The 144,179-nt window shown below is 34.4% G+C and overlaps 1 protein-coding gene across 2 annotated transcripts; it reads right to left on the reverse strand.

Moving 5' to 3' along the window:
- Positions 1-17,234: 17,234 nt before the first annotated feature.
- NR4A3 (nuclear receptor subfamily 4 group A member 3) lies at positions 17,235-49,385 on the reverse strand. Of its 2 annotated transcripts, XM_074280089.1 has the most exons (8): positions 48,799-49,385; positions 45,345-45,524; positions 42,331-43,232; positions 38,763-38,892; positions 38,152-38,324; positions 31,208-31,407; positions 28,794-28,972; positions 17,235-18,640 (listed from the first exon to the last, which is right to left on the reverse strand). In XM_074280089.1, exons 3-8 carry the CDS (start codon positions 43,228-43,230, stop codon positions 18,378-18,380), a joined length of 1,845 nt encoding a protein of 614 aa, XP_074136190.1. In that variant the 5' UTR covers positions 43,231-43,232; positions 45,345-45,524; positions 48,799-49,385; the 3' UTR covers positions 17,235-18,377. The 2 variants fall into 2 exon arrangements, with proteins under 2 accessions (XP_074136190.1, XP_074136189.1); XM_074280088.1 differs by lacking the exon at positions 48,799-49,385 and having other exon boundaries at positions 45,345-45,657.
- Between the last annotated feature and the right edge of the window lie 94,794 nt (positions 49,386-144,179).

Here is a 144,179-nt window from a genome sequence, read left to right on the forward strand (position 1 = left end):
TCTGAATATTGTAAATACAATTATCTGAGAATGTGCTGTATCAGCTTGGTAGGATGGAAGCTTCTTGAAGACAGAATTATTTTGTTTTTGTTTTTTTCCAGTGTTTGACATAAGATTTTGTACATAGATTCTTTTTTTTTTTCCTGAGGCATTTGGGGTTAAGTGACTTGCCTAGGATCACACATCTAGAATGTGTTAAGTCTGAGGTCATATTTGAACTCAGGTCCTCCAGACTTCAGGGCTGGTACTCTATCTACTGCACCACCTAGCTGTCCCTGTACATAGATTTTTGAATTGAGCTGAAGAAACATCTCAGCAATTAATTCAGTATAATAGCATAACTCTATATTCAGTGAATAGTGGTGTGTACCAATAGTTTCTGCTTAGGGAAAAAAGTAATTTAGAGTAAGTGATCAGTCTAAGGGCCAGAAAGTGATTGTTGCTGAAAACCACCTACAAAATTCTAATGTGGACATTGTGACTGATTAAAAAAAATGAATAAATAAAGGGCATGATACATAATCCACTGAGTTTCACTATAATCACATTAATCAACATGAATTAATTATATCTGAAAATTGATGCTGTATTTAAGTCCTTAGACAATCCTTTCACTAAGCTTATTTTTGAATGCACAGCCAACAACGCCCATGTTGCAAAAAGTATCAGCATGATTTGTGGCAACTTTTGATTTACTAATGAAACTGCATAAAACATTTTAAAAAGCAATTACAGTTACCATTTGACGTTGATGTAAAGAAATCTCGTCAGCATTGTCCCTTACGTGTCAACTGTCACAATTTTCTAAAAATTTTGAGGAGAAAAATAGGCATGCTCCACTATTTGCTAGTCTTGATTAGGGTTAATTCAATGTGTGTCTGCAAATAATAGTGTTTAATGCAATCTCTCTAATTACAGATAAAATGCATTTTCAGTCATGCTCATCACTGACAGCATTTTGGGATAACTTAAACTGACAGATGCTTTCTAAAAGAGAGGGAAAAAAAAACACATTTTTTTTCCTATTGAAGTTTGGAACAATATGAAACTTGCCATTTTGTTCTAGATGAAGAATTCTAAATATTCACATTGCCTCTCACAGAATAATTCATAAAGGCATAGAGTTATGAGGAAAGTGCTTTGCCAGTTTTAAATCACTACATGTATGTTTAGTACTATTCATAGTTTCCATGGAAGGACAGCAGTGAACTAATTTTCTAGATAAAAGGGAATTTCCTCTTAAAATGAGAGATTCCTAGAAAAGTAAAAGAAGTTAGCAGGAAGGGACATTGAAAAATAAATCAACATGAAAGTCAATACAATTGCTATAGATGTTGAGGGCAAGAATTTACAGAAGATAGATGTTCATAGGTGTTCAATGTTGTTCACTTGTGTTCAACTCTCTGAGACTCCATTTGGGGTTTTCTTGGCAAAAATACGAGTGGTTTGACATTTCCTTCTCCAGTTCATTTTACAGATGAGGAAGTTGAGTTAAATAGGGTTAAGCAAGTTCCTCAGGGTCACATAGCTAGGAAGTGTCTGAAGGCAGATTTGAATTAAAAAAAAAAAAAGTCTTCCTGGCTTTCAAGTCTGGCACTCTATCTACTACACCATCTAGCTGCCCAATTGATTTTTAAAAATAATTATTTACTAAGGTGGTATGGTAAGAACAGTTGATATAAACCATTTCCCTGTTCTGCCTCCCACCCCCAACTACCTTCTCACCTCTGAAGTCCCAAAGAGAGTCTTGGAATGTGGGTTCCAATTTTGCACACATGTGGCAAAGGATTTTTTACTCCCAACAAATATGCAACTCCCAATTATCAGAAATCTTTTTCTCCTCTTTATGGGGTCCTTTGAAGTTCCCCTTAGGAATGGTATAACTTTCTACTGGGATCCTTATAGACTCTGAAAGCAACCCTTCCCTTAGTGTGTCTAGTTTGTCTTCCTCATGATCTGAAGCAAACATTCTCCAGATATTGCTAGCATGCCTATGCCTTAATTCCCCCTTAAATAATTCCCTTTAAGGGGGTTAGTTGAAATTGCTCTCTCCAGGCTGATTCACATTGTAAGCCTCTTTTCAACAGCTTGCTTTTTTAGTTAAGGCCTTCTGGCCATGGCTAACACCTCCATCAAGCCCAGTATCCTTCTTGTGTAACATCATTTCATTTTATCCCAAAGAAAGAGCTATTTTGCTCTTTCCAAACTTATTTTTGCACATAGTTTAATGCCTTTAATTGTTTGGTTAAATGGAACATTTTCACCTAATAAAGGTATCAGATAAGCAGCTAGATGGCACAGTGGCTAAATCCCTAGCCCTGAAGTCAAGAGGACCTGAGTTCAAATTTGATATCAAATGTTTAACACAGTTGTGTGACCCTGGGCAAGTCATTTAACACCAATTACCTCAACAACAACAACAACAACAACAACAAAAAAGAAAATAAAAAGAAAAAGATTACAATAAAGGTATTGGGATATAGATCATCTTATAAGTTATAAGTGGAAGTAGAGTGATTGGTTTAATAGAGTCCCACCCCTACATTTGTAAAGCATTTTATAAAACTCAAAGTATTCTATAAATGTTAGCTTGTATTATAATTGTAAGGCCAAATTTTCTATCACTGTTATAAGATTTAAAAAAGTGAATGTGTACAAGTATGTACATGCTCACACCAGAACAGAAGAGAAATTTGTATGTATGTGGGAAAAATTGAATGTAAGAGTTTTTTCTTTTTGTTAAAACATGTATATTGGTTTTTCATCTTATATATTGGATAACATAGAACATTTAATTTCCAAAAGCGTATGTGAATGTTAAGGAAAAATGATATTGTAAAATGATGATTGAATAGTGATACCTCTAAAAAATGTATTAGGATAGTTAAACAGATATTTATGTACAAGATACTATGCTAAGCAGTAGGGACATATATGAAATTGCCCCCATCTTCAAAGAGAGAACTCACATTCTGTTGAGGGATATGATATATATACAAGATAATTAAATATAATGTTATAAAAAAGAAGGTTTTAGACTGGAGTTGAGGGAGAGAATGATACTATTAATAGAATGAGGGTAGAGTGGGGAGAGAATGGTGGTTGTGAACAGGATAGGCTTCCTATGAAAAACTGGACCTGAGGTTGGCCTTTAAGCGATTTAGGAATTCCAAGAAGTAGAAATGAAAGGGAATAACTTCCAAATATGGGAATGATAGTACATGCAAAGACACAGATCTAGGAGATTATGTAGGCAATTTGGTTGTAACACAGTGTACAAGAAGTAATATGAAATAAGCTTGGAAAAATAAACTAAAGTCAGATTTGAAGATCTTAAATATCAGACAGGCATTTATATCTTTTTTAGAATTAGCCCCTGAAGTTCATTGAGAAGTTTCCTTAATTCCATGACTAATTCAATTGGTCTCCTATTTTATTTTATTGCTGCTTTCCTAGACTGCTAAGGAGCCTAACGATTCCTTCTAGAAGATGAAGCCAGTTTAGCTCTGGGAAAGAGTGTCAAAGAGAATTTAGACTAGAGAGAAGGAGTTTGGAAGTGAAAGCACAAGTTTATGTTGGTGCTATGTCTGCAGTGTCATGTTCATTTTTGGGGGCCATATTTCAGGATGCTGTCATTTGCAAAATAATATGAAGAGGAGAAATCTTATTGGTGAAGAAATAGGAGATCTTCCTCTATAAGTATTCCTTGAAGAAATTAGGGATATTTATTTAGCCTGGAGGAGAGAAAAAGGAAGCTTTTAAGTACTTGAAGAGTCATCGAACAGAACTGAGATTACACTTGTTTTGTTGATCCTCAGAAGACAGAATTGGAAGTGGTGGAGAGAGACAGATTTATAGTTGAAAAAGTTCCTAACAATGAGAAGATAATGGGCTATCTGGAGAGATAGTTGAGTCCTCATCACAGAAGGTTTGCAAGTAGCAGGTGGATTATTACTTGTCAGTGATGATATAGCACGAATCCATGTTTGAAACAATCTGGATTTTCTCCTCTGCAATTTCCCAGATCCTTTGAGCACCAAACAAATATGGAAAATAGAAGGGCCTGGGAGTTAAATTGTCACGGACCTGTAATATAAGGGGAGGTACATATGATGACATAATGTTGTTACATTTTATTTCATTAAAATCATCTTATTTTTTGTTGATAACTTTGCTTTTGCATAATTTCCCTTTATAAATATATTTCCATCCTTTCCTTACTCAGGGAACCATGCCTTTTTTTTTTTTTTTAATTTGTTTGTTTTTTTGTTGTTTTTTAAATCGAAAAATAAAGATAAAAAAAGCTGTTCAGCAAATAAATGAACAGTTAGTATGAACAACAATTTATGTAGGATTTTTCTCTCATGGTCTCCTATCTGGAGGCACCTAGGAGGTGCAGTGGATAGAGTGCTGGTGTCAAGAAAACCTGAGCCCAAATTTTGTCCCAAAAACTTATTATCTGTGTGACCCTATACAACTCACTTAACAGCTGTTTACCTCAGTTTCCTCATCTGTAAAGTCGGGATAATAATAGCACCTATCTCATTGGATTATTGTAAGGATCAAATGAGATAATATTTGTAAAATGGTTGGCATAGTGCCTGGTACATAATAGGCTCTATATAAATACTAGCTATTATTGTTGTTTCTATAGAAGAAAGCTTTAGTTTGGCTGTCCTACTAGGAAAGCATGTATTGAAGTGTGACAAAATATTCTGAACTATTTTACCTTTGAAACAAAAATGCTTGAGGGAGCTCTCCTGCCCCCACCTCTCCAATATTGCCTTTGGCTATGCCTTTGAAACATCAGCTATATAAAGATTATATAGGAAAGTTGAGATTTCAGGTTCACTCATTACATGGGAGTTTAAAAACTAACACTATTCTTTTCATTCAAACATTTAATGTTTAAGTGTGAAGTCCTTTCAAGTTATGCAAAGTGTGAGAAAATAAATAATCTATACCAATTGTGTACATGCACTAAATAAATCAGGTTATAAATTATTGTTGCAATTTTTTCTATTTCATATCCTCAACTAAACAAGACCAAACCTAGACTAACCCTAGGCTCAAACAGGAGAGGTAGGAATTGGAAGCGTGCAGAACATTTTACATTGTGAGAACAATGTATATAACATTTTAAAATGAAACAACTTAAAGCCTTACGAATTCTGAATTATGTAATGACCAAACTTGACAAAGAATTGATGGACTTAGTGTATAGATTGAGATGCAAACTTTTTGGACATGGTCAATATGGACATTAATTTTGCTTGATTTGCTTACAAGGGTTTTAATTTCAATGGTGGACGTGAGATAAGAGGGAGAGAAACTTTTTGCTAATTAAAAAAAAATAAATCCACTTGTTCTACGTACTTAATGTAGGCAAATTTTTCAGTCCTTTGTCATTCCTGTTGGTAGCTTTAATGGCTGATACTTCTGACAAACTCTTGCAGCTTTTCTCTTCCCTGTGTTTAAGGCTCAGCTGCTGATTCTTCAGAGCAAGGCTTAATATATTTATGACAGAATTTGCTTCTTTGAGAGATATGATTTTTTAAAATGGGAACTTGCAGAATCCTAATCTTTTTAAATTTCAATACTTTTTCTCTGCTAATTATTTTTTATTTATCCAGTATCTAACTTGTTGTTACACATTTGCTTATTGTCTTTCCCCTTTAGATTAAGTTCCTTGAAAAGCAAAGACTAAATTTTTTAACCTTTCTTCTTATCTTAATTGTGAGATATCACATCTATAATTGCCTTCTTCCAACATTCCTGTTCCTCTTATAATCCATTCATCAATCATCTTCAGGGAATGACTGGTATCTGAACTCCATTCTCTTACTCCTCAGAACCCCTCCTTATTGAATAAAGGAGAAAAAAAAAGAGTTAATGATCAAGACTATCTTGGACTTCTTACATTAAGAGGGGCATCTCTAGTAAGTGGCTGGTAAAGTTTATGGCATAGGGAATGGAACCTGTGCACCTACAGGAAATCTTCATGTTTCTGCATTTATGACAATAAAGCAGACTAACATCCTTGGAAGGAAGGCTCAGTATTGAAGGCTGGATTTGAATTTCGGTCTTTCTGAGTCTAGGCCCAGTGCTACATCCATTATATCACCTCATTTGCCTAAAGGTGACTGATATCTCATTTGAAATTGTTATATTTCAATGTTTTAGAGAAAATAATTTGTTTATAAACATATTTTTATTTAATAGGTTCTTTCATTGAGTTTCATTTGAAACATTATTTCAATACCTTTGCCAAGTTTTTTCCCTAATTTTGGAAGATGAGGGTAATCTTCATTGAGTTGAGAAATAGGATGAACAGTCTTCTACTTGCTTTGAAATGGGTTAGACAAAGCAGGTTTCAACTTGTCTACAATCTACTTAAAGGGCAAACCACATTTATAATACAGTGTGCACAAAGCTGTCAAATTTGTTCCAGGTGTCTGAGTGAGCAATTTTCCTCTTAGTAGGGGATATATATATTAAAGCATACAACATAAATCTTGTTGTTCGGTTGTTCCAGTTGTGTCCAACTCTTCATGTCTCTATTTGAAATTTTCTTGGCAAAGATACTAGAGTAATTTGCCAATTTCCTTTTCTACCTCATTTTGCAAATAAGAAATGGAGGTAAACAGGGCTAAGTGACTTCCCAGGGTCACATAGCTAGTAAGAGTCTGAGGATGGATTTGAACTCAGGTCTTCCTGATTCCAGGCCCAATGCTTTATCCACTGTACCAATTTTATTAGGAAGATGAATAATAATAATAACAATAATCAGAATAATGATTATGTAGCCCTTTTACATTTACAAAATATTTTCCTTATAATAATCCTGGGGGAGGTAATTAAAGTATTACACCCAATTTACCAATGAACAAAATGAGGCTCAAAGAAATTAGATGACTTGTTCACAATCAGAAAGCTAGTAAATGGTAGAGTCTAAATTCAATATTTGATTATTTTGGCTCCAAGACTAATACCCTTTCTTTTATGCCATTTTGCCTTCCCCCAAATTAGTAAAAGATTAATCTTGCTATATGTGAAATAGGTAATTTGAAAACTGACTGCAAGATTTTAATTTATTTCAGTGTGAGTTTGCCTTTCCCAAAATTGCATTGTTATAAAACTGGATGAGAAAAAGATTTGAATTTAGGTGAATTAATTTTTTGAACTTTAAATCTCTCATAAACAGAGGATATTAAATCCAAAAAGAAATATTACTGTGAATGGTTAAGGGTCTTTGCATTTGATTTTTTATCTCACCACATTTTAAGACAGGATTCACTTCATTTATTTAATTAATTCATTCATCCATTTATTTATTTGTTTATTTATTTTTGGTAATTGGCATGTATTTACCCACATGGGGAAAGGTTAATATCCACTGGGGCTTTTGAACTTAGAGTTCAATGATTCAACTTATTGATTTGCTAACACCCTGGTGGATGGTGTTTAGAACATTGTAGTTGGACAAATCTATTTTAAATAGGTTAAAATGTAAAAAAGCAAATGAAGTTCTTCTAGTAGGAGAACTGAAGAGTGGTTCCTTGATGAAGAGTCAGCTAACTATACTTCTGACTATGGTCTATGACTTGGGAAGATAGATCTGAAAGAATTAAGAGTCAACCTGAGGAGTTGTCATTAACTGAGAAATCTGAAGGGAGATAATTTTCTGAGACAGAGTAATCAGTGTTATTGGTTAATAAGATATGTTGGCTCTCTAGGAAAAATGAGATGGCCAACCAAGAGAAAAAGGAGAAAATTAGGATGAAGAATAGGGAAATTTCTTTGCTGAAAGTATAATTATATGAGGTTTGGGGTGGAGGTATGGGGGGAAAATTAGTATTTAGCCTAGCATTCATGAATTCATTTTGTTTTAAATCTGTTTTTAATGTGTCTTAAATTTACACATGATATCTTCTGTTTTGTCTTTTGGAGGACATGCAAAAAAGATTCATGAGATCCTCTTTCTTTATTTTCCTGGAACTCTTTCCTTCATGAAAGATCAGAAGCTATCATGGTGAAGGTGTGACACTGATTCTTTTCTTTTTCTTTTTTCATTTCTTTTTTTTTTTTTTTTTTTGAGAGAGCTTAGGAGACATATTAGTGTTTTACTATCAAAAAAAGTAGGAAGAAATTGTCATTTGAAAAGTGGAATGATGTAACTAACAAGGATATAAACAGATTTACCCTAAGATACTCTTGGGGAATAATCTCTTTTTTTCCCTGAGTATTTTATTTTTCCAAATACATGTGAAGATAGTTTTCAACATTCATTTTTGCAAGACTTTGTGTTCTAGTTTTTTCTCCCTTCTTCTCCTCCTTCCTCCTTTCTCAAGACATCAAGCAATCCCATAAAGGCTAAACATGTGTGATGACAGAATATTGTTGAAAAGTTATGAAGAGGGGCAGCTAGGTGGCGCAGCGGATAGAGCACCAGCCCTGAATTCAGGAGGGCCAGAGTTCAAATCTGGTCTCAGACACTTAACACTTCCTAGCTGTGTGACCCTGGGCAAGTAACTTAACCCCAGCCTCAGGGAAAAAAAAAAAAAAGAAAAGTTATGAAGAACTAGAAAAAAATGTCAAAGACCCTCCTTGACTAGTTTATCTATAATAATGCTAGATACATGTGGTATAGTGCCTAGAGAACAGGCTTCAGAGTCAGGAAAACTTGGGTTCCAGTTATGTCATTCCTCTGACACATTCACTGTGTGCCTGAGGTAATGTTTCAAGACTGAATTGGTAAGCTGTATCTATGGAAGGAGTTTACTCACTGGAAGTTCTCTTCTCCAATTAAATCACAGCCATCCTCCAATTCCTCCAAAAGTCTAGGAGCAGACTAGGATAAATGGAATTCTAATAACTTAGATACTACTTTGCCTCTCTCCAGAAAATCTTATTGAAATGTTCAAACCATCTATTTATTTTCTAAAATTAAACTACTGAAAGGGATTGCATTAAGGGATAGATAGATCTGTTTATAGAATTTCACATATTTCTCATTTTATAGTTGGAATACACAAACTATTTGGGAAGTTTAGTTGATATTTGAATGCTTAGTAGTTTGGAGAGCATATTTTTAAAATTATGTGTGCATTTACACACCAAAAAGTTTTAGATATAAAAAACTGCTTTTTGCTAAAAACCTCTTATTCTTTTGAAAGGAAATTTTAGGTCTAAACTGCTGAATGCCACTTATGGGGCATTCAGTATGGAATAAGAGTGAAAAAAAAAGATTAATTTTAAATGTGGAGCTGGATTCCTCCAAAATCACTTAAAGTGACTGGGTTGAGAGATCCATTTGGGGGAGATTTGCTTAAAAGAACTATTGTAAAACTAAGGTAAAACATAATTTTAAAGAAGATACAACAATAAAGGTTCAAATGAAGCAAAATGATGATTAAAGTGCCAAGCAAGATATTCCATCAAAACTAAAAGCTGCCAGCAGGTGCCCAGGGACCACGAAAGAGATGGAGTTATATTTCTACATGGGAAAAAACTTCCTAATAGTCTAAAGTTCAGACAGTGCTAGAGAGAATTCTTTGAGTCAGAGACTCTAGTCTTTGAGCAGTATTTTAATGATGATACTATACAAACTACATTTATATAGTGCTTTATCTATACAATTTATATACACGTAGTCCTTTCATATCACGGGAGTTAGGAATTCAGTGCCCTTGCAATCTGGAAAATCCACATAAAAGTTTTTGGCCCTTCCTTTATATCAGAGGAAGAGGATAACTATGTTGACATTATATAATACTATACATATATTTCATGCATTCCAGAATTTCTAAACTATTTCTGTGTCATCTGCAAACCTTTGCATGTTATCGGCAGCTTCTACAGAACTCCTCTCCAAACTTCCTTTTAATTTCTTATGATGATCCATGATACATCAAAACCATGCTGGGGAAATCGTGATATAGAAGGGATAGCTGCTTTATTTATACAATGCTTTCTTCACAACAGCCTTGTGAGGCAGGTAGTGGAAATATTATTATTATTATTTTTTCAAATGAGGATCACAAAGGATAAAAGTGACTGACTCATGAAACTCACTTTAGAGGAAAGAGATAGTCACTGTCAAGTTCAGTTTACTTATTTATCAGCTTCATGAAAAATCAAATAAGTATCAGAATACCAGCCATCTCAGGCCTGGCAATAAGAATGTTATTAACTAAGACTTCACAGTAAGCTGATTCCTAGAATTAATCTGGTTCCTGTTATTGTTGTTGTTGTTGTTTGTGATTCATTCTTGAAGAGATTTTGTCATCAGGGAGATAATGCTATAATATGCAAATGAGTTGAATTTAAGTAAAAGTGGGCTGGGTAAAGTCACCAGCCTTATCTTTTCCTCCAGAGCTATCTGAAGAAGGCAAGACAGACTAGGAACAACTGAGATGGCTCTGAATGCAGTGGGAGACCTTGGCCTTTTAAAGCTAAGATCTGTCCCAGGTGTTAGTTTTACTGAAGCAATACCCATTCAGTGATAGAGGTTAGGTAAGAAGTGAAACAAAGAATGGTCTCTTTTACCTTGTTAAAAAAATCAATGTAGGAGTGAAAGATCTTCAGGATTTCAAAACAGAAACAATTGCTATATACATTCACTTTGAGCCATCTGAGACCTATTGTTGGCCAATCAATGAGAGGCAGAGTGATTTGGGTTTAAGGCATGGTCCTTGAGAAAGAAATCTAGTCAGTAAACCTCAAGATATGATGTGAGATTTCAGCAATCAAAATTTACATTTTTTTGGGCAGAGTATCTTCTGATAAGAATATAATATCCCATGTGGACAGAGGGAGAGAAGAGAGGGAGAGGAATGTGGGAGAGAAGAAGGGAGCGACAAGGGAAAGAAGGAAGGAAAGAATGAATTGTGTTTTCCTATTGGAACTAGTCAGTTGAACAAATCTGATTCCTAGAATAATTATAAGGCTTTATTTCCCTGGCTTTGATAACGATTTTCTCATGTTGTATTTTGTACGTGGTACTGTGATACTGAGTTAGTTTCCTGAAGTGAGTTTTGAAACTTGAAATATTGTCCAACAGTGTTAGAAATTTCTTTATAATTTCCCTATCTTGTCTACTATTCCCACACTTTTTTGCTATCTACCATCTTTTCCCAATTAGGATGTAACATTTGTAAGGATGGTCCTATCTTTCTTCTTGCTTGCATTTATAGCCTCACTGCCTAGCATAATGTCTGGCACATAGTACATAATAAAATCTCTCTTTCTTTCTCTCTGTCTCTCCCTTCCTCCTTTCATCCTCCTCCTCCTTGTCTCTCTTTCTCTCTTCTCCCCCTCTCTCTTCACATTCATCTTTTTGCAATTCCTTTTTCTTCCAGCCCCATCTGGTGGGATTGGTTATAGCTTTTCATAGAGTTATTAACTAAGGGAAATATATATCTTTGTACTTTTCCTCATTGAAATCCCCACAACCATAATCTTTTCAAACTATTAAATACTATCATTTCATTCTGATCTTCCGGTATTTGAAGATCTCATGGGCACATTTTTCTCTGCATCATTATTTACACTAAATAGAATAATATCTCTTCTTATATTGTCCTGGAAATTTATCAGGGAGAACTAGTTTTAATTAGGATATTTTGAAGATTAAGTGGATTCTCCATCACTTGGATAATATGAGTTCATGGATACTATGTTTAGATAGCTCAGGATGGAGAATGATTCTGAATATTGGTTGATCAGCACACAGAAAGATATCCATATAGAGAAGTGATAGTTATCTTAAAGAATAGTCTCTAGATTTTTAGAGAGGCATTTTAATTCTCTATGTTTCTTTCCTCTGTTTCCTGGCTAGTTTAAGACTGTCTGGGCACATGCCTTTTTTATGTAACAAAGACTAGCATCTATCTTGCATCTGGAAAAAGACATATACTGAGCGCAACCTAGGGGTGATCTTATAGTCAGGCTTAAATGACGAAGCTTCTAATAAGACATTCTTTCTTTTAAATTGTCATCAGCAGGCAGTATCCATTCCTTTTGAAAATGGGGAGCACAGCATCACAGGAACTCTTTAATAGTTTAATTTACATATTATAGGAATTATGGAATGTTGCTTGTAGAAGTTATACTCTTGATTTTTTCTGTTAATTTTTCTGTTAATTGGAACTCTCTGTCTAAAATCATTTCAAGTGGTAGGCTAAATATGGATGCACTATCTCTTTCAGAAACTGCTTTGCGGTTATTAGATCTAATGGGAGATTGACTAATGAAATTTAATGATAGTGATGGAATAATAATAGCCCAAGTTTATCAAGTATGTACTATTTTACAAAACAATTTCCATATACAACCCCTGTAAGATGAACCTGTAAGGATTTCCCCCCCTATTTAAAAATAAGGAAATAAGTTCAGAAAGTTTGTGTTTATTGACCAGCTCTGGTAAATTGCAGAGTGATGACTTAACTCAGTTCTTTTGACTCCAAATCAGTGTATCTTCTAGATGGTAGTAGATCTATAGTTCTAAGTCTGAAACTACTTGGGGTCTTACAGTACTGATTAATAGTGGCTTGAGTAGCCTACTAACTCCATCTAGGTTTAGACTTCAGTCACAATTTACTTTATTTTCCAGAATTCTCCTCACCCTCTGTTCTCTCATGAGTTCTAATTCTGAATCTGTAATCAAATCAACTCTGATATTATTCCTGAATAGGATGTGTCAATTTACTACCCCATGTCTGTATTCACGATTCCTATAACTTTCCTAAAATACAATATCTTGTCTGTTTACCAATACCTTCTATATGCTGTCTTCCCTGAGAACATAAGCTTCTTGAGGACAGGTACTGTTTTTAGTTTTGTATTTATAGCCCTAGGACTTAGCACAGTGCTTGACACCTGTTAATTTGTTTCAATAGTGTCTGACTCTTTATAATCGCATTTCGGGTTTTCTTGGCAAAATTATTGGAGTGATTTATTTTCTTCCCCAGCTAATTTTACAGATGAGGAGACTGAGACAAACAGTGTTAAGTCATGTGCCCAGCCTCATACAGCTAATAAGTGTCTGAGGTTGGATTTGCACTCAGGTTTTCCTGACTCCCCCAGTCCAGTGCTCTATTCACTGTGCTACAGAGGTGCCCATATTATAGATGGCTTCATCGAAATCACAATAAAAAAAATTAAATAAAACAGAGCCATATATAGAGCCCCTCCACTGAATATCTCACTTTAGGTTTGCAGCAATGCATTAGCCATCAATCTTTGGGTCCAGCCATTAGGCCAGTTCCAAATTACCCCATTATTATTATCCTGCTCATATTTCCTTATTGTGTTTATAATAACATTGTAAGAAAATTTGTAAAATGCCATTCTGAAATTGGGTTACACTATGAAATTTGTATATCTAATATCCTTAGTGTTCACTTGATTTAACATAAATTCTGCCAAAAAGGAAATTAGAGTACCCTAGAAATTCATTTTAATGAACTTATATCGATTCATCATTCACAAGGTTATTAGGAAGTTCTAATGAGTTAATGTTAAGTGCTATACAAATGTCACCTATCATTACCATCATCCCAGTTTCCTTTTATAAATGTTTTTCCCTTTAATAATGCATGCTAGATTTTTGCCAGGAATCAAAGTCAAAATCAAACTCACTGGCTTGCACTTTATAGAATCTATTTTCTTTCTCTTTTTAAAAATCAGGACATTTACCAGTCTTTAGCTTTCTCATTCTCTGCGATTTTTTTTTCAAAGATTACCACCAGCAACTCTGCAATCTCATCTGTAAATTCTTTCCATACCCTGAGATATAGATTTGTTTGTTCCCAGTATCAAGAAATCTTTGATACTAAAGCTAGGTGGTCTCTTTATTTCCTGATTCAGATTACCTAGATGTTAAAGAGTCCATTTAATTCTGGACAGATCCTCCTTAAAACTGGTTCTTCCTGTTAAAATTTTTTTTTATCTATACTTTCTAGTGAACAGTGAGAAGTAGAACCAAAATATGAGAAGGCTATTCTGGAAAAGTAAAGCTGCCTAACAAGTGTAGAACTGCTAACTGAAGCTATAAAATGAGATTATGTCAATAAGTATTCAGGTGATGAACAAGAGTCTAAGTCAGAGCCCCAGGAGAGGTTAACATAGCAAGATCAGAAGCCTTAGGAGAATCTCTTTTAGAAAATCTCCCCATAAATGCTATGTGTGAGCATCATTCAGAGGAGCCCCAAGGGTAGAAGGGAAGGTCAGTGAAGGCTAATAGAACCCTAAAATAGGCATACCAATGGCTAATAGACAACATAGGAAAAATATGGATGAAAAGGTAGCATTCCTTCACAGTGAATTCTGTGAAATACTGGAATGGGAGACTGAGGGCAGCTATAGAATATGCTCCAGAGAGCCTTGAAAAGAGAATAGTTTCTCATCTATTTCCAATGATTTAACTGTGGTCAGTCTACCAGCATCACTGATGGGCCAGACAACCACTTAAAGTTCCTTTCAGTCTGTGTTCAATTTGTCCAATTAGTAATGTACAACATTTTTCATTTGTTGGTCTCAAACATCATTGATTTTTCTTTTTATGTTGTTCATATTTTAAAAGATGAGGAAACTGAGGTATTGAGACAATAGGGTAGAAAGAAATTATCAGATGTGGAATCTTGCTTTATCTGTCAGTCCTAAAAACATTACTTAGATATACCTTACTATATGAGCTAGATGAGATCCTAAAGTATGCAAAATTTTAAGAGCTTCTCTTTTAATATATATACATACATTTGTATGTATATATATAAAATGAACTAAATAGAGATATGGACTAGACCCAACATTTCCCTGGTGTAGACAATTCTGGTGAAGACATTTTCTTTACCAAAGCAAGTTGGTATCTCCTCTGAAACTTACAGTTTAAGAAATTGCTCAGATTGATAAAGAGATAAAGTGTATTGCCCCAGGTCTGACAGAAATGAGACTTGAACTTTGCTCTTCCTGATTTTGAACCTATTTCTATCTGATACACCACTACTACTTCTCAAGGAAGTAAATAGTTAATGAGAAACCTCACTAATTCAGATTTTATATTCAAATTCTGAACTAAAGCTGGGCTTGAGTTTAACTCTGTACTCTTTGTGAAGAAAAAAATTGCTAAGCAAGAAATAGAATAAGTAAGATTGTAGAGAGAATGTATATGTTATGTAAGAAAACACATTTTTAGATTGGTAATATAAATTACAAACAATTGATGAGATAAAGACAAATAATTTTTATCTCCTAAAGACTTGGATTTTGGTGGCCTGTTTCAAATTTCTATAAATACTTGAAAAAATTCCTCAAAAATATTATAATTCTGATATTTCACTAATGTAGATTTGTTTTCCTTCCAATTAGTCTTAATTAGTAAAGTTTAATATATTTAATTCAGAGTATATTTATTTTTTAGCATTTCAAAGCATGCTTCTTTCCTCAAAAAAATTGAGGCTTAAATGCAAAAAAAATCTACAAATTATTTTTAAAAACTATCATGAGAATATTGAGAATAGTTATTCAAACACACATGGGGCCTCTGATAAAATGTAATTTGATTTAATAATTTTAATTTACATTGTTAATGTACAAGAGCATTTCAATCTACTTGTTAACAAACACAAACACACGTGCGTGCTCACACACACACACATACACACACACACACATCACTGCTGTTAGAAGAGCAGAGAAACTTCTGAAACACTCTTGTGTCCTCTGAAAGAAAAGCAAGGCACTCTCCTTTAACAGCTGGCATATTCCTGATTTCAGCCTACTGAAGGCATGTTCACACTGAGAGAGCTCTAAAAAGGGGAAGAATCATCTGCTGTCTTTTTTTTTTTTTTTTTTCTTTCTAGATCTCTCATTGATCATTCATTCTGCACAAACAAGTCTGTCAATATCAATAAAGGTGAACGAGATGAGTTCAGAGGATATTGAAGTTAAAAATAATTGTGGAAGACTGAAGCATACTGGCCACATTCAGCTCAGCACCAGTATCTGAACCCCAAACTGGAAAGCTTATTTGCCCTTTATTTTGAGCCCAATTGGTATGAAGTGGTTATGAAGCTAGCATTTCACTCTGAATATTAATGATGTGTGTATGCAAAACTTTCCAATTCATTCAAATCCATTTTAAACTTAGTCTGACACTAAGAAACATTAGCTTTCCTGATATTTAATAATGTTTATTATGTTTGCATATAAGCTTAAAAGTTAATGCAAAAAACAACACTGTCCTAGAGATTTATCTTCAGACAATCTGAAGATAGCAATAGTTGTTTTCTAAATGTTATCTTCAGATAAGTTGAGAATATTAACTGTAATGATTAAAAAGTATGTTTTCCTAATGACCATGCTATAAGTCTTGATAATAACCTTTCATTAAAGTAAATACAAACATAATAAATGATTAAAATATCAGATGATTATGACAAATCATACAATGACTTGACATCCAGGTTACTCTTTGCAGCAAATAGGCAATTCATTTGGCATTTGTTTGATTGTATAATTTAATCTCCATATAAACAACATAGTTTTTTTTCTTTAAAAGAATAAAGCCAAAATTGTTTAAAGCTAACAAAAGCTACGGTGACATTAAGTTGACATTCAAAGTTTGTTCCTTAGCAAAACAATGAAAGAAATTTTGACTTGATATAGTGCATATAATATAAAGAATTTTAGGCTTAAAATCTTCAAATATTATTTGAATTTAGCAAAACATGAGCAAGATTGTAATATCAAAGTGCTAAACAGTAAGGACTGTCTTAAAAGTCACTGCAAATAAACCATAAAAGAACTGCATGTATAAGTGACATGTATTATACAAATGGTTAATTAATAAAAAGACACATTATAAATATATGTATATATAACTTGTCCTATGTATATATATATATATATTTATAGTTTTCTAATTGGTGTATCCAAGCCACTGTGAACACCCCACTTGATTACTCTGTAACACAGCTCCCAGGAGCTGGCAGTCACTGCAATAAATACAGGCAAAGCTATAACAATATACCATGCATACAAACGTTTATACAAAGAAGAACACTATGCAACAAAGTATCTCATATTAATATGGCATCAACAGTATAAACATACAAAAAGGGAATACGAACACGGAATGTTTAATCGCAGCCCGCTCACTATGCCTTCCTAAGCACTTACATTCATACGATTTTTACAAGGCTTGCTTGTTCTTAAAAATTGTCTCAGGTCTATTTTTTTCTATTTTTAAAATTTTTTTCCTTTACTTTTTAACACTAATTTGAAACCTAGATTAAATTATATTAAAAACCAAAACCAAAACAAAACTTACTATCCCTGATGCTCACCCTGTATTCTCCAATTACTACTTATATTTACTTCCTTATCTGGGGAACAAGTGCTCAAATGAATCACAAAATGTCCCTCTGTTTTTCAAGTATAGATGTTCTTTAGAAATCACACTAATGCAAGTCTGGGAAACTCTGGTTGTATTAGTATGATGGCTCCAAATCAGTATGTGTTTAGTCTCATATTTTCAAATTTCTTAGGCTGCTGAATAGACTGTTTTGCAAATAAATAGATCTGTGGTGCAGTGGTTGAACTCTATCTTGAAGACAGATAAAAAACCTTGGCCTGAACAGCATAGTCTAATATTTTAGGTCAATTAGGTGAAGCCTTTGTTGTAGAAATTAGTGCATGTAATTAAAAAAAAAAACTTGACTTTTTTTTAAGTAAGTTTCCTTATTAAAATAAATTAGTTAATAAACAAGACTTAGTAAGACAGCACTTTAAAAATGGCACTTGAATGTGGAAGCTAACAGCCATGATTATTTTTGCTCTATTTGAATTATATGAAATCCTTAATTTCATATAATTAAAAAAAATTAAATTCTGTTTAGTTTGCACCACATATGTGCCCTTGATACAGGAAGTATATACTAAAGGTATCAATCACAAGACACATACTACCCTGGCAAACAACTGTTTGTTGTTCTTGTTTTAAATACAAAGCATCTACAACTTTATTTCCCATAAAGAGATTGAAAACAGTCATATTAACTTTTTTTTTCCTGCTGGGATAGCATTGTCCAAAAGTGCTTTATTAGCAATTAGCAATTTCTTAGAAAACCCCAACAAATCGCACAAAAAAAGGACTATAAAACACAACCCAACACAATAAGAAGTTATGTCTTCTGGCTTAAGGTTTTTGAGGAACTGGGCCAGCAAATAAGTCCTTTTTTTTTTTTTTTTTTTTTTTTTTTTTTAAATACTGAACCTGCTTTTCTGTTAAGCAAGAGGGCAGAAATACTAGCTGTGATTAATAATCTGCTTTTCTGCTCAGAAAAACAGAGTGATCCGTTGGTTAATTTCAAAATTCAGAAGGGTAGAGTGTCCAGAAACAGCCTGTCGATGATAGAAGGGGGTGGAACCAAATCTTCCAGTTTCAGGTAAAAGATACGCTGGAGTCCCAATGTGCAGAGAGAACGTAAGTCAGCAAGGGCACTCCGTACCTTAGGTTCTGTAGGCTCAAGAGGTTGTCCTTTAGTCTGGCAGCCAAAAGCCAAATGATCTTTCAGACTACTTGTAATCTTGTTGCATAGCTCTTCCACTTTCTTTGGTTCTTTTAACCCATGTCTTTCTGCAGAGAGAAGTAAGAGATGAATCAATCTCAGTAAATATCTGATCATGCCATTCTTCTATCAAAGCCTTTTAATGTATCATTATTATCTTATTGATGATTTAGGCTTATCCAGGGTCTCATAACTAGTTAGTGGCAGAACAAGGACTTCTGGTTCTTTCCATGGCTCTTTCCACTGTGTTGTTCCACTAGATGATGGAGAGACCAGATAATAAGCCTCTTACTAGTCTTTTATTCTTAACTCTTCTAGAACCCAATAGTTAGGAGCTAGTAACATCCATGTTCCTATTTTCTGGGGTATATATAGCAAGGAAAGATAAGCTCCTAGGATCCCAAGTTGAAACTTTGGACATATTTCCCCAAAGTTCTATAATATTAGGAGTACTGTACAGGTGTACCCTTATTCATGGTGGTTGATTTTTAGAAAAAAATAAGAAGTTAGGTAAAAGTTTTCATTTATCATCTAAAGCTCCCACTACTCTACCTGTTAAAGGAAAACATGGAAAATATAGGTTTTGTCTATTTACTAAGATATTATCCAGGTTGAAAAGGAGATCTTAGAAATTTGAAACTATCCTGAGTTCAGATTAGGGAGAGAGCAGGAAGAATTTCCATTAGTTGGCAGGCAGAAAAATGGGGGTACCACTTGAGGTTTTGAGGTACCCTGAGGGGCTCTTGTGTATTCCAGAGTAAATTTTCTAATCTTTGAAATGGTTTAAAAAATATCCAAAAATTTTCCAGGTTAAACTTAGTTAAATGATATGTGTGAATTCCAAACACATTTTCCCAAAGGATTGTTAGTGGAATCTTATTAGATTTTAACCTATAAAGCTTTCATCTCTTGGGTAGATTCTTAATTTACAAATGACTCTGGAACAAATTTTTCTTTTTTGAATTTACTGACAGTGAAACAGGTAGCATGTACTGGCAATAGACCTAAGGACAACCAGTTCTGGTTCTTTAGTAAATAGTTATTGTGTCTTTGATCCAGAAAAATCCAAAGAATGATCTTCATATATTTTAGCCTTAAAGGTATTATGTTTTGGGTTTTTAAAAATATGTTTATGGATTAAGAACCCTGGCCCTGTGAATGTAGTGCTGGCTTTGGAGTCAGACTGATGTGTTAATTTATGTGATTCTGGGAGAACTAATCTTTCTTTGCCTCAGTTTCCTCATCTTAAAAATGGAAATAATAAAAGCATCTACCTTAGAAGGTTGTTATAAGGATCTGATAACATATATGAAGTGCTTTGCAAACTTTAAGCACTGTATAAATGTTAGCTATTATAATTATTTAACCCTGTTACATTATAGACAGGGACACTAAAATGCAAAAAGGTTTGAGATTTAAAAAATGTTATATAGCTAGTAAGTCTGGAGGCTAGGATTTTGAACTTAGATTTCCTGAATTTAAGTCCAGTGCTTTTCATACTGAACAAGATAAAATTTTGTCTCATTAATATCAAATTCAAATTCCATAAATAAAGGAGTTTGTAAAATTAATCCAATAAGATTAGCAAAAACCAGAGATCAACCTTTTCACATAATAAAATAACCAACATTCAGTGACAATTTCCTTATTATACAATGCTCCTTTTTCTTGAATAGAATTCATGTTAATTATCAACATAAAGAAACTAAGCAATGTTTGAGGACTAATTTAGGGTGCAAATTGATAATGAAATTTTGTAATTGAACCTTCTTATAGCCAAACTCACAGAAGGTGTTTGGGAGTTTTCCCTGCTTCCCTACCAGTTGTGAAAGCTCAATAACTATGGCAACCATTATTTATTCAGTGAATTCAAGTGGAGATCAATACTCACTGCCATCTCTATCAGTGCTGGGCCTGGAATTCCACAAGGAATTCACAAGACACTCTTATTAGAAACCAAAGACATCTCAACCATCCTTTGTTATTTTGATAACATGTTGCTTATCTTTAAAAAGAATTAAAATAAATCTAGAACTGTTTTCAGCTTCCAGTAAGAAATATAAAATGATGAAGATTTAACATGTTTTATAGCCTTCTCAAAGGCTTTTTAAAAACACCAGTATTTTAATTAAAGGACCCTTTCCTTGATACTCTGTTAAATGGTCTTAGAAATATCACTTAGTATGAATAAGCTTGAGGAGAAAAATTCATGCTATATTCTGGAATTTGGGAGAGAGGGAAGTAGAGAAGACAGAAGGATGTAAGACTGACAGTTGTTTAGAAATCCTTTTATTCATTTCACTGACCCTCTTTTTCATTCCCTGCAAAGCTGTTCCAAATAAATCTTTTTCTTTCTTCTCAAGCCCTAACCCCACTCATTATAAGATAGAGGCCAAGTGATGTAAGCTTACTCTGATTCTCTCTTGTCCATTTTCAAATTCTCTACAGTTTCATCCTCATTTTCCTTACTTATAAACGACAAATTCTTTCATATAAATGCTAACCCTTCCATGTGCCTTTGATCACAATACTACCCGCCTCCTCTGGGACTTAACTCCATCAATCATTCCCTCTTCCTCACATCTTCAATTTCTATCTCTATGCTCCTTCTTTTTAATGCCTACACTATAATGTCTCATTTATATTAAAAATAAAGAAATTACTTTGTCTTTGACCTTATTCTTCTGTCTTATTCTTCACATCCAAACTTCAAAGAGCTTTTTCATGAAACTCTTAATATGTACTCACAACCCCAACCCCTGGAGTATTCTACAACTATGTGACTAGTCTTCTTATCTTTAATTCTAAATGTTTTTTCTCAGCCTTCATCATTCTTGACCTTTCTGCAACACTGATTACCACTTCATTCTTTTTACTCTCTCCTTTTTTGTTTCTTGTGACATTGCATTCTTGCAGTTCTCCTCCTACTTCTCTGACTATTCCTTTCCAATTTTCTTCATTGCCTACGCCTCCCTTTTATACCATAATTTTCTCTGTCTCTCTGTCTCTGTCTCTCTTAGCAGTTTCCTGATTCAGAGTTTCTTAAGAATTGATTGGGACTCTCAGAGACCATTTAATTCAATTGTTTCCTCTATATAGATGATTCCTAAATCTGGATCCCTAAGACTTGACCTTTCCTTTGGATCCCTAAACTTGACCTACTACAACATTTCCAAATGCTTACTGGACATTTTCACTTCACTTTATTTGACTAGCATTTCAAACCAAATTTGTTCCGTTGTTATCCAATAAGCCTTTCCTTATTCATCCTCATTCACCAACTTACACAGATTTGAAATCCTGGAATCATTTTTCTCTCTTCTATTTTCTTTAACAATCACATCCACTAAAGCATTAGGGTACATTGATTCTACCTCCATAATATCTTTTACCTTGATCCCTATTGCTACTATCCCAGTTCATACTCCTATATTGTTGTGAGAATATCTTGAATGATTTATCTGCCATGGCCATGAAGCCTGGAAGAAAATATCCTAGGAATATAAGGAAGGTATCAAATAGTGTAATCAGATTCTTGACCAATAAATATGAGACATAGGATCCTCATAAACCATTCCTATAATATTAGTATTCCTGTCTCTTGCACAAAGAGGATAGATTAATATTATACACAAAAAACACAATCATTTCGTGCTTCCCTGACTGCTATTCCCAAAGGGAACACTGCATACAAAAAAGGAAGAAACTTATCTACCCAGGTGCCTAGACCACTATGCTCTTTAAAAAATTGGTAAAATACCACCTAATGGACAGGATTTTTTTTTTCTGAGAACACTGCTGAGGAAAACATCACACTATGTTTATTGGATTCTTACTATTCATACCTTTCTTGTTGGTCTTATATTATTCCTTGATTATTGTTTTTTATATACTTATCTTCTTTACTAAATAATAGGTTCTTTGAGGACAGGGAGTCCTCAGGGAGGATATCCTTGTATCCTGTGTAGCTCATAGAATAGTCTCTTGCCCATAGCAGGGGCTAAAATATATTTGCTGAATTGGATTGGATTGCAAATTTGAAAATAATTTTGAAATTCTATCATGAGTATATAAGCTAGTCTAAATGACTATATTCTGCAGTAAAACATGCTCCTAATATTTTTTATTTTTGGTATTTTATTCACAAATTCTAGATTTTCAATTCAATTCATCACACAGTTATTAAATATCTACTAGGTGCAAAGTGCTAAATGTTGGCAATATAAGAATAAAAATGACACAATTTGGCTCTACTCTACATTTCCAGATTTAGTTTACACTATTCCTCTTATAAACTCTTATTCAAAATGACTACTTCAAAACAAGGCCAATTAGCTCTCCCTTCCATCCTATGTCTGAAAATTTCTTTTTTTTCCTACTTACTAAATTTTTTTCCCCTTTAAGTCTCCATGTATCACTTCCTCTATTAAGCTTTCCTGATCCCTCTCACTAAGTGATCCTTCCCCACTAAAATTTTTCTAGAATATTGTCTTGATCTCATGTTTGTTGTAACACAATTACTTGCTGTATCATACTTATGTATATTATATGCCTCTCTTCTAGACTTAAAAAACCCTACCTTCAAAGACTCTGCAATCTAATTAGTCATTATTTCAATATAGTACATTTTAGTTATTAAAATCTATATATCTCATAAGAATGTTTAAATAATTAATTAAATTGTGTTAGAATCATTGGATCATATACTCAGCATTGGAAGGCAGTTTTGAGGCCAGATACTTCAGACTCCCATCCAATGCAGTACTCCCTCTTGATATTCTTAATAGATAGTTGTATATGATTCCTCTCTAACACTTACAATGACAAGGGGCTTACTAACTCATAAGCAGATCCATATTAACTTAGGGTAATTAATCATTAAAAAGTACTTATTTTATATTAAGGCAAAATCTTCTTCCTCATTACTTACAATCTATTAATTATATCTCAGATAATATAAATCTTTAATTTTACACAAATATATACATATATATATATATACATTAGAAGTCTTAGTGTTTGTTTTTATTTCATGTGTGTGGCATTTTGACTTAACTAGCAAATATTTGTTTTGCTTTGAATAATGGGTAAAGAGAATATATAGGATGAATCTATAATCAAACTCAAATATCATATACTATTTATATAACTCTCCTATTTACCAACTAAATAGAAAAGTTTGAAATGTAATTATCTATAAGTCCATGATCAATTGTTATTTGAGTTCTCTATAGCCTTTACTCTAAAGGTTTTAACTTAAAGACTCTGTTTTTTAGATACATGTGAAATACTATGGTGAAAAGACAGTTACTCTCAAAGAATTTTTAAAAGTGGATGTTAAAATGTTAATTAAAACTTGGGGGGTTAAGTTGTTGTCTGTCATATTTCTTAAAGTAATTGCATATGCCCTGTCAATCAATATAGGTCAATCAGTATATAACAAAATAAATACTTGGCCTGATATGGAAGACTAATCAATCATACTACAATACTTCACAATATCACTAAGAAATTTTCAAAGTCATTTAAAAGAGGTGGTGAAATGTTAAACTGTTATCTAACTTTTCAAAGAGCTTTTCTATTTTTAAAAATTATTTTGGGTTCACAGAAATAGTTTAACAATCTTAAAATACTGAATGATACTTCCACGACTCTGACCTTAAAGACCAATCTCTATGTTTGGTGTTGAACTAACTAATGCTGTAGTAGAAGTTAGAACACCTTGATTCTAGTCCCATTTTGTCACTAATGAGCTGTATGATACCTTAGGCCTCTTGATCTCTCTTAAACTCAGTAATCTTATTTATAAAAGGACCTAGTTAGATTAGATGATCTCTAAGGTTTCTTCCAATTCCAAAATTCTATGATTCCATATAGTCAAAGAGTGATCAAATATATTTTGATTCTACTTTGGACCTGGGAAATATTGTGAACCACTTGTAGAAAAAAGTATAAGAAAAAAAATTTCTTTAGATCCAAATAAGAGTGAAATACTCTCCCAAAAAGAAACTATTACTTAAATAACTATTTTCTTATCTTAAAGGAAAATTAGTTTAACATTCTTGTATTTTGTTCACTTGCTGATAAGCAGAACCAGAGTAAAAAAGAGTGTGAATGTCCATACAAGGGCATTCTTGTGATTCTTAGAATCATTCATTCTTGCTGCAGACAAGATAGCCTGAGTTTTTTGACAGTGAAATAATCAATTAAATAAAATAACCAATTCAGAAATTAACAATTTGGGTAACAATTCCTTTCTGTCTTTAATATTTTTTAAAGTACAAATAATCTTTAAGAAAAATGCAAGTGACTTATTTTAATGATTTATTTCACTATTTTGAAATTAATTTTCTGACCCTAAGTCTGTACTCCTTTGTTAGTGTTTTGTAGAGCCTTATTTTCTACAAGACCAGGAAAATCCTCCTAAAATTTGAGTTCAGCCAATATGACTGAAATGACAGTGGAGCTATACTGAAGAAATAGACAGAAAACCATATGGCTCATTTCTCTGGTCTAATGGTTTTTCCCTACTGAAGTACATAGATGTGCCTTCGAATTAGTTTCTGAACTGGTCTCTTTTAGTCTAAATATTTATAATATTATCATAGTTCTGTTGTTTTTTTCCCCCTGAATGTGGCATTAATACCTTATTAACACTTGTTAATCATATTCAATTTTAAAACTATACATCATCTCATCAATGCATTATGAAAATCAGTACCAGAATATATCATTAATTTAGAATAAGATTTTTGGTAGTTCAAATAAGAGTCGATAGTACACACAGTCTGTGGGGGATTCCACTCATCAAAATGGTTTGGGGACTCAAAAAGTTTGAAAATAACTATTGTGGTGAATTCCCTCATTAATAGCAGATGAAGGATAAGCCTTATTTTTCCCAAGTTCTACTCCTACACATTACCCCTTTCTATTATCAAATTTTCTTATATCCTTGAAAATTTCCTCCAAAATTTCTCCCATTTCTTTTCCTTAATCAAAATTTGACTTTCTTTCCATTAAAGGAATTACATCCTTTGCAATTCTGTGCTTTGGAAGCTATTCTTTCTCCTTTTCTCTTCTCTGATTACTGGAATAGGAAAAGAGGCCAGGGCAGGACTGGATTACTTTTCTCATTTCACTGCCATGTCCAGACCAGTCCCTTATCTTGTTTTGTTAATAACCTTTCCTATTTTAGAATCCATGAGAACTAATAACTCTCTCCCTATAATTACTGTCATCATCTACTGAGCTTCAGGTGCTTTTTGCAACTTCCTCGCTAACTTTAGTACCTGGTTGACATTATCTTCAGAGACTTTAATATTTATATTGATGATTCTTCTAATAGTATGGTTACATAGTTTCTCAATTCCACAATCTTCTCTATTGTTCTTCAGCAAAACATACTCATATCTTAGGCTATCCTGGTTTCTGGGAACTATCTTCATTTCTAAGATCCTTAATGTTAAAATTCTGACTTCCTATTCTGCATCCTGTTACCTCCTTTCCTCCCAAATCTTTCTTTCATTCTTTCACTTACCAGTAAACCTGCTCTGGTTATTAAGAGAACTTTTGGTCCATTCTTTTCTTTCCTTGTCCATATCCTCCACTGATTTCACTTGCCTTTATTTCCACACTTGATTTCATTGTTTACTACTTGAATGAACTAACACTCTTAAATATCCTGTTTTCTCCTCTAGATTTTCTGCCATTCCAAAATTTCTAATTCTCACTTTTGAGTAACCCCTACTATTGAATTATTTTATTTTTGCTCTCATATTACTGGAGAAATCCATGAAATTGAACAAATTTCTTCTATTCTACATTTATAGAGCATAACTTCTGCTAGTGCTTGGCAACTTTTTTTTTTAAATTATTTTCTATCTCATTATCCTATGACAGTTGGAAGGAGCCTCTGAGGTCACATAGGTTAACCTACACCTGAATAGGAATCCATTTACAATATTCCTGACAAGATATTATCCAACTTCTGCTTAAAGTACTTGCTACCTATTGAGGCAACTTATAGATATCTTTGGATAACTCTAATTGCTAAAGAATGTATCTACTTCATAGAGTTGTTGTGAAGGATGAAAAAGGATAACTTATGCAAATGTTTTATAAATCTCAAAGAATAATCTAAACAATGTATTATTCCATCCATTTTTCTGAATTATACCAGCCTTGGTCAGGTAGAATGAATCTAATCTAATCTTTCTAGATATTAATTTTTGAGTGCATCTCTCATGTTCTAAGTATTTTTCTTTCTCCTCAAATCTTCTTCTATTTCCAACACTAGAGTAACTAGTTTATCTCCCTACTTCAGTGAGGAAATTGTGACTCAGCTGATCCCCTAACTTCTAAAATTTTTTTCAAGTATTACTCTTTCCTTTCCTTCTACCTGCAGGAAGAGGCATACCAAACTTTTTGCTATGGTGAATCCTTCTATTTGCATCCTTAAACCCATCCTATCCTATTTCCTCTATTTGGCATTCAAAACCATTCATAACCTAACTTCCTCCTATTTGTCCTTTCTTCTCACACATAATCCAGTGACTTTAGACTCTATTATACGAACAAGATACTTCATCTCATGACTCCTGGCGTTTTCTCTAGCTGTCTCTCGTGCTTGGAATGGGTTCTCTGCTCGTCACTACCTACTACCTTCTCTGGCTTCCTTTCAGTCCCAACTAATCCCATTTACTATAGAAAGACTCTTCTAGGCTCTCTTAATTCTTATTTCTGCATTTCCTCTTTTTAAAAATAATTTCTTATTTATCTTGTACATGACTCATTTATACATATTTGTTTGCTTATTATCTTCTCCATTAGATTGTGAACTCCTTAAGGGCAAGGACTGTTTTATTTTAACACAGTGCTTAGGTACTTTATAAATTTTTATTGACTATTGAGTGACTGAATTGTTCCAGCAATCATCTCTTCTCTTTTCTCACACATTTATCTTTAATCTCTCTAGATCTGTCAGCAAACATGTTCAGGTCTCCAAAATTCTTTAAGAATAATGCTAATTAAAAAGAAAAACTTCTGTTGATTTTTCTATTCCCATTTAATGACTCCCCCATCTTTTCTTTTTTTTTTCTTTTCACCATCAAATTTCTTTAAAAAGATGTCTATGTTCCAATTCCTCTAGTCTTCCTTATCTACTACACTCTCCCCTTTAACCTTATAACATTATTTCCCTTCTCTCCACTCTATTGAAGTGATTTTCTCATATGCTATCAATGACTTTCATTCAGTCTTCATCCCCCTTGATCTCTTTGTAACATCTGATACTTGTGAGTGCATACATCTTATGGATATTTTCTCTTCCTCTTGTTTTTAAAGACACCACACTCTTTGAATCATCTTATGAGTCTAAATATTTCTCTCCTGCTATTTCTGATGATTTAAAGTATGTCTCTCTCAAAGTTCTGCTCTCAAATCTCTTTCAGTTACTTCCATTCTCTTCTATTTCAACTATCATATGAACATAAATGAAGTCTTCATCTACAGCTATAGTCTTTGAGTTCCAAACCAGAATCTGGAATTGCGTGCTATAGTACAGATATTCCTGAATATCCTACCAGCATCTCACTCTCAACATGTCCAATACTAAGTCTCCTTATTTTTATCATAGTATTTATGTACATTATATTTCTCTATTTGTATTTTTTCATTAGTGTAGGGATCCTGTCTTATCTAAACTTCTCATTTTCCCCAAGTACTACTATAAATGGTGTTTAATAAAGATTTGTAGAATTGAAAAGATATGAAGTATCTAAAAGAAATCACATCTATTCAAACTTTTCCCTATCCTATATTTGTACAGTGGGGAGGGGGGACATGATACCAGGAGGTGAAGTCTATGGACAGTAAAACTAAAAGGCAGAAATACAATTTGTTTGAAACAAAAGATTATTGTATATGCATAACTTATATCAGATTGCTTGCTGTCTTGGGAAGGGGGAGAGAGGTAAGGGAAAGGAAGGGGAAAAGATTTGGGACACAAAATCTTACATAAATAAATGTTAGAAACTAACTTTACATGTATTTGGAAAAATAAAATATTATTGGGAAAAAAGCAGAAAAAAATCCAAAGATTAACTCAGTTTTAACAATCTAAATCTGAATAATAAATAAATTCATATTTCTACCTGTCTCTATAACATGAAAAGCACTAGAAAATAGAATTGAAGAATTTAAAATTAACAAGAAAGTATGTACCTGTGATCATACTGAGAGCTGATAAGCACGCTAAGGCGGGGATGTCGAGGTTAAGGCTCTGTAAATTTAAGGAAAAGTCTTTAATTGAGTCGAGCCATTCCCCAAATCCACGAAGGCACTGAAGTCTATGAAGCACAAGTCCATTGCAGAATACAAACTTATCTTCAGCTGTGTTAGATCTGAAATTGAAAGTAATTCAGGAGTATTTTTATAAATACACATAATAAAATATATGCACTAAAATATCCATACAGTGTCCTTTAGAATTTTACATGTCCAACATATGGAAGCACTTGTGTTTAACAATATGCTTCTTAGTCAGAGTAAGCTTTGACACACTTGGTAGAAATTTAAAGTCTCCAGTTAACTAGTAAACTTGAGCACATTTCCAATATACTTTCTCTACAACAGTCCTGTGAGGGTAAATAGTTGTCACTCTCCCCATCCCCATTGATTTTTTGCCTTACAGAAGAGGAAACTGAAGGGTCAGAGAAGAAGTATTGTAAGCTTTGCCATAATTACACAGCTAGTGTCACCACCATGATACAAACTTGGATCTTCTAATTCCATATTCCAAGGTCACCACAGTGTACCATATTGCCTCTAATTGCTAATGCTCATGTCTAAATGAGAGTAGGTTGGCTCAAAGACATAAAGGAAAAGATAAATTTTACTCTATACTAAATATTTTGCAATGTGTTCATTAAAATATTATCTGGGAGAGCTTTGGGCAAATTATTTAACCTCTCTGAGCCTGTTTCCTTATCTGTAAAATTAGGGGATTCAACTAGATAGATCATCTCTGAGAGCCCACTCATGACTTGTTGAAAAATAGTGATGTGTACTACCATGAAATTTATGAAAGATGATTTAAAATCTATAATTATAATAGTTTCTTTTTGCTTCTTAAAAAGTTAAAGAATAAAGATATCATGTTATAGACACTAAAAATATGTAAATATATATAAATTGACTGTAAAAAAAAAGTCAGTATAAGTACCAGAATATAATCACACACTAAAAAATTGCTTATAAAATTTCTTTTCTTTTTCTTCTATGCTTTTCAGAGTGTTACTGCCTTGATCTGTTTTTGTTTCTTTCTATTGATATTTCTGTATTTTCCTGTTCTTTTTTTTTCTGATTAAAAAAAACTGTTCTCACATTATAACTTGTTTTCTTTTATTTGTATATCTAATACTTTTCTTTTAGCTGTATTTATATTATTCAAACTGTATTACTTTGTATGGTTTGGATCTCCAATTTAAAACAAATACAGGGAAGATGAAAGGAATTATTATGTAGCACCTTCTGTGACAGACCCTGTGCTAAAGCTTTACAAAGATTATCTTATTTAATAATTATAGTTATATATTATAATCATATATAATATGTTATAATTTTTATAATTATAACAATATATTATAAAAATAATTTCACACTCCAAATGTGGAAGTTGCCTCCCAAATGTAGACCAAGAATTCTTGGGTAAATTATACTTTTTGAGAGTTGTCTAGATCACTGAGAAGTCAAGTAAATTATCTATGTTCACAAAGCAAATATGTGTCAGAGAGAGGCAAAGTTTTAAATCTGTCTCCCTGATTCCATGGCAGTCATAATGATACTTATATTACCTCCTTCCCAGAACTGTTAGGTATAAAGCACTTTACAAACCACAACATGGTATACAAATATCAATGGCTATTGTACTTTAAAAAAATTAATGTTTATTTGATCTAATCTACCACCCATGTAACTTTTTTTAAAGTTGACAAAAAACCCCCTCAGATTATAACTTTTTTAACCTAAGATAAAATGGATAGAAAGTAAGAGGTGCTGCTTTCTCCCAAATATTGGTGAACAAACATCTCCTGAAAATACTTTCAAGACAATAAATGAAAAATAAAAGGAAGAAACATTAAAATATATATTACATTTAGAATTGTACTAGAACTATTTAAGTCCCTGAATGATTGAAAAAGGCTTCCTTTTATTCATTAGTATCTGTAGCTTAATTTTATTGAGTATAAACTGAGTCAGAATCTTCAAATATTCTCTAGGCATAAAATGCCTTGCACATAGTAATTGCTTAATAAAGTTGACTTGACTTTACATAATCATTTTAACCATTTAAGGCCACTAAGTAGCATGTCTACTATGAGGTAAACTGAAAACTATAAATTGTTACATGATACTCTAGAGACTTGAAAGAATTATATAGTTTCTTAATGCAATAAATTTGCTTAGGAAATAGGTGAGAAACTTTTATGTATGAGTTTCATTCATTCAGTTATTTGACAAAATAACTTTGGGTCAAAGGAGCCAACTTTAAATCTTTCTAAAAAATGGAAAAACTTTCAGGACATTTAAGAGAATTTAAGGTAAAAGGATGATAGACAAGTAATAGAAGTCATTACCTGATGGAAAGTCTGAGAACAAATAGCTCCAAAAAGGCAGATTCTATTAGTAAAGTTTGATCTTCTTTAGGGAGATCCGTAAATCCTGGAATTTTTTCAGCCCAACTCCTAGATACATCTATGGAGGCTGTCAGAAGGTTATAGAATTGTTGTACATGTTCTGCATCAGTGCCTGCCGCAGCCTGATCACCGGAACAGTACTAGAATGAAAACCACAGGTAGAAATGAAAATATCTGAAGATTCATGATGAAAAAGACTCTTCCTGTAGAACCCAACTGACATCTGTTGAATGAGATGAATATTAAAACCTTCACCAGTTAGTTATCCCTCCTTCTTGTTAGAGGCTCTATTTGTATCTTCAAATTTCCTGCTTCCCTCTGGTGAATCCTGGTGAGCTAGGGATGAACCCAATCACAAGTAGTCTTCCTACCATGTGAAAAGAAAATAAATTTAACAAAACTTTGTATGATATGAAGTGAAGACTTCTTACACACAAATATATACCATGTTTATTAAATATTTTCATGGAGTGACTAAGTGGATCAGTGGATTAGCCCTAGGCCTACAATCAGGAAGATCTAAGTTGAATAGCCTCAGACACATATTAGCAATGTAACTTGGGCAGACACCTTGATCTCAGTTGCCTCAGTTTCCTCATATGAAAATGAGAATCATAATATCACTCATTTTTCAGGATTTTTATGAGGATCAAATGAGAACATATGTAAATTGCTTTGTAGACCTTAAAGTGTTATACAGATGCTATTATTATAAATTACAAGGGTGATGATGGTGGTGGTGGTGATTAGATTTTCCTATCTTGTCCCGGCTGAAAGCACAGGGGTTACTCCCAGCCTTGTTTCCACTCTGACTGCACAGAAATTTTGATCTGCTCTGTTTTTCCAACATGGGTCAGTTCAGCTCTTCTTAGGTTGTTTATCATAATAATATGTCACATTAATGCTGAACTTAGTGCAAGCATCCAATCAGCTTAGCCTACTGCAGCTCAGAGCTATTCAAGTTGAAGAGGTCTACTAGCTTCAACCACCTTAGCAGCAGGGGCATATGTCCTATGCTTAACAATTGCATTTGTTATTACAATTATTATGTATGATATTATAGCTAACAGATATTTCCATTTACCAAACTCTTTAAAAATATTTACTTTTATTAAAAGTCTTTGTTTTTAAGGTTGTTAGTAAAAATATAAAAATTAAATGGTCTTTATTTTAAATAAAAAACCTGTTTACCCTTTGACCCATATTCTCTTTCATAACCACTTGGGAGAGAAAGGTTATCTTACATTTCCTACTACCCAGGGTTTTAGAATACAGTACTATTCATATATTCAACTCTTTGGTGATTCAGCTCTGTTGTCAGGAGGATAAAATTTTTATTATTCAGATATTCTCTTTGGAAGAGGGAAAATAAGGTGTTCATTTGAATCATAAGATTATGTCTTTTTCTCTTACCAAGAACAAAATACCAATGAGTAATTGGGATTGATGTCATTGCTCCCCGAAGTCTCCCAGTCTTATTAAACTGGGATAGTAAAACTTCCTTGTTTATAGAGTTACTTAATTTACAAAAGGGGGAGACTAAAGGCCTAAAAAGCATAGTTGAGAATTAAAAGCTGATGGAAATGTAATAATTAAGATTATTCTCAAGATTTTATCATCTCTTCTGAGAAGCCCCTAAACTCTATTCCATTCTATCTAACTGTGAAAATATTTTATTTCCTCAGTAGAAATTAAGTACTTTGAGAGCAGGGTCTTTTTACATACATACATACATACATACGTATATCCAGCATCTAGTAACAGGTCTTAGATGTGTGCTGGTTGCTTAATGCATATTCATTGAATTGACTTGAATACTAAACTGCTTGGAAACTTTATGGAGACATAGAGATTAAAAGAATGTTGTTTTCTACTAGATATAGATGTGTAAGGACACTGAAAATGATCTTGAATGTTACTAAGAGTAACTCATATTTATATAATACTTATAGAATATTTTGGGAAGTATTTTAATAGGTTATCTCATTAGAGCCTCCAAAACTCCTTTAGGTATTATAGGTCTATTCTATAGGTATTATAGGTATTATACAGGTATATTATTCTAATATAGGTATTATTCTAAACTTTAAAGTGGGTAAGTGACTAGCCTATGACCACAAGGCTAATAAAAGTTACAAGCAGGATCAAAACCCAGTTCTTTGTATTCCAAGTCTAGCATTCTGTCCAATACTTATATGTAATCATGTATGAATATGTACATGTGTATATTATATATTTACATACATATATATTTATAACATGAAACACATTACACGTATTCATATGCATACATATATACCCATGTATCATATCTATATACCTATGTATCATATACATACATACATATAGTTATTCATTTCAATGTAGTTTTCTTTTATGAGATTTGCAATCATGCATAGCAAGTCAATTCATTTAAAGTTGTGAGTAAATTCATGCCAAATGTTCAATACTTTAAGATTCTGCTAGCAACTTAAAAATTATCCATACTTATTGCTTGGAATTAAATCTAAAATTTTTTTTTTTATTTTTGTCATGGTTTCCAAAATTTTAATTATATTTCTCTGGTTCAGGTTTCTTCTCTAGAAAGAAAAGTTTTATGCTAACGCTAAGAAGAAATAGATTCTTCTGAGTAGTTACTACATACACACACACACACACACACACACACACTCACCCTCACATTCTCATTCTCTCTCTCTCTCTCTCTCTCTCTCTCTCTCTCTCTCTCTCTCTCTCTCTCTCTTTCTCTCTTCTCTCTCTTTCTCTCTCTCTCTTCTTAGAATGTTTCTTTAGCAGGCAAACCAAATGTTAAATGTATTGTTGATTTAATTCTAATATCTTTCTAATACATAGTGGTAATTCTGTTTGTGATGCCTTATTCAGTATAATATTTTACCTTGATTATCAGCAATCATCATAGTCTGATGAAGAATACATGAAGTGGTCAACAAATGGTTACATAAAATACTTTTTAAAAAATTAGCAATTATGTATTTCCTAAACCATATAGTAATGCATTATTAAATTAAAAGTAATAGTGAAACAGAAAACAAATGAAAAAGTTTTAAAGAGACTTGTTTTGACAAATAAATATAAAATAACCTGAATGTACATTTCAAACAAAGAGGTTTAGTCCAATAATTAGAGTAAAAGTCATGGAATCAAGAGCTCTTGAATTCTTGTGTTGGTTTTTAAAGCCTATATCTTTGTGACTTAAAACTTCCCTGATTCAGCTTCCTACAGATTTTGGGGAACATGCTCATTTGCCAATATAAAAGTCTTACATTTTGATATAAGAATATTAAAACTTAAAAATGTTTTAATCAAAATATTTTCTCTTTCTCTTCTTAACTTATTTGATGGCAGAAATTATAGGCTTTAAGGTACAGAACAATTTACCTACCTGCTCAGCTTTCTCTATATCTCTAGTACTTAGCGTGGTATCTGAGACATAGTAGTCACTTGCAAAACCATTTAAAGATAGAAAAGTCATAACATGGATGGATGTCATATGTCACATTATAATACATAGAAAATGAACAATAAAATGAATTTTAGATTTTAAAATAAAAAGGTTAAGTAAAGCTTCATAGGTCTTTCATTTAGAATTAATGGGATGCAACTTGTGATTGATCTTTGGCAATGGAGCTGAATTCTTTGATCAGAAGAAATAGATTAGTTATAAAGGGCAGTAGGATATTACTTCATATTATAAACATATATGTTTGTAGGAATGTTTATAAGCCAAAGAGTGATAAGCACATTAGAAAGCATTTGGACAAGAAGTGCTTATTATGTGATAATACGGTGTGTATGAACCACAGACTGATTAACTATATGGGAAGAGCCATATAATGACTTTCTGTTATAGATCATGAATCTGATTTGGAGGCAAAATATACCTATGTGTGAAGGTTTTGACTATGTGGACATCTGCTTGGGCTCTTGTCCTGTTAGAAGCAAAGTAACTGACAAATTCCTGAAATCTTGATGATAATTTTCTTTTAAGAATGTAGAGTAATTGATAAGGAGAATTGCTTTTCTGGATCATGATTTATAGGTTCCAATTAGAAGAAATGATAGGAAATCTCAAAAAAGTGATCAAGTCACCTTAGCATTTCTAATAGAGACTAGACAAAAAACATTTGTACTTTGGACTTTATAGGAGGACATATGTGAAAGAATTCAGAAATAAGAAAGGCAGAATCCCCTTGAACTGAACTTTAAAAAGGAAGCTGGCTCAAAAGATATGAAGAAACTCTCAAGAAGAAAAATCTGATGTTGCAATTGCAAATGATCCTGATGAGAAAGAAAAAAAGGAAATCTTTATGACATGGCCACATAGAGTCTCATTGTTGAGATTAGATTTTAAAGATACAAAATAGGGAACTTAATTGAAGATAAGTATCACAGACCTATAAGAATACTGCTAGGAAAGTTACTGAAGGATCAGAATGACAAGATTGGTGAAATATATTAAAAAAAAAAAAAAAAAAGGATTTTTTAGTTTAACTGTGTTCCAAGTCAGAAGAGTAAGAACAATTCCCCATTGTTTGGGAATAGATAAGAAGATAGAGAAAATACAATTATTAAACTTATATTACTTCTAGTTTCCCTAATCAAGGGATTATTCTGGAAATATCTGAAAGGAAGATGAGTCAGATTGGTCATGTTCCAGTTGTAAGGGAGAGAGAGCAAATAGACTGAAGTCTTCACTAGTATCCACAGACTGTTAAGATACCTAGAGGAAAGTATCTTCTACACTGAGTAGAGCCTTCACAGGGCAGATTTATGGAAGAATGTGGACCAAAATCACATCACATAGCATAAGACTATATTGTCATCTTACATCATTAAAAGTAGTACCCACATTGATGGGAACTTGTATTTGGTGCAATAGTTATCTAGGAGAATATTCTTAGAATTAGAAAGTCTCAAAAACTAAAGGGAGAGTGAAAACTAAGATAGGTGAGGTGATGACAAGAAAAACTTTAAATGTCTTCAAGCTATTTCATCTGAGTGAATTATGTCTCAGGGTTCGAAAGGACATTATGAATATGAATGCAGAACTGTGAGTGGTCCTTGAGGAATCCTAGAGAAAGAAAAAGTTGCTTCAGGTTTAGAGAAAGTAAAATCAACTGCACATAGGAGAAGAAATGGATTCTGTGATTTATAGGCCAGTAAACTTGATGTTGATTCTTGGCAAAGTTCTAGAGTGGGTTGTTAAATATATGTTTGGTGAGCACTGAGAAAAAGAAGTATTGATCACTATCAATCAGCATGGGTTCAGTTAAGAATAAGTCAAATTAATCTGGTATGGTTTCCTTTTTTTTTTTTTTTTTTTTTTTTTTTTTTTTTTTACTTAAGACATTTGATCAATGAAATTCTGTAGACACAATATGCTAGAATATCAGCAAAGCACTGGAAAAAGACTATCTGATATCTCTGCAGATAAGATGGCAAAATAGGTGAATATAGGATTGGTTTGAGGGGCTAGACCCAAAGAGTGTTAATTAATGGTCAGATGTTCAAAGTACAAACAGCTCTTTAGTGAAATATTGCAGAACTTAGTCTTCAATCCTTTTCTTGTCTGTGGTGTTTTAGTAACTTGGATAAGGACACAAATATGCTAATAAAATTTGTCAATGGCACAAAACTGGATAAGACAGTTTATAATTTGGATGATATAACCAGTATCTAAAAAGATTTTTGATAGATTGCAATAAAAGGCCAAATAGAATAAGATAAAATTTAATAGGGATAAATAGGGATAAATAGAAAATGCTAAAATGTGCATGTACAGGGTAGGAGTGATATGATTAGCTAACATTTCATGTAAAAAATTGTCTTAAGTTTTTGGAGTTCAATATGAATGAATAATATGATGTGACAACCAAAAAAGCTAATGAAATATTAGAATTATAGTATGTGAAACAAGGGATGCGATTTTTCCATTTTGTTCTGTCTTGTTCTGGTCTGCCCATATCTAAAGCAGTTTGTTTCTGGTCACCTAGTTCTAGGAATATCATTTATAGATAAGAATGTATTTGAGAAATGATGATCAGACCAATAAGGGGCTTGAAGTAATCTCATAGAAAGGTTACTTAAAGGAATTGGGTGTAATTAGCCTGGAGTACAGATCTTCTTAATCTAGAGAGATATAATTGCTGTCTTCAAGTATTTGAAAAATTGGGATGTAGAAGACAGATTAGATTTATACTGTGTCATCTCAGGGGATGGAATGATGAACAGTTGATGGATGTTAAAGAGAAGAAGATTAGAGTTTATTCTAAAGAAAAATTTATTTCTTTCTTTTTTTTCCCCCCTGAGGCTGGGGTTAAGTGACTTGCCCAGGGTCACACAGCTAGGAAGTATTAAGTGTCTGAGTCCAAATTTGAACTCAGGTCCTCCTGAATTCAAGGCTGGTGCTCTATCCACTGCGCCACCTAGCTGCTCCCTAAAGAAAAATTTCTAACAATAACTATATATAAAAATAGAATGGGCCACTCTGTTAGGTTGTAAGTTTTTCACCATTGAGATCCTTAAGTAGTGTCTGAAAATGTGAAAGAAAACATCTAGACTCTTTGGTGATGTTATAAAGGTAGGGGATTCTTAATCATATATAGGGCTTGGGCTAGATGAACTCTAAAGTAATTTCCAACTCTATGATTCTGTAAAATCTCTACCTTAAAAATTAATCTGTGAAGACTTCTGTTGACATCATAATGAGGTATTATCTAGCAGTATGTGGACTGCACATCCTTGGTACTGACTACTTATAATGACACATCACATTGGTAAATTATAAATTGAATGTTTGGAATTACTAAAATAGAGAGATACTGTGTTCCTTTACTTGAGGTCAGAGTTTTATAAAAACTTACTCTGGAATAATCCAGGTCTCTGGAAGTTGAATCCGTTAAAGCTCGAACAAGGGCATTCATCACACTGATTGGAGGAGGAGGTGGAGAGGGCTGGGAAGGTTCCTGCTGTAAAGGGCTCTTTGGTTTGGAAGGCAGCCGACCTCTCCTTCCTTTGAGACTATCAGTACGGACAACTGATTTCAAGAGAATAAAAAATTTTGACCTTCAAAGGCATTCATAAATTATGAGAATCAAGACATATTTTAAATGATTTTAAAAATCATTCATGTGAATTATCTTCAATAAATAGTGAATTCTAAATGTTCACTCCATTTATAGCTGCGAGTTAGCTAAAGTAAGCTTTATAAAAGACATTTTCTACCTATAGCAATAATAAAATATTAATGAAAACCAATTTTATAAAGATTACCATATTTGTTTACATATATCAATTGATTTTAGAAAAATAGAATGACAAAATATTTTAAAAATGCAAATTTATGTTAGTAACAAAATATTTGGGAGCACAATTAGTCCAAAAATTTCACTACTATAATATTAAATGGAGATTTAAAAAATAATTCCAGAGAAAGTAGCTTTTATTAATAAAAAGAACACAAGTAGTTTCTTACCTTCTTTAACCATGCCGACATTGAGACACTTCTGAAATCTACAGTATTGACATCGGTTTCGACGTCTTTTGTCTACTGGACAATTTTTATTTGCCAGGCAAACGTATTTTGCATTTTTCTGCACTGTTCTCTGACAAAATACAATATAGAGATAGTTAACTAATAGTTTCTTGAAAGAGCTAGGACCCGACAAGATGTATTTTAATTACAATGTGAAAAGTGACAGTGCAATTCGTATAATTAGATAAATTTAATTTCCTAACATGCTAGCCTGCAGGAAAAACAATTTTATTAGTGTTAGCTGCTGACAATGAAAATCATCTGGGATTGTTGTGAAGCAAGTCTCAGGAGACAGTCAACTTTGAATGATAAAATAATATCTGAAATTACCAGGTCAATGCATCATACCTTTATGGATTAGATTATCTCCACTTCTAAAATCCCCTTAGGAACAGTTTTCTTCTTGCTTCACTCCCCCTGATTGTTGTTGGCCTTATTAGAATTCCTTATTAAAATTCTTTGGAATGTACTTGATTTGCTGTTTATTGTGAGTACAACATCATGGTAACTGGTATGTTAGTGATTGGAAGTAGAATAATAAAAAGGGGGCCAAATTAATTTAAAATATACAGAAAATTTTACCATGTTACCATAAAAATGTTATTTAGCTTATATTATCTTCATTGATGTTAGAAAACTACAGTCAGATTTCAAATTTTAAGATACAAAAGCATATTAGTTAAAAGTCCTTCACTAAAGTTCTTGTTTCAATGTTTCATCTTGCTATGTCATTGAATTAGTATTATCCCTAGCTTACCAAGTTAGAAAGCCTTCAGATAGCACCTACAAATGAATTGTATGTCTGTTATCTTTATACTAATTTAGCTAAGTTTGGAATTTCTAGCCACACTAACTCAGGAAGATTGTCTGCTAAGACAGGCATGAGTTTGTGATGAATTTCATTGTTGTAAATACCCACAACAATGATATGAATGACTTTTAAAAGTATTTGAAGAAGAAACAGTGGAGATAAAGTGATTTGTAACAAATTTACCTACTCTTAAAAAAAATCCTCTTTAATTCAGAGGAGAAAGGGAATATATTATAATTCAATATTTTTTGTCCATTAATATTTGAAACAAAAACTTTTCTTACAATCAAGTATTTATAGAAAAATTCTATCAATGTCATCTCAAATAACCAATTGGTTTGTTATTCCACATTTTTCAGGCTTAGACAAAGAACTATTCTATTTTCATCCAGTTTCTGAGTTTTACTATTTTTTATTCTGAATCTGTGATTTCATCAGTGTGAAGAATTTTCTGGTGTGCAAATTCCTTTTACTGAGGCAATTTACTCTTTATTTTAGAGAGTTGCCTATGGGCAATGAGATACTGTGACTTGTTTAGGGTCATACAACTAGTATATATCAGAGGAAGATTTGAATCCAGGTTTTTGGGACTTCAAGGCCTAGCCCTTTCTCTCTATTTTTTTTTCTAAATATTTTAGCAAAGGCACCTTTTTTAAAATCCTTTTCTATTCCAATATTAAAATTAATAATGTCCTTACAAGAAAGTTATGTAAACTGATTAATCATTTATAATGAGTACTCTGTCTAAAGTTGTTCTACCCATCATCACATTGCAATAACTTAACACATTGTAATCAAGCTACTACAATACTCATAGATGTACTCATAACTCAACTAATGACTTACTGATAATATTCATTCTAATATAATTGCCTCCTGTAATATTATCTCATCTCTGATGTTCTTCTCTCTCAACCAACTAAGGAGTAAGACAGAATATGCCTTTATTTAAAATAAAAATTTACAAATGACTACAAACCTAGGATTAAACACAAAATAAAGTGGAGAATGAAAAATGATTTAATGTATCAGAGCACTGTAAAAAAAAAAAACAATTCCAGGTAATCTGGGATAAATAGCTTTCTTGTCCAAATTTTCACTATGTAACCTGTTTTTTTTTTCCTAAGACTCAAACTTTACTTAACAATATTACTCAAAAAACAAAACAAAACAAAACAAAAAAAAAAAACAACCCAAAAAACTAAGTTCTAACAAGATAAATGTTAAACAAAAAAATGTAAATTTCACGTACATAACTGAATACTCTCAATTGCAAAAGTTTAAATTCAATATTAACTCTGACATATACCTGTGTGTGTCTTCCCAAGTTCCTTTTTAATAATACTTTGAATAAAGCATTTATAGTACAGAATAAGCTGATTTTAGGACTGGTAAATCTATTCAAAGGTAACAGAATCTAGCTAGTGTTTATTAAAATGAAAATATAGCCCTTTCTAAAATTATGTTTCCTTCAGTAGCATATGACAATTGAATTCCAGTGGGATTTTATTTCAGATATCTTAAATATTTTCCCCCAGTAACCTAAAACATTTCCTGCATTTGTGTATGGATGCAGAGTTTAAGAAGCAGGAAAGATCATTATGGTTCAATAATTGAATTCCCATCATTAACTATACTTCATGTCATATTTTAAAAACATCCAACTTAATGGTGGAAGATCACTGGGTAAAATATGCTTCCATTTCTTTAATTAACAGATTATTTTTGGCTGGCTTGTCTATTCCCTGCCTTTTCTGTATAGATTTTTCCCCCAAAGTAAAATACCTGGTGTGAAAGGAGGGTTATTGGTAGGACACAGTGAAGATTTCTACCTTGGAATGTATTGCCTTTTAGATTTCTACCTTGGAATGTATTGCCTTTTAGGTATCTCAGTCATCTTTCAACCACCCTTATGTTTGTAGATTATCCATTCCTTTCTTAATTTTCATTATTTTTCTCCTGCTGTTCATCACCTGGCCTATTATTTACTTTAGCAGTTGTAACCAGAAAAAGGCATAAAATGGGAAAATCCAAGTGAAAGGCAAATTTGCTCTGGCAAACTCTTCATAATAAAAGAGTTTTAAAGCAAATGGCTCAAATGGAATTTCTGTTTTAATTGTAGAATTCATTTATCCAAGTAAGCTCTGTGAACTACTGACAACAATTATAAGTCATGTTTAGTTCTGCACACTACTCAAATCACTCTTCATTCTAATGTTAGTTTCCATTCAATACCTAGCCATATCTCTTAGCTGTCCTTCCCCATCTTCCAAAACAACATTCAGCAAAACATTGAGTGAATGTGTGGATTAGAATTCTTGTGAAGATATAAGGGAGGGAGATGAGGAATCAGGTATGCACAGGGTTGTCTGTGTGTTTTGTTAGAGAGAAGGCGGAATAATTAAGTGTTCTATCAAGTCTATGAATGAACAGCTAAGTGCAAGACTAAGAGGTTGAATGAGTCAGTTTCTCCTACAGTCTAAAGTAACCCCCTAAATTGTAAAGTAGGCATCTTTACAAATGCATTCAGGCAGCTGCCCCTTGCCATTTCTAATTTACACCTAGATAGTTACCTTAAGTATTAGGATGATAAAAGTCATGAATAACAAGGATTCATGGACTTGGATTGCTCTGTAGGATGGAAGGAGCCTAACCGGGAGACTGGGGGAAAGAAGAAAAGGGAATAAAGATACTCACCTTGAAGAAACCCTTGCAGCCCTCGCAGGTGCGCACACCGTAGTGTTGGCATGCTGCGTTGTCCCCACACACAGCACAAGTGCCCTCACCGGAGGAGGAACTCCTACTGGGAGGTGAAGGAAGGCTGGTACTCTCTCCTAGCAGGCTGGACCCGGCTGAGGCAGCAGCAGCAGTAGGTGTCAGACTCAGCTGGGGGAAAGCCAAGGGGGCAGGCCTCTTGGCTATTGGCAGCCCATAAGGGTGGCCCTCCATGGGGGCTGGCTGGCCACTAGCAGCAGCCCGGTCCGCGGCTCCTAAGAGGAGATCATAACAGAGGTGGTGGCCTCCCACTGGGCTGGGAGTCGGAGGGTGAGGTGGCGAGGGCTTGAAGTGGATCAGAGGGAAGCGAGTTTTCATTGGGGCATTTATCAGGTGACTTGTTGCGAGGCAAGTCTGGGTGGCCTGCAGCTGATGTGTCTCGTCCCACATGGACGTTTGCGGCGTGGGGAAGCTGGGCGTGGTTGGGGTGGAAGGGGGAGACGGCTTGAAGTACATAGAGGTACTGGGCATCACTTCCTCTTCTGAGGAGGAGGAAGGCGGCGGAATGGACGAATGGTGGTGATAACTGTGCCCCCGGGAATCTTCCATCTTGATCTGGGGCCGGGGACCCGACGGCTGCATTTGGTACAGGCAAGAGGGCTTACATTCGTAACTCCCGGAATAACCCTCCATGAAGGTACTGAAGCTGGGCAGGGAGGTGGTGGCTGTGGCTGTGATTTCAGTACTGCTTAAGTCCATATTCAGTTTGGTGTAGTCGGGGTTCATGATCTCCGAGGTGTATTCCGAGCCATAAGCGTATGTCTGCGCAGCATAACTAGAACCAGGAGGCGAAGGACTATATTGAGCTTGCACGCAGGGCATATCTGCAAAGAAGAAGCAAAAAGCCCTCAGAAATGTGAATTCTCCCTAAAGTAATTAATTAGCAAGATCGATTGCTGTCCCTCCCTCCTCAATTTGTGAAAAGGTCTTCCCTCCTCCTCTTTTTCAGATACTCGTCGAACGGGAGGCTTGTTGCCTTTAGCAGTCTACAAAACCCAACCTTCCCCAACGCCCGCCCTCTCTCCTCCCCCCCCCCCTGAAAAAAATAAATCCCTCATTGGCTATGCTGTGTCAAAGGGCACATACTATGCAGGCGGTGTCCTCTGAAGTCAAGCCCCATATAAATACAGTTAATGCCTGAGCCTTCCGCCAGGTGTTACTGGTTAAAACCCAGAAGCTTTTGCTAGAATACTCTACTGAGAATTAACTGAAGTGGTTTATTTGACAACTAAGACCTTGGCTGGGCAACTAACAGACTAGTAAGTTTGTATCTTGTTTGTTTATTTTGGGAAGGAAGAGGCCACTTCATTCACCCAGCCACAGACCATTTGCTCATAAGAAACTGTCCAGCATCAGACTTAGTAGTCATGGGGAACAATGACATATTTATGAGTTAAGACATAGGAGGACAATCCACTTTAGAGTCACTTCCCCTCCTCCTATTCCCCTTTCCAATAGCTTTATTAAGTTTGAAGCAACTCTATTCGACCTGTCCCTTGCCGTATCCCTTCTTCTCCCTACACAACCATCAACTTCAGTCCTTTAGGTAAAGAGTTAGAACATAGGCTCAGAAAATGGATTTTGGGCACTTTGCTCCATCTGCAAATAGACATTTCAATAACTTCAACAAAATGCTCATCCCAAGGATGTTCTGTGCCTTAGATTATAATATATATATGTATATATATGTGTATATATTTATATACATACACACACACACATATATATATGTATATATATATATATACATATATATATATGCTTTTTAAATATATATGTTTTTATCCCTGACCAAAATCATATTTGTGACTGGAACAATCAGCATTTATCAAACTCCCACCCCTCTCCCATTTAAATGAAATATTATGGATGGGGGGGGTGAGTGGGGAATGAAGGGCAGGGAAGAGAAGCTAAGCAGTCACAGAATTAGGATCTAGTTCCCTATCAATTTCAACCAAGACTGCTGAAGCAGTTATTAGCACAAAGTGTTCTTAGTGTACTTAACTCTTTAGATAGATAGCAATTTGAGACTTCCCTTTGATGTAATTTTGAGTCACAATATTTTATAGGCTTACTTAACTATAAGTCTAAATAGCCTATCTCTTTGCTTTATGGTTCTATGGATGCAGCAGCTTGTAGTAACTTGTTTTCCTTGAAAAAGGAAGGCCAGGTGATATGAACAATTATATAAAAAGAATGAAGGATTAAAAAAAAGTTGTTTTTTCCTTTGACAACCTTATCTTACCCATATTTCCAAATCTCATTGTTTTATTATCCATCTTTACTTCCAAAATGTAGAGAAGAGATGATTGCTTTGACGTCATTTGGAATCAGAAGAACTATTTTCTTAGCTGCTAGGATTGTTGAAATTAAAGACTAATAATCACTGTTTAAATGTTTGAAAGAAGAGAAAATAATAATAATATAAGGGATGAATAGAGCCCTATTTTTTTAAAGTTCTCAATTAGACTATCTTATCTTTTATGAAACTCTTCTACTGTCCATTACATGATCTTTAATAATAACAAAGTGGTTTTCAGTAGAGATAAATGGGAATCCTATGGTTTATAGAAATAAAATTATTTATATTAAAGGATGATGCCATACCCCTTAAATGCCAAAGAGATGCCCCCCATTTTATCACTAAAACGAATATATGGAAACCTTTTAAGAAAGATAATAATTTGTGGGTTTGTCTGTGATTTTCTCAGGAAAAAAAAAAGGATTCAGAGAAATGTATAGCTTAGCCCCAAGTCCCATTACAGAGCTTCATTGACATGATCAACCATGAGATCTTGGTTAAAGCAAACCTTCTTTCTCATAGATATCGGGCCTGGAAGCCAGGAAAGAATAATTTAGCCAGCCCATTCTGGTTTTATCTCCCTTCCCCATCCACCAGGGGAAGAAGAATATAGGGCCTTGGGCTGTAGGGTTACCTGGAGGGAATCTTGTGCGCTGAATGTTGGGGCTGGTGGTCTCTCCGGAGGAGGCTACAGACAGGGGCTGAGGAGGGGGCGTTGGGCCCAACGGGGTGGCGGCTGTGAAGCTGCTGTGGTCGTCAGTGGTTCCAGTCTGAGAGCTGGCGTTGGGCTGGCGGCGCTCTTCCGAACTGGGTTCTGTCAGCATTAGGCATCGCAGGAGAGAGAGTAAAGTTCACAGTGAGACCAGCTGGGTCTTCAGTTGGGCAATGAAACCAGTCAGACGCTAAGGAATCGACATTAAGAGTGACATCTTCCGACTTCCACGCTGCAGTGGTGTTGGGCTAGATTTTTGTCTGGTTGGTTGGTTATTTGGCAAGGGAAAAGAAAGGGGAGGGAGATAGGTACAGGGAATAATGAAAATGCCATGTAACTATCAATAATTATTCTAGGGACAGTAATAACAGAGATATTTCCTCATTTTCCAGCATTAAAGAATAGGCTAATACCTTTCTGGAGAAAAGGCAACACACGGAAAAAAGTAATAGCAACTAAACTTACTGTGTCCATACTGCTTACATCTCTGACATCAGGACACTGTTTTTGAAAATCCCTAATAATTACATCAACCAGAAACATTTCTCAACATTATTCAAAATTAAAAAAAAAAATCAACTTAGGGGATACACATACATATATTTGAAAGGAATGAAAATATATTCGGAATTCTAACAGAACTGGTGGATCAATGAACGTAAATATGCAGAATGAAGGTTTTTTACCTCTATTCTGTCAAGGAATACAAATTTACAAGGTGCAGAGGAGATGCACATTTTTTCTAACGAATGCAAGACTACTCCAGGGAATTGGAAAAAATCTTTGCTTTTTAGTCTAAATGCTAATACATCTTCAGTTCTATTACCAGAGTTTAGCTTTCCAGAGGTAAGGCAAATAAAAATAAAAGACAATGTTAATTAGACATTTGCTAACAACGAGACTTTCTGTGAATCTGTTCTTGAAGTCTACTTGTATGCTACCTCACACATTTGTCCCTCAACCACTCTTTTCTCTTGTCTGTATCTTTAGTGGACAACTTTTTCTGGCTCACTTAGCTTTTACTAGGGCTCCTCGGAGATACCTACACAAAAAGCAGCAGTGAAACTTTCCAGCGCCTGTCTGGGTTCTTGGTTTGGCAAGCCACAACCTTCGGCTTGCAGCGCCCCCTTCCACTGGACGAATTTAAGATTTCGCTTTTGAACTCGGAGGAAAAATTTCAATAGTTACATAATCTGGAGGGAGACTCAGAAAACTTTCATTTCCTATTTAGAAGTGCGGGCAGTGGATTGTGTCTGGAAAGAAACACTTGAGCAGCAAATTTAAACTTCTTACTCCAGCGAAGTTACGACCGCAGCATCAGTGACTGGGAAAGTGGGGATTCCTTAGCCATCTCCCACTTCTCCAGTCCCCTCCGGTTCCTCAGCATATGGTAGACCTGAAACCTTCAGTTCTGTTCTACATGTAAGTGGTAACGCATCTCATTTTGTATTCAACTCCTCAATTTATTATTATTAATGTTAATCTTTACTATGAGCTCTCAAAGTCTCTCGTTCCCCCTTTTCCCCAACTGATGAAACCTGATGGACGTATCTCCGTATGGTTTCTAACCAGGGAGACACTTTTGGAACGTTGCTGTGCATTCCGTTAGAGTTTCACCAGGGTCTCAGCTGGGGAGGTGAGAGGTTCATCTCTGTGCTCCGAGGTTTTGTTTCTCTCTTGTTCTCGGAGTTAGCCCCCCGGTGAACGAGGTTGCTTTGCTCTCTAAGCTGAGCGCCCTAGGGCTCTTCTCCGCCCCCAAAGCCTCTGGTTACCTAGAAACACACTCTGCGCCTTTAAACACGTAACACTCCTCCTGATTGCAGTCGCTGGAGCCTAGAGCATAGAGCCTCGGGGGCTGTAAATTAGGAAGGGATAACTACTCCTGTCAAAGACGCTTTCTTCTCTATATTCAGACTCCAGTGGCACCCCCGGGTTTCCCTCCCCTTTGCAACTTTTGGAAGAAACCATGAAACGCAGCTTTGTGGCTAGGATCCTCAGTGGAGTTTCCAATCCCTAGTCCATTGGTGGCAAGTAGGAAAGAGAATTTCTGGAAACGTACTCCTGAGGTTGAGAGTGGGGATAGAGGTGAGGATGGGGATAAAAGGTAGTAAAATTGGAGATTAGGATAGAGTTATTCTGAATATCTCATTAAACCACAATAATTTTAGCACACCATTGCTAAAAATTACATTTAAGCTCAATCTCCGAGTCAGGCAGATTTTATTTCTTCCAGCTTTTTGCTTTCTATGAAAAGTTTCACATTAGCCGAAATAAATGAGCATTCATTGGCTCTAATGGGAAGTATTTATTTCCTGCTATATTTCAGTAAGGGAGGAGGTGCAAAAAAGATTTGAAATAATCAATGCATTTATAACCTCTTATTGACTTGAAGCACTAATAAATGTCATTCTTTGGAAATATTACTGGAAAACTGGAAGAAAAATATACACCTACTATCTGCGTCCCAACAATACCTTTTCCAATACATCCATAAAACATCTTTTAGGAGGTACTTTCTACGTTTCTGTAACTTCTACAGAGAACTTCAGTCGTTTAAAGAAATGACTTTGTTCTACTCCAGAGCCACGAGCTATTTCAATTAACAATTTTTTTTTTTAAATGGAAAAGTAATTTCTACATCAAACCAAGACTGAGAGAAGAAGGAAACCACACACACGTGCTGGGTGACTAAAGTTGGTAATTACAATTTATTACCTCCAAAAGAGAAAGAGTAAATGTGAGAAGAGCAGATGCAGGGCAGACGTGCTTAGAGAAGCCCCCGTCTCATTTCATTACAATATGCCACATTCCAACAATTACCACTGTGCTCCTCAGAGCTGCTTCTGTAGTTCCCGCAGTCGCTGCCCCCAGTTATTTTCCTCTCTCAGTCCAAATTCAATCAACCTGCCCTGTAGTTTCCATTAGGTACTACTAACTTGTACCAACAAAATCACCTATTTTCAAGCCTACTTAAAGAAGGAAAATTACTGCCATTCATCACCGGAGCTGCAACTCCCGGCCGCCGCCGCCGCCGCCGCCGCCGAGAGCATCATTTCCATGACAACAACCAGAGCCTGAAAATACCCTGAATAATATCGCAGGGGTTGCTATTGCACAAATCCTGGTCCTCCTCTTTGTTAAAGAAAAAGCCTCTCCAAAAGGGGGAGGAAATCACACGAACTCCTAATAACCCAGCGGGACTCCTAGGGGGTAAAAGTTTCAGATTAGAGCTCTCGGGACTCCTTACAAAACGACTCACTTGCGGGGAGCGAAGAGGAGAAAACCACAAAAAGTTGTCAAAATCAGTAGCTACCAGAGAGCCCTCCGAGCAACTTTTAGCAACTCCCCTAAATAGCTCTGCGAATCTCATACGTACTTGGCTGCTGTGGCGGTTCCGTCTTTATATCGAGTTTATAGAGGACTGCCCCGAAATCTTCATGGGGGAGTAGTAGCCGAGGTCCCGGAAGGGCTGACTTGTACAAACTGTCCCGGAGACTGCGGACTCGCAGGAGATGCTGCGATCCCAACTCATGGGAAAGCACGGAGGAGGAGCTCTGCGGGCGCCCTGGCTCCTGCTGCTCCTGAGCCAGGGAATAAGGAATAAACCCAGGGAAAAATGCAGCCGCGCCGCTGCCGCCGCTGCCGTAGCCTCTGTTATTCCCGCTGCAGTTTCCGCTGCTCCTGTCAGGGTGACAATGTGAGCCGGAGGCGGGGTTCGCCGGCGCGGCTGTGCACCGAAAAGCTCTGTCGGAGAGGTGTGTGAGCGTGTGGAGTGTGTATGCAGTGTGTGAGCGTGTGGAGTGTGAATGCAGTATGCGCTTCTGGGTGTGTGTATCTGGGGATGAGAGTGTGTATGTGTCAGCGTGTGTGCGTTTGTGTGAAGAGAGGGAGAGGTGCTGCAAGCTGGGGGGAGGCAAGAGACTCTGCTCTCCCGGCTGCGCGCTCGCTTGCTCTCTCCGAACGTCATTTATGCCACAGGAGCCCTAGCGGCCTCTCCATAGAGCTCCTGGAATGCGAGACGTCAATGGTGACGCCATGGGACGCTCACGTCACCCTCCTCCTCCCCTCCCCTCACCCCGGCCGGTTCCGCGTGTGTGAGTAAGGGAGTGTGTGTGTGTGTGTGTGTGTGTGTGTGTGTGTGTGTGTGTGTGTGTGAGAGAGAGAGAGAGAGAGAGAGAGAGAGAGAGAGAGAGAGAGAGAGAGAGAGAGAGAGAGAGAGAGAGAGAGAGAGTGAGCGCGCGCTCACGCGCGTGTTCAGTCACTCGCTGTTTTACAATGGAAGCCTAGCACAGCTGCTTGTCACTCTGAGAGATCCTAGTCGGTGGCTGCCAACCTCTGCAGAACACGTTCGCTTCTTGGACTCAGAAGAACACTCGTTTTTGCTTCTAGGCAGAGACTGTCAGCGCAGGTTGCTTGGGCTGGGGCGGAATAAAGGTAGAGAAGACGTGCTGACACGACTCCAGGACTGCCCAGAGTGTCCAGGAAACCTGGGTGAAAAGGGAACAGTGCTTCATAAAGTGAGGGATTTGCCATCCAGTTTCACTGAACGATCCTACCTAGCAGTGGATGATGCACAGGGGTTGGTCACTATTGTTAAATAGCCCTTTTGTTGGGAAGCTTCGTCCTCATTGAATGACTTCTTAGGAAGTCGTTTATTTACTATCTTATTATATTATTTACTACCCAGCCCTCAGCAAAAAGGGTTAATTAGCAATCCTTCTTCCAGACTCTGATACGTATTTTGCACACTGTGAGGGTTACTCTCAGGGTGAGGTTTTATTTCATTACGGTACGTTTTCTTTTCTAGCTGTTAACATTAAAACCATTGAAAACACAAGCACAGAACACGTATGATTTAACTGAACTGGTATCTTACTTCAACACACACACACACACACACACACACACACACACACACACACACACACACACACACACACACACACACACACACACACACCCAGACCGCCTCAAAAACGGGACACATAGCTGACACTTTTGTTTTTTGCATTTGAAGTGAGTTTCTTCTATTTGTCCCCAAATTAGAACATTGTGATAAGATTTGTAGCAATTATTCGTTTGAGAATTTGGTATGGATATATAGTCCCACTGAGTTTTGGAATTATGTACAAATAGCTATTGACCCAGTGAATGTGAGACTCTTCCCTCCATCCCTATCCCTTGGAAATTGTTTTGAGAATGAATTTCTCGCTAAGAAAAATACACCAAGTGTCCCGAGATCGGACTCCGACTGCTAAGTATTCAAACAGCCTTTTGGACCAAATGCTGCGGGTCGTGGTTGTCTAGGTAAGTCCGCACAATAGGTGACCATCCTCGTGGTTCCCTGCTTGAATGGGAATTGAAATGACATCTCTTTAATATGTCACCATTTTAGCCTGAAAAATGGAAGTACTGGCAGCATATTTCATTTAAGGACTCCTTCAGACTAGGTTCGGGAGGGGACAAGAATCTGGAAATACATACACATATATATGTATATATTCCAACCTTCTCGCCCTCTTCTTTCTTTTCTCAAACTGGGAGGAGGGCAGCCAGGGAGTGGAGTGTGGGAGAAAGCTCGGAAGGTAGCCCAGTACTATGGAACGCCGCCCTCTTTCTCGCTGCTACCAATCCGGGGACTGGTGGAGGGCGCTGCTACATTGTATCTATTCAAAGGGAGTCGGACTGAGAGCAGCTAGGCGCTGACGCACGGGAGGCGCGTGATTGACGCAGGCGAGGTTTCTAAATTTAGAAGTTGGCCCGGGCCCTGCCGCCGCCGCGCGCCGGAGATAGCGGAGTAGGTTTCCCCTCCGTCACCCCCCTCCCCCCAGCTCCCTCCTCACTTGCTCCATTCAGGCGCGGGCCGGGCTGTGATCCGGCCGAACCAAATATAGCAGTGGGCAGTTATTTTTAGACCCGTGGGCCTCGGCGCGCGCTCCCCTGCCCTTCCCTTCCCCCCCCCCAAGCCCGTTCACTTCCTGATGAGAACCCACAGGGAGGGGGCGCCCTGACCCCGGCCCTGAGGACCTCGGGAACTTCCCGGAGGTGTGTGTGGAGGTGGGGTGGGGAAGGGCGTACGCGCCCGGCGACATTCGCCATTTTTGTCAATCTGGTCCAGTGACCTGGGTTTATGGGGACCGTGCTCCCCCTCACCTCGCTCGGATATTTGTACACACACAGACACACACACAGACACACACACAGACACACACACAGGTCGCGGCGGCGGAGGTCGATGGCAGTGAGGGGGAATCTGTGTGAGGCCCCGCGGGAGGGGGTGGGGCGGAGGCGGGGCTCCGGGATGGCCCGAGGTGCCCGGCTGCGGCTCGTGGGGGCGGAGCCGCAGCTGCAGAAGCAGCCGCAGCAGCCGCTCTCCGGGCTGCCGCCGCCTCTTCCTGATGGTTTGGGGATACCCCCTGGCCGGACGTCACGGAGGAGCCGAGGAGGTGGCGGTGGCGGCCCGGGGCTCATCCTGCCCTGACATCACGGGTGCAGCGGCTGCTGCGCCGGCAGCGGCTGCTCCTCCTTTGTAGCTTCCTCCCTTTCCCTTCCCCCCTTGTTGAGTAACTGCTTTGTTAACTGAAAATACCATGACGGGCCAGAGTGATCACTAACTAGCTCCAGACCTCAAAGAAAGTTAGGGAGGCTGTCAGGCAAGATCGGGGAGACTCCCCCACGCAGACTCTGATGGTATCTGGTGGGGTGGATCTGTGGAAAAGCATCTGACAATTTCCACGTACTCTTCTTACCTAACTGCACCCTAAAGAGGTTTAAAAATACTTTTATTTCCATGCCTTCCTCCCCTTTCGAAGGACCAAAATCCATTTCTGAAAAAAATACGCAAAATTGAGATGTCCATGTAGAATTCCTAAAATAAGGTGAAAAAGTCTCGGGAAAAAAGGTCTTTCGACTGATTTATTAACTGGCGAAAGTTTTCAGAAGTTAACATACAAATTAATATAGAGAAGAGAATTTTATAAGAAGAAGGGGCCTTAGCATATAATCAGATGATTTTACTTTAAATTTAAAATTAATATTTACAGCCATTTATTTTACTGAGTAATCGACATAACACTTGGTAGTGTGAAGTTTCTTGATCTTTCCTGTAATCCCTTGTAGTTATCGCCATCCACATTTGACTGTTGAGGAAACAATTCAGAGGGTGATTTGTCTATGATCAAGAGCTAGTAAGTGCCAGGCTGGATTCCAACCTGGTTTTCACTCGCCTCCAAACCCAGTTTTTCTTTCAAGTATGAAAAAAAAAAAAAAAAAAGTCCTTGCCTACCCAGGCTGTTGTCAGATTTTTCTTGTCATATTTTGATAGGATTGTACCACCTGAAATAAGGCTATTCTTCCTTCTGAACACTTATTCTATCATTCCAATAAATTTTTCACTTATGTTTTCAAAATTGCATGTTATTTATCACTTATTTAACATTTCTTTTAGTGTAAGTAACTCAGGGTAAGATTTTCTCATTGGATGGTTGTGTTACTACTTTCTGTAGGATGATAGTAATTGTTTTATGTTCACTGTATCTTAGGTACATCAGGTTACTTATTTTACTCCATGACTCTTCACTTGTAATTTGTTTGATTCAACTCATCCTTAGCTCATTGTGCTTCTTAAAAGGAAACCGAATTAGATATGAGAGATTCCAGCAATAACTGAGAAGCTGGATTAACTTGCAATTATGATAGTATTGGAACTAAAACTTCTTATAAATGATTATTTAATTCCCCCTATATCCCTAAATTCATGTGATGCTCAATTGTTTGATCTTTAGGCATGGTCAGCATTTATTAAGTATCTGCTCTGTGCAGGATATTGTGACAAATTCTGGGGAAGATGAAAATATTAAATAAAACAGTCTCTGCCATCTCTGATATCCACAACTTAGTTGGGGAGATGAAAAAAGCTGTTAAATAAGTGTATGGAGAGATTCACATCAAGTTCTGTATGAACTCCAAGAAGGAGAAAGTTAATTTGTGAAGGGGGAAGGGGGACCAATTCTTTCATGAAGGAGTTTGCATTTGATTGGCCTTAAAGAACAAATAGAATTTGATGGAATTTTAATGAAAGCATTCTAGATTATCAGAAAATGATATGCTCAAAGATGTATAAGAGTTTGAAGAGCTTGAGATGTGGAAGGGGGACAGGGAGTAGTCCATATTAATTGAATTATATTCCATACCCCTCCCATTCCCCCCCCCCTAAAAAACCTGAATACATTTAAAATATTTTATAAAACTGAAAATGATGTAAGGTAGAAATGCTTAAACAATATATGTCTTGGGGGAAAAGACTTCTTTAAAAAAAAAAAAAAGAGGAAGGCTTGGATTATTAGGTTAAAATGTTTTAACTTAGTTCAGTAGGAAACCAGTGAGGGATTTTGAGCAGAGGAATGATTTAATAATTACTCACATTTTATTGGACTTTCATTTTTTAAATAATAATTTTATCATAATCCTGTGAGATTAGATTTGTTCTTGAAGTTACTTGAAATGAAAATAAATTCTTATAAATTATTTCCAGTAAACATCTGATGTTTTATGCTTTTTCAAAGTGGATTTATTAGTAATTGTATGTGTATGTGTATGTGTGTGTGTGTAAAATATGGTTATATTATCAATAAATATGTTAATCTATCTAAACACATGCTGAATTATATACTTTGATTAAAACATAGAGAGATAGAAACTGGATCTAAAAACTCCCAGGTAAAGAAACTTTCTGCTAATATAAGATGGTATCTTCTTTACAAGTTAAAATCTTAAAAGAATTGCCTAGAGCTGTGGTGATAAACTCAAATAGAAACAGATAGATACCAGTTGAACCATATGTTAATATTTTTATTTACATTGTAATGGATTTTTAATTATTTTGTTAAACAGTTCCCACTTACATTTTAATCAAATTCTAATAGTTTGATAGCCCTGGCCTAGGACTCTGGAGAATTAAGTCACCTATGCAGGGTCACATAGCCAGTAGATTTTAAGAGAATATATTGATTCAAGGTTTCTTTGACTTCAATGTCAACTCTCTACTACTCTGACAATTCTGCTTCTCCAGTGAAGTATATAATACAAGTATAGTAAAATATATTTAAAAAAATCAGACATGAAATATAACAAATATTTATATATATGACATTTTGAAAGTTTATAAGACATTTGGTTATTATATAATTTGCAAAATTAGCTGGTTATTTCCCTGCTTTTGTGTTTTTTATTTTCTTGCAGAGTAAAACAGAATTTTATTTGTTAAAATGTTCAGTATAGGTTATTCATCAGAGCCAGAACATCTGAATTCAAGTGAAATTTTGAAACTAGCTGCTCCAATGTACATTTCTTTCTTGCTCAGCATAGAGAAAGCAAAGGAAGCAATTGTGATAATCTCTAGAAATAAATTATAGTAATCTTAAAAACTATATTTATAGATTTGGTGGATTGGTGGTACCTTCTGCTTTGTTTTGGTTTTGTAGGCTAGATCTATATATAATAAAGTATTTCTTTTCCTGAGAAAAGAAAATGACCAGGAGAACATAGTTTTGTTTCAATTAATACTTATTTTAATAAAAATGAATTTTGAAATAACTATAAGTGCTTTTTTGATATAGCAGTGATGAAGAATCACTTTGTTCTTCATCAAGGACTGGAAAAGATCTTAGAGATCATGTAGTTCAGTTCCCTCATCTACCAGATGATAAAACTGAGCCCCTATTAAGTGACTTTTCTTAAGTCATACCAATTCTTAAGAAATGGAAACAGGATTGAAACTGGAGTCTTCTGACTCCAGATCTATCACTCTTTCCATTATACTCCAGGATCTCTGTTGATATCGTATACAGAGTAGTGAGTCAGAGAGGGAAGTTTCTTTAATGAAGAAAATTGACTGGATAAACAAAGGCCAATATGAATTCATCCTTTGATATTCTCTGCCACTTAATATGTTTCATTCAAAAGACAATTATTTAGGACCAAATTTTATAAGTTATCTGTGTCTATAAGTAAATATGTCTCTGAAGATGAAAACAGGAAAGGAGAAACTGTTTCAGGAGAGGGTTTTTCTGGTGTTACTGTAACTGTATTATCTAAAATAGAGATGTCAAATTTCCAGTGATCCACAAAACTTCTAAGTGCAGCTTGAACCAGTTTAAAATATAATTGGAGTATGTTTAACAAAATAAATAAAAATGCAACACAATATAGATAATGTTTGTAAGTTTTCTTTCTTTTCTTTCTTTCTTTCTTTTTTTTTTGCTGAGGCAGTTGGGGTTAAGTGACTTGCCCAGGGTTACACAGCTAGGAAGTATTAAATGCCTGAGAACAGATTTGAACTCAGATCCTCCTGACTTCAGGGTTGGCACTCTATCCACTGTACCACCTACCTGCCCCTAATTTGTAGTTTTCTAAGCCAATATACTATTGTTTCTATTTGAGTTTGATACCATTGATTTAATACATGATTTTTTGTTATACCTTGTATGACGTTTACGTTATAAAACATAAAACATATACATAAATATTAATAACTCTAACAATCTCAGATTTCATAATTTTTCAAATTAATCGAAATATACTGTTACCATGACACTTTGGAAAAGTAAGTGGGATTTCTTCATCTAGTCTTTTGGTTCTCTTTTTATTCTTTCTTTTTTTTCCTTGTCATTTACTTGAAATGTGTACAGAGAGCTAAGAGCTAAGAATGACAAGCCCAAATTACTTGTAGATTTTCTGTGTTTTTATCTCAGGACTTAAGAAAATTTAGAACCACAAATTTTGTGTTCAAGTAATTGTTTATACAGATTCTTGAATTTCACATTCCTTCCAAAACAAACAAGTAGAATTGGGACAAAGATCTTGAAGACAAAGATCTATGGGGATACAATCATATACTAGAAGTTTAAAAGAAGGCCTTTGAGGGCCAAGAACATTAAGAATTAATTGGAATTTGAAAAATTAGTATTGTTTATTGGCAGTTTTGTGTTTTATGCTAAGGAAACAACCAGATAAAATAAAGTGTTAGTATCAATTGTTAAATTATGAAAAATTGGTAATATCAATTTTATTATGAAATATTGTTTTTCATTTTAATAAGTAACAGCTAAGAAGGATAAATATTGGGATAGTATAGAACCAAAGATGAATGAGATCTTACCCTTTTATTTTTTAGATGAGAAAATTGAGAGTTGGGAGAGGTTGCATAAGTAGGACATCACAAGCAGATGTTTAACCCATATATTCTGATTGCAGAGCCATGGTTCTTTCCTCTGTATCTCTTTCTAGAGACTTTCTAGAATGCTTTATGTACCAAACTAAAGAATTTTGACTTGAATTAATAGGAAATGGGAAAGGCATCATTTAATTAATTCGCAAATGAATCAATCTATCTTTTAAAGTAGGGAAAAGATTTGATTCCATGATTAGAGGTATAGGTTAGGAAAATTGATTTGACCATTGGATGAATCAAAGGAGGAGAAGAACTGAGCATGGGGAGCCATAGCATAGATGCTATTGCAGTAGCCAAATTGAGAGAGAATGGAAGCCTGAACAATGGTAATAGCTGTGGGAATAGAAAGGAAGAGAGAGATAAAAGAGATTTCAAATGTAGACTCTACAAGACTTAGTGACCATAGAGTGAATGTGAGTGATCAAAGGCCAAAGGTGAATCTTGGAGGATGGTAGTACTATTAACAGACATAAAGATGTTAAGAAAAGAAGCTGATTACAGAACAAGATTACATATTAAGTTTTGTATATTAATTTTGAAGTTATTAGTGGGATAGCATGGGATAGATACACAATTAGAAAGACAGGAGGATTAGAATAATGGTTATGAATCTGGATTGTAGACCCGTTGGAATTAGCATAGTTATTGCAGGGCATCCACAAATTCACATTCAAATTATGTCAAAAAAGGCTTATTAAATGCTCTGTGAGGGAAAGGACTATTTCATTTTTGTTTTTTCTCTCCTCTAGCTCCATATCTTAGACACAGTAAGGAGCTTAATATATACCAGTTTGTTAAGTTCAAGCTAGCTCCCTGGAGGCCTCAGGATCAGCCAGATTCAGGATAAATTAAAGTCCTTGGTCTTTAGGGGGAAAAGTGAAGGAGACAGACAGACTGCCACAAGGCTTGCCACCAATTTCTCTTCTCCTCATCCAGTAGCAAAGTGAGTTCTTGCCTCTCTCACTCCACCCTCTAATCCTTGCCTATGATTATCTTAACATCAAAGATTGAGGTAGCACCAATAGTGAGAAGAAACACTTTTCCAAACATATGCTAATAGAGTCATTGTCTCATATCAAATAGGTAATTAGCTGTAAGTGCTCAGTTGTCAGATTCAAGTACACCTTGTCATAGTTTCAGCCCTTTACACCAGTTGAATTTAAGCTTGCAATGTACAAGACATCTAGGTATTGATGATATGAAGACAAAAATAAAACATTTTCTACTCTCACAATGTATATTTCATTGGAAGTATACAGCATGTACAGAGATAAAGAAATAAGTAATAGACTACTAATTACTATTACTTTTGGTCAAAGAAGGCTTCATTCTGAAGGAGGCAGCATTTGATCTGAGTTTTAAATGAAGATATGGATAGGGTTATTTATATCTGTACCTTTGAAAAGAAATATGTGACAGTTTTAGAATATACATGGTGGTTTATATGAATGCACAAAGGCAGGAGATATAACATCAAGCTTATGGAGAAGATAAATTTGGCTAGAATGTAGATAAATGTACTAGGTCTATTAAATAAGTAATAGTATCTGTGTATTTTAAAATATATAAAATATTATGTAGATGTGATTAATAATAATGGTTAATTAAAAGTATTAAATAATTTGTAGTAGCTTTTTGTCATTGTGTTTATTCTCAGTCAGTGAATAACTGTAAACTACTGTTATTATTATGTAGGGGGTTTTTGTATGTGAAATATTGGGAGTTGCTGTATTAGAGATAAGAGATCAGGACAACAGACAAAAATTATAAAATCATTCACACAGAACATAGTTGAAACTAGGTGAATGGATGAAGTTACTAAGGGAGAATAATATAGGCAGAATAAAAGAAAGTCAAGGATAGAAATTTGGAGAATATTTCTCTTTGGAGGTTGCAGGATGAAGGTACAGACAACAAAGACAAAGTGAGTAGAGGGATAAGAGAAAAACAAGTATAGTTCAGAATAATAGACCCAAAGGAAAAGTTAAGGATTATGACTGATAAAAAGCAATTAGGAAATTGTTGGTGAACTTTGGGAGAATGGTAAAACAGTAAAGGTATGAGTGGATCATTAGGCATTTAGTATAGAATTAGAGAAGTCTGGCAGCCAAAGATATGATAGAAAAGTATATATATTTCAACAGGATAGAAAATATTGTGGTAATTGCATTATTTTCCAAGAAAAGTACACTTTAATTTTCAGTTGTTTCTTTGTAACATTGAATATCTCCTAATTTGGTTGTTAGCAGATCCCAGAGATGAAGTAAATGGTTTAATGATATAAATGGTCCACTTGAAATGCTTGAAATGAAGTATGTGGAACTAGAAATAGATGAGCAAAGTTGTGCTATATCAGCCATTTAATTCTCAGAATTATGGTAAAAGTAGGTGGTAGAGTTAAGTCAAAGGTTAAGGACTTTTTTTTTTTTAAATCAGCATAGTGGTCTGTGCTTGAGCCAGAGTATATTAATAACTAATAATAATAACCAATACTATTCTATTGGATTTTACTCCACATGATATGTTGAAGTTGACTACATAAGACTCTACAATGAAATTACTGGAGACATTTGAAACAAGCAGGTCCATAGCTCTCTACCTGCCAACAAGTTCCTATCATTTGATCTTGTTGCCTGTGAAATGCCGTCAAGAATTGTAAGTATGAATAATGCAGTCTGACAATGATAGCTGTTATAATTCAGATTTACTTGTGCCTTTATAATTTTTTTTTTACAATCCCCTTTGTGCTGTTCCATTCAATTAGGGTTTGAATAAATTCAGGCTTTGCTTTGAAATATTTCCTTATGAAAAAGTTTTTTGAACACATTCTATGATGTGAAGTTAAAAATGTGAAGGTTTCAATAAAGTAAATGCAATTAGAATATTGACAAGATACTTATAAATGTAGAGATATATATTATTTATTCTGTTGTATGATAAGCCAATACACAGGAGAAATTCCAATTGGTAGAAATGTAGCTGAGAGAAGCAAGTGGGTATTCTAAAAAAAGAATAGCAGAGGTTAGTAAAGGATAAGTTGTATTTATGTATTCAGCTTAGCTTATTGCCTTGCATATAAGTGCTTTTTAGATTTTTATTGATTGAAATATATTAAGAATTTGAATTAGAAACTGAGCCACTTACAATGTGGAATTATTTCAAGATCACATACATAATAAGTTTGGGACACTTTATGGATAATGAATACAATGTTATTGTGTTTGAAATTTGACAGTAGTCACAAAAAAAAACCTACAGTTGTCCTCTAAAACCAGAATCTCCAAATATATTTACTCCTTGTAAGATGGAGTAGCATCATATTTCTGTCCCATTTTGAAGATCATCAGAATATGTATTTACATGGTAAAGCATGTAGCAGTAAAAACAAAGACTTCTTTCCATTCTCTGATATGATTTTAATACACTTTTATTTGGTGATGGTAGTCAGGAGAGGGAGGGACAGCATATATACTGTATATATTAGAATACTATGAATGCTTAAGAAATTAAGGCATCACATTGAATTACTTTTTCTCACACTATCATGAGAAATGTGTATGTGCTAGTTTACCATAATTCCACAAAATGAATTGAAGCTGATGGTGAGAAATTTGAACATATAAATCTTTGAACTAGTGCTGTAATATTTTAACATACTTTCTACCAAAAATAAATATACTTATGACTACACTGATACCTATATTAAAATAACATTTTGTGAAATGCAAGCATCATCAATTATGACCTCAGAAATGTGTGACCTGGGAAAGTCACTTAACCCTGTTTGCTTCAGTTAGTTGCTTCATTTGTAAAATGAGCTGAAGAAGGAAATGGCAAATTACCTCAGCATCTTTGCCAAGAAAACCTCCCAAGTTGGATGTGACTGAATGACAATAATTGCTTTAAGATTTTAAAATGCTTTTAAAGTATTTTATTTTATCTTTACAATAATCTAAGAGCATAGGTGTTGTTATCTTCATTATGCAGACAAGAAACTCAGATAGATTAAGTGACTTGTTTAGGATCACACAGCTAGTAAATATCTGAGGGTGATTTTGAACTCAGGTTTTCCTGAGTCTAGATCCTGTATTCTGTGCCATCTAACTTCCTCTTTACTTCTCCTATATATAGAAATGCATTTTCACAGTTAAATAGCTCATATCAGCTAATATCTGAACAGAGAAAAAATGTTCGTTCAGATTCTTTTCAAAGTCATGAGATTTTTTTTTTTAATGACAGTTTTGGCAGCTATTACAGTTCTCATACTACTTAGTTTAAACTTTTAGCTCAGTATTGAATAACCTAGTGGAGATATTTGCTTGACTATATTAGAAATGCCCACTTCTACTGAAGCTTATTCAATTCAGATTCATAGAATTAGAGGTAGAAGAGACCTTGAAGCTTATATGATCTAACCCATTACTTTATACAGGAAAATCCTCTCCTTGACTCAATTCTCTGAACTCTGGTCATCCACTTATCATCCTTTGCTTTTGATATGTAACTAGCTATCATGTCTTTGCACTAGGCAATTCCTTGATGACAGTTTTTTTTTTAATTCTTGTTTATATTACTGTTCCTTCCTTCCTCCCTTCCTCCCTTTCTTGTTTCCTGCCTTCCTTCTCTGTAGTTATTTTCATGGTGGTTTTTTTGTAGATACTATTAATATTGCATTGCATTATGGACATATGTTTCATAAAATAATAAATAATGAAATAATGGGGTATATGATAAAATCCACTTTGTTAATTCTTCCTTTTATTTTATTAGTATATGTTTTAGCTATCTTTTCATCTAACTTCAGCTTCCTCCTTAATTTTGGTTTTTGTTTGTCGCAAAAATTAATGGCAAAACTGAATTAGCTTTTCCAAAAATAAGTCTACTTGGTTATTATATAAGGTTCTTGCATTTAGAAGGCCACTCAAGTTAAAATTTGTTTACAATCTAAAAACTGTGGTTCTTAGTGTCCCCTTTATTTACCACTCTGCCTCTGTTATTGAAGAAGTAGAAGGAACTTCAGAATTGAGAGCCATTTTTAATTTTCCTCATTTCACAGATTGCAAAAAAGTTTGCAATGGCCAAAAAAGTTTGATTATCAGGTTTTCACCCAACTGTCTATGATTAGCTAGATTTGTCCTTAGAAAATAATTTTGGTTTATTTCCTAGACCATATTCAAAACTTCCCATCATGATAGATCTTGATAGAACTGGTATAACTTTCAAGAACATAGAGTCAAGGGGCAGTTAGGTGGTACAGTGGATAGAGCACCAGCCCTGAAGTCAGGAGGACCTGAGTTCAAATCCAACCTCAGACACTTAAGACTTCCTAGATGTGTGACCCTGGGCAAGTTACTTAACCCCAATTGCCTCAGAAAAAAAAAAAAAAAAGAAGAAGAACATAGAGTCACCTTTAGACCAAGATAAGATATTGGAGTGGATGTTGTCCCTGATGATTGATATTCAGCCTTTGTGTGACTATCTTTAGTGATGAGGGAGTAATGTGCTATTTTTAGATAACTTTAACTATTAGAAACGTCTTCCTTATATTGAGCCTGAATCAATTATCTTATACCTTAGAGTCAACCCTAAAATCTTAGAATTAGAAAAGATCTTAGAGATCATCTGCTATAGTCCAACCACACTTGAATAGATTCTAGACTTATTTCTAATGAAGCCTCTATTTTGCCATTTCATTATTCCACAGAACAACCTATTCCATTTTTAGACAACTTTAATTGTTAGAAATTTCTTCCTTATATTAAGCCAAAACCTGCATCCTATTGTTCTTGAATCTACTGATCTTAATGTTATCCTCTGGTACCTTTCATATTATATATGACTCTTTCATATTATAGTACTTTGGGTATTTGAAGACAGCTTGTCATATACTTCCTAAGCCATCTTCATAATAAACACTTCCAATTTACTTATTTGACAATATTTATCTGCTTGCTCTTATGTTAATATTCTCTAGCTTGTTAATATCCTTACTAGAACATGAAACCCAGAAACTGGGATCATTTAAAGTTCAGGATCAAATGTAAGTTTATCTATTAGTTAATTTATACTGACTAAAAAATTCTTCCTCTTATTGTTAACCTATTTATAGACACAATAGTTCCCCATTCCCTGCCATCTAGTGTGCTGGAAACAAATTCTATAGTTGACTTATCTCTTGACACCTTTGTTCTGATCAGGCAAATTCTATTCCTTCCCAGGTCTACACTATCCCTATTTCCCATCCTTGTTTCCTCCCCATTCCATTGTTCTTTTCAGAACCCGCATTTTGTTAAATTCATGTTCGGTCTTGAACTTTTTCAATATTCCTTCTACTTTACTTTAATTGAAACCTGGCTTTCTTCCAAGGACACTGTTTCTTCACAGCTCTTTCCATTGGACTTAATTAAATATCATAATTATCATAAGAATGGAAGAATATCATAGCTATGCATAACTGCTACTAGACCATTGCCATCCCTTAGTATGAATATCCCTCTTCCTAAAGTCCATACATTTTCTTTACACTGTCCTTTTTCTGGCTTGGTGCTTTCCTCTAAGAATTTCCAGATAAGCAGACAAATTTGAATTGGTTTATGACCTTTCTGTTTACTCTATTGCCTGTTATCCTCTGAGTCTCAGTATTCATCAGTCTAGTATCCATCATTTTATATCTCCATTAACTTCTTTAACTCCAGTAATTTCCTTGTCTACTCCTCTTCACGTATATACTAACATGTATTCATACCTTATTTGAACTCTGAGAATTGTGTTACAACTAAGATTCTAAATTTCAGAATTTCAATCTTTTATCATTATCCTTTATCTTTCACTTTTCCCATTGGGTATTCTTATTCACAGTAAACCTCTTGTTTGACTTTATCATTACCTTCTGTTCTCCAACTCTATCTCCTTTTTATAGTTTCATTGTCTTCCATATTCAGTCATTTTTTTCTGATTCATTAGCTATTTGTTTCTGATTTGCCATTCCCAATCTACTAATCTACAATCCTTGGTAATCCCTTTTATATAATTCCATAAGTCTTCTACTCCATTCTTATTTGATTCCTTTTTCATTTATTATATTAACTATTCTAGAGAGTTTTCCTCTCTCAAACCCCTGAAGTTACTGCCAGATAGGCCATATTATAACTAATAACCTACCCTCATTTCACATAGAAAAATTTAGGCATCTGATGAGAATCTCTTCATTCCTGAAATGAATTCTTGAAAATTTCCTAGCATCATTAATGATTTTTTCCTTATCTCCTATCTCAGAAATGATAATTCTTCTATTCTTTACGATCTTGCTGTTGTCATTTTGTCTTCTTAAGTTTTCTTATTTTCTCCCCAATCATTGTTTCCTTCCCATCTCTTTATTCCTCAAAATAATACCTTATACCTTTCATGTGCTTATCATATCTATTTTCTATTTTAATTATTTGTGAATTTTGTTACATTCTTTTGCTAGATTGGGATTTGCATAAGGATAGAAACTAAGTCATAACCAAGCTTTGTACCTTCCCTAGCACGTATCATAGCCATCTTATTAAGATTTGCTTAATAAGTAGTTTTTAAAACTAAACTTTAAAAAGTTCTCCAGATATAATCAAAGCAGAGCAGAGAATAGTATGACTATTACAGCCTTCTTTTAGAAACTATTCTGTTAATGAAGCTTGATTTATTTGCTTTATTGAATGCCATAAAATTACAGTACATTAAAACCTTTGATGCACTGTCTGAGATCCTAAGTGAAGTTTTTGGGAGAAAAACTTACCCTAGGAAAGACAGTAGTTAGGTTATAAAGTTGGAGTGGTGAATACACTTAATAATGTGTTTGCATACATTTTGTTCATGTGTAATATAACTAGTATTTCAGTCACTAAGTGCCAACATTGGGTTAATACAGGATAGAACACATGGGTCTTGGCATAAGGGTTTACAATTTAAAATGAAGTTAGATGTTGCCAAGGATCTTTGGTCCTTCCTTCCTTCAGAATTAGTTATTATGATTTCATTTCAGAAATAGATACCTTTATTTAAGAGTCAAGATTTTAAAGTTAAACAAAAGTGCAAGGAAATATGCAAGTATAATATAGTACTTATCGGAATACAGGTAATTATGTGATTTGGTAATCTTAAAGTTTTTATTAAGTGCTTACTATGTGTTAGGTACTGTGGTTTAAATTGTGGGGATACACCTATTATTTATGGCAATGCTCCTTTCTTTTTCCCCTTTCTTTCACCCAATCTCCTTACTTCTGCTGAAAGTGATCTATGTGAAGAGAGCATTTAACATAGCAATTTTTTCAGCATTTGCTATATGTAAGATACTGTGGGGAAAGCAAAGATGCCTGGTTGCTGCCTTTAAAGGAGGCTATAGTCTCCTTATATAGTAAGAAAAAACAAATATAGAAATAACTACAACATATGTCAGATTTAGAGACATCCTATAAAAGAGGTACAGAAAAAGTGCTGTAGGATTTCGGGGGGAGGTGGGAAAGAGAGAGAGAGAGAGAGAGAGAGAGAGAGAGAGAGAGAGAGAGAGAGAGAGAGAGAGAGAGAGAGAGAGAGAGAGAGAGAGAGGAGAGAGAGAGAGGAGAGAGGGAGGGAGGGAGGGAGGGAGAGAGAGCGCACATTCATTTTGAGGGAATGTCATATTTCTTAAGGATGTGATATTTGAGTAGGGTCATGAAAAATAACTAATAAAATCTTTTAATAGTGTTTTTTGGATGACAGAACACCTTCACGTATATGATTTCCTTTGGTATGCATAACTACATGAGGTAAGTAGAACAATTATGCCCATTTTACAGATGAGACAATTGCAGCTTAGAGATGGCAGGGCACTTCTACTTCAGAGGTAGATGAGTAAATTGCAAAATCAGAACTATAATCTGGATTTTGTGATTAGAATGTACCTTTCTAAATGTATAGCTAGTGGACAGATTTCTGGGACTGCAAGACTATGAGCTGGGGATGCTATTTAACTTCTATTTGTCTTAGTTTCCTCAATTGTAAAATAGGAATAATAATAGCACCTACCTCTCAGGGTTGTGAAGATCAAGAAATAACTTTTGGAAAACACATAGTACAGCACTTGGCACCCAGTAGGTAATCGATAAATGTTTATTTTTTTCCTTTCTTCCTTATCCCAGTACTCTTTTTATCTTACCACATTACCTTTCAGTATCAGAATTCACTAGATGGCGATGGGAGGAAAGGTGTTGCAGGTTGAAAAAACAGTAAAAACTTCGAGGTAGGAAAACATAATTTTAGGAAATATTATGTAGCATAGTTTGAAATTTAGTATACCTTTACAGGTGTAAGGGGGAGGTGCAACCAGAAAGGTAGTTTGGAACTAGAGAACAAAGGGCCTTAAATGCCAGATTAAGAAGTTTGGCAGTGGGAAAGATATCAAAGTTTCTTAAGGGGATATAGAGAAAAGAAAAATCATAAACTGATGATATTAATGGTAATTGTAAGATTTTAAACTAGAAAACAGCTTGAGAATAAAGCCTATACAGCTTGATCAAAAGAATTATTATCTAAGCTAAGTATCTGAAGTCTTAATAGACAGTTCAAGGGCTTCTTTCATCATATTAGATTGTATTTTCTTAGTCCAGTCGAATACGACTTAACATATTAGGTTGAAAAAATCCTAATAAAAAATTCACCTCATTTCAAGTAACTTATTGACCACTTGAAGTAATATAGGACACTATTCTGGGTATTAGGGTAGTCTCAGATAAAATTTTGAAAAAAATGAATTATGTGTTTTATACTTTTTTACCTTATTTTTTTTCCCCTTGCCCAGGTACCAGATGCCCTTGTGTGCTGCCTCTTGTTGCCCATTTCCCCATTTTGGCACCTCATCCAATCCAAGTCTGTCTTCTATCAAAATATTTCATACTATAAAATGTCTTCAAAGTAAAGCTCCTTCCCTCAGTGAAAGTGTATTTAGCTAATCCCCAGGTGAAAAATCATCACATTAAAGTAATTGATAATAAGGTATGAACAGTCACTTGATAATCCCTAACTCTTCCTATAGTATTTGTATTTTAAAAGAAAATACTTTTTAATCAAAATATATCTTAACAACAATTACTTTTCAGACTTTGAAGTCAAGTCGTTTTTCTAAATGTGGCAATGAAATTATTTTAGGTTGGTTGAATTTCAGGGAATATAAAAAAGTGAAATGAAAAATTTTAAGAAGTATGGAGAGGAGATATTTTTGTGTAATTCCAAGGACATAAATCCCATGGCCTTATACCTGGGATATGTTTTGTAAAGGTCTCCTCTATACGATTCTGTCAGTGCTGTAATTAGCGACAATATGTTGATTTACCAGATTGGCATACTGTGACAAGTCTAGTTGCTATGTATCCCCTACTCCTTTGGTAGTTTCCCAACTTTTAGACCTAAGTATTGGAGGAAGGTGTACAAACCCCATGAGTAAAGAACATCATTTACATTTTTCCTTTCTTAGCTTAGCTTATGGAGCATCAGTTACTCTATCTTCCCACTTTTCTTGGAATGAGGTATTCTCCTTATGCTCTTCAATCTTGCTCATAACCCACCCTAGCGCACACACACCACACACACACACACACACACACACATACACACAAATCCTTTCAAGAATCTAAGTCTAGCTTCATTCTCTCTGATTCGCAACATAGGAACAAATTTAAGCTGAGAGTAAGAGAGGAAAATAGCACAAAATAATTTGCTTCTTTTCATGCTACTGTTTTCCTCAATTTGACCTTTTATCTCTTCTCTTCTTTTGCATAGGAAATAGACTTCTACATTTGAAAAACCTTAATGGTATCCATATGTCTTTCTTTACATACAGTAAGCATTATAAAAGGACATTATCTTGCTTTAAAATTATTTAATGGGTGGGTTTAAGATGATTTAAGGCTCTGTTTGTTAAAGTGGGTTTTTTTTTAAAACTTACTTTATTCCCTAATTTAATTAGTATTTACTGACCACTGTCTGCTATATATTGTGCTAAATGCTAGGGATTAAAAGATAGTGACAAAATTCCTTAAGGTGCTTACATTCTTTTGGGGAGAAACAACATGTACTTGGATAAATGAAATTTTAAAATATGCAAAATAAATATGAAATTGGGGATGATGATGTAAGGGAAAGCATTGACAATTGAAGGAATCAGGAAAGACTGCTTGCATGAGGTGGCACTTGTAATGAGTCTTAAAGGGAGCTAGGAACATAAGAGGCATAGAGAAGAGGGAAAGTCTACCATGCATGACAGGAATTGGGGACAACTTATGCATGCATGGAGTTGGAAAATGGAATAGCATGTATTTTTTTTTTTTTTTTTTTTTTTTTGCATTGGAGTTGATCGGTGTTTGCAGCTAAAACAGTTGGTAATCTAGGGGTTTGAGTGTAAGATATGCCAGTAGAATTACGAGTTACTGATGGAAGGGGGAAGAAAATTTCACTATGAGCTTCTGTACAGTGGTTCTTTCCATCAAGTAGGTCAGTTAGGCTCATATATATGGAATATTTTAAATGAGTGTAGAAAGATAGGTTAAAATTAAAGTATAAAGACCTTTAAATGCTAAACAGAGAAGCTTATTTTTATTCTAGAGGCTATGGGGAATAACTAAAGTTTTTCAACTAAAAGGATTATATCATCAGATTTGTGCTTTATTAAGATTATTTTGACAGCTGTTTAAAGAATAGAAGATGTGAAAAGAAAAGTCAAAAAGTTAATTTAGGAAACTTATAATATGGTCCATATGAGAAATGATAAATTCCTGAACTAAAATTATGGCCATTTGTGTATCCAAAAAAGAGTTGGTTATGAAGGATAATTTGGAAGTAGAGTCAAGCCTTAGCAGCTAACTGGGTGAATAAGAGTGAAGGTTTTGAATCTGTGTGATTGGAAGGCTATTTAAGTGCTTCTCTAGCCAGAAGTGTCAAACTTCAGAACCATATTAAAATTGGGAAATGTTAAGTAAAATTAGTAAAAATGCAGCATAGATAATGCTAATTTCTGGTTTTTCAAGTCAACATGCAACCCACAGTTGCTATTTGCTACTACTCTAGAAGACCTTTAGGCCCTTTCCACCACCTGTGATGTGTAATAGGAGCAACATCTACCAAGACTACAATGTTGTTGTCATATAGGCTAGATTAATTTTTTCCTAAAAAGGCAATAAACTGATTAAAAGACCTGTGTGTTCCAGTGGAATAAAGCTTGAACTGTATATATAGTTTCTTAGAAGCTTGATGACATGATAAGCCCAGCAACTGAATAGTTGTTGTTTCTCAGACTTGATGGATTCCCTTTTGCTATGAGTCAACATACCTTCCTGACCACAAAGACTTCCAAATGGAGGCTAATCCAACTGAATCATTGTTGTATCTTTGCTGAGTATTTTTCTCATGCTCTTTTAAAACAAACTTCATTTTACATAATGTTACACAAGCTATATATGTTTCATTTCATTCCAATTGTGGACCTGAGACTTCAGACTAGTCTGAGTTAAACCTGTTCTAGAAGAGAGGTACAACTCTGGAAATATTGCTAATTTATTCTGTGTTCCTTACTGCATTGGGGATGGTAAGCAATGAACAGTTGAACCTTATTTGATGAGTAAGGTGTTCCATATTGGAAGAGAAAAATCCCTGCCACCTTGTTGGAACTGCCTAAAAGACAAGACAATAATGACTAAGTCTTTATAAGTCAAAGTATCCCAAAATGAGACCATTAGGTAAATTGTCATTTATACAACAAAGGATTGAGAGAGAACCACTGGAAAGTACTTTCCTAAACAAATCCTGTAAAGAGTAATTAACTAGGTGGAAAAATAAGGGATAAATAAGTGATGGTATGTATGTGTATATATATATATATATATCAATATATGTCAGAAGGAGTTATACAATGTGAAACCCATTCATGGATCCACATGAAACCCCTTTTGGGTTATATGATATGCTATAAAAGCCCTACCTCTTTCTCATCACTTTATAGATTTATGAAATTATGGTGCCAGCAATGAATTATGATGATTCAGACAAGATGTTCTGGTTGTGATCTTGTGAATAAATAAAACAAATATTTTTTTATGTAGATGGCTATTCTCTATCCTTAATATAATGGAAGATAGAAATTCATGAAGCACATGCTTGGGCTTGGATAAGTTGATAGGTATTATGATGTATTGAGAATGTCCACATTGCTAGGTTTGTAATGTAGTTTTCCATTCATTTCTCTCATTTTGATACAAAGTGTAAATTGCAACCATTTGTTCCTTCTGAGCTTGTGTGACTTATCCATGTTTTCCTATAACTTCTCTTTAGCTGATGATGATGATGATAGTCATTCTTTGAATTTTTGACATTGTATGAATATTCATGGAATATCTTTTTCACTCTAATATTCTTCCACTGAAGAGTACACTTGTAGGTCAGGGAATATCATAATTTCCAAAGAAGCAAGTTTTGGTTCACTCAGAGAGCAGGTGTGAGGATCATAGGATCAGAGGTTTAGAGGTGGAAGAGAAGCTAAAGATCATCTGGTTGACACACCTCATTTTATAGAAAAGGTAGAGGCTAAGGAATAATACATGTCTTGGATCACATAGTTAATAAGTAAAAAAAGTTGAAAAACCAAAAACATGTCATCTGATTCTGAATTCATCACCCCATCTACTGTGCTGTGTTTAATTGTAGTGATGAAAATCAGACTAGATTCATTACAGTTATATGAGTGAGATGAGTTGGTGTGAGGCCTCACTCTGAGACATTAAAAATATTTTGGAAGTTTTGCTGTTTATCGGACTGTGCTGAGCAGACATTAGTCTGGATTTAGAGTTTGAGTGAGGCACCAGATTAATGAAAACAATAGTAAGTAGGCTGCTTTTTATATATTCCATGTCATTTTGAGGTCATAGAGTTCTAGCTAGTGTAGTTCCAAAGGCTACTGGAAATAGAGGGGAGTGGGTCAGATGTATTTTGAGTTATTCTAATGACTTTTTTTTGGTGAAAATTTGGGTCAACCAGTAGAAATGCCCATTGATTGCAACTTCTAATATTGGGTCTAGATTAGGTCCAAGTTGAGATTCTCTCCTATAGCCATGGTTGAGGTTTTTAAAGTCTCTCTTTGCCTTGGAATTGATCAGTGTTTGCAACTAAAACAGTTGGTGATATAGGGGCTTGAGATTTATGTGTAAGATATGTCAGTAGGATGATTAGTTACTGATGGAAGGGGGAAGAAAATTTCACTGCAAACCTTCTGTACAGTGGCTCTTTCCATTTATCCTGGTAGTTACATTTAGTATTTAATAAGTAGTTATTAGACTATCGACTGATTTGTCTTCAGTACAAGCACAATTTAAAAAAAAAATAAAAATTTCACTTTGAAGATATCATCTGAGTTCACATCTCCTCTAGATGAGTAGACTTTGCTTTGTTGATTAGAGTGGGGTTAGATTATTTGGTGATCCAGATATGGATGTGGGGTTTAGGAAGCCAGTTTTACAAGCAGAGACAACCTTTGATTTGCAAGTATTGCAGGATTGGAAGTGGTAGGGGAGTCAGGAACTTTTCTCAGAATAGTTTGTTTTCAGGGACTTCATCTTGCCCCTCCAGGATAATTTAGGAGTGGTTTGTTAATATGAATGTGATACAGAAGTGTAAATATTATTGTTTCTGTTTTATAGATTAAAAAACAGGCTCTGAGAGGGTAAGTGACTTAGACATCTTGGAATCATGATTTAGATTTAGAGCTTTAAGGAACTTTTGCAGTCATCTAGTACAACCTCTATCAGATGAGGAAAGTGAGGTTATTGATTAAGTGACTAGCACAGGATCATTGAGCTAATAAGTGTTTATTGCTAATCCAGCACCTTATCCACTGTACTTTTTCAAGTCATGCAGCTGAGGAATTTGGGGGACAAAATTCTAAATTAAGTCTCCTTGCGCCAGGTTTATTAGTCTTCTCATTATACTATGTTGCTTCTCAGATTCTGATTGAATACCTCTAAAAAACTGATTAAATTATAAGCTGCATGAAAGAAGGGACTGTATTTTATCCAAAGTATCTCTTGTAGTAGTTAGCACAGTATTTCACACAAAGTGCTTAAAGAATGTTTGTTGAATTAAAAGAGCTAGTATAGTCCAATGCTACTTCACTAAACATTGACAAAGCTGCTTAATAGCAAGTTGGTGGCTTAAGGCATAAGTATTTATTAAGTGCTTCCTAAGTGCCAGTTACTGGGCTAAGCACTGCAGTACAGTGGAGGCAAAAGACAGTTATTGCCTTCAAAGGAGCTCACATTTTAAAGGATAAAGACAAGCAAATGAATTTGCACAAATAAGCTATATATATGATAATAGGAAGTGGTTGACAAAGAGAATATTAAGAAAAGCTTCATTTTAAAGGCATTGTTTAAGTGGAGGCTTGATAGAAACTAGGAATTCTAAGAAGCAGGGTAAAAAGTCTTCCTTTTTAAAGATACTTTAGATATTAAATTTTGAAATTTTAGATATTAGAGAAAGTTAATATAAAGGCATAGATATGGGAAATAGAGGAAAAGTAAGAGGGCCATTTTGGCTAGATCATAATGTATATGGGAGAGCAATGTAAAATAATGTTAGCAATGAAAGGTCCATTGGTCAAGTGGCAGTTCTTTTAATGCTAAACTCAGGAATTTATAATTGGTCCTAGAGATATTTGGGGACCACTGATGTGAAACCTGAATTTTAAGAAAATCATTTTGGCAGTTGTCTAGAAAATGGATTAGAATGGGGGTTAATTAGAAGCAGAGGGATCTCTTTCAGGGATTTTTTCAGGAATACAGGAGGGTGGTGATGAGATCCTGAACTAGAACTGTGGCTGTGTGAAAGTAGATGGGTGTAGATGAGTTATGAACACAAAATTTGGTAACTGATTTGAGATGTTAGGTGAACATGAGTATTTGAGCATGACAATGAGGTTGGAAAACTGAGTGTGTAGACGGTCCTCTTGATGTGTATAGGGAAGATTGGGGAAGGGATGGGTTTTTAGGGAAAGATGATGAGTTATATTTCAGTCATGTTATATTTAAAATAATTTCTAAACTGTTTTGATGGTATGGGGTTGGAGTTAAAGAGGAAAAATAGGGTTGATATATAGATGAATAAAGGAGAAGAAACAGATATAAGAGAAATTACAGAGGTAGAATTTACAAGATGGTAACTGAATTTGAGAGGTGAGGGAAATGGAAGAATCAGAGATAATATGATACCTCAACCAAGGTAAAATTAGAGGGATCAGTTAGTTGAGTTGATCTTAGCAATTTCCTTTAAAACTGTTTAAAATTATTTTTATAACTTGTTTTTTAATTCAAGTAATTTTTACTCTACATAGCCTTCATGTTTTGACTTATTGCTCATGTGCTTATTTTTATTGTACTACATTCTTTGTAATATTTAAAGTCAGTGCATTTAAAATGTATTGATTCTTTGTGTTCTAGAATATGACTAGTGTTTTCAGTGTTGCAAACATATTTGAAAAAAAATTCCTTACTTTCATTATTTATTTTTTTCCTTATAATTTTCAAATCCACTTTCTTAATATTCTATTCAAGTTTGTAACTTCTTCATTTATTTTTTTGCTTGCTTTATCATATTCCAGTAAAATGTCCTACTATTATTATTTTCTATTCTACAATTGCATTCTCTTCTGAAAAAGCCTACTATGTTCCAGGCATTAAATCATATCTAGTAATTATAACCCTGAATGTAAAAAAAATTCAGAAGGAAAAATGCTTTTTTTATTCATTTAGTTTTTTTAATATTTAAAATGTTTTTCTTGTTGGAAAATAATGAAATTTTAATATTTTACTAACTTTAATCCTATCCTAACCTTAAGACAAACATACTTACATACAAACACATTTACCTATAATATACAAAGTTCAATTATTTTACAATAGTAACTCTACTTATTTTGCAAAAAATTTACTTATATGCCTTCTCCCCTCTGTGGTATATATGTTCTTAGATTGCATAGTCCCCTTAGTTTCTAATTCTTTGATATTACAACAAGAGCTGATGTATTTTTATACATTTGAGTTTTTCCTTGATCTTTGATCTTTTTGAGTGTAAATTTAATAGTGGTATCATTGGGTCAAAAGGTAGGCACAGTATAGTTATAAACTACTTTCCAGAATTTGCCTTTCTCTTCCAGCTTCTTAGCATAATGTATTGCATGTAGTAAACAATATATGTATGTTGACTGGTTATCTATTTTGACTATTATTTTTGGTCATTCTTTTTCTTATCCTATTTTATATTTCAAATTTTTCTCCCTTTCTTCCTTGCTTTCAGCTTCCCAAAGACAGCAAGTAATCTGATATCTCATTCTTTATCTTTTATAACATAATCAATTCATTCTATCTCTCCTCATATACCCATCTTAGGTTTATTTGTTCCATTTTATTTTTATAAAAACTACTATTGCTATTGTTTTGTTATCCTCCTATTGGTAATTACATTGAGGTAGTCACAGTTACAAAGAAGCAAATGATTTCAATAGTTACTAATGATGTACCCAAATCTCTGTATTCTTCCTGTTCAATTGTTTGTAATGTATTGTATCACTACAAGTTAATAGGCATTTAATACACAATCAGCTCCTATTCTTTCTAATTCTTCAATGCTTTGCAGAAAGTAACTTGTGAGGCAATTCCAGCTGTTCTATGAATAACTTTTGGATATTTATAGTCTTTAGAGCAGTTTTTACACATGATTTATTTTTGCTTATGTCTGATAATCATAATTTTTTTCAATATCTGACACAAATATTCATGCACTTTTTATTTGAAGACTTCTGATAGGAAACTCATTGCTTTGTAAGGTAATTCATTGTAAGTGATATGCCTAAGGTAATACAGGTAGCAATTAGTTTAGCAGAGTTCTCTGCTAAGTTCTCAGACTATGTAAAAATATTCTTACTATTGTATTATTCTGCCCTTTTTTTTTTTTTTTTTTTTTTTTTTTTGAGGCTGGGGTTAAGTGACTTGCCCAGGGTCACACAGCTAGGAAGTGTTAAGTGTCTGAGACCAGATTTGAACTCGGGGCCTCCCGAATTCAAGGCTGGTGTTCTATCCATAGTGCCATCTAGCTGCCCCCTATTATTCTGCCCTTAAAGAATTCTTTCTAATTCTGGAATTATCGTTCAGACTCACCCATCAAAAGGAGGATTGAATAGATCTATATTGTTAAAATTGCTTAATCTTCTACTTTTACATACACATTCCTCTATTAAAAATCATTGACTATTACATATCTCTTCACTTCTATTAGTTCCTATAATTTCTATTATTGTTTTCTACAGTACGAGTATCTGTTTCTTTATGATGTAAAGTCATCATCTATAGAAGAACCTCATACCTGTTTCATTGATTTAGAAGTTCATAATCTTTTCTCCAATTAATTTTACACATTATGCTCTTTTGTTGATCATGGCCTTGAGTTCATTTTGTTTTCTTGAACTCTTTTTTCTTTCTGGCTTTTATCTTTGATTATTTTTCCTATATTGTTTAGGAATTCTTCTTTGTCTCTAATAAGCCAGAAGACAAGAGTGATGTTTTTCATGCTCTTTCACATTTTCTTCAAGTAAATAGATGTACTTACATTTAACATATAGAGAGACAGTGAATGCCTCTGGAAGAAAATCAAAGTTAGCACAATTCCAGATAACTTGTAACACATCTTTTGATTTTCATACCTAAAGTGAAACTAGCCTTCTGTGGCACCATTTTTTTTTTCCATTTGGCCAATTGTATTTTTTAAGGAATTCCCTTCCTTTTCCAAGCATTTGATTCTCTTGCATACCTCTCATTTCTTATTTTTTCTTCTACTTCTCTTATTTTCCTTTTAAAATCTTTTATCAGCACTTCCAAGAAGCCTCTTTGGGCTTGAGACCAATCCATATTACTCTTTGAGACTTCCTCTGTGGACATTTTGTCTTTGTCTGAGTTGGTGTTTTGGTCTTCCTGGACACCATAGTAGCTTTTTATGATCAAGATTCTTTTCTGTTTCTTGCGCATTTTCTTTTTGTATTCCCATCACCTTTTTTTTTTTTTTTTAAACTTTTATGGTTGAGCTCTGCTCCTGGGATAAAGGAGGAGTGGTCTCAAGTTTCCCATGCATCTCTGAGCCTTGACTTTGATCACAGGTTCCCCTTATGTTTGCAGGGGATAACTTTGCCGGCTCTTTCTAGGAAACAGTCTGGTTTCCAAGAATCTGCCTTCAGAGCTGGGATTGGTCTGCTTTGCTATTGAGCCAGGACTGAGGGTTTCAGTTGCTGATCTGCTGTGATTAAGACCCTCTGGGTTTCCCAGACTCTGTGTGAGCTAGAATGAACTCCCCTTTTCACCCCAATGAGACTGACCTTTCTTGAAGTTTCTCCAATCTATCTTGAGCTGGAGAATGATTTTATTCCATCAGACTGCTCAGCAGTTGATTTCATATGGTTTTTGAGGGAAACTAGGAGAGCTCGAATAGCTTCCTGGCTTCATTCCACTCTCTTGGCTCCACCCCTGGATGTTCTTGGCTCCCTTGTGGCATTCATTTGAAAATGTCATTGCTTTCATAATAGATTGCTAATTTGTTTATTAGCTGCAGGTACCTAGTAGTTCCAGGCTCTTTGACTTTAATCTAAAGCATTCAATATTTTTTTCTCCTGTTAATTTTCCATGATATGAGCAACAAATATTATTTGGATAAGTCAACAAGCTTTCAAACCAATTGCTAGAATATTCTGAAAAAAACTTTTATTTTCCTTTCTGTTTGCTAAGCCTCCTGTTGGCAATTTCTAGTCAGTCAGTAAGCGACAAGTCAAAAGGCATTTCTTCCCTTAGTGCCAGATACTGCTCTAGAAAAGACAAAAGCATAATCCTTATCTTCAAGGAACTCATTCTAATAAGGCAGACCACATGCAAATATTTATGTATGTACAAAATATATAAATGGAAGGTAATTTCAGATGGAAGACAATAGCAGGGAGGGGTGGATTTGGAAGGGACTGGGGAAAAAACCTTATAAGAAAAATGGGACTTGAACTGAGTGCTGAAGGAAGCCAAATTAGTCAGAAGACAGAGATAAAGGGGGAGAAGTATTCAAGGGAAGGATAAGTAATTACCAAATGCCCAAAGTTGGGAGATCTTATGTTGTGTGTAAGGAACAGCAAATAGTCTTACATGAAGAAGAGAGTAAGGAAAAGACATAGTCTTTAAATGGTAAGCAAAAAGCTTTGTATTTAAATGACAGATAATAGGGAACCATAGATTACAATGAGGAACATCACTATGGCAGCACTAAATGGAGGTTGGATTGGAGTGAAAAAAGACTTAAAGTAAGGAGACCAATTAGATTGTTATTATAATAATTAAAGCAAGGGAAAATGAGGGTCTGAGCTAGGGTGGTAGCTGTTTGAGTGGAGAGGAGATATGTAAATTAGAATTGTGGTTGTAGAAATAAGATTTAATAACAGGTTCGATGTGTGGAGTGAATGAAAGCAAGAAGTCAAGGATGGCATTGAGATTGTGAACCTGTTGAAGCCTATAAGACATCCAATTTGAGAAGTTTAAAAGGGAATTGGTGATAGGGCTGGATCTCAGGAGGAAGATTGGAATGTATATGTAAATGTAGAAGTCATCTTCCCAGAAATAAGAATTAAATTCATTAAAATTGATGAGATAGCCAGGGGCAATGGTATGGGGGGGAGAAAAGAAGAGTACATAGGAGAGAATCTTTGCAAACAGCCACAGTCAGAAGGCATGATGTGGATGAAGAACCAACAAAATATTACCACATTTTATTTTCATGATTTTGTGTTTGTCTATTTTCATTTTTATGAATTTTTATTGATATATACTTTTATTTTCAAGTCCATCTTCCCCAAAAGTTATTTATTTTAACGAAAAATTAAAAAAGTAATCCAGTAAAACAAAAACACATCAGCCAAATTTGATAGCATATACAGTATTCCACACATTGTTTCCCACCTCTTTCTTTTACACGGATGCCTTTAATTTGTTTTGTTATTATTGTTCTTTCCATTTACATGGTAGTCATTATGTTTATTATTTTCCTGATTCTACATGCTTCACTTTGTATCATTTCACAATTTTCATAGGACAAGTTTGAATTCTTCATAAATTGGCTTTTTATAAACTTCTTTGAGAGAGATAGCAACCATTTTACTGTTGGTAAAATGTAGAGAAATTTTTCAGTAGAATGAAGAGATTTGGAATCACAAACTTCTTTGATTTTCCTAAACATTTAGTGTTTAAAACCTTGAAATATGTAAGTTAGTATAAAATTCCTTGGGTTCTTTTGGCCTTAAAGAATTTTCTGGTTATCACAAACCTTTTTTTTTTTTTTTTTTAAAAACTAAGAGAGCATTGTAATTGCTGCCAATGATAGGGCAACCAGAGGGTTTGGCAGCTTGTGGGTGGGAGTTTCAAGGTTTGGGGATTTGGCAGGAGTTAGATTGGACTGTTGGTGTAGGAGGGTAGAACTGAGTATTGATGATGGTCTTTGTCTTCTTTAAATCATAATTACATCAAATGAGTTAGTTCAATTTATGGCTGAATCTACGCAAGTATGATGAGAAAAGGACAAAACTGGTTTTATTGAGTAAGAAACATTTATGGCAATTAAGGGCACAAGCTGGAACTGATGCTACTTTAAGCATTTGGATAATCTTGTGGGAAAAATATATCCTCTGTTCTTGATATTACAAAGCAATAAATACTGATAATTTCTATCTGTGGATGTAATGTCTTTTTCCTTTGCGTAGGGGCACAAATTTTATTCCTGTCAAAAACAATCTAATTAGATGAGTTCTGAAAATAGGCATAAAAATCAAGAGCATGTTTTAATAAAAAGAAAAGAAAATTGCACATGAAGTGAGTGAACTGGTTTGAGACTATAATACATAGTTGGCTTGAGTCCTCTTGATTTATCTACATGATAGAGTTGTGTGTCTGGTTCCTGAGAATACCAGCTTCATTGCTTTTTCAATGCAATTGAAAAATTGATCAATCAGTAATTAACAATTATTAAGTACCTAATACATGCTAAAAGCTTGGTATGTAAAAAAAGCAACAAAACAATTCCTGCTCTCAAAAAGGTTATAATTTACCTAGGGAAGACAGCATATGTACACATAATTATATGTAAAATAGGTAAAAGGTCATTTTTTTGGGTGAAGGCGCCATCTGCTAGGAGGATCAGGAAAGGATTCTTGTAAAAGAAGATTGTTCCTAAGCTGACCCTTAAAGGAAATAATGGATTTTAAGAGATGGAGGTAAGAAAAGAGAGCCTGTTGTGGATTGGGGATAGCCAGTACAAAGATGCCAAGTTGGGAAGTGGAGTGTCCTGTGTGAGCAACAGTAAAAACACCAGTTTGGTTGGATCATAATGTATATGTATATGTGTATAAAGGATGGAATTGTAGGTGAGTACCAGATTGTAAGAGGCTTTGAATGCTAAACAGAAGAGTTTATATTTGTTCCCAGAGTCACTGGAGTGTATTGAATTGAGTAATAACATGTTCAGATCTGTGGTTTAGGAAATCACAGATTTAGGTTTAGGTTTTTGACAGCTTTGTGGAAGATTGATTGGAATAGGGCAAGATTAATGAGATTTATTTTTCAATAGTCATGATGATGGGTGATGAGGACTTGAACTAAGGTGGTAGTCATGAGAGAGGAGAGATGAGAGAGATATTGTGGAGATAGAAATAAATTGGAAGCTGATTGGATATGTGGAGTGATCAAGAATGAAAAGTCAGAGATGACACTGAGACTTGGAGGAATGATAGTGCTCCTGATAGAAGAAGGACTATGATTTGGTTTTTTGGGGGATATGTGTAAAATATGTATACACACACACATATATATGTAATATCTACAACTAAATATCAATTCAGTCTTTGGTTTTGATTCACAATGAGTGGTGGATAATTCTGTAGTAATAGAATACTATAAATACTAAGTTGTCTTAGAAAACTGGAGAAATCATTTTATCATTTTTAACTTTAATTTGTATTTGAAAATTGCTTGATAAGATTCTAGGAAGATCTCCTTCAACATAATATCTGTGATTTCCTAGGAGTAGATGGACTTTCAGCATGTTAGGTAATAGCACTTAAAAAAGAAAAAAAACTCCTGTTAAGGTATATCTACAGAATTGTTTTTGCAGTATTTTCTTTTTTCTTTAAAAAAAAAAAAAACTTTTTATTTTCAGAACATATGTATAGATAGTTTCAACAGTCACCCTTGCAAAACCTTGTGTTCCAATTTTTTCTCCCTGCCAACCCTCTCCTAAATGTCAAGTAATCTAGTATATATTAAACATGTGCAATTCTTCCATACGTAGTTCCACAATTATCATGCTACACAAATGAGAATGAAAACAAAAAGCAAGTAAACAACAATAAAAAAGTGAAAATGCTATGTTGTGATCCACACAGTCCCAGTCCTCATTGTTGAAAAGAGCCATGTCCATCAGAATTGATGATCACATAATCTTGCTGTGTATAATGTTCTCTTGGTTCTACTAACTTTACTTAGCATTATTCATGAAAGTCTCTCCAGACCTTTCTGAAATCATCCTGTTGATCATTTCTTATAGAACAATAATATTCCATAACATTCATATACTATAATTTATTCATCCATTCTCCAACTGAAGGGTATACACTCAGTTTCCAGTTCCTTGCCACTACAAAATGGGCCGCTACAAACATTTTTGCATATGTGAATCCTTTTCTCTTTTGTGTGATCTCTTTGAGATACAGATCTAGTAGAGACATTGCTGGATCAAAGGACATAAACAGTTTGATAATCCTTTGGGCATAGTTCCATATTGCCCTCCAAAATCATTGGATCAGTTCATAACTCTACCAATAATATATTAGTATTCCAGTTTTTTCACATCCCCTCCAGTATTCATCATTATCTTTTCCTGTCATCTTAGCCACTCTGAGAGATGTGTAGTGGTACTTCAGAGTTGTCTTAATTTGAATTTCTCTAATCGATAGTGATTTAGAGCAATTTTTTTTCATATGACTAGAAATGGTTTTAATTTCTTCATCTAAAAATTGTCCATGCAGGATTATCTTTACTCATTGAGAAAGGTTCAGTTTTTACTCAGTTGTTGACTATAAGTTCCAAGTTATTTGATTCCTTCTAGAGCTACAAAGATAGCAGAACACTGTTTTACATGGCATATTGGAGAAGAGTGAAAAAGTAGGAGAATCAGGAGAGACAGTATCACAAAAGCTAAACAGGTCTGTTTCATTCATGTCATTATTTCCCAATAGTGCCTTTTACATAGTTGACATTAAACAAATATTGGTTTTTACATATATTTAAATTTAACATAGATCCAAGTAAGTGTCTTTAAAGAGTATTAGATTAGATCAGGATGGCTGACCTTTTTTTGCACGTTACAGGCCCTTTTTTTGACAGTCTGAAACCTAAATGTATTGTGGTTTATTGCCTATATTTATAACTGAAGGAATTGCTAAATTTCAGCTAGAAGTAAGCAAAAGTAAAGATGTAAAATTTTCCCATTTAAATCTACAGATGCCTTGAAATCTTTCCATAATTCTATTAATCTATGGACCCCATGTTAAGAATCTCTAAGCTGTTTATCTCTAAGTTCTCTTCTATCTCTAAAATGTTACAATTTTATGAAAAAAGAACAACTTCATCTTCACTTAATATTGTGTGACATAGCTAATATCAGAGAGAGAGAGAGAGAGAGACAGAGAGACAGAGACAGAGACAGAGACAGAGAGAGACAGAGACAGAGAGAGACAGAGACAGAGAGAGACAGAGAGAGAGAGAGAGAGAGACAGAGACAGAGAGAGAAGGCAGATAAAAAGTTGAGTACAAGAGGAATAAGCAGTTATATAATTGCCTTCAGGTAAAAGCTAAAATCTAAAAATAGACACCATTAATCAGTTATCTAGAATAAGAGACTATATTAGAATTTAGGCAGGATTTTTGAGTAACAGTTGTTGAATACCTGGAATTTTTAATAGCTTAATAAAACTGGGAATCTTACATACTTCCTATCTTGAACAAGCAAAAGTCTCAGACTTTAGGCAGACCTTGCTGGTAATTGTATCACATATTGCTAAAGTAGTGAAGTAACAGAATATGTGGCAGGACAATTTCTGATAATAATACCCTGTTTAATTGGGGGCTGTCTTTACTTTTTATTGCCAATATCTATCTGATACACACACACACACACACACACACACACACACACACACACACACACACACACACACACATACAATGAACCACCACTATAACATATCCAATAACTGATTGTCATCTTCTGTTTGAAGATCTCTACATCGGGAGAACCCATCACTTTTTGAGGCAGTCCATTCGACTTTTAGACAAGTGTAACTGTTAAGAAGTTTTTTTTTTTTTTTTTTTTTTTTTTTTACCAAAACAAAATTGAATACTTTGTAACTTCTACCCATTGTTATTGGTTCTACTTCCTGGAATCAGATGGAATGTATCTAATTTCTTAATCACACATTAGCCCTTCAAATATTGAAGACAACTTTCATGTTCCCTTGAATCTTCTGGACTGGGCTAAATATGCCCAATTCCTTTTGTCATTCCTCATGTGACATGGACTCAGACCCTTAACCATAATGGTTGCCTTCCTCTGGACAGTCTTTAGTTTATTGGTATCATGCTTAAATCTTGGGAAACAGTACTTAATGCAAAAGTCCAGATGAGATATAATGAGGGTATATCATCTCTTTACTTTTGAAAGCCTGTGTTAATACCACCCAAGATTGCAATAGTTTTCTTTGACTGTTATATCATGCTACTGACTCATGGAGATTGTAATTCATGAAACACTTTATGGATTCAAGTCTTTTTCAGAATAACTGCTCTCCATTCATGGCTCCCTCATCTCATAAACTGTGGAGTTGATTTTTTTTTAATCAGTGGTAGGAAGAACATTTACCACTCTGAGCAGAGTAGATTAGTTCCTTTGCTTAAGAGGTATTGAAACCAGGTACTTATTTGGCTAAGGAGACTTAAAGGCTCAGTCCATTGGAATAGGTGCTGGGTTTCCTGAGCACAAAAGAGCCAGGGAATGCGTCAGGCCTTATCAGTAAACTACTATGTGCGAAATAAAAAGGAAAGCTATGCTCATCTGAATTGATGCTATATTTTTAATGGCTGTCATTTTTCTGATCTGAATATCATTCTTTTATGTATAAATAAAGCCACCTAGTAAATAGAGGTCCATGCGTGGAGTTAAGGACACCTTAATTCAAATCCAGCTTTAGACACTTACCAACTATGTGACTGTAGGCAAATTATTTTAACCCAATTTTTCTCAGTTTCCTCATATATAAACTGAATTGGAGAAGGAAATGAAGTGATTTGCTCCAGTAATTTTGCTAGAGAAAACCCAGATAAGGTTATGAAGAGTTGGACATAAGGGAAACAACTGAATAATAACAAAAAATGAATAAGTAAGTCTCCCTTCGTTAACTTAGATGTTTCACTAGTGTCTTATTTCATTCTAGTTAGAGATGTCTGAGGGACAGGCTGCTTGAGCAGACATTTAAGAATCTAAGTATAAGACTTTACAATTATACCTATTGAATTTTATTTCTAGTCTGTCAGTTACTTCTGAATCTTGACTTTGTCATTACTGTCACCTGTCTCACAGCCTTGTTTCATCTGCAGATTTGATAAAAAATGAAAATTATACCTTTATTCAAGTCATATATAAAAATATTAAATAGGGCCAAGCACCAATTCCTGGGATACTTCACTGGAGACCTCCTATTGTGCTAATATTGAATAATTAGCAATGATCTCTTTAAGTTTTGAATCTGTCTCATTATCATCTAGTTTATATCTTTACCTTGTAGTCTAGGTGAGTGTCCCTCATTCCTCCATCCCAATTAATGTAACTTAGAAGATGCTAAGAAAAAAAACTAGGTTTCTCAGTGGTTAGTGCTGGGCCTGGAATCAGGAATACTTAAATTCAAATCTGGCCTAAGACACTCTCTTAAGTCATGTAACTTTTGCCTTAATTCACTGGAAAAGGAAATGACAAGCCAGTATTTTTACCAAGAAAACCTCATACAGTGTCATAAAGAATCAGATTCTAATGAAATGGCTGAACAACAATAGAAAAAAAGATGCTTTAAGTCTCAATACCTTTATCAAATGAGAAATCCTCTTTGAATTTTATTATCAATCAATCAAAGATGTAAATTAAATGAAGATAAATCTTTAATCAATTATTTGACTGTAACCTCTCTGCTGACTTCCAGTTATGCATCTCCAACTGCCCACCAGATTTCTCAAATCAAAAGTTTTATAGGTATCTTAATCACCACATGTCCAAAACCAGTTATTTATCTGTCTCCCAAATCTTTCCTTCTTCCTAATTTCTTTCACTGTTGATGGTAAAATCCATTTGGTCCATTTGGTCACCTAGGCTACAGGGACCATCCTTAACTCTTCCTCTCTCTCACCTTTCATATTCAAGTCTATAAATTGTGTCTTTACTATCTCTCTCACATATGGCCCTTTTTCTTCTTTGACCTTGGCAATATGATGGTGTAAGGTCTCATCACCTCAGGCCTGGACTATTTTTTTTAAAGAAGTATTTTATTTTTCCAAATACATGCTAAAATAGTTTTCAACCTTGCAAAAACTTGTGTTCCAAAATTTTCTCCCTCTCTCCCTCCTCTCTCCCTCATCCCCAAGACAATATCATATAGGTTAAATGTGTGCAATTCTTCTAAACATATTTCCATATTCATTGTACTGAGAAAAAAAAAAAAGGCAGACCAAAAGGGGAAAAAATGTGAAAGAAAAAAAAAGAACTAAGAAAACTTATAGCAACAACAAAAAAGGTGAAAATACTATACTTTGATCAATATTCAATCTTTATAATTCTCTCTTTGAATGCAGATGATTCTTTCCATCACAAATCTATTGAATTGCCTTGAAATCATCTCATTGTTGAAAAGAGTTAAGTCCATTCCAGTTGATTATTTTATAATCTTGTTATTGTATTATTGTATACAATATTCTCTTAGTTCTGCTCTTTTTGAAGCAAGTTGTGGTCCCTTTAAGAAACTGATTTGTGATCCTTTTTGATTGCTTTGTGATTCAGATTACTCCCAGCCCCTCCTGGCTGATGCTGTTATCAATTCAAGAAGCTAGGACCTTTGATTCACAAATCCTGGTCAAAACTACCCCTTTGAATTCCAATAGGAGATTCAGGCTTGTCCCAGCCCCCATTGGATCTGAGCCAATTTGAGACTCCACCCATGGGCCCCCTTTAGCTAAATCTCTCATCATAAAAGAGCCAAACTAAAATCCTCTCTTTGCAGAGGTTCCAAACATGGGAGCCCTACACTTGGCCCGCCAAGGGTCTCTGCTCACTGGTATACTGTTTCCAGTGCCTTCCTCTCTTTGCCCTCACCTATTTCTTTAACTAGACTTTAACCTTACTTCCAATCCCCATAATAAACCTTTTATCAATCTAGGTTTTTGGGTTTATAAATTCCTTTACAGGGACTCTTGCGCCACCAGAGGGGAGTTCCCCAAAACTTCCAACTCTTGTGCCAAATCTCAAGGGATGCAGGGGAGCCAAACTTACCCTGTACCCCGAACTTGCCACTAGACCTCATTTAACTCCCTGACTACCAGAAATCCTAATTTCATTTGGGTATCCCAAATCTAAACTCATCATTTTCACTTAACATTAGTTTATGAAAGCTTTTCTGAAATCAGCCTGCTCATCATTTCTTATAGAACAATAATATTCCATTACATTCATGTAACATAAATTATTCAACCATTCTCAACTGAGGGGTATCCACTCCTTATCACTTCTTTATCACTACAAAAAAGTCATGCTCAGACCATTATAACTAGCCTGCTGGTTGGGCTCTCCCCCCACTCCAGTTCAGACTTTGCTCAGTTGTCAAAATAATCTATTTACATCTTGGGTCTGACTGTGTCATCTCCCTCTTCTTTCTCAATACTCCAGTGGTTCCCTATCACTTCCAGTATTAGTTCTCAGTCTCTATTTTGGATTCAAAGCTCTTCACAACCATCCTTTTCCTCCCCCAGCCTTTCCAGTGTTCATCACTTTATACTTCATCCCTCCCAAGTGCTTTTTGATCTTGCAGCACTAGGTAGCCTTTTGCTATTCCTTATACAAGACATTTTATCTCCAGAATGTAAATAGCAATTGTTTCTGTTTTGATCAGAGAGCCTGAGGGTCTTCTTCTACTAGATTTGATTTTTTAAAATTAGGTTAAAAAGGTCATTCTCTGCCTCATTTCTTATCTACTTTTAATTACTGAAAAGATGTTGCCTCAATCAAACTGAGACCTGTTAAAGCCTTTAGCTTAAAAAAGCCAAGGTTTCTCACTGCATCCAGGACCATCTTCAATAATCCTGATCTATATTTAGCCCTTGGATCTGATGGCTCTGGAGGAGAGAGTGAGGCTGTTGACTTTGCACAGCCCTCCCTCACTTAAATCCAATTTACTTGTATATCCTGAGATCCCCTCCTTCATGTGAAGAATGAAGAACAAACAACAGGAATCATCTCCAGATTAGATATTTCACTGGCTTTCCTCCAGGGCTTTTCTTTGTTATATCCATCATGGGGATTTCCTGGCTTTCTATAAGAAACTGTTCCCAAATCTCCTTTCATTCTAGTTCCTTTCCTCTGTTGCTTGTTTTCAATTTATAATTAGTTTGTCTGTGCATAATTCTTTTCATGTTGTCTCCTTTATTATACTGTGAGCTATTTGAATGCAGGGACTGCCTTTTCCCTTTCTTTGTATTTCCATTGTTTAGGACAGTGACAATGAGTATTCCACAAAGGAAGAAAAGGACTTTCAACAACCATAAGTTGACACTCACATATCTTCTTTCCCTTTAAATCTTGCCAATTTACTTTGAGTTTGTGCTCACTCTCCCTTATAAACTCTATAGGCATTTGTAGGAAAATATGCTATAGACTCTTGAAGAATCTTTTGTAACAGCTTGTCTTGTTATAATTACTGGTAAATACTTTTTTTCCCTAAAAGATAATAAAAAGATATAAAAGATAATTAACTTCAGTAATCAATAGGAAAAATAATGAATGGGAGATTATGAATAATGTAACATACTAGGGAAAAAAAATCCAGCCCTTCAAGTTTACCTTTTGAAACCTGAGGGCACATTTTCAATATGCTTGTATAATGGTAACAAAGTATTGAGGAAGTAGTCCCAGAAAGAGTAAGACATTATATAGGCAATATTGAGGAAATTTTTGGGTCCTTTGCATTTGTAAAGAATTATTAGGAAGATTGTCCAGGACTCTTCTAATTGGATACTCTAGTTTTCAGGATGAAATTAAATGATATACTAAGGATATATATTGGAATTACTTGAAAGAATTACATAAATCTCTGGGATAGTGAAAATATTCAGGAATTTCTTGAGGAGTTTCTATACTAGAAGGCAGTAGAAAGGGGTTAATATAAGAGTCAAGAAGGCATGTCATACTTCTTCCCATTCGTTTCTCTCCCAGAGGATGGAAAAATATTTAACATAGGTATTTAGAAGGAGAAGATGCCAAAGGATAACTTTATGTATTTTAAAGGTTAGAAGATTTAGAATTGCCACTGGAACTGGTAACTAGAGAGCTATCAGTATTTACTATATTTAAACTGCATTTTTGAATTGTCTTTTTCTTTTCTTTTCGGTATAATATTTTTCCACTTTCCAACATTGTGCAAAGGTATAATGAGGGAAAGGAAAGGGGGAACCCCATTTCTCGGTGCATAGATAATCCCATGAGGCGCAGTGTCCCCTGTAAAATGAATTTACAGGCCCGAAAACCTAGATTGATAAATAAAAGGTTTATTGTAGAAATTTGGAAGTAAAGCTCAGTAAGAAAGACGCCAGGGCTAAAGGTGACCATTGGCGGGCATGGCTGGGAGGATACCATGTGTTGGCTGGGAGGGCTCCTGCAATGAGGGCGTTCTGGCTCACCTCTTTTATACCCAAAAGATGATGGGCGGTACCCCTAAGTTCTCTGCGGGCTTTTCAGTTAGCTTAGTTCAGGTGAGAGCTGGGGGAAGCTGAGCTGAGGGTGGGGGCTGGGCCCCGGATATTCAAAGAATGCCTTTGACCAGGGTTTGTGAATCAAGGTCAGCCATAGGTTGGACAATTAGAAAGGAATCTTAAAGGGACTTCAACCCCCATCAGGTATATGAGTTGCCTCTCCTCCACCTCATATGCCCCTTTCCTCACTGAATACTAATTTCTTTTCTTTTAAGAACACTTCATTTATTATAACAATCTGGAAAGTGGAGAAGAGTTCTTCATATCCCTTTACATTCTCCTCCAGATGGGAGATTAGCCTATACTTCTATTACATATAATAATCTATAATAGAAATACAAACACAGAATACTTAATGCAAATTTCTGTACATTTTCCCTTCTCTCTTTAATGGTTACTGATCTTTGAAGAGTATAATGGTTGAGATTTTCAGCCATTTTTTTCCCCACAAAAGAAGAAATGGCTGTTAAGTGATTTTCCTATTACAGAACTAGTAAGTGTGAGAGGCAGGAATCAAAACCAGGTTTTTTACTGAGTCTAAATCTGGACTCTTTGCATTATATCATCTTGCCCTTCTAGTTTACTCATTTTCTAGCAAGAGGCTCTTCTTGAGCTTGTATCAAATTTATTACACTGTAACCCATCTTTGCTTCCTGGGTAATGTCAGATTCTTCCTCCATATTCATAACCATTGTACTCAGGAAATTTAGCATGGTTCAGGATAGATTTGCAACTGAAATAAAATCTTACTATTGATTCCAGAGATGAGGGGATTTTTTTCAATGGACCAATTAGCTAATAAGAATATTCTTAGATAATTTCTATTTTTACTCTTTTTTAAAGCTTCCTCTTGTATAGTACAGTGATCCCATTCTAACATAAGCCCTAGATTGTCAGCCCATGGTTTTATTATTAACAAAGTAGTACTGCCATTAATAAAAGGGTATGTGGCACTTCCCCCAGTCTGACCAATATCAGTACTTGTTTATTATATTCTGTCCCTTTAAAGAGTATACCTCTTACTGCATTATTTTCCCATTTCTCCCCATAACATTGCTGTTGACAGGAAGCACAAGCACATCATGTTCACCTGTCTAGCAGGTGAGAGGAGTTTCTTTAGTTTCATTACTGCCATGTCTAGGGCTTTTGGGGTTGTTCCATGGCAATTCAGTTTCTCTCACAAATAAAGTTCCAGCCTTGCCAACTAGATATAGTGATGCAAGTTTAATCTCCTTAGTAGTTAAAGTTATTTTTATACAAAAGCTAATGAATACAATGATATAGCCAACTGTTTCACATCTCAGATTACATTTTCTTTCTACAGGCTTTGTCTTCACTAGGTAACAATGAGGAAAGCACAATCCTTGACCCTCTGTCTTTTGATGCTCAAGATTTCATAAATATTGGCAGTATTTTTCTCAACAATTTTCTTTATCATTTCATGTGCAGAATGAAGGATTCTAACTATGAGATTGAATGTGTTACAGATGTGGAAACATTCTCAACAAATTTTATTGCACATACAAACACGTATATATATATATACACACACTATATATGATAATATATGTAATCATCATATATGTGCATATATGTCTATATACATAATAGCCCTTTATATTGATATTAGATAATTTTTCTCTGTAGTGTAGGGCCATTCCCTGAATGCTAGTTTATAACAAACTTTGAGGTGGTAACCACAAATTCCAGCACTATCAGAGTGGTATTCTATCACATTCTAGAGGCAGTAGGACATAACAGAACATGGTTTTTAGAATTGGAAGACTGGAGTTCAAGTCCCTTCTGCTACTAATCATTTGTATGACTGTGGGCAAATCACTTACCCTCTCTGGGCCTCTGTTCTTTACTTATTCAGTGAAGAAATTGGACAAATGAGCTCTAAAGTGACTTCTTGTTCTAAATTCTGTGCTGCTACTTGACTCTGGGGCTATGAAAACTAGTACTGGTGTTACTGTACTAGGATCAAGCATATGAATGATACCCCAGAAGACTTTGGCTTTGATGGAAAAAATAAGAACTATGATGTTGGAAATCTCAGCTGCTGCTACTATCAAAAGACCATCTTGACTTCCATATGAATCACAGACAATTCTAGGGTAAGGTAATCATGGCTATTCTTCAGGAAGCCATATGATTTCATCTCCATTTCAACTTAAACCAATATTTATATAATGTTTACTTTGGGAAAAACACTGAGGTATTTCAAGATGAGTAAAATATAGCTCTTGCTTTTGTGACACATATACTTTCTGGTTCTTCTACTGTTTTGGCTATTCCTTTTCATTTCCCTTTTTCTTTCTTCTTCTAATTCCTAAATGTTGCATTCCTCAGTGTTCTCATAGAATTCCAGAATATTAGAACATCAAAACCAGTGGTTACAGTTCCAGGATATTTCGAAGTTAGAGTTATATAGGATATTTCCATCTTGAAATTTTTATTCAGAAGCACCTAAAACTAATGTTGGAATCCTAGAATCAGATGTTGGGAGAGACTTAACCTGGATTTGTGAACTTGTTTTTAACTTTTTAAAAAATATTTAAATATATATATTTTTATTCCTATATATATATATATATATATATATATATATATATATATATATATATATATATATATATATATAATTTTTTTTTTGCATTTTAAGAAAATCATTCTGAGAAAGAGTTCTATGAGCTTATCAAACTGCAAAGGGGTTCATGACACAAAAATGTTAAGAACCATCTAGATTACCCTGCTATTTTAAAGATGAGGAAGCTAAGACTACTGAAATAAAATGACCCAGTGAGATATTATATTAGAGATTTAGGGCATTCTCATTCTAATATGGAAACTTGCATATGTAGCTTTAATTAAAATGAACTGCAAATATAGGACCAAATTTATATACTTATGGTATAGAAAAATCTTTATAAACCCCTGGGAATTCTTAACTTTTTTATGCTTCATGAGCCCCTTTATCAGTCTGGTGAAGACTATGGACCCATTCTCAAAATTATTTAAATGAAATATTCAAAAAGGATGAAAAGAGAAACCAATTATCTTGAAATACAGTTATGAAAATACTTTTAAAGGAAGTTCACAGGCTAACCCCAGGTGTTTGCTTTAAATTTACAGTACATTAACATTGATGTTTTATATATATATATATATATATATATATATACACATATATATATATATATATATATATAATAGTATTATATCAGCATTAATTTCTTCATAAAAAAGTAACTTAATTTTACATATGTACACATGTATGAAATATGTGATTATATGATTTTTGGGGTATAAAATGTGTATGGTATGGTCATATTAATTTTTTAAAAGTTTATTTAAAATTCAAATTTTTTTCTAAAAAATATGAAGAAAAATAGAAAAACTAGAAGCCTCCTACAAACCACACATAGTATCTATTTCTTGTACTAACTGCAGATGCATTTGTATGATATATCAATATTAAATTTTAAAAAGTTAAGTAAAAATTCCCCCCCCCCAATTTTTTTTTTTTGTTAACAAGTCAAGTTCATGTAACTAGTACATTGCAGAGAGCTAGAAGTTTAGTCCCCTGAACTGTAGGCTCCTGTTTCTGCCATGACATTGCTTATCCTCTTGTTTCTCTTTTTCTTTTGTTATGCTCAAGTGGAAAAGCTCCTTAGTCCTGTTGGGAAGGAAAACTTAGCTAGATTTAATAATTCTGTGAAATGTGGCAATTTTTAGATCTGGGGAGATGCCCAGACTATTCCTGTAGTTTTGGTAAAGCCAAAGCAACAAAAGCATTTTCTAATTCTTAAGAAAGAGAATTAATGCAATGAATGTTTATTAAGCGCTGTGCAAGGTACTAGGGTACAAAGATGAAAAAATAAATGACAAGAACTGTGTCATTTATTTTTTCATCTTTGTATCCTAGTCAAGGTTCTCAAGGAGTTTACATTCTACTGGGATGGGAGTGGGAGGCATAGAACATGTACAGAGAGGTAAATGCAAAGTAATTTCAGGAGGGACAGGGCCACTGACAATCAGGAAGATCAGCAGACACTTACCCAGAGTCCAATGGCTATTATGTGTTAGAGGCAGGACTTTCTGACTCTTAAAATAACCTCTTTATTCACTGTTATGCTTTATTACACAAAGTATCTAATAAAGATAAATTTAATTCAATTGAATAAAAAAAACTTTCCCTTTTATCAAATCTAAATCTTCCCCTCTTCTTCATCTTCCATCCATTTTGTCTTCTTAGACAAAGCAAAAGAAATTTCTTCTGCACAATAGCTCTTCAATTATTTAAAGCAGCTGAAATGCCCCTTTCATCTTTCCATCTCTAGGCTAAACATCCTCAATTCCTTCAGCTAATACACACACACACACACACACACACACTCACACACACACACACACACAAACACACACACATATATTTTCAAGTCTTTTTGGATTTAACCCATCATTTTAGTTGTTGAGTTCTTTATGGATCCTTATGCTGTCATTCAATATGTTAGAGATTCCTCCCAATTTTATGTCATCTAAAATTTTGATAAATATGCTATTTGTGGCTTCATCAAAGTCATTTATAAAAATGTTGATAAAAAATAAGATAAAGGAATTAAACCCTATGAGACTCTATTAAAGAGTTTTTCCTGGTGAATATAGATCCCTTACTCTTTGGAGTTTTGAATTCACCCAATTGTACTATTATTCATTCTATATATTTCCAAATTGTTCATAAGGATACCATGTGAAATATATTTGTCAGTAAGATGTCAGAGAAATCAGCTTTGGCAGGAAGAAATAGGCAGGTATTCAGCCCGAAAAGAAATCACATTCTTGAGGACAGAAAGCATGGAGTAGTAGAAAGTACAATGTAATTGGACTTATAAAATTAGTTTGATTGCTAGCTCTGTTGATGACTACTTTAGTAAGATTAGGCAAAATTCTTAACCTCTTTGTCCTTGGTTTTTTAGATAACCACAATGTTGCCTTCCAGATCTTAGATCTGTGAACCAAGGGTGAGAAACTGAGCTAGTTGACTGGTCAATACTGGGATAGATGCTTACATAGAATGTCTCTGGGCAATGTGGAATGAGGGGCTTTAGTTCAAGGAAAGTGTGTAACCAAAAGTGAAGATTTAGGTGAGATGTCTCAATGTTAAGCAGAAGATTGGTAATAAGAGTGGCACTGAACCAAGAGTTAGAAGATGAAGATTCCATATTTAAAACAATCCAACTTTAGAATTGGAAGAGACGTTAAAAATAATCTATTTTGGCTTGCCTATTTTCCCAATTAGGACTAAAGAATCCAAATTATTTGCTGAGAGTCGGTTCATTTGATGGCAGAACTGGAACTCTGGAGTCTGGAACTTAGATTTCTTAATTCCTAGTGTAATATTTTCTCCACTGATACCTTACTTTTCCTCCAGGGCAAGAAAGAGAAGAATAGAGAAGAATATCTGCCTCAAGATGTTCCCACTTGCTTGTCACCTTAGGCATCTCTGATTCAATATATCTAACATGGAAATCCTTATCTTTTCCACTAAACCTGTCCTTCTCTAAAACTTCCCTATATCTTTGAGAGAACCACTGTTATTCCAGTCATACAAAGTTATCCTTAGCTTTCTTTCCACAAGTACTGAAGATGAATTCTCTTAGTGCTTTTCTTGAGAGTTAAGTAATTGAAACTAAAATCAATGAATAGGAATATTATTAATGACATGAAGTAAAGATATATAATATTATGAATATATTTATGATGCTTGTCTTGTTCTATGATTTTCCAAATATATATGCATATATATAAATTTGTTATCTATATATGTATGCATATATATATATATATATAAAAGAAGGGAAATATAACCATATATAAGTATATTTTTAGTATTTTTATATTATACATAAATACAAAATCAAAATTATCTTGATTCCATTCCTGGTTGTAAATGTGTTTTATTTTTGGCAGGCAATTTGCAAAAAATGACTCAGAAAAGGAAGTGAGAATCATAATCTTAAACTTTGACCAGAAATTTTATTTCTGCTTAGGGTTGTTGTAATTCTTACATAATGCACATACAAAGCCTTAAATGTTTATTAGCAGTGTCTGGTACTAACTTTTTTTTTTTTTTTTAAGTAGAACAACAACAGTAATAACTAACAACCCCATAACTTCCATGTCTCTCTAATTATATGTAAACTTGTTTAAGATCATCAAGTACGATGACTCATCCTGGCTCTAAGGTGCTATGCTAAGAACTGCAATGCTTACAAGATTTTTGTTCTCTATTTAAGATGCTTATTTTTGCTTTGGTAATTTTTCTATTTTAAAATAGACTTTAGATCTCTCAACTACAGTCATTATATAAGAAATAATAAATGATTGCATACGTATGTCTATTTTTAAAAATGTACCCTTCATGATATAAGTAGCACATTATTATACTCTGAAAAGTATCTTCCTCTATTAAGTATTGTTATCATCATTGTCTTCTTCATCATCAGTTAATATAAAATGAGTATTCATGTGATGCCTAGCACAGTATAGGTGCAGTAGAATTTAGAGTATAGCTTATTGTCCACTCCTGCCCTTAAAAAGAAATCAGAGAATAGATGAGTCTTAGCCCCTCTAGAGACTGTCCAAAATTTACATGTTTCAATCTTCTCCTTGCCAAAGTCAGGAAAAACCTCCTCTTCCTGCAAGATGTCAATTACTCTATGAATCCTCTCTAGATGCCCCCTCCCTTTAAAAGTAATTACTTCCTTCTCAAATTTTTCATAGCACTTTACTTGGGCCTCTTTCATTTATACTTAATGTATCTCTCCATTTTATCCTAGTTATTTTTGTATTTGGTGTCATCTTCCCTCCTTCCTTTTCCCCATTAGATGGAAAATTCTTTAAGATTATGGTTTATGTTGTATCTATCTTTGTAAGAACTTTAACTTTCTACAGTGCTTAGAACTTGGTATATGCTTAATAAATGTTTTGAATCGAGTTGTTATTTTATTCTACCTTTATAATATTTTTCATGCCCATTCCCTTCTTCACTCCCAATTCAAATTTGTATCATTTCTCATTTGGAAAATAATAATAATTGTTGGCATTTTTATAATGCTTTAAGTCTGTAATGTACATTTGATATTGACATTGACTATTGATATCCAGTTGGTGACTGCGTAGTGGTTCATTCTTTTCTGATACATCTACACAGCTACCTAATTGAAATTCCTAAAGCACAGGTATGATCGTGACAAAGCTACAAGTGCTCTTAGTTGTGTCTAGCATAAAATACAAACTTTTTTGTTTGGCATTTAAAGTCATCCACAATCTGTCTTCAGCCTATCCTTCCAGGCTTATTACACATTACTCTCCTTTGCACTGTGTTCTAGCCAAAGAACCCCACTTGCTAATTGCTAGTACACAATATTCCATCTCAAAGCTCAGCTCCAGTGCCTCCTCCAGAACCAGGCCTATCTTGAACTTCCAGTGGCTAATTCCCCCCATTTCTTACTGACCCCCAAATTGCTTTGTATTTGCTTACTATTTGTTTCCCATTTACTTATCTGTGTTTCCATTGCTTTCTTTCTAATTGAATGTGAGTATCTTGAGGACAGGTACTGGTTGTTGTTGTTTTTAAATATCTCCAAGATCTAATACTGTATATAACATAGATAGGCACTTAAAAGCATGTTGAATCAACAAATTGCACTTTGTATTATTTTAAAAATCATAAATAATATTATAAATGGTAGTTTTCTAGGTTAGTTTACCAAGTCTATTAAATTGCCTAATCTTACACCTATTTAACCTCTGAGACACCTGAGGTACAGCACTTTTGCAATGAATAAAAATTGGAAATCATATTGTCACAAATATAGAATATTAGAGCATCAGGGCAACTAGGTGGCTCAGTAGACAGAGCATGACCCTGAAGTGAAGAGGACCTGAGTTCAAATATAGTCTCAGACAACTGATACTATGTGACAGGGCAAATCACTTAACTCTGATTGCCTTTACCAAAAAAAGTATTAGAGTTTCTCGCTCCAGCAAATTCTTGGGATAAGCCAGACTTGATTCTGAAACAAGTCTCTGTAAAAAACCATTAGTTTTTTATTTTAGTAGGTGGGGATAAAAGGAAGAGAGAAAGGCAATGAGGGAGGGAGCATTAGACCAATGAATAATGATATGAGACATCAGAGAAAGTATCTTAAATATCTACAGATATACTTTTGTTAAAATATTCCATCTAAGAACAATTTGGAACTATTTCTAAAGGGCTGTCAAGCTGTGCATACCCTTTGATTCAGGAGTATTTCTATTGGGCTTATATCCCAAAGAGATCATAAAAAAAGGAAAAGGATCCACATGTGCAGAAATGTTTTTGGCAACCCTTTTTGTGGTGACAAGGGACTGGAAACTGAGTGGATGCCCATCAGTTGGAAAATGGCTGAGTAAGTGATGGTATATGAATGATATGAATGCTATAAAATATTATTGTTCTATAAGAAACGACCAGCAGGATGATTTCAGAGAGGCCTGGAGAGACTTATGTGAACTGATGCTAAGTGAAGTGAGTAGAACCAGAACATTATACGCAGCAACAATATATGTGATGATCAACTGTGATGGACTTGGCTCTTTTAAACAAAGAGATAATTTGAGGCCAGGTCCAATAAATTTTTGATGGAGAGAGCCATCTGCACCTAGAAAGAGGATTATGGAGACTGAATGTGAATCACAGTGTAGTATTTTCACATTTTTGTTGTTGTTTGTTTGCTTTTTTTAACCTTTTCTCATTTTTTCCCTTTTAATCTGATTTTTCTTGTGCAGCATGATAAATGTGGAAATATGTATAGAAGAACTGCTTATGCTTAACCTATATTGGATTACTTGCTGTCTAGAGAAGGGGGCTGGGGGAACGGAAGGAGAAAAATTTGGAACACAAAGTTTTGCAAGGGAACATGTTGAAAACTATGTTTGCATGTTTTGAAATAAAAAAGGCATTATTAAAAAAGATATTCCATTCATTCTTTTATTCACATGTCCTGGCATTCTTATGCACTTTTCATATTCCTTTTACTTATCAAATTTTAGATTACATTGTGCAACTGCCAGCAAATGGGAGTGAGGGGAAAACTTACCCCAGGTTTTCCTAAATTGAATGGAGCCCATAGACAGACCAAATTTTCATTTTGGACAGGGACCTTGGAGTAGTAAGAATGGGAAAATGGAATGGTAAACTCTCCTTTGCAAATTCTTCACTATCTTTTCTGAGTCATTTATCCTGCACCCTAAGCTCTGGGCCCAAATCCTGGATTTTCTAAGACTTAATCAGAGGTACTTTTTCCTTTCCAAAGCACTATCTTATTATTTTATACCTGGGGAAGCAGGTGTAGAAAACTTGAAGCTTAATGGTATTTATCAACACACTTGCCTCAGGTGATGTAATGGACAGGGCATTGGATTTTGAGTCAGGAAGTCTTTTTTTTTTTATTCATTTTTCCAAATTATCCCCTCCCTCCCTCCACTCCCTCCCCCCGATGGCAGGTAATCCCATACATTTTACATGTGTTACAATATAACCTAGATACAATATATGTGTGTAAATACCATTTTCTTGTTGCACATTAATTATTAGCTTCCGAAGGTATAAGTAACCTGGGTAGATAGACAGTAGTGCTAACAATTTACATTCGCTTCCTAGTGTTCCTTCTCTGGGTATAGTTATTTCTGTCCATCATTGATCAACTAGAAGTGAGTTGGATCTTCTTTATGTTGAAGATTTCCACTTCCATCAGAATACATCCTCATACAGTATTGTTGTTGAAGTGTATAGTGATCTTCTGGTTCTGCTCATTTCACTCAGCAACAGTTGATTTAAGTCTCTCCAGGCCTCTCTATATTCCTCCTGCTGGTCATTTCTTACAGAGCAATAATATTCCATAACCTTCATATACCACAATTTACCCAACCATTCTCCAATTGATGGACATCCATTCATCTTCCAGTTTCTAGCTACAACAAAAAGAGCTGCCACAAACATTTTGGCACATACAGGTCCCTTTCCACTCTTTAGTATTTCTTTGGGATATAATCCCAATAACAGCAATGCTGGGTCAAAGGGTATGCCCAGTTTGACAACTTTTTGGGCATAGTTCCAAATTGCTCTCCAGAATAGCTGGATTCTTTCACAACTCCACCAACAATGTATCAGTGTCCCAGTTTTCCCACATCCCCTCCAACATTCATCATTATTTGTTCCTGTCATCTTAGCCAATCTGACAGGTGTGTAGTGGTATCTCAGAGTTGTCTTAATTTGCATTTCTCTGATCAGTAGTGATTTGGAACACTCTTTCATATGAGTGGAAATAGTTTCAATTTCATCATCTGAGAATTGTCTGTTCATATCCCTTGACCATTTATCAATTGGAGAATGGTTTGGTTTCCTATAAATCAGGGTCAGTTCTCTATATATTTTGGAAATGAGACCTTTGTCAGAACCTTTACTTTTAAAAATATTTTCCCAATTTGTTACTTCCCTTCTAATCTTGTTTGCATTAGTATTGTTTGTACAGAAACTTTTTTAGTTTGATGTAATCAAAATCTTCTATTTTGTGATCAATAATGATCTCTAGTTCTCCTCTGGTCATAAATTCCTTCCTCCTCCACAGGTCTGAGAGGTAGACTATTCTCTGTTCCTCTAATCTATTTATGATCTCATTCTTTATGCCTAAATCATGGACCCATTTTGATCTTATCTTGGTATATGGTGTTAAGTGTGGGTCCATATCTAATTTCTGCCATACTAATTTCCAGTTTGCCCAACAGTTTCTTCCGAATAATGAATTTTTGTCCCTAATGTTGGTATATTTGGGTTTGTCAAAGATTAGATTGCTATAGTTGTACCCTTTTTTGTCCTTTGTATCTAATCTGTTCCACTGATCTACCGTTCTATTTCTTAGCCAGTACCAAATGGTTTTGGTGACTGTTGCTATATAATATAGCTTTAGATCAGGTACACTTAGACCACCTTCCTCTGACTTTTTTTTCATTAGTTCCCTTGCAATTCTCGACCTTTTATTCTTCCATATGAATTTTGTTGTTATTTTTTCTAGGTCATTAAAATAGTTTCTTGGGAGTCTGATTGGTATAGCACTAAATAAATAGATTAGTTTGGGGAGTATTGTCATCTTTATTATATTCGCTCGGCCTATCTACGAGCACTGAATGTCTTTCCAATTATTTAAATCTGACTTTATTTTTGTGGCAAGTGTTTTGTAATTTTTCTCATATAATTCCTGACTATTTTTTGGTAGATAGATTCCCAAATACTTTATACTCTCAACATTTGTTTGGAATGGAATTTCTCTTTGTATCTCTTGCTGTTGCATTTTGTTGGTGATATATAAGAATGCTGAGGATTTATGTGGATTTATTTTGTATCCTGCCACTTTGCTAAAATTCTGAATTATTTCTAATAGCTTTTTAGCAGAGTCTTTGGGGTTCTCTAAGTATACCATCATGTCATCTGCAAAGAGTGATAGTTTGATTTCCTCATTTCCTACTCTAATTCCTTGAATCTCTTTCTCGGCTCTTATTGCCGAGGCTAGCGTTTCTAGTACTATATTGAATAGTAATGGTGATAGTGGGCAACCTTGTTTCACTCCTGATCTTACTGGGAAAGGTTGCAGTTTATTTCTATTGCATATTATGCTTACTGAAGGTCTTAAATATATGCTCCTGATTATTCTAAGGAATAATCCATTTATTCCTATACTCTCAAGAGTTTTTAGTAGGAATGGATGTTGGATTTTGTCAAATGCTTTTTCTGCATCTATTGAGATGATCATATGGTTTTTATTAATTTGATTATTAATATGGTCAATTATACTAATAGTTTTCCTAATATTAAACCAGCCCTGCATTCCTGGTATGAATCCTACTTGATCATAGTGTATTATCCTGGGGATGATTTTCTGAAGTCTTTTTACTAATATCTTATTTAAGATTTTAGCATCAATATTCATTAAGGAAATTGGTCTATAATTTTCTTTCTCAGTTTTCGATCGACCTGGTTTAGGTATCAGTACCATGTCTGTGTCATAAAAGGAGTTTGGTAGGACTCCTTCATTCCCTATTTTTTCAAATAGTTTATATAGCATTGGGGCTAATTGTTCTTTAAATGTTTGGTAGAATTCACATGTAAATCCATCTGGTCCAGGGGATTTTTTTCCTGGGGAGTTGATTAATAGCTTGTTCTATTTCTTTTTCTGAAATGGGACTATTTAAGCAATTTATTTCCTCCTCTGTTAATCTAGGAAGCCTATATTTTTGGAGGAAGTCATCCATTTCACTTAAGTTATCAAATTTATTGGCATAAAGTTGGGCAAAGTAACTCCTTATTATTTCTCTAATTTCCTCTTCATTGGTGGAAAGATCCCCCTTTTCATTTGTAAGACTAACAATTTGATTTTCCTCTTTCTTTTTTCTGATCAGATTTACCAAAGGTTTATCTATTTTATTGGCTTTTTCATAAAACCAACTCTTGGTTTTATTTATTGATTCAATAGTTTTTTTACTTTCAATATTATTGATTTCTCCTTTTAATTTTTGTATTTCAAGTTTAATTTTTGGTTGGGGGTTTTTAATTTGGTCTTTTTCTAGCCTTTTAAGTTGCAAGCCCAATTCGTTAATCTTCTCTTTCTCTATTTTCTTCAAATAAGCCTCTAAAGATATAAAATTTCCCCTTATTACTGCTTTAGCTGCATCCCACAGATTTTGGTATGATGTCTCATCATTGTCATTATCTTGGGTGAAATTATTAATTGTTTCTATAATTTGCTCTTTCACCCAGTCATTCTTTAAGATGAGATTATTCAGTTTCCAATTACTTTTTGGTCTATTTATCCCTAACTTTTTACTGAATGTAGCTTTTATTGCATTGTGGTCTGAGAAGAAGGCATTTATTATTTCTGCCTTCCTACATTTAATTTTGAGATCTTTATGCCCTAATATATGGACAATTTTTGTATAGGATCCATGAACTGCTGAGAAGAAAGTATATTCCTTTCTATTGCCATTCAGTTTTCTCCAAAGGTCTATCATACCTAGTTTTTCTAATGTTCTATTTACTTTTTAAATTTCTTTCTTGTTTGTTTTGTGGTTTGATTTGTCTAAATCTGAGAGTGCAAGGTTGAGATCTCCCACTATTATAGTTTTACTGTCTATTTCTTCTTGCAACTCTCTTAACTTTTCCTTTAGAAAGTTAGATGCTATACCACTTGGTGCATATATGTTTAGTATCGATATGGCTTCATTATTTGTGCTACCTTTCAGCAGGATATAGTTTCCTTCCTTATCTCTTTTAATTAGATCAACTTCTGCTTTTGCTTGATCTGAGATAAGGATAGCTACCCCTGCTTTTTTGGCTTTACCTGAAGCATAATAGATTCTGCTCCAACCTTTTACCTTTACTCTATATGTATCTCCCTGCTTTAAGTGTGTTTCCTGTAAACAACATATTGTAGGGTTCTGATTTTTGATCCAGTCTGCTGTCTGTCTCCGTTTGATGGGAGCATTCATCCCATTCACATTTACAGTTAAAATTACTAATTCTGTATTTCCTGCCATCATATTATCCCCAGATTATGCTTTTTCCCTTGACCCCCCTGAACCCCTTCCCCAATATTTAATTTATAGACCCCCTTGTGACACGCAGCCCTCCCTTTTTTTTTAGTATCCCTCCCCCCTCCCTCCATGTCCCTTCCCTTATTCTCCTTTTCCTTTTCCCTTTTCCTCTCCCCCCTTTTAATGAGGTGAGAGAAAATTCTCTGAAAAACAAATATTACAATTATTTACTCTTTGAGCCTCTTCTGATGAGAGTAAGATTTACACAATGATTCTCCCCCTCTCTAAATTCCCTCAGATATGGTGTATTTTCTATGCCTCTTCCTGGGATGTAGTTTCCCTCTTTTTATCACACCCTCCCCTTTTTCTGATACTACCCCCTTCCCTTTACTACACCCCCTCCTTTTTTTTCTTTTATATCTGTAAAATCAAATTATCCATGCGTACTTTCTATATACCCACAACTGAGATATAGTTCTCAAGGGTTCTGTGTACCTTTTTCTGTTTCTCTTCAGTCTTGTGGATGTAGATCAAATTTTTTGTTTAAGTCTGGTTTTTTTTCTTAGAAACATATGGAATTCCTCTATTTCATTGAATGACCATCTTCTTCCATGGAAAAAGATGCTAAACTTAGCTGGGTAGTTTATTCTTGGTTGCAATCCTTGATCTTTTGCCTTTCGGAATATCAGGTTCCAGGCCCTTCGATCTTTTAATGTGGAGGCAGCCATATCTTGTGTAACCCTTATTGTGGCACCTTGGTATGTAAATTGTTTTTTTTCTAGCTGCTTGCAGGATTTTCTCCTTTGTGTGGTAATTCTGCAGCTTAGCCACAATATTCCGTGGTGTTCTTTTTTTAGGGTCTATTTCAGAAGGAGTTCGATGAATTCTTTCAACATCTACTTTCCCCTCTGTTTCTATTATCTCTGGACAGTTCTCTTTGATAATTTCCTGTAAAATAGAATCTAGGCTCTTTTTTTGGTCATAGTTTTCGGGAAGTCCAATGATCCACAGATTATCTCTCCTAAATCTATTTTCCAGGTCTATAGATTTTCCCAGTAAGTATTTGATGTTGTTCTCCAACTTCTCATTTTTTTTTTTTTTGTTTTGTTTTGTTTGCCTGATTCTTGGGTTCTCTGTGAATCATTCATTTCTATTTGTTCCATCCTGACTTTTAAGGAGTTATTTTCTTCTTTCACAGTTTTTAGTTCTTTTTGTAAATGCCCAATTTCGTTTTTAAATGAATTATTTTGCTCTATTGAATTTTTTTCCATTTCCCTAATTTTTTTTTTGAGAATTATTTTCTTTTTCCAATTCAGAAATCTTATTTTCTTGGGACTTTTTTATCTTCTCCAATTCAGAAATCCTATTTTCCTGTGATTTTTTTACCTTTTCTAATTCACTAATTTTGTTTCCCTGCATCTCCTGTGAATTCTTTATTTTTTCCAACTCCAATTTCAGAACGTTGTTATTCTCTATCATAGCTTCTCTTTCCTTTCCCCATTTTTCTTCAAACTCTCTTAACTTTTTAATAGTCTCTTCAAGGAGAGAGTTATGTGATGGGGGGCAGGAATCGTTCCCCTTTAGGTTGTTATCTGCTGACTCTCTGCTGTTAACTTCCTCGGGGTTGGATACCCGCTCTTTCTCTGTGTAGAAGGAATCTATGGTTTTTTTGGGCTTCTTGCTCATACTTAAAAAATCTTTTGGGGTCTGTCCCTGGGGTAGGAAATTATTTATTTATTTCTTTACCAGATTCCTCCCAGACCGGATGGATGCAGCGGCCCCTGCTCCTGAGTTAAGAGAGAGCTCTGGGAGAGAGTTCCCCACCCCCTCCCTGGAAGTGCCTCACAGGTGATCAGCAGGATTGTGCTGTGAGGGCGCTGTGTCCTAGCGGCTTCCCCGAGGTTTGAGACTGAACAGTAAAGGTGACACAAAACCCAGCCTATGCGTCCCGGTGGGGCGTGGATGTCTGCAGCAGGTGACGTGAAAAGCCCCTGCGCTCAAACTGGGAAGTGTCTGCCAGAAACTGTGGTCCCTAGTTCAAAGGTTCCACTTCTCTGGGACTTCCGTTCCACAGCCTCCAGCCAGCTGAGCCAGGCACTATGAGTTACCGCCCCGCCCACTCTTCAATCTCTTAACTACCCCAAGGCGAAAGCCTGGATTGCCTATGTCGGCCACACCCCCAGTGCCGAGATCTGCTGAGTCACCCCCGGGATCCGGGAAGATCCAATCTACTTTTAAATTTTAAAGTGGCTTATATTTCTCTTCTGAACTGCTGTTTTATAAGCAGAGAAGAGCTAACAGCCTGTGCTAGATTCTTTTATCTCGGTGGATTCTCTGATCCCAGAGGCCTCCCCAGTGCGACCGGCGCAGTGTGCCACTACCCCACCGTCTGCGCCGGCCTCTCTTCTTCCTCCCCTGGGAGCTGACCTTTCCTGCTGAAACTCCAGATTCTCTTCAGCTGGTAAGTCGTGCTTCCAGTCCTTGTGGATTCTATCAGTGCAACGCTATTTCTGAGGCTGATTAAATCTAGTTGGTTGTGAGGGAAGAAAGGAGCTTACACAGTGGCGTGTATCTTCTCCGCCATCTTGGCTCCGCCCGAGTCAGGAAGTCTTGGTTATGAATTCTATTTCAGATATTTACTAGTGGGATAGTCCTGAGCTTAATTGCTTTCTGATTAGGATCAAATGAGATTTTATGTATGTGCTTTGGGTGGACTGACCAATTAATTCACAATCGTTAGAGCACACGGTGTATTCCCTTTCTCCTGTTTTATTTTGAGTTCCACTAGGAAACTTGTCTTTTCCACTTGTTAAAATTCTTTTCCTTGCTCTCCCAAATCTATTTTGTATTTACCATTCCTGTTGTGTACTGTATCTCTTTAGTTTGTCTGCAACATTTCCTCATAAATAAACTTACCTTTTGTCAAAGAGAATAGCCAGTGTGAATTCTTCACATAATTGAACCCCAACATTTAGTGCTTTAACATCAGACTCATCAATTGGTGCTGAATCTCAAACATTTCAATATTTTAGCTTTAGTCAGGTTGATTTAGTGCTTAGGTGCCTCATACAGGTAATCTTTCAAGTCTGATTTCTCTCCAAACTAGGCTGCTACCATTACTGAATGATTGCTGAGGAGAAACTTTGTTATATTTTGTTCCATTCTGTTTCTGATATATATTCACCCAAAATTCATACAAAAACAGACAAAAGAAACAATATACTATGTATTCCCAGCCAAATGGCTTGTGATGGGGGAATAATACAGTTAGTAGAGGCCACTACCACTTCTATCTATTCCAATTCTCCCACCATGTACTAGCTTATGGTAGTTTTTATTTGTTTGAGTCTTTTATATTCACATTTAATTTCTGCTCAGCAGAAAATTAAAATAATTCTCATCACTATACTGACAAGAAACAGAATAAATATATATTTTCTGAGGTGAAGAGAGAAGAGGCTCCTCTGACCCTTGTTTCCAGAAGCAGGCATACCAAAACTCCATGTAGATTAGCAGCAATCAAACCATTTGGGAAGACCTTTAAGGTTTGAGGCCTCATTGGTCAATTCCCTGAATATATAGGGCACTTTACAAACCTTAAAGCACTATACAGACTTTTTTTTCCCAGAGGCAATTGGGGTTAAATGACTTGCCCAGGGTCATAGAGTTAGGAAATATTAAGTGTCTGAGTCCACATTTGAACTCAGGTCCTCCTGACTTCAGAGCTGGTGCTATATCTGCTGTGCCACCTAACTGCCCCAGACATATCTTGTTTTATTATGCTTTGCTTTATTGTACTTTATATTGTGTGTGTGTGTGTGTGTGTGTGTGTTTTAAAAATGGAAGGTTTGTAGTAACCCTATGCTGAACAGATCTATTGGCACCATTTTCCCAGCAGCATTTGCTAACCTTTCTTAAAGTCATATTTAGGTAATCCTCTCAAAATTTCAAATTTTAAAATTATTACTATATTTATTGCAGTGATCTGTTTTCAGTAATCTTTGATGTTACTGTTGTAATTGTTTTGTAGTGCTACAAACCATGACCTTATAAGACAATAAACTTTATCAGTAAATGTTATGTGTCTTCTGACTTTTCCACTAGCTAGCTATTCCCCAGCTCTCTCCTCAACTTTCCTATTTCCTGAGACACAATAATATTAAAATTAAGCCAATTAATAACTCTTTAATGGCTTCTAAGTGAAAGAAAGAGTCAATTAATGGGGCAGACTTTTTTGTTCTGTTTTTTAAAAGAAATTGCCACAGACACCTCAGCCTTCAGCAACCACCATCTTATCAGTAAGCAATCATTAACATTGAGGCAAGACCCTCTACCTGCAAAAAGATTGACTTGCTGAAAACTCATATGATGTTTAGCATGTTTTAGGTACAATACTATTGCACACTTAACATACTGACATATTATAGCACAACATAAATATAACTTTCATATGCAACAAAAAAAATTTATGTGATATGACTTGTTCCATTGTTTGGTTTATTGCAGTGGTCTGGAATGGAACCTGTAATATTTCTGAGGTATACTATATGGCATAAAGTAAAGAAGAATTATAAAACCTCTTAATGAGGGTGAAAGAGAAGAGCCTAAAAGCTGGCTTGAAACTTAACATCAAAACCCCCCAAAACTAAGATCTTGGCAACTGATCCCATTACTTCCTGGCAAATAAAAGGAGAAAAAATGGAAGCAGAATCAGATTTTAAATTCTTGGGCTCAAAGATCACTGCAGATGGCAACTGCAGCCATGAAATTAAAAAAATGCTTACTCCTTGGAAGGAAAGCTGTGGAAAATCTGGACAGCATACTAAAAAGTGGAGACATCATCTTGCCGTCAAAGGTCTGTATAGCCAATGCTATGGTTTTTCCATTTGCAATGTATGGCTGTAAAAGTTGGACTATAAGAAATGCTAAATGTTGCAAAATTGCCACTTTGACATTGTGTTGCTGGAGAAGATTTTGGAGAGTCCCTTGGACATCAGTGAGATCAAACCATTAAAGAAATTAACTCAGGTTATTCAATGAAAAGTCAAATAAGCTGAAGCCTAAATACTTTGACCACTTAATGAGAAGATGGAACTCATTGGAAAAAAACTTTGATGTTAGGAAAGATTGAAAACAGAAGGAAAAGAGTATGACAGAAGGTGAGATGGGTAGATAGTGTCATGGAAACAATGGACATGGACAGACTTTGTGAAACAGTGGAGGGTAGAAGAGCCTGATGTGCCATTATGGGTCATGGAGTCATGAGGAATAGGACATGACTGAACAAAAATAGAACATGTTTGTATATGAATATTAGTTACTATTATCTAGTTGGGCTCCAGGGAGATACCCACTTGAAGGAAGCAGACCTGAGAAAAAGAGACATTTCCTTCTTCTCTGAATTATGCCAACATAACGAAACCAACCTCTATCATTTGAGTTAATTTTCAGTTTCAATTTTATCATCTTTCCCTAAAATGATTTTCTTCTCCCCCCTCAGGACCTTTCATTTTTTGGTCTGGTATTTGATACTAAATTCTTCAACTACTTTTTCATGAATGTATGATACTGGCCTATATTACAGGTGTACTTTCATGTCTAGGAATGCCCTTGGAGGAGAAAAGCGAACAGAAAGAAAAGGCTGGAAGCAACAGTCTTTGCTTGCCTTGTTTATAACATTATTTGAGATGTTGCAGTATAACTCCAGGTATTTTGAGTTTGAGTTTGCAAAGACCATTCCTTGCTCCTCTAACTCACTTTCTCTTTTATCAGCTTCTGACTTGCTGGCATGTGGTAAGAAGTGAACGCTGGTCCTGGGAATATTTATTGGTTTCTAAAAAGCCTATTTCTGTCCTTAATGGGGTCTAGTCAGTGGCTGGTATATTGGATATTTATAAGGTTAGAAAGTAGTTGTTAATGATTTAATATTTTCCCATAGGTGTTGAAGAATTATGCTATCTTCAGCTGGGTGGGGCACTGGAGTCTGGAAGATCTCCAAATCTGCACTCTGCAGTTACTAGCTGTGTCACCCCGGGGCAAATCACTTAATTTGTTTGCTTCAGTTTCCTTAGCTATGAAATGGGGACAATAGCAGTGCCTACTTTGTATGTTGTTGTGAGGATCAAATGAGATAATAATTGTAAAACTCTTAGCATGTTGTTATTTAGTTGTGTTCAACTCCTCTTCACCCCATTCTGGGTTTTCTTGGCAAAGTCACTGGAGTGGCTTCCCATTTCCTTTTCTGGTTTATTTTACAGATGAGGAAACTAAGGCAAACAGGATTATGTTACTTTCCATAGTTAATAAGTATTTGAAGCCATATCTGAATTCAGAAAGATGATTCTTCCTGACTTTGCATCACCTAGCTGCCCCAAAATTCTTAGTATAGGGTCTGGTATATAGTAGACACCATAGAAATGCTCATGCCCTCTTCCCCTTCATTGTCCCCCCAAAATCCTTGTTTCTTCGTAGAACTGACCCATGGATTACAGTATCACAAGATTAGAGATTTCAAGTCTATGTGCTTGTTCTTCCATCCAGGGCTCATTCTTAATTCACCAGAAATCTTATTGTTTGGTAGATCTAGGGCATTCTACCTATGTTCCTACCTAATCTGTCCACATTTACTTTCTCTCCAATCAATAATCTAAATGTTACAGGGTAAAGACAGTTTTTCTCATCTCAAACAACTGAATAATTCAGCTCCACATGCAATTGCAATTCCTGAAATATACAAATGACAAAACTATTCCTAATAGTCTAGTTTTATATATATATATATATATATATATATATATATATATATATATATATATATATATATATATATATATATATATATATATATATATATATATATATATATATAAACACATATATCATATATAACTTTATCAGAAATACTATTATAAAGTTTCTTTACATCAAGTATATATTGGCCTCTTTGTAATTTCCACACAGTGATAAAATTCTGCTCTTTGAGACCATATATATCCATCTATGTGATGGTTTTTTCAAAGTAGAGATGTAGGGAGACTATACACATTGATTTCTTTTTTTTTTTCCTTGAAAAGGAGGTTCTTTGTATTCAAAGAGTTAAAATAACATTATCATTGTTTAAAATAATGCTATCAATAAAAACAGCTCTAACTTTGGAACAGAGGTCTGATAACTGCTTTGCTGTATTGCTGGCCATGACATGTACATGAGGAAGGCCATACTTTTAAAAAGTGATACAAATTTGCTGACATAAAGGTACCAAACTTTGGCAACTTTTAACAACAATTTGAATGACAACCAGGCAAATACTTTTTTGAAAGATGAACATACTTTTTCCCCTGAAATACTATTTAAATAGGAAGACAAGAATTATATTCGAACATAGCAAACATATTTGTAACCTAGGCAAACTGTCATGAAATAGATACGTGCATTTCCTTTTAGCATTACAGAAGTTGTTAGAAGTGCAAGAGGTTTTGAGGATCATTTAATTTATAAAAATTAAAGTAAATGCCTCAAGCTTTACTTATCAAACAGAAACTGCTTATTTTGTGACTAAAGAAGGCTTTAATCATTTCAGTAACCAAAAGACCAATTTTGTTTTCTTCCAAAAATAGTTCACATTTGTATAAATCTTTAAGATTTGAAGAACCTTTTACATATATTATCTTACCTGATCCTCACATCAACTCATCCCCATTTTCCAGATAGAGAAACAGTATACACATTAATTTCAATGATGTCATTGTTGGTTGAAACACTTTGGACTGTTTTAGAAAATCACATTTTTGCTAAAAAACAAAGACTTTTCACCGTTGAGAATTTTTCAAAGAAGATGATAGAAATACTGAAAGCAATTTCCAAAGAAGAGAAATGATGAGAAGCAGCATGATGAATGGAAAGAATACCAATTTTAGAATATTTTGGCTGTGGTCCCAATCTTGAGGTTTTGATCTGTATGACACTGAACAAGCCAATTAACCTTAGTTTGCTTATATGTAAAAAGAAAGGATTGGATTAGATGGGCTGTAAGGTCACTTCTATAGTGTGGTTTCAATCAAACTGAGACCTGTTAAAGACCTTAGCTTAAAAAGGGCAAAGTCTCCCACTGCATCCGGGCCTTTTTAGTCATACTGATCTATATTTTGCCACTGAACCCAGATGGCTCTGGAGGGGAAAGTGAGGTAAATGACTCGCTTCAATCCAATTCACATGCATGTCATGGCATTACCTGTTTGATGTCATGATTCTCCTCAAGAATGAAGGACAATCACCACTACCACAATACTATCTTGAGATCTACGAGTCTCTACATATTTTGAGCAATGGTATTCATCATTAGAATGAAGTAATAACCTTCCAAGGAAACTATTTTGAAATAGACAGCACTTAATTGGATATCTTGTTTCTGGTCTACATTTTCTCTCAGAATCAACTTGAAAGCCATTATTAAGCAGATTCAATAGTTTTTGGCCAACACATGTCAAGTGCCCCAATGTCAGCTGAATTATGTTGTACTATATTAGGTAACATGAAGAGTTACTTCACTTTTCCCTTTTTATCCCTCTCAAAATGAAAACAAACTATGTTTCTCTTGAGGAGCATCTAATTGAGTAAACAGAAAGGCATTTCTTAGAATTCCATGTTTTCCTCATGATAAGATTCATAGCTGGATGAATTTTAAGAATGAAAAAACTTGCATCTATTGGGCAATTGAGATTTTTCTTCCTCCTTCCAGATTGCTTCCTTTTGGCAATGGTTGTGCCCAGAATCAGTGGCAATATCAACACAGTTCAATTTGGGAGAATCTTAGTTATGTCTGTTGGCCCACCTCCGACTGAATTTCTTCTAGGTGGCATAATTCACAGTTATACTTCTGTTGATGATGCATACTATTGAAGAATGTCAAGACATATATTTAGTTTGATTGCAAGCTTTATCTACTGTCTTAAAACAAAATGGTCACTGATAAAATTGTTCTATCAGTAGTTTTTAAAAAATAGTTTTCAGTTAAATTTTTGTATGTGGGAAGAAGTTTAATGCAGCTTCTTTATTTTATATGTGAGGAAGTTAAAGTCCAAATAAGATAATTTGCCCAAATCCAACTTTTGAAGAGTCAGTCCTTTTCATCATATCATATTTATTCTTGCAATAAAAACAAAATTTCTCTGATTTTGTCCAATATTAATAATATACTTTATTTTAGTTCACTAATAATAAAAATATTTATATAGATTTTTAAGGTTTATTAAATGTTTTCTTCACAAAAACCTTTCTTAGGTAGTATATTTGCATTTTACAGTGAAGAAATGAAAGCAGAGAACAATAAAATCATTTGTCTAAAGTCTCATACCTTGATCTATAAGATGTCATTTTTATGTTGAATAGTTACAAAAATATAAATAGAGCTTGTCACCTTATATAAAATGAAATCATTATATTTAAATATTTTTATGTACCACAAATGATATTTACATAGGGTTTTAGAATTTGTAGAGCACTTTACATTATTTCATTTGAGTCTTGCAACAATCCTATGAGGCATGTATTAAAAGTAATATTATCTCTATTTACCAATGAGGAAATTGTTCTCATATTAAGTAACTTAACCCATGGTAACTGAGCTAATGCCAGTGGTAGGTTTTGAACATTTATTTATTTCACAATGAAATATGGTTATATCTAAGAAACATAAAAACTACATAACAAAAATAGTAGTCTCTTTGTATCAAGCAAATAGAATACGAGGTCAGTAAGTCACAGAAAATAATTCAGAGTTTTTTTTCCCCCTAAACTATAAATGTATGTTTTATGTAAAAATTTTTATATAAATGTTTAATAGTTTTGTGGATAAATATTTTAATGCCCGATGTATGGAATATATAATCACCAATTAACTCACCATCTGAGAGATTAGTCTGCCATATTGTCCATTTAAGAATGACATTTCAGTTTTTATTTTGAAAGTTCTGGTTATTGAAAGTAATTAAAAAAGAATAGAAGTAATAGTACAGTGAATTGATACATAAGAATGGACTGTGGATCTTTTAATGATTTCAAAAAGTATCTAATTTAACAATTTTTGTTTCTTTGGAATGAATCTTCCAATATCTTACTAGTGAGAGTTGGTATTCTCTAAGCCTTCAAGATAGCTCTCATATATTGCAAAGAACTTTTCCTAGAGGGAGACATTATTTCAGATTCAATTTTACGTCTTAATCACACTGTAATTTTATTCAACTATTATTGAATATTCATCAGTATTATGTTTCTTATAAATGATTACATATAGTTATGAAGAGCAAATCATAATTATAATAATAAACTGATATTTTTATTGTGTCTTAAAGTTTGTTAAGTGCTTTGTGCACATTATTTCATTTGAGCCTCTTAGTAACTCCGTAAGGTAGGAATTGCAATTAATATTATCCCCATTCTACAGCTAAAGAAATTGAAGCTTACAGAAATTACCTGATTGCCAAGACTATGCTTCTATGTGGCAGGATTTACACCCAGATTTTCCAGACTTCAAGTCTCAACATTGTACTTCTGTCTCTCAAAAGATGTGGAAAATACCATCCACATCAGAGAAAGAACGCTGGAGTCTGAAGATAGATAGAAGCATCCTATTTTTGCTTTTTTTTGGCTTTTTCCCTTTGGTTCTGATTCTTTTTTTTCACAACATGACTAATGTGGAAATACATTTAATATTAGTTTACATGTATAACCTATATCAAATTGCTTGCTCTTTTGGGGTGGGAGGCAGGGAGAAAAAAATGGAAGCTAAAATCTTATAAAAGTAAACTTTGAAAACTATCTTTGCATGTAATTGGAAAAAAATAAACTACTATTAAGTAGGGAAAAAAGAAAATTATTTTCTGTTCTCTATTACTTATTTTAAATACTACTGTCTTTTATGATACTGATTTTTCCCTCTCAAGTATTTCTAAAATCATCCTCTGATGTATCCATCATGGCATGAAAGTGATACTAGGTTTTGAAATCTTTGTCCAACGAACATTTAGCATGTCCCACTAATCTAAAAAAAATCTGCAAGTACAGGCTTGGTGATGAATTGTATGTCTGTAGTCCTAAGGACAATCTATTAAGCTAGAATAGACTCATCATCAAAGAATTGACTGTGAGATGATGAATTTTGTATCAATAGCAATTGCTCTATCAAAGTATGGCTTGAACCATACTCTGAATAGGTGTAGGAAGGCTTACACAGGTAAAATTGCAGGTCCTTAATTACTGTAGTATTTATAAAAAGTACTAGAGGACCAAAGCCAAATTTTATGAGTCATAATAAGAATACTTGATAAAAGAAAACTAAATATTATACATGTTCCTGTGAGATAGCACCTTTTTTCTACTTGTAATTTAAGTGCTTATATATAGGATACAAAATAAATCTAAGACCTTTGTCATTTGCAGAGTAGAGACTCCAAATGGATGTTCTTTCTAAAATTTTGGCTAAATGTCTACTTGCCTTAACAGTATCCTATTTAATTTATATCTTCCTTATGTTTTTATCTGTGAACATTCATGGAATGTTAATGGTATGAAAAATGATTGCGTCCTATGCTAGAAATATGTATGCTTGTCTTGCATTACAAATAAAGTCATAATTGTTTCTCTTCTTATTTAACAGAATGTTGTTATCTTGAGTGTAAAAATGGCCTAGACACATTGAGAGAAAGTTTTTAATTTCTTTTAAGAATTTGTTGAATTCTGGATTTGAGGGAAACAATTTTCTTTGAATGGGAACAGGACAAGTTTATGTTACTTACTCTGCTTCCCTCAGATTTGTATTCCACTCCCTCTCCAGATTGAAGGGGGCTCATCTTGTCTGTGTTCATGTGGCCCTTCCCACCACTGTCCCCTAAGTATTATTAGTTATCTATCCCTGGAGCTTTTCCTGCTGTCTTAAGCCTAGCCTGAGACTAGGATATGGACCACAACTGTAGGTGGTAAAAAGCAAAGAAAGTTTTCTGCTTTGTTTCTATTATCCATCTAATACTGAATTTGCTATCAGGAGAATTGCATTTAAATCCTGATTCTGCCACTTGCTGTATGATTTTTTTTAATTAAATTTTTTTATTTATTATTTCCTCACAATTGCATGGAAAAACAGTTTTAAAAACTATTTTCATTTTTAAAATTTTGAGTCTTGGATTCTTTTTTCCTTTTCCCTCCCTCCTTTGAGAAGTCAAGCAATTTGATATAGATTACTGTATTATCTTTAATAAGTTGATTTACTTCCCTTGGTCCTTGTTTCTTCTTCTATAAATCAAGGGAATCAGAATAGTTGATCTCTCTTTTTCAGTTTAAAAAAATCTATGTTCTTTATTGTGTGTATAGAGGCATTAATTCCATCATACATAAAAAAGATTGTGCTATTCCAAGGCAAAACTTGAAGGTATTTAAGACATTAAACATCTGATTCTGTGATTAAGATTATTTAATTTAGGGAAAATAAAATCTGAGGGATATAACTTTCTTAAAATAGAATTTTTAGGTTTTAGTAAAGATGAGGGTATTAAAAAATCAATAATCAGATTCTTTTGATAGCTTGAATTCTGAATATAGAAATTGACTCCAGGAACAACGTATTGACAAATAGGCATTCCATTTTTTTCTCCTCACAAGTGCTGTTGTGAAAGTTGATGAAATTACTATTCATTCTTCAAGATTTTGGTAATCATTCCCTGGGTATTTCTGGTAGTGGTCTGGAAAAGGGGTAGTATTACTCATTCTTAGGAACTTTGACTCATTATTTGCTGTTTTTCATTTTCAAAGGAAAAAGAAGGAGATCTTTTTGATAGGGAAACCCAATTTGAAACCTAGTCTTGGGGGAAGAATTGGTAATAGAGAAAAAGAGTTTAAGTGAGGTTGGTCTTATGATTTACTGGAGGAAAGAGTGATATCCCAGTAAGCTCAAGATAATAAGGTGTCTTTCTAGTGCTGTATGTTGTGGGAACTGATGAATTTGTAAGGTTTTAGTATTTACTTGGAAAAGGGAATTACCTAAGACAGTATTAGTACTACATTGGTTAAGTGTTATAATTTTTGTTTTAGATCTCATTCAATGCAAAATGAGACTTGTCATGAAGAAATATACAAAATGGTAAAATGAAGGTGGGAATTATGCGAAGGTAATTAAGTGAAAATGAACAGAATGGTACTGCTTAAAAGATTTGTTTATCACAAAGAAGGGTCTTCATGGTAAGATTAAAAAATTGTAAAAGAGATAAGCAGACCAACTGAAGCATAACTAATAAACTTGTAGAAAGTAAAACAAGACTTTTATTAAAATCAACTAGTGATTAGCAACTATGCTTCATTTAATGTAGAAGCAATAAACAGCAAATTTATTTTTTTCTATCTACTTAAACTTTTCCCCCAGATAATAATATTGGTTTCTAATTCTCAAATAATTATCACACTTCCTCCTCTTTATAAGCATATTAAATATTCTTAACATTGTGACTTTAAGTGAACTCTTTCTCCTTAAATTAATTTTCCAATAAACTCAGGTCATCACTACATTTGTCTGGAAAAGCGGCAGAGTCCAGCATTAAATTTTTTTTCATGTTATCCAGGCTTTGGTTTTCCCTTTGGTAAAATCCTTATCTTTTTCTTGTAAGGATCAATTTCTTTTCTCTATAATATTTAGATAATTGCCCATTGCCACTTTTCCTGACACTAGTTTTTTATGCTATACTCTGTTTTTTCTTTCCCCTTTCACTGCTTGCATGAGCAAATGCATGTGAGCATGTGTGGGCACACACACATCTTATCCAAACTTTATCTTGTCTTTTGCCCACATATTAAACTATATTTTCATTAAAATTTTATTAAAATGCAGCTGAGATAGCATAGTAAATAGAATGCTGGAGTTAGTCAAGAATTATACAAATAGAGGGACTAAAACATCCATACCCTTTGAACTGGAGAGTCATTTACTAGACTTATACCCCAGGGAAGCCATTGATAAGAAAAAAGTCCCTATTTATGACACAATATTTATAGAAGTAATTTTTATGATAGCTAAGAGTTGGAAACAGAATAGATGTCTATCAATTGGGGAATGACTAAACTTCTTATGGTACATAAATATAATAGAATATTACTGTGCTGTAAGATATAAAATAAATGTTAAATACAAAGAAGCATGGAAAAATCTTCTTAGTTCAAATTCAACCTCACTCACTAGCTATATACCTTACTTGACCTCTCAACCTCAGTTTCCAAGATTTATAAACTATGTGTTGTTATCCAAGATATACAAACTATATAAACTATCTAACTCTGTCTCTTGCTCTAATTTATATACCTCTTGGAAATATAGAGACTTTCATTTTTGTCCATTCATAGTGCCTGGCACATAATAAGTGCTTAAAAATGCATAATGAGTGAAGGCAGATAGGATTATATGACTGTTGGCCTTTCATACTGTGCTTCTACTCCTTGCTGACTATTGTTCTTTCTTTCCTGCTCCAAAAAAATCATTCTCTTTGGAAGAGCATGCAAAATCAAAATAAGTTTCAGCCTTTCCGCTATTGCTCATTATCAATTTCATACTTATCCAGCAAAAAACTTGTCACTTTTCTGGCTTTTTTTTTTGCCTTTAACTATTCTAAGCTTTTATATCCATTGTCATTTCATTCTGGGCTGAAGCCCTCTTGACACTGTACTACTTTTAATGCTATATTATGTAATATATTTATATTATGTTTATATTAGTTTCTTGCATGGGCTTCCATTTTCTGTACATTAAAAAATTCAAGTTAAGTTCTGTATATATGTATATTTAGTCTTTTTTATTGTTGCTCTTTTTTCCTCATTGTAATAATTTCTGGTTTTGCCTTCAGGAATTTTATTCTTAAGAACTTTTCATTCCTTTTTTGTTAGGATTACAAGGTGAGAACTCAGGTTGTCTGGGCAATCCTCTAGCTCAGAATTCACATCTTTAGTTTCAGCCTTTAGGGGGAGTTCACACCTTTGAACTTCTGAAAAGGAGTTTATACAACCTTTAAAAGGAGCAAGTTCATTGGTTGAAATAATTTTCCCACAAGTCCCTTGAGTTCTCACTACTATCTCTGCGAGGATAAAAGAGGGCAGCATTGAGTCTGGAGAGTAGTCTGCTCTGGGAAAGAGTTGGGACGGCACTCTGGAGGAAGAAGAGTCTGATCTGGGAGATTAGTTTAGATGGTGATCTGTAAGGAGAGTCTGGCTTGAGTCTCCAGAAGCTTCCTAAGAAACCTGCTCACAGAGACCATTAAATTTTAGAGAAGAGAATACTTTTTGGCTGATTTTCTCTACAAAATATTGGTCCATTAATTTTTAACTATTCTTCTCCAGAAATCTAGTTCCATAAATTTAGAGTAATCAGTCAATAAGTATTTAATAAGTCACTACTGTGTACCAAGCACTGTGCCAGGGATATAAGTGCAAAGAATGAAGCAATCCTTACTTATATGGTCCATTTTCCTTTATTCTGTCATAAACAATGTAATGGAGTATTTGCTTAACTTTGGATTTTTTGTCATCATCCCTTCAAAAAAATTTTACCTTGTTGATCAGAATTATGCTCACAATATTAGTTCTCCTAGTTATTTCCTCCACCTTTTAATTACCATTAAGTCAAGCTAATTTTTTTTCATTACAGTTATACCTTGGAGATATTGTGGGTTCAGTTACAGATCACTGCAATAAAACAATAAATTGAGTCACATGAAGTTTTGGTTTCTCAGTGCATATAAAAGTTATGTTCATACTAATACTGTAGTTTATTAAGTCTACAATAGTATTATCTTTTAAAAATATACAAACTTTACATGTTATATAATTTATTTGATTTATTTATTGATAAAATGATTTATTAGTTGATAAAAATAACCATTATCTGAGCTTTCAGTGAGTAGAGGGTCTTGATTTAATGCTGATGGCTGCTGACTGATGAAAGTGGTGTTTGCTAAGGGTTGAGGAGGCTGTGGCAATTTTTCTTAAAATAAGACAATCATGAAGTTTGCTGCATCAACTGATTCTTCCTTCACTTGAACACTTAGAGGATATTGTAAGGTTTTTATTTGACCTAATTTCCATATTGTTGTGTCTCAGGGAATAGGGATGGTGGTGTAGTCAGAACACATGCAACACTGATTAATTAAGACTCAGGGGTTCTCAAACTACGGCCTGCCAGCCAGATGCGGTTGTCTGAGGACGTTTATGTGGCCTGCCGGGTTATGGCAAATGGGCTGAGGCGGCGGAGACAGAGTGTGAGGTTTTGTTTTTAACATAGTCCATACCTCTAACAGTCTGAGGGACAGTGAACTGGCCCCCTATTTTAAAAGTTTGACTGATTAAGTTCTTTATTTTATTTGGATATGGTTTGAAGCATCCCAAAACAATTATAATAGTAATATAATACATATGATAATAGCTGAAAAGTTTGAAATATTGAGAGAATTACCATGAATGTGATGGACACATGAAGTGAACATATATTTGGAAAAATGGCGATGATAAACTTGCTTGATGGAGAGTTCCCACAAAACTTCTGACTTGTACTGTACTTCACAGCAAAAAAAGCAAAGCACAATAAAATGAGGTATACCTTTGGATAGTTGATCTTTTTATCATTTAAATTTCATACTTGCCTGCTAGGTTTATAATTTGTTCCCCAATTTCCACATTCCACTACCTTTCTGCCCAAGTAGTTTACATATTATTACATATTAGTAATAATATTGTTTCTATTTCTGCTTCCTCTAGTTCATCCGGTCCTGTTCTTTAAGATCTTTCTAAGATAATATATTCAACATGTTCTTTTAACATTCTAAAATAAAACTCCTTTTATGAATATTTTAATTTTTTCCCCTTTAAGGATACAAATTAACCTAAAGTTTAATTTTCTTGATCTTTTTTCTTTATGCAATGTTTTTAGGGTTATTTCATTAGTGCTGTGACATTTTGAACTTAATACTTAAATTTATTTTCATATCAGGGTTCTAATATTTTGTTGGTGTGGAAACTCCCTTTATCTTTACCAAACTGCAACTAGTCCATTAATTACTATAAAACTAGTGTGACTTTATAATTACTTTGCTAGTAAACGTTGCAAGTAGAATTTGAATTAAGGTCTTCCTGACTAAAGGTCCAGCACACTCTCTACTTTGTCACACTGCTTCTTGCTTTACATTTAAAGAAAATTAATATTATTTTATTTTCAGTTCCAGATTTTCTTCTTCCATACCCATTGAGGTCAAAACCCATTATAAATATTTAAGGTCATGCAAAACAATTTCCCTTGTTAGCTGTCTAAAAATTTAAAAAAGAGAGAAAGAGAGGAAAATATTCTTAAATCCGTAGTCCAAGTTTATCAGCTTTCTATCTAAGGGTCATCAAGGAGAACCATTTAATTTGTAATCTCCTTCCTAGTCCTAGTGGGAGAAGAAGAATGAGAGGGGAAGTTTTGCTGACCACAGTGGGCCATAAAAATTCTTTATTTATTGTTCAGGCTGCTTCTGTTTCTGCTGATGTACTGGGGATCTTTGCTTTTCTTCTAGTTGCCTTTTTCTATTCCTCCTTTGGTTTGCCTTTGCCCTGGATGACATCAATAAGCATCTCCATTTTCAGCTCCATTATTTTTTTTCATTTCTTTCTCCACATCAGTGTGTTTGTTAGGCAATTGATTATGACACGGGCAACATTCATAACAAAAGAGATCTTTCCTTCTCCCCCTTTACCTTAGTGCCATAGTTAGCCACCTTCAGTGGTCTCTTTTCATTATCATTTGTTTCTCCTACTTCTCAGCACTTTGCTCTTAGCAAGTACAAGTCATTGTGCTAAGCACTGAGGATACATACAAAAGCTAAAAAAATAAAATAAACAGAACCAGTTCCTCCTCTCAAAGAACTCAGAGTTTAATCAGAGAGATGAGAATGAACAGCTTTGTACAAATAAGCTGTGTACAGGATAAATTGGAGATAATAGAAGGTAGGCATTAGCATTAAAGGGGATTGTGAAAGGCTTCTTATAAGAGGTGAGATTTTAGTGGAAAATGAAGAGAAGGCAAGAAGTAGACATGAGGAAAGAGAATGTTCTAGGCATAAGGGAGTCCAGAGTCTAGAGATGGAGTGTTTTGTTCTAAGAACAACAAAGAGAGTAGTGTCCTTGGATTAATTGCAGAAGGTGTGAGAAGACTGGAAAGGTGGAATGGAGACAGATTATAAAAGATTTAAAAAGGCAAACAGAGGATTTTATATTTGATCCTGGGAATGATAGCCATTTGATTTATGGTAAAGGTCCAATCACATCATTGGACTTTATATTCTGGTGACATGATGGGACCTTTGTTTTAGGAAGATATATTTGACAACTAAATAGTATGGAGGATGAATTTGGGGAGAGACTTGAGGCAAATGTTGCCTAATATTTCCTTTTCTTCTCTAAGCCCAGAGTAGTAATTGATAGTAACTATTGTGTTTTTTCTCTAGATATTTTTAATTTCATAAAAATTGTTTTCCTCTTTTCTTAGTACTGTTTTTTATTTGTTCTTCTGGGAAAGGGGTAGGAATTTGGTAACATAGCCCATTTTTTGTATTCTTTAACCTCTCGTGAATATGTAGCCTATTTCTTGAGTTCTATATCCTCTATTTTCTAATCTCTGGTTTTGTGATTTTCCTTTCACGTGATTTATAAACTAGAGCAAATAATTTCCAGAATTGAATCCCAGGAGTCAGTCTTATCCTATTAGAGAATATTGGGTTGGGCTAGATCTCAGTTCCCAGACAAGGGAACCCCATTCTGATGTGCACAGAAGATAGATGAAGAAACTTCATAGAACTGGGAGATGGGATATACAGATATTTCCACTTATCTTCAGTTGAAATAATTCTTAAATTCCAAGAGTCCAAAATAAAATTTATTTCATCTTCTTCTCTTCCCCCAAACAGGCATTCCATCTTAACTTCTTCACCATCTTCCTAGTCATTGAAGTAGAAAACCTCAGACTTTGATTCTTCATTTCTCCCCTCAAATATAGAATAAATTGTTTAGTCATTTTGATATTTCTATGATATTGCCTCCAAAATATTTTCTCTTGACTCATGCCTTCAGTAAGCCCTTTTCTTATACTAGCTTATTAACTGGCTTTCCAGCTTCAAGTTCATTTATCACAACATTGCTAAAAATGTTTTCCTACTGTGCAAGTATAATTGTTTCATTCTCTGCTTAAAAACACTCATTATCTTATTTACCCACAAGATAAAATGTAAACTCCTTCAGGTTATTTCTTTCTTTTTATATATCTTTTTATAGATTGAGTATATTAAAATTTTTATTTTCAGTTCCAAATTATCTTCCACCTTCTACACTTTCCCCCCTCAATTGAGAAGGCAAGAAATATTATACCCATTATGTACATGAAGGTTTGCAAAACATACTTCCATATTAGCCGTGTTGTAAAAAAGAGACAAGAAAAATAAACAAAGAGAAAAAATCTTCATTCTACACTCAAAGTCTATTAGAGATGGATAGTATTTTTCACCGTGAATCCTTTGGAATTATCATAGGTCATAGTATTGATAAGAATAATTAAGTCTTTCACAGATGATTATTCTTATAGTATTGCTGTTATCATGGGCAATGTTCTCCTAGTTCTGCTCACTTTACTTTGCATTAGTTGAGTCTTCCAGATTTTTCTGAAACTGTTTTTTTTCATCATTTAGAATACAAAAATATTCTATCACAATCCCATCACAAAAAGAACTGCTATGATTATTTTTGTAAATTTGGGATTTTTTCCTTTTATTTCTTTGAAGTGTAAATTTGTTAGTGGTACTGGTAGAGCAAAGAAATGGCTGCATTGATTTGATTTGTGCAAATCCTTTAAAATAAAGGTTTTAATGAAGTGTTTTATTTTTTGTGTTTATATAGAACCTATGTATATCTTGGCAGATAGACTTCTGAGTATTTTGTATTGTCTGCAGTTATTTTAACTTGAATGTCTCCTTATATTTTTTCCTGCTGGATTTTCTTGGTAATTAATAGAAATGATGGTATATGGGGATTTATTTTATATCCTGCAACTTTGTTTAAGTTAATTGTTTTGATTAGTTTTTTAGTTGATTCTTTATAGTTAAGTATACTGTTGGTATACTTAACTATAAAGAATCAACTAAAAAACTAATGTATTTTGCATTTTTATTTGCAAAAAATGATAATTTTGTTTTCTTCTTACCTATGTTTATTCCCTCAGTTTATTTTTTTGTCTCATTATTATAGCTAGATATTTTAATACAATACTGAATAATAGTGATAATAAGGAATATCCTTTTTTTCACCTTGCTCTTGTTTGGAAAACTTATAGTTTATCTCCATTACAGATAATACTTGCTTTTGGTTTTAGATAGATACTATTTATTTTAAGAAGAGATATGTTTATTCATGTTTTTCAGTATTTTTTGATAGGAATGGGTGTTGTATTTTATCAAAACCTTTTTCTGCACCAATTCATATAATCATATCATTATATCAAATATATATTCATGTTATGATATGATGACTTTTGTTATTTTTGTTTTTTATATGATCAGTTATGTTTATATTCTTCTTAATATTGAACTAGCACTATACTCCTAGTATAAATTCATCCTGGCCATAGTGTATAGAGTATTGGTGATATATTGCTGTAATCTGATTACTAGTATTTTATTGAAGAAATTTGTATCGATAAGGAAATTTGCCTGTAATTTAATTTCTCTATTTTTGTTCTCCCTGGCTTAGGTATCAAAACCATATTTGTGTCATAGAAGGAACTTTTTAGAACTCTTTTACCCATTTTTTCAAATAGCTTATAGAGCATAGAATTGATTATTCCTTAAATGCTTGGTAGAATTTGCTTGTAAATCTAGCAGGTCCAATTTTTTTTTTTCCTTAGGGAGATCATTGATGGCTTGCTCAGTTTCTTTTTCTGGGATATGATTATTTAAATATTTTGTTTTTTCTATTAGTCTGAGAAATTTATATTTTTGTACACATTCATTAATTTCATATAAATTTTATTTTGATTAATACAAAGTTGGACAAAATAACTCTTAGTAATTTCTTTAATTTCATCTTTACTGGGTGAATAGTTATTCTTTTCATTTATAATGCTGGTAATTTGGTTTCTAAAATTTCTATTCATTTCCTTAGCTTTTTTCTTGTTTATTATATGATTAGATTTATCTGCTTCTGAAAGGGTCTCAGTGTCCTTCACTATTATAGTTTTATTCTCTATTTTCTCCTATAACTCATTTAACTTTTTCTTTAGGAATTTGGATGCTATGGCATATAGTGCATATATGTTTAATACTGATACAAATTGTCTACAATACTTTTTAGTAAACTTTAATTTCCTTGTTTACCTCTTTTAATTAGGTCTATTTTTGCTTTTGCTCTGTTCAAAATCATGACTGTTCTCTTTGCCTTTTTTTTTTTTACATCAGCTAAAGTGTAACAGATTCTACTTTAGCAATTTATTTTAACTTTGTGTATCTTTCTGTGTCTCTTGTAAATAAGATACTTTTGGTTTCTGATTTCTAATTCATTCTTCTATCCTCTTCCGTTTAATGGGTGAGTTCATGCCATTCAAGTTTACAATTATGATTGCTAATTGTGTTTTCTCCTTCATCCTGTTCTTTTCTACATATCTTTCTCTTTTTTTTTTTTATCCTAGCCCTTCCCACCTTGGAAGTCTGTTTTGCTCCTGACCACTGCATCTTTTAATCTTATTAAGTGCTTTCCCCCTTTCCTACCCTCCCCTCTCCTCTATTCCCCTTCCCCCTCTCCTTTCCTTTCCTTCCTTTCTTTTCCCTTTTTCTTTTCTTTCTTTTTTTCTTTCCTTTTCTCTTTCTTGCAAGATGGATAGAAGGCTCCAAAGTTGAAATCTGCAGAAAATTTTACTTTACATAGAAATGAACAGTCATAGAGTTGAATTAAGGGAAGGTCTATAATTAAACTCATTTGTCTTTTCCTTACATTGGAGGTGGGTGGAGGAAAATAGGGAAATCTGGGATCCTTTCCCTTCTGCAACGAAAAGTAGAAGTTGTGGAAGTTTCTTGGAGAAAAAGTTTGAATGAATGATCCTTAGAAATGCTAATCCATGTAACTAGTTATTTTGAGGAAGGGGTTGGGAGTTTAAGAATTGATTTCCAAAAGATATGATCATCACATATACTGATATGTAGCAGAAAAGATCTTAGAGGCTTTGTATTCAATTCTTTTCATTTTATAAATGAGGAAACTAAATCCTATAGAGGTGACTCAATCAAAATCATATAGGTACAGCTGGGATTTGAATTCAAATCTTTTGATTTGATTCACTTTAATTATGATATATATATTTTAGATGTCTATTGAGATAGAGAAGAAATTGCAGAGGGTGAGGGGTATTTTTTCCCCTATTGAATACTTCAGATTCACTGAGGTTAATAGTCATAGAAGATATCTATTTCCATTCCTTTGGAAGAATTTTTGCGATAGTTCAGAATTTCAGTACTGGTAGTTAAGTTTAGGGTTCTAATCCATTTGCCCCTTCATTTGTTCTGTCTTCTCTAGTCTTAGTGGAACAGTCCAGAGAACACTAATACACTGACTTGTTTAAATTCTCTCCATTGCTCCATGCAATTTTACGCTCTCCTTTTATCTTATGTCTCCTTTTCTTCCATCTCTACTACTCTACTGACATAAAAAATTCATTCCAAATTCATTCTTACTCTAGGAATCTCATTTCCCCCACATACCTAGCCAAGTTTTGTAAATAATAATTGGTTGAAAATTGTTCATGGGTAAGTTTAGTTTCTCCTATCATCTTTTTTTAAAATGATATTTCTGGTATGCATCTTTATTCATTAAATATGAATTAATTAAATTACTTTCTTTCTTGAGATTCTCATTAGGTTGAAGAATCTTTAGAAGGACAGGGTAGGAGAGGAGTGTAGAGGAGTGTATCTACTTCTTCCTTCTAATTAGTCTAACATAGTCAAGTCACTTAACCTCTCAGAGTCCTAGTTTCTTGTATGTAAAAACCAGGAGTAAGGCTACTTCACAGGATTGATTCTAGGATCAAATCAGAATAACATAATCAAAAATTTTTTTTGTAAGTAGTGAAACAATATAAACATTTCAGATCTTATCATCATCATAGTCTCATCTTTTCCAGTGAAGTTTAGCTAGAAATAACCTAGGATCAATCAAGCAATTAATCAACAAGAATTTGTTGTATCGACTGTATGCCAGGCACTGTACTAGGTAATGGGCATTTAAATACTAAGAATTGAACAATCTTCACTCCCAAGGAGCTTACATTCTAATGGGAGAGACAATAAGGACTCATGCAAACGTATACAAAATACATATAAACATAAAGTAATTGACACCATCCTGATTTTATCCCTTTATATTTAACATTCTATAGACTATTGCACGGGTGAATAAAGCAACTGCTTTTCATAGTTAAATAAAATTATTATGATACAAGTTTATCCTCTGTAGACAAATGGAAAGCATCTTTGGTACATACAACTCTAATAGCAGACCTGACAATAAGAATGATTTGTTTCTTATTTTGTTCCCACAGAATTTTATTTTCTCTCCTAGGTCTCTATATTTTGGAAATTTTTTTGTTCCATGTAGCTTGATTCTAAGTATGGTGTCATCTACTGAAAATATTGTTCTTAAGCTTTTATGGACTATTGTTGTCTGGGTAATAGTAGGCAACAATTTCAAGTGTGATAATGTTCTGATTTTAGTACAATTTGTTGTTTGAGTTTTCTAGGATATTTTGAGACCTGTGATTATATTATCTGAATTAGTCATCTATTAATCCATGTGGAAAAGTCAATGCTTGACATATAATTTCAGTTATTAGATATTATCTTTCTAGATATTAAATAGTTGGTAATTTTTTATGATCTGAAGAGAGAGAGAGAGGTTGCATACTTTCTACCACTTCCTGAAAAATTTTATATTGCTCACCAACTCTAGGCCTATTAAGGATAGCATCTATAATTTTATTGTGGCAATGACATGAGATGCTATAATAAATTCATCTACTTCTACAAATAAATATCTATACTGGTCATGATTTATACCACCCATTAAGGGCCTCTTGATATCATTCTTGAATCTTAGTCCCTTCATTGTCCCCATCTATAAGTAAAACACATTTAGTTACTTTTCACAAACCTGATAATGTGTACCTTTTATCAGATGTCTGCTTGTTCCAAAAGCATTCTATATGTTCTTGCCCTGTTTATTATATACTCTAAAATGTCTAGCAATTCTTTCTTTTTGGTAATGAAGCATTACATTTTCTATAACTGTCTATAACACGAACCTCATATTATATAGGTTTTTTGTTAGGACACTTTCCAAAACTGTCATAGTCTAACATATAGTTCTGAAAAAATAAAATGAGATTGACAGTTTATAGTGTTAATTAATTTTAATAGATTTTCATTTAATTTCGATTTCTGGGTGCTCATATGGCTCAATGTCTCTAGCCACAGCTTTTTCCTTTATAGCTATATGCTTTGATAGATTTTCCATGGAGGAGTCCAGAGCATTTGTAATGACTACTTTTGACCTTTGATTTAATATTATTCCTGTATTCAAGCTTGAAGCCTATAACCTCCAACTTTCCTTAGTATAAATAATAAATTTTATATTTATTGAGTTGAAATTGCATTTTGATATTACCTCATATTGCTTTTAACTCCTGACATCTTTTTTGGCATATCCTTTTTGTTTCCCAGATACTATATTTTAGTAACTGTTTGTAGTCTTTTTAGGGACATGATCTATGAAACCTTTACAAAATATATAAACATATTATTGCATTATATTTGAAGGGATCACTAATCTCATCCTTGTAGTAAATATATGATGCCTTTCATTGAGAAATACTTGATCAGGATTCTGTCTGAGAGTAAGCTGATAAAATATTTTGCTATTTATTTTAGCAGTTTATGCACTTATATAAAGCATTTCAGCCAATAATCCTGATCAGAACTGCAGTTAGATCTGAAGATTGAAGCAAGGAGTTTTCTCATAATTGTACATCTTAAGCAACCCATGTGTCTTATCTGAAAACTGGTCCTACTACTTTCCATTTTTTAGAGGATCTAGAGCATTAATAATATCTCTTGATATAATTCTTTTATTACTCATTGTATTGATAGTTTACAAGCTTTTTATTTCTTATTTAACCAACTTGCTTTTTCTTTGGGTAACTTCTTGTTATACAGATGAATTGACAGTTTTCACATTCTCCTTTATGTGGGTTCTTTTCTCTTATTTCTTGACTTTTCAAGTTCCAATAATAAAGTTTTTGATTAATGTTATTATTATTATTTTTACTTTTGATTCATTCCTCAGGCTGCATCAATTCTATTTCTTAATCTTTGGACTTTGTGTTTGAATAGCTGATTTAGGGTTTCTAAAATTTCTGATATCCTGGGCAATATGACATTCAAATTTTCTATGTCATCTATCAGCTAGATTGTGATATATTCCATTTTCTCTGCATAGATCTTTAATAGTTCCTTCAAAGTACTTTTGTCATGATGATGTTTGACACCTGTACTTAGGAACTTCCCTCTACCTTTCCTTCAGTGAGTTAATACTGTGGCAATAGCTATTGCAAATAGTATGTGTGAGTCCTGAAAGTCATTTAGTATAGCAAATTCTACTATTTTTGAATTACTTTGTTTCGGAATGGTTGTTCTGCAATTTGGATTTTTGTCATCACACACAAAAAAGGATTTTTTTGAATTTCCAATTTGTACATTAATCTCCTTTCTTAAAAAGATACTCCTATTTTAAAAAGACATCCCGATTTATACTCTGGAATGCTCAGAGTTGTGCCAACTGGCACACAGAACCAGATGTGTCATAGGAGACACCCAGGTAGTGCCTACTGCATCCAGGTCGACACTACTCAGAATTTAATGCCCTTCAGCATTTCATTATTCTGAGAATTCAGATGCTAGCACAGATAGACAGAACAGAGCGGGACCTAAAACATCCAGACTTACTCTCCCACAGCCGAAATGGAGTGTCCACCATTAGGCTTCAGGCACAGTTGTGGCTGAAAACTGCCCTCTTTCCTGGAGACTCTGGGAAAAAATCTTCAGAGGGCCAGCCTCTCCAGACTAAGAACTCAGATCTCGAGCTGTCCTGAGGCCCAAGGCAGAGACCTGAAGGTCTTTAATCTCTAATCCTGCTCTCATTTTCTAATATCTAATTAGATAATATCTCATTATCTAATATCTCTAATATATTTGGAAGCTTCCAAAATATAATGCTGGAGAAACTGAGGCAAGATGGAGATTAGAGAGTATTTAATAATTTATTTAAAAAGGAGAGATTTACTAGGACCAAATGGATCCATGGTTTGGTCCCAGGACTGAATGAGACTATTGTCTCAAAGAATTCAGCAAACAATGTGAGTTCTCAATGACGTGTATATATATACATGGCTCAGACTCAGGGGGTAGACTAAGATAGGGGCAGAGTCAGGGTGCTGAAAGCAGGAATACAGGACTAACAATCTGGTTCTGACAGAATGGGGGGAGACACCCAACATTCTGATGAGGCCTTTCTCCTTATCTGGGTCATCATGATTAGGAAGGAGGGGTAGTTGAGCAGAACAATTATAAACTGAGGCAGAACAATTAGGGAAACTGAGGCAAGACAATTTAGGGAAACTGAGTCAGGATAATAAAAGAACTGTGGCATAACAGTGTTAGAGGTGAGATTTTATTTTATTTAAATTTTTTTTCTGATTGTATATGTATATCAATTTTTAAAATACGTATTTCCTTATGAATCATGTTGGGAGAGAAAAATCAGAACAAAAAGGAAAAAGAAACAGAAAAAAGAAGTAAACATAGCATTTGTTCTTGTTTCATAAAAAGCATTTGTTGTCTTGATTTATATTCAATCTCCATAGTTCTTTCTAGATGCAGATGACATTTTCTATCCAAAGTTTATGGATAATCCAGGCCTATTTAATCCCAAGCATAGCTAATTATTAACAATGCCATTATACTTGTCTAGGCATAAATCCACTTTCTCCACATCTTCCTATTGAGATCCTTCCCATAGGTTCACAGTTCTACAGTTGCAAAGGACTTCAGAGGGTCCCCATATAAGACCAACTTCCTCATTTAAGAGATTAAGTGACTTGCCCTAGGCTTCAAGATAATTCGCATCATTTGAGTCCGAGCTGTTTGCCTCCAAATACAATGTTATTGTTCAATTCAGATGCTGGTTCCCCTACTTTCCTTTCTTTCTTCCTCTTCTATTTTGACTGAAAGCATTTCTCTCTCCTTGAAATTTTTTAGGCCACTTTGTCTAAATTTCTCCTTTGTCCCTTTTGTCTTGAAGCATACTTGTGCCAATGTGTTATCCCTCCTTTCCTAATTAGATTTCAGGCTCCTTTAGGGCAGGGACTGTATCTTATTTTATTTTTGTGGGAACTTAAAGGAAATTAATCTATTTATTACATTTGTTCATGAGTCAGAGGATTGCAAATTACAAGCAAATATCAAGATCCTTCTGCTACTCCCAGCATTTTCATCTCTGGCTATCTCAGTTTCACCTCACTATAGTCCATCTCCTCCTCTGCCTATTTCATTCTCCCCTCTAGAATTCCAAAGTCCTCTTGCTAGATCTCTTTTTCCCATAATTCTTGGAACTATTCTGGAACTCATGCAAATGAGGTTTTCTACAAAATATATTATTTCCCTAATCACTTTATCCACTATTGATTCTTTCTCTCCTAATCTCAGACACAGGGGTGGGGTGGGGTGGGAGGAATCAGCCTAATTACTTGATCTACATTGCCAGTTCCAGACTCTTTTTCCTGCAGATATCACTTTACTACCTCCTCATCCTTTGAAATTCATTCCTTTTATGCCTATTACCAAGTCTTTGTTGCCTTAACAAACTGGCTTCTGGGTTACTTTCTCTCCTTTAACAAAAAGTTTGGTACCTAGCTAACAGTTCTTTTCTACTTTCAGGAACTCAATACCTGAAATTTCATTTTCTATCACAATTTTTTGTCCTTTATTTTTTTTTCTCTCTGTGTGCTTATTTGCTGTCTTTACCATGAGCTCTGACCCTTCCGTTTCCATTCTTACAGTCCTTCTTACCTGCTTGGTTCTCACTTTTCTTCTTTTCACAGTCTTGACCATAATTGAGCTGTTCAAATATATACAGTTCTTCGGTCTTGAATCTGTGACCCCTTGTACTACCATTATTCATGCCCAGACACCTTTATACCTGGGTCAACTCTAAAATCTGCTTTTTTTTGATCAGCTGTGTTGCTGAATACCAATGAAGGAAATGATACAGTTTTGCCAACACAATCATATTAACCATCTCAACTGACTTCTGTATCAGAGTTCTTTTATTTTTTCCTGGTTGACTCTTTATGATGAATTAGTGGTTTTTTTTCAAAATGTCTTGCCTGACTGCACTGTTTCTTAGAAGATGACCTCATCTTTTATTTTACTGAGAAAATCAAGGTCATTATCTATCATAAACACTTTCATTTATACAATGTGAAATCATTTTATACTGTTTTCCTCATTTTTCCATCCTTTTATTCTGCCTTTAAGGAAAAGGTCTCTTCTTGCCAAGGCTGACTTCTTTCCTTGTTCTATTGATCTCATCTCCCATCTCCTCCAAATATTTGTTTCAGTGATAATTCTCTACTTTTCTTTCATCTTCAGCTTCTTCCTTTCTACTAATTCTTCCTGCTGCTTAAAAAAAAAAAAAACCCACTCAGGTTCCCTTTGAAAAACCTTCTCTTGGCCATGTCAAACTCTTGAATTATTTTATATTTCCATGTCATAAATGCCAGCATACTTGAAAGAGTGGTTTATTTTTACTATCCTCATTTTCTCACTAATTCTTTTAACTTCTGACCTCATCACTCCATAGAAAATGATCTCTTTAATGTTACCAATATCCTCTTAAATCTTAAAATGCAATGACTTTTCCTTTTCCTTGATTTCTTTGTTATTTTTGACTGTGTGAACACACCCTCTTCCTGGATGTGTCTTTGTCCTTTGTTTTCTCAGGTACTACTCTCTCTGAACACATCTTTAAAAATTTTCTTTGCTGGTTCACTCTTCTTATTCACTATCCTGTTTTCTCATTCCCTTACTTCTGGTGTCTTTCAAGGTTTCTATCTGGGATTCTTTTCTTATGCAGACATTTCCAGATCTATATATTTAAACCTAGTTTCTCTCCTGAATTTTATTCTCCCATCACTGATTACTCAGAACTAGGTGTCTCAGTGGATAAAGTTCTGGGCTTGGGATTAGGAGAAACTGGATTCAAATCCAGTCTCAGATACTTACCAGCTGTATAAACTTGGTTAAGACATTTAACCTCTTCCTGCCTCAGTTTTCTTACTTACAAAATAGGAATTCTATTATCTTACAGGATCATTGTAAAACTCAAATTTGATAATATTTGTTAAGTATATAATATAGTACTCAGCATGATGAGGTTAGTGATAGTCAGAGAGTTGTTAAAATCCCCTTATGGTCGGCACAGGTTTTTCATGAAAGAATTCATGAAACCCTGAATTATTAATTGGCAAAAATGAAAGTTTATTGTTGGACAGGAAGTCAGTTTTGCTAAGAGACTGACTTGTATAGTGGCAAAGTTCTATTAGGGAAATGGAGTCTGGCACTGAGAAAAGAATGCCTTCTCAGTGGGCAGAGGGTCCTACTAGCTGAGCAAGCTACTTTGGGCCTTCTGCAAGAAGTGAGTTTAAGGAAACCTATTATATGGGTAGCTCTTGGGGGGAGAGGCTGGGATAGCCTGAGCTGATCATACCAGGATTTCTCAATTGAATGACAATTTAGAATTTCAAAAAATCAATGGGAGTTGTTTTGCTCTTGAATAGGGTTGCTTCTCTCATCCTGGGAGATTTTGGAACTTGGGAGATCCTGATCTCTCAGATCAAAAAGAGGACACAATTTAATTTTAAAGGGAACAATTTCCTTCCCTCTTCAAGCACATATGTTATTTTTCAGTTATGTCTGTTTTTTGTGAACCATTATAGATTTTTGGGTTGTGATGGTTGTTTTTTTTTGTTTTTGTTTTTTCGGCAAATATATGGCAATATATGGCAATAATGATTTGCCACGTCTTTTTCCAGTGGATTAAGGCAAATGTATCACATATAATCATTGGAATGCCTAACTTTGAAGTCAGAAAACTCATCTTTCTGAATTGAAATCTGGCCAGGGCAAGTCACTTAAGCCCTGTTTGCTTCAGCATCCTTACCTGTAAAATGAACTGAAGAAGGAAGTGGCAAAAGCCTGAAGAGGGTTGTGAAGAGTCAGTCACAACTGAAAAACAGCTCAATAGCAATACTACACATATCATTCTTCTGATAAAAAAGAATAAAAGCCTTCAGGGTTCCCTATGACCTCTGAGATAGAAGATGGGTCCTCAGTTTGTTAAGGTTCACCACAATACAACTTTAATCTACTTATCTAGACTTATTTTACATTATTATTTTACTTAAGAAAATGAAATATTCTTGCCAAAATGGACCACTGTCAATTCCCTCAAATTCACACTTTCTCCCTACTTTTGCATTTGTACAAGTTATTCATGGCTGAAATGTTGTTTTTGTTGTTCAGTCATGTTTGACTCTTTGAGACCCTGTGGACCACACCGTTCATGGTGTTTTCTTGGCAAAGATATTGAAGTAATTTACCATTTTTCTCCCAGTGAATTAAGGCAGAAGTTAAGTGACATGCCTAGGATTACACAGCTAGTCAGTGTTTGAGGCTAGTTTTGAACTCAGGTCTTCCTCTAGCTACTAAATCACCTAGCTACTTCTAGTACTTCTTTCTTACTCCTGCCTCTTAGAATCTCTTCCTTTAGTGCTCTTCCAGTAGCTGTTATTAGTTGATTTTTTTTTTAAATTGGGGCTTTAACATTTGTAAAAACACTTTAGATCATCTCTTTGACATATTTTTGAGGCTCATCCTCAGGTTTTACAGCAACCTTCAGCAACAAAATATAATATCAATGCTCTCATTCTCCTCAAATGACTTTGTTTTTAATTTATTTGTAAATGTTATATCTTCCAGTAAAATGCAAACTCTTGGAGAACTGGGATTGTTTTGTTTGTTTTTTTTTTTGTAGCAGTGTTCACAAATACTTAGCATAAATTAGGTACATAGTAACCTTGGATTTAATTTAATTTATCAAATAAAATGGTATAGGCTTGCCCTTTGATTAGTATGTATCAGGTGAATTTGTTACCTTTAGCCCACTCTTCACTAAGCCTTTCTAATGGTAAATGTGGATTCCCTAGCCATCACTTTAATGTGAACTATCATACTCAAAAGGAAATGGTAGTGGATATGTTTAGTGACTTAAACCTGAAACTATTTGTGAATTAAGTGTTTTAGTTTGAAAAGAAAATCCACAGGATATTTTGGAAAAAATAACAATTTTTCCATCATCCATTTTAAATGGTCTATTTTCATTTTTTTTAAGCCATTGTCATATGAAAAAAATCTAAGAATATCCCCAACGAGGTGTTAGATGCAGTAATTACACTTTCCCATTTTGAAAGCAGTTATACAGGCCTTACAATAGAGTCCAAGGGAGCTAAAAATAACCCCCAGCAGTTCATACTAACTGGGTAATAATAACAGGCAACAGAAAGGATAAGTGTCCAAATATGATGAAAACAGGAAGTTCATTACACAAGCTGTTATTTTCTGATAGATCTGAATTCTTAAAGCCTTAACTCAAAAATAAGCCCTTCCGGTTATAAAGAAAAGCAGAGAATTGTGTATTATTTGAGAACTAATGGAGATGATAACATTTTATGAAAACAAGGCTACATTGTTATAGGTTCAGTGTATAGTACTCCAAAATAAAAGCACTAGAGAGTAAAAAGGGAGCCTGTACTGGGGCTTGTCACTCAACAAAGACAATTGGGTACATTGACTGCTAGATTTGCCCCTGTTTAACCTCTATCATTTAACCTCTATCACTAGCCTCCTCTGGATTTGTTCTGTCTGATAATAGGAGTGCTAGCAAAAGACCATTTAGACAAAGGGAGAATTTTGGTTTTCTAGGTGGGAAGATGGTTTTAAAAGTATAACTGTAAACACTGCAATTCTGTCATCCACTCGAAATGATTTTGCTTAAGATTTCCAACACTAACATTTTAGCTATGAAATTAGGGCTTCAAGCACTTTAAGCACTTCAAACACTGAGTATCCTAAGATACCCAGAGACAAAACTACACAGACCATAGACTTCTTCATCAGGCTTCTTAGTCAGAAGTCCTAATTGGGAGGGGATTAGATTATTGACTGGGTAGTTAGTGATTAGGCATAGATTCTTTTTAAAAATAGCTTTTTATGGACAAAACATATGCATGGGTAATTATTTTTTAACACTGACTCTTGCAAAAACTTCTGTTCTTTTTCCCTCCTTCCTTCCACCCCGTCCCCTAGATGGCAGGTTAAATGTTAAATATGTTAAAGTATATGTTAACCACAATATATGTGGACATATTTATACAGTTATATTGCTGTACAAGAAAAATTGGATTTAGAAAGAAGGTTAAAAATAACCTGGGAAGAAAAACAAAAATGCAAGCAAACAATAACAGAAAGAGTGTAAATGCTATTTTGTGGTCCACACTCATTTCCCAGTGTTCTTTTGCTGGGTGATCATTGGAACTGGATTAGCTCTTCTCTATGTTGAAGATATCCACTTCCATCAGAATACATCCTCATACAGTATTGTTGTTGAAGTGTATAATGATCTCCTGATTCTGCTCATTTCACTTAGCATCAATTCACATAAGTCTCTCTCAGCCTCTTTGTATTCATCCTGCTGGTCACTTCTTACAGAACAATAATATTCCAAAACATTGATATACCAAAATTTACTCAGCCATTCTCCAATTGATGGGCATCCATTCAATGTCCAGTTTCTGGCCACTACAAAAAGGACTGCCACAAACATTTTAGGCATAGACTCTAAAAGCAGAAACCCATATAACACACCAAAGTCCCTAGATGATGGTGCTACTGTAGGTCACAGAATCCCTTGTGGCAGTTCTATAAACCTACATAATTAAAATTCAGATAAAGTATGAAGCCCTTTTGATATTTTATTCTTTGAGTGCCATAGGCATATATGCACTGTGAGGCAATGTGGTATGGTGGATAGAAAACTAAATTTGGAATCATTCTTAACTTCAAAGTTTGAATCCATCTCTATTATGGGCAAGTCATTTAATCTCATTAACTTCAATTTCCTCATCTGTGAAATGGGGACAATTATGGGACAATCATACTTGGGATATTTATCTTACAAGGTTGTTGTGAGACTCAAATGTATATAAAGCACTTTGCAAAGTTTAAAAAGCTATATAAAAGAAATAATTTATTATTTTGAAATGGGATAGATACTCTGGGAAATGTTGTGTAAAGATCCAGGTTGTTACTTCTTCCAACTTGAAGTAGGTCCCCAATTCTTTCCCCTTTCTGAAGGTCCCGCTATCTCAGGCATCATCATCTCAATCATCCAACTGTGCAATCTTAGTGTCATTTTCAACTCTTCTTTCTCACTTACTGCATATTGTTTATAAATTGTTGTTGTTTATACCTTCACAATATCTCTTCTATATGTACAGCCACAGCTCTAGTTCAGGCCTGCATCAAATCTCACCTGAACTATTGAAATAGCCTTCTATGAACTTCCTGTGTCATATATATTCACTTCAGCTCATCCTCTACTCAACTGTGAAGGGCTTTTCCCTAAAATATAGGTTTGAGCTGTGCTCGTTGATGCTTATTACTTATTAGATCAACTATAAATAAAGCCCTCTTTTTGATATCTAAGATTCTTTAAAATTGACCTCTTTCAACCTTTCTAGCCATCTTCTAATTTACTTCCCTTCACAGAATATCTAGCAATTCTTTGAACTTGATATTTCATCTACTATCAAATGAGATGATACTTGTAAAACACTTAGCACAGTTCCTGGTATATGTAGACACTTAATAAATGTGTGTCCTCTATCAATCTCTCTATCATATTTTAGCTTCCCTAGGTTTCTTCAAGATTTAGCTACAATTTCAATTTCTAAAGAAGACATTTCATAGTAACCCTCTCCCCACCCCATAGCAGATTTTTCACCCTTTCAGATTGCTTTCATCTCTTGTGTGTGTGTGTGTGTGTGTGTGTGTATATATATATATATATATATATATATATATATATTGCATTTTCTAGTTTACATATTGTCTACACATCAGAATGTGTCCCTAAGACACACATTTTTGCCTTTCTTTGTATCCCCAGAGGTTAGTATACTATCTGGAATATAATAAGTGCTTATTAAATACTTACTATCTTACTTTAAAAAAAATCCCTGGCTTGCTTCCTCTTACTGAAGTAGTTTTCAGTAGGAAATCTCTATGTATTCAGTTTCTGCTTGTCTTCTGGTGCATATAGCTTGGTGTTTTGTTTCTGGACTCCTGTTCAATTGGAGTTAAATGATAACCAGTAAACATTTAACATCTATCTTTTCCTCAGTTTTGTGTCCCCTCAAAACTTAACATGCTCTCAGAATACTTCCTTAACCCAACATGAAAGATTTTGTAAGATCTAAATTTATAAGGAGAAAAAAATTGGATTGATAGAATGCCAGGCTCCCTATTCCCCATGATTACTGGGAAAGATTAGATCATCCTACTCTAAATTTCACCTGCCTTAGTGAAAAATTTGTAGATATGTAATTTTTTTTTATGAATAAGAAATAGTGTAATACTTATAGCCTCAGATAACTGCATCAGTGAGTAATATGTAGTATTCTGGACTTAAGTGGTTCAGATTCAGGATTAAAAGGAAACAAGACATTGATATTTAACAATAATAGTTTGATCTTCATCAAAGAATACAGCATTGATGCCGTTGAGTGTAGTTTTTTCCCCTCATTTGTAACAGAGTCTTTCTAATTCAGAAACATGTATCAAGCCTAAGGAACCTCCTAATACCTGAATGCTGAGTTTTTGTATTTGAGTAACAATGAGAGGTTTGGTCCTCTGAATCAGTAAAACTTAAGGATGGTTTTTATCAACTTTTAGGGGAAAACTAGCCCAGCCTATTTGAATTATATTGCATAGTAAAACAAAACTTAACATTATCTATTGACTGAAAATGTCAAGATTCTGCTAAGATTACTGTTTGTTGGTTATAAAAAACACATTTGATTTGGTATAACAAAGGCTTCCTCTAATAAGGTGTCTGCATGAATAAAAATTATATAAAATTCTTTTAATGATATAGTAGCACACAATTGTTTGATGATCCTCTGATCCCTGAACAGTGATAAAGAGACAGTTGGATGGTAGAATGGATTGAATGTTAGATATAAGATTCAGAACTTTGAATCAGAATTTTAGTTTTTATTCATTTTATCAACTGTATGATTCAGGGCCATTCATTTAACCCCTTCTAGTTTTAGTTTCCTCAACTTTAAAATTGAAATAATTATAGCATATACCTCATAGAATTGTAAATCTTGAAAATGCTATACATGTTTATTATTATTATTATTCATTACTACCCTGAAGATATCCAGCACAGAATCTACATTGAAGAAAGAGCCCTTAGAGACAGTGAGGTCATTTTGGTTAATGATTTCAAACTCAAATAGAAACAAGGGCACTAAATCATACATAAAGCATACTTTTAATCATATATTGACTTAAATATATATATATTAACAATATTAACATTGCCAGTTCTCTTATATACTCTTTCTCTCTCGTGAGGTATTTGGGGTTAAATGATATGTCCAAAGTCACACAACTAATAAGTAATAAATGTTATTTTTATTTATTTTATTAAATATTTACCAATTACATTTTGATGTAGTTCAGCCAACTTGGGAGTGTTGCAGGATCCATTCCTCCCGTGATTGTGTTTGACACCTTTGGTTTAGATGTTACTATTTGAAAGATGACATTGAGATGATTGCATCAAGTCCTAAACAGAGTTCCCTAAATGAGACCCACAAGAATTTCGTATAATTATCCTTAAAAGAAAAAAAAAAACAAATGAATGAAGAATGATTGTTGTTCAGATTATGATATATAATTGGTTAGACCTGCTATTTAAGGAGAATCATTAAGGTCCTTGGGGCTATCTATATTTGTTCTATTAGGTCAGATTAAATTTTTTTTTTCAATAGCATTTTATTTTCCAAAGATATGTGAAGATAGTTTTCAACATTTGTTTTTATATTGTGTGTTCCAAATTTTTCTCCCTCCCTGCCTTACCTCCCTCCTCCCCAAGACAATAAATAATCTGATATAGATTAAATATGTGCAATTCTTTAAAACATATTTTCATATTTGTTATGTTGTGCCAGAAAAATCAGACCAAAAGGGAAAAAAAACTTTGAGAAAGAAAAAACAAACAAACAAATAAAAAGTGAAAATACTATTCAGTCTCCATAGTTCTCTCTCTCTGGATGCAGATGCCATTTTCCATTATTAAGTCAGATTTTAAAAAATATATATTAATAAATAATAGTCATAGTCAGATTTTGCATTCTTATACCTTTCATTTAGTTGTGTTATTATAAAGAGATGGTTTGCTATCTAGAATTTTTTTCCAAAATCTTACCAGTTTGTTTTTCATATTTTTATCAGATACCTTTGATCCATGCATATAATTTGTTCATAAACATTATTTTAGGATTATGGATTAACTGTTGCTGATATATGTGTGTGTGTGTGTGTATGTATGTATGTATATATGCATGTTTCTGAAAATGTAGCCATGCTCTTTTTTGTTCCTTGAAATCTTTCCCTTTTCTCAGCTATCTTAAGTAAACTAGTGAGTATCTTTAGAATTATCATTTTTGATCATGTCTAGGTGATAATCACAATTTTGTTGTCCTAAGTGCCACTTTTTCCTAAGTAGATTTCTTGTAGTGGTTCTACCACTGTGGCTGATGAGAATTGGCAACTATGGGAAAGATCAGTAAATCTGGTACCTTTGTGTGTGTTGTACCTGTGTGACTGTTGTACTCTTTTTAGTTTTTGTCTATAAATACTTTAGGGGATCATTTGGCTAAGTTGGCTGTTATGACAAATTCTTTGGTGGCTCATTCTCCTAAACTGCTTTTAACTCTCACATGTTTTCTATCTTCTGACATTCTTCTTTGAAATATTTTAGTATTCTGAACTGATGTCATTCTTGGCTTCCTTGTCTTTCTGCTTGGCCAAGAGACCAAATATCTAACTGTATAAAGTGTTTTCTGGGTTCATCTGACCTTTTTGTGACAACTGTTTTGAAACTGCTTCTGCTTAATTGTTCTAAGAAATGGTGATAGGGTAGTATTTTTTTTTTTTTTTTTTGGTAATAGCAAAGATCTGTAGACAAAATCAATATCATTTGATTAGAGAAAAGTTAAACAAACTGTGCTACGTACATTTATTGGGATGTTGCTTTACCACAAATAATAACAAACATGAATAACTCAAGAAATCTGGGAAGGCTTATGTGAACTGATTCAAAATAAAGCAAGCAGAACTAGGAAACAGTATGTACCATGACTATGACAACATGTACAAAAAGAATGATGAAATGTTACTGAATGCTCTGAAAGTGTAACGATCAAGTTCAGATCTGGAAAAATTTGAGAAAAGGTACATTTGTTCCTTCATTGCAAAGTAGCCAAGGTGGTTGGATGGATATAGAGTAGTATATTTCATGTAACTGTCAGGTATGGTCTATATATTGGTTGGTTGGGGCAGCTGGGTGGCACAATAGTAAAAATTTCTGATTTAGAATTAGGAAGATGTGATTTCAAATTTGTCCTCAGACCACTTATTACCTGAGTGGCCCAAGGCAAACCACAACCTCTGTTTGCCTCAGTTTTCTCATCTGTAAAAATGAGGATAATAATAGCACCTACCTCTCAGGGTTGGTGTGAGAATAAAATGAGATAAAATTATACCTAGGACATCATAATCTCCATGTAATTGTTAACTATTGTTTAAATGAATTTGGCTATATAATTTCTTTCTTCATCTTTATTATTTCTTTCATTTTGTTATTTACTTTGACTTTTGCTTTAACTGATCTGATTGTAAAGGCAGTTAATTCTGCAATGACTGTTGCATTTGTAACCAGTAATTTCCTGTCTTTTAGGATGAAGTCAGTTTCACTTTTTGTAATTTTATTAAGTGTTCACCACATCTAGTACCTTTTGATAGTCTTTTAGAAGAAATCATTCAGAACATACATATATGAGTTTTGGGAGTACTCTATAAGTTTTTGACTATTATCATTCCTTGAGCCTAAGTCATATTTCCCACTATAGGTTTGCTATCCTCACTCTGCCTCTTTTTGGTTCACACTATAAAAGCATCATTGAACATTTTCACTTTAAAACTAATAATTGTATGCTAGTGTTTTAGCATAGCCTAATTGAAGCCACCAAATTTTGAGGCATATGTAATTAGGAGAAGTGAGTAAAATTCTTCACAAAATTTCTCTTTTTCTTTGTTTGAAAGAGATATTGGTGCATAAACTGCAAATATTGTTCAAGTTGTATGTTTGCTTTATAGTTATGTGCACTGCTAAGTAAAATCATCAAGCATGACATGAAAAGGTGTTTGTTGTAGACTTTCAGTTTGTAGTAAAACCAACTTTTCCAATTCTTTTATTAGTCATTGAGAATTTGTGAACTCTTAACCCATTGTAAAAATGTCAGTATAATCCACAAGGTTTGATAACTTATGGTAGACAAAAGAAAGTAAGGAATCCACAAGAACACCAAACTGATTCAATTCCCCAATAATATGTTAGCTAGGTTGGTTGTTGGATACCTAAATATTTATAGATAAGTTTGCCATTCTTAGCACAGCTTTCTGTACAACAGAATACCTCTTCACAATCACCTTTTTTCAATCATTACAGAATGTTTGTGATTCTTGACACCTTCTGCTATCTCTTCCCACCTCCCACTTTTTTTTTATTATAATAAAAGTAGAAAAAAGCTTCATGAGATTAAGGGTACTTCTTTATGAGATGCATTTCATGAGCTGCTGTGACCAAAAATTAATCAATTGGTGGCCAACCTAGTCCTGAGATTTTCTTTACTAAATTATCTTTTTCTTTGGACAAAAAAAATTTTGTTTCTAGTTTAGTTACTTTTGTGGAAAGTCATTGGATTTGTGTTGGTGTCACTTTAGAGAATTTAGTGAATATTCACCTCCATGCCATTTTAATACCATAATGGAGCATTAAGATGTGGACTTTTGATGTTATTCTATATGTGTTTGTATGAGGGAAGAAGGGTCATTTTAAGTCAGAAAAATCAATTCAGGAGGTAGTTTTTGAACTGGGTCTTAAAGGAGAAGTAAAACTGAAGCAGGTGAAAATAGCAATGGGATGTCTTAGATATAGAGAACAAGTGTGAACAAAATCTTGGATCTTAAGGATATACATAAGGGATAAACAATGCTGCAATTTGGCCAGAGTAATAGAATGTGGAAAGGAAATGGTATGGGAAGGTTGGAAAGAGGAGTTGGTGTTACATTATGGAAGTCCTTGAATGCTTCAAGATTTTGAATTTTTATTTGTTTGGCAGTAAGGAGCCATTGAGGGATTTCAGGTCTGTGAATAAAATAGATTAATGTCATAGTGATATGAGATAATTTGGAAGAGGAAAAATAATGGAAGCAGGAAGATTGATTAGGAAATAATCATATTTCTTTACAAATGATTGTAAGGAAATGATATGAGAGATAGCTCTCTCTTAAAATCTACAAGGCTGGACAACTTATGGTAGACAAGAGAAAGTAAGGAATCCACAAGAACAAGAAAATTTTGAAAATGGGTGACTGAGTGATGCTGCTGAAAAGTAAGGAAATCAGAAGAATTTATGAGTTTGTGGAGAAAGACACAAAATTCAGTTTTGGTCATGTTTAATTTGAAGAACTAGACAGACTTTCAAGTGGAGATGTCATGTTGGTAAGTTGGGAGATATAGGTCTAGAATTTAGGACAAAGTTGGAGCTGGAGATATAGCTATTGGAATCATCTGAAAAGACGCTGAGTAATGAAGCTTTGAAAATGAGTGAATTTATTACAGACAATTATGAGAGAAACTAAGGAGAACCTTGAAGAAGAATTAGTTTCTTTATCTGTAAAATGAGCTGGAAAATGAAATGGCAAATCACTCCAGTAACTTTCTAAGAAAACTCAAAATGGGTCTCAAAGAGTCAGACACAACTGAACAAAAAGACATTGGGACCTAATACTCAGAGAGGAAGTATTTATAGAACTGGTGAGTGAATACATAATGGGGTGTAATGTTATGTACTTTTCAGTAGCAATGACTTTTGATTTGGTTGTAGTTCAGAGTAAAAGCAGGGGAGGCAAAGTAAGTGTAGGGAGCCAAAGACAAGAAGGCAACCAGGGTGAAATATGAAGCATTTTTTGTGTCCAACCATTTATATTGAGTGATATGATATACTCACTAATCAGTGGGATTTGAGGGAGGGGACAAGGCTGGGAGTTCTAAAGCTGAGAGAGTTGTTTTGTGATCAGAAATGATACAACAGCAGAGGATTCTGATGGAAAGAAAATAGCCAAGCTGGAAATGAAAGGGGAGCCAATGAACCAAAGAGAAGTAACTCAAGAAGTAAGGAAAACCCAGAGAATGCGGGCATTGAGGATTACGGAAAAAGAGCACTATTAGAGGCCATTAGTAAGACTGGAGAAATAAATTTCAATAGAAAGTTTTGTCAAAGAGGTGATATTTGTATCTTTCTTCACTCACCTAACAGTATAACTTGGGTAGCTGAGTAGAGGAGAAGCAGCTACCAAGAGTTTCTAGCTAAAAAGGAAATTCAGAACTATATGGTGCATAAGGCTGGCTGGCACCCTAGATTCTGAATCAAATCAATAATAGAGAAGAGTATGGGTTTTCTACTCATTGACACTATAAGAGACAAAGAGCAATTGGACTGTGAATCATAGTTGAGAAAGGCATTACCCAGGAGCAAAACAAAAAAAAATTTGTTTTAATTTAAAGTCTACTATCATTTAAATTTAGTGACACTACTGTAGCTGGCCATGATTAGTTGTTTTTATATAGAATTTTATTTCTTTATTATGAACACATTTTAAAGCTTTTCAGATAATTGAAGTCTGTTTATTGGCAGTGTACTATAAGCAGAGTTTCTGATGATAGTGTACTCTATTTGCCCCCAGAGTTCTTGAGACCAAATAACCAGCCTCCATAATGCTAAATTTGTAAACCTAAATATAAAATAGTGTTAAGTCATACATAGGTAGGAATTATAGGCCCAGTTTTAAAAATTAGGAAACTGAAGCATCAGAAGGATAATCATTTTGTACTTCATGTAATAATGCATAATTACTCTTTGATAGATTTGGAATTAGAACCCAGGTTTCTTCTTTTCAATCATCTTTAGATAGGAGAGAGAGGAGAGAAAGAGACAGATAGACAGACACACACAGAGAAGGACAGAGAGAAACACATAGAGAGACAGACAGAGGGAAATAGAAAGGAGAGAATGTGTCCATTTTGTGCATTCTCTTTCTGCAACCTCCTGTAAAGGGTTAGGTTTCAAGAGGTGAGAATGGAGGAGAGAAGGGAAAGAGAGACAAGAGACAAATTGAGAGGAAACTGAGACAGAGACAGAGACAGAGAGAAAGGCACACAAAGTGTGAGAAACATAGAAAGACAGACAGAAAGACAGAGACAGAGAGTGAGAGAAACAGAAAGACATAGAGTGAGAGAAACAGAGAGAGAAAAAGTCAGAAAGACATATAGAGAGTGAAAGAGAAACAGAGACAAAAAGACAGAGAGACACACAGAAAGGCAGACAGATAAATAGAGTGGAGAAACAAAAGACAGAAAGAGAGAGAGGGAGGTATGGAGGGAAAGAAAAAGGGGGGAGAAGAAGAGGGAAAGTGAGAGGGTGAAGGAGAAAGAAGAAAGGGAGATGAAGGGAAAGAAGGTTGAGAAAGATGGAGGAGATGGGAGAAGAAGTGGAGAAAAGTGAAGGGAGGAGGAAGAGAGGGAAGAAAGATATGATGAGCAGGCAAATATTCCTAAGCCTCCACAGAGGCTGTCTTTAGTTCTGTAAACTAAAAATAATACAGGGTCAAAAACCAATTCTGCACCAGAACTTTAAGACTATTTTCTTTTTAATGTACTCTGCCTGCTGCTGATTGCATTTCTGGCTGTTCCTTGGAGTAGTTTGATCACAAAATAATGCAATCTCTTTGTGACCCCAGCTCCTTTTAGGACCCTTTACCTTCCTTAGTAACTGTGAGGCCTGGGAATCTAAGCTATCCCTCTATTTCTAGAGCCACCCAGGAATCACACCAGGTTCAGTCTTTTGGTTTACCTTCGGCATATTCAAAGTTACAAAAAATCACAGGTTACTATCACTGCTGAAGGAGACCTTAAAACTGTTCAGACTAACTCCTTCATTAGAGCCTTGAGACACAGAGGTGAAGTGAGTTTTGCAGGGCTAAGGAGTACAAGTTAGTGGTTGAACCACTTGAAAGCTTGTGATGCCATCAGACAGAACTGCTC

The sequence above is a fragment of the Sminthopsis crassicaudata genome, chromosome 1 (genome assembly GCF_048593235.1).
Source record: "Sminthopsis crassicaudata isolate SCR6 chromosome 1, ASM4859323v1, whole genome shotgun sequence".
NCBI classification, from domain to species: domain Eukaryota; kingdom Metazoa; phylum Chordata; class Mammalia; order Dasyuromorphia; family Dasyuridae; genus Sminthopsis; species Sminthopsis crassicaudata.

What these genes read in the sequence shown, in the direction of transcription:
- NR4A3 (XM_074280088.1), bottom strand. Translation starts at nt 45,534, where the DNA reads ATGCTGACAGAACCCAGTTCGGAAGAGCGCCGCCAGCCCAACGCCAGC. An exon ending in GCGCACAAGATTCCCTCCAG is followed by an intron (nt 43,233 to 45,344) that starts GTAACCCTACAG and finishes TCTTCTTTGCAG; the next exon opens with ATATGCCCTGCGTGCAAGCT. An exon ending in GCTGCAAGGGTTTCTTCAAG is followed by an intron (nt 38,893 to 42,330) that starts GTGAGTATCTTT and finishes GTATTTTGTCAG; the next exon opens with AGAACAGTGCAGAAAAATGC.